The 121,896-nt window shown below is 43.5% G+C and overlaps 1 long non-coding RNA gene across 1 annotated transcript; it reads left to right on the top strand.

Moving 5' to 3' along the window:
- Positions 1 to 3,256: 3,256 nt before the first annotated feature.
- Positions 3,257 to 98,949, top strand: LOC146870020 (uncharacterized). Its single transcript, XR_014968487.1, has 3 exons — positions 3,257 to 3,328; positions 94,478 to 94,544; positions 95,286 to 98,949. It is a non-coding gene; the product is annotated as an uncharacterized LOC146870020 (long non-coding RNA).
- Positions 98,950 to 121,896: the final 22,947 nt, after the last annotated feature.

Genomic DNA, 121,896 nt, shown 5'->3' with positions numbered 1-121,896 from the left:
CAGATGGCTGGTAATCGCCCTTCCGTCTCCTCTTTTCTTTGCCTATGCTCTGGCAGCAGTGGCGCTGTATACTTGCTTTTCTTGCTGTGGTGGTCACTTGCCACAAATAGTGTATATACTTGTCTATCTCTTTTCTGAGAAATATCAGCCAGGTTCTCTTTAATGCGACTGGACCATTCACCGCAAGTTGACGTGCAATGCTCGCTTTCCTCATCAGAGCTTGTCACTGTTGCGTGGCTTCTTCTCTCGGTCCACTACACTTTCAGCTTTCCAGGGTAGGTAATTCCCTGGCTGAAGGCATTGACAGTGGCATCAGGATGGCTCAGTGTATGGCAGCAGGGTGGCTCTCTGTGCTTGGCAGCAGGGTGTCTTTCTCTTCTGGTCGGGGGTCTCTCTCTCTCCACCGGCCTGGGGGGGGGTCTCTCTCTCTCTCTCTCTCTCTCCACCAGCCTGGGGGGGTCTCTCTCTATACCAGCCTGGGGGGGGTCTCTCCCTCTCTCCCGGCCTGGGGGGTGTGTTCTTCTCTCCACCGGCCTGGGGGTCTCTTCTTCTCTCCACTGGCCTGGGGGTCTCTCCTGTGCGCCATATCATCATGGGCTTCTCTCTCTCTCTGGTGCAGTCTTGCATACCTTCTGTGGCCCTTGATATCGAGCTGCTTGCTGGCTCCTGGCGTTCTTGCACCCTTTGCTTGCAGTGGGGTCAGAAAACCACTGTGGGGCATGTGCACCGAGTAAGTTCTCCTTTTCGAGGGTGTGCTGCCTTTGCACTTTGCTGCTTGGCTCTTGGGCGCTCTTAATCCTTGGTGCTTTGTTTCTCATCTGGTTCACCAGGCAGCGCTTTGTCAGGGGGATCAGCAGTCTCTTGCTACGGTGCCTCTCTAGAAATGTAGGAAGTCGGTGCTGCTGTCTGATTAGCAGGACCTTTGGGGAAGTGAGACAGTCTCCTCTGTCCGGGAGATCAACGGTTCTTGTTTCTCATTGTGATAGCAATGGGCAGCTATCAGAGACATGTGGTGTACTCAGCTGCCTCTCAGTTTTTCTTGTGTCCTGCTGCTGCTCCTGGCAGTGTTGCATTAATTGACACTTGAGGTCACTGCAGCCTACAAAGTGCTTGTTGCTGGCTGTTACTTTGCAGGATTGTTCAGTTTATTTTTTTCTGTTTAGCCGTGTGTGGTACCTCTCAACAGCCAGTAGGTGGCACTGTTTTCTTTGCAGGCTACAGGAGAGAGACCACGGCAGTTTCCCTCATTCCGCCGGTGGCTATGTGCTTCTGCTGCAGGAACAGCATACAAGGTGAGGTAAGGGTGCAGGAGCTGTACTAGTTGTTGCGCCCCTCGTGCTCATGATGAGCTCTATGGTGCAGCTGGCATCTTTCAAGAACGGGACGCAGCATGGTAATTTGTTATATGTTTTTTTCTTTCTCCCCCGGGCTGTATTTGGCGCTCACGAGTGCACAAACCTGTTTGGGGGCTAGATTGACTCGCTTGCATTAGCGCAGGAGTGTCCTCCGAGGCTGGATCTCGAGCCGTGTGTTTTCGCGGCCCACCTCCCTGGCCTCTGTATGGGCCGGCAGCTGTTAGCGCAGTGGTACTGTAACCACTCTTGATATGCCGTTGCGGGCAGTAAAGTAGTTCGTGGCTACACCCTCAGGGTCCTGGCAGTTTTCCTTACCAACGGGACACGCTGGGTCTTAAGATGCAGGCATGGGGCCTCTGTATGTACTTCGCAAAATCGGGGCAGCCTTTGTCTTCTCCCGTGTTCCTCCACGTTTCTACTGCACGTCGAAGAGCGCCGCAGCAGCTTCTCACTCAGCACTCTAGCTGCGCAGGGCTGGAGCTGCCGCTGGGGAATCTCCGGCGCCTGGCTCACTCACTGGGCAGGTCTCTCCCACTTCTTTACAGAGGGGGGGCACCACTTCGCTGTCTTCCCCGTAATCCGCGGGCTCACCTTACGCCCGCTGGGCTATGCAGGCAGCGTACATGCGGGGTGGGCTCCCGCTTCCGTGGGCTCTTCGGTTGGGGCCTCACTCAGTCTCACAGCAGTCAGCAGCAGCGGCGGCAGCTGGCGTCACAGCAGTTCGGCCCCGCGCTCATCCGCTCTTCGTCAGCAGGCGCTTCGAGGCGGGGTGGGCTTCCGCCGCCTCACCTTCACCCCGGGGCTCTTCACCCACCCCGCGAGCACTTCGGCGATTTCACCTGCTGCAGGGGGGTGCCCTGGACATGGGCAGCACACCTTCCCCCTTTTACCACCAGACAAAACGGCTGCACACGCAGGCAAGTCCCACTCGTCGCCAGTGTTATGTTCTGCTAGGCCCAAATGCTGAGTGAAGGATGACGCAGACACGTGAATGTGGTACTGATAACTAGCCACGAGCACGTGAACTCGGGCCCTTTTATTAACGGGGTCACCTGACTGGTGACATCTGTGTTGGATGGGTGAGGGTGTGTGTGTGTGTGTGTGTGGGCCAGCCCTCGGGGGAGTGGCTGGCAGAAACACTAGACTGTGTCCAGCAGGACACAACACAAACCACAGCCAAAAACACCACTTCTTCAAAAACACTGGCTAGGAAAGAAGACCAGCACTTCCCCGCCCCCCCAACCCGGTTTTCCCCCCCTGTTTGTTCTTCTCTTTGAATAGGTGTGGGATTACCTTTGACCACCCTCACCTTATAGTGTCTCCTCCCCTTGTCTCTTGCTTCTGAGGAACTTTGTACCTTCTTTGCATACATACAGAGTCCCCTCCCACCGAAGCTAGTTCTCCCTCCAGAAAGTTAGAATGGTTACGGGCTTCTCCAGAGCACTCTTCCTCATCCTGGACCTCTGCAGCTCTAGCCCAGGTAAGTATGCTATGGGCAGTTGCCTTAAAGTAACCACAACAATGCACTGCGAGAAAGGCACACAAAGCCAGAGACCACATTTACTCCAGCCTGGCCGGTGGAGCCATCTGCCGCATACAGACATGCTGTTAAGAGCGCTCGCCAGCCACTTACTAATCATTGAGAGCAGGAGTGCAGTGCATGATTTGGCGTTTATGGGTTGGCGTGTTCCCAAAATTCGATTATAGTTGAGTTTTATTATTATGCTAGAGCTGGAACGCCTTGTTCCACACACTTCCGAAGGCACCTTCTAAGTCACATATGGGTAGGTTCAATGAGTAACTGACTAGAGGGCCAGAGTTTCGAGGCAAGTGACATCTGTATGTTAAACTGTTCTGTGTTTTTAGTCTGTTTTCACATCATGTTTAAATGTTTTTTGCAGTTATCTATATAGCCTGGACTCGACCGGAAGGTACTGGAGCGCTTTACAAGATCAACACTTACATTATACAAGGTGACGTTCATTTTGCTTTAGGCACGGGGAGGTTAAGTGACTTGCCCAGAATCAGTGTGTTGAACCAACGCCGGGACTCCAACCCGGTTCACCGGTTCCAAAAGCAGCAGCTGTAGCCCTTAAGCCAAATCTCACCCCATCCCTTTTCCTGTGTTGAGCTCTCTATTTGCACACTACTCTCCCCCTGCTTTCAGCTGCACGATTCAGCCGTCCCAAGGCACTAAATCGCCACCCATCTCAACTGCACATATACGTCCAGTGCAGCCTTCTGTACACTGCATCCTCTCAGATGCCTCCCTCCAGTTCTAGGTCCTCATCGGAGTGCCGGGGGGTGCTAGGGGAGATAGCAACCTACCTCTAATTTGATCTCAGGTGAGTATTTAATTCTAAAGCCGCCAAAGGGAAGCCAAGTTCTTTCCTTCCCTAACACACTGCTTTTCAGCATTCCCTTGCCTCCTTAGTGTGAAAGAATGTAAATAGGGGGCTTGTTTCACTCCTAGTCTGAGAGGTGAATCCATTCATTCTTAACAAATGTGGGGGGGGGGGGGGGGGTTTAAATATTTGACCTCTACATTCCTCTAGTTAGACAAGGTAATTTTTTTTTCAGTTTAAAATAATAAAAATACATGTGAAATTCATACTTCCAAATGAGGTATGCAACAGACGGTCCCTAAATATTCACACAGCCTGTGGTTATAAAGGTTAACTGGTTATTATTTATCACCAATGAACAGCCATCCGACTTCTGGTGCCACTGTAGGCATTTAATTGCCTGGTTGTAATAGGGCCAGTATATGATAGATGGTTTACTACAAACTTTGACATCAGGAGAATGTGCTGCGTGGCTAAGCACTTATAAGGTCCTAAAGGCGAGACCTATTGGCTATGCCAATGTTTGTCTTAATTAAAAGGTTTGCAGCTAAGACCAGAGGTAAGTAACAACCCCAGGTAGGAAAAATAGTCCACCTTACTTAGGGACTGTGTCGGGCTAAAAAACTGCAAATGTTTTAACTCTTGGGACCTGCCAGCATAAACAGTGATTAAACATTTTTTTTGTTGATAAAGGCAGAATATCCATAAAAGCAATAAATACATCTAAAAGAGGTTTATGGCTCTTGGTTGTATGAGCAATTAAAGCCGCATCATCGGCGTATAAAAGCACTGGAATCGATCTCCCGCCAACTCTTGGAACTTCAAGGCCACTATTCGATAACACCCTCTCCAGCCGATTGATATACACAATAAATAGAAATGGCACGAGGATGCAGCCCTGGTGAAGACCTCCTTTTAAATTAAAGGGCTGAGTGCAATCACCCTCAGAGCCATATATCTAACCATCCCGTCAAACCATTGTGGAGGTTTCTCATAAAAATTACGAGTGCGTGATCAACCCCCATGGATCCTAGCTCATTCTAGAGTTTTTCTTCATTAACTTTGTCAAAGACAGCTGATAACCATGAAGGTCAGATGTACCGAACCCCTTTTGCCTGAGTGTATTTGGAGATTCAAAGATACAAATTAAAAAATTCTGCTCACCTGTGCCCCTTTCAGGCCTGAACCCATATTGAAGGTCAGACAGGATTAAATCAATCAATCAATCAGGGGTTTATAGAGCGCAGTACTTACCCATGAGGGTCTTAAGGCGTGGGAGGAGGGGGAGGGGCTGCTGATACGTTTGGGTGCTGGGGTTCAGTCGAGGAGCCAGGTCTTGAGATCCTTCCTGAATTGGGTAAGCGAAGGGGATTGCCTGAGTTTGAGAGGCAGGGTGTTCTAGGTCTTGGCAGCGAGATAGGAGAAGGATCTTCCTCCTGCTCTGGTCTTGTGGATCCGTGGTACGGTGACCCGGGCCCGTTGGGCAGAGCGAAGTTGACTGGCGGGCACGTGGAATGAGGCGGTGATTCAGATATGCTGGTTCTGCGTCGTGGAGGGCTTTGTAGGCATGAGTGAGGAGATTGAAGATGATTCTTTTGTTGATTGGGGCCAGTGGAGTTCTTGAAGGTGTTCGGTAATGTGGCTGCGGCTTGCGATATTAAGGATCAGTCTGGCTGCGGCGTTTTGAACGTTCTGTAGTTTCATGAGGAGTTTCTGGGTGACGCTGGCGTAGACTGCATTGCCGTTGCCAAGTCTGCTGGTGATTAGTGTATGGGTGACAGTCTTTCTGGATTCAGTGGGGATCCATCTGAATGTCTTACGAAGCAGGCGGAGCGTTTGGAAGCATGATGTTAAGACGTTGATCTGGCGGTTCATTGTGAGCGAGGAGTCCAGTATGATGCTGAGGTTACGTACCTGGTCCATGGGGTTGTGGGGTTCCCAACATGGTTGGCCACCAGGAGTCATCCCATGCTGAGGGGATGAGTCAAAAGAGGAGTACTTCGGTTTTGTCCGAGTTGAGTTTGAGGCAACTGTCTTTCATCCAATTGGCAACCGCTTTGATCTTGCTGTAGAAGTTGACTCTGGCACCAGTGGGTTCAGTGGTGAGGGAGAGGGTCAGCTGGGTGTCGTCGGCGTAGGAGACAATGTTGAGTCCGTGGTTCCTGATGATGGCAGCAAGGGGGTCCATGTAGATGTTAAAGAGGGTGGGGTTCAGGGAGGAGCCCTGGTGCACTCTGCAGCTGATCTCTGTGGGTTCTGAGAGGAAAGGAGGTAGTCGGACTCGCTCTGTTTGGCCGGTGAGAAAGCAGAGGATCCAGTCCAGGGCCTTGTCGCGGGTTCTGTGCTGGCATCTTGGAGTCTCGTGATTAAGATGTGGTGGGAGACGGTATCAAAGGCAGCTGTGAGTTCCTTCAGGATGAGGGCTGCAGTTTCTCCCTGGTCGAGGAGGGAGCGGATGTTGGCGTCGGCGAGGAGTGCAGTCTTGCTGCAGTGGTTGCTTCGGAAGCCAGATTAGGAGATGAACAGAACGTGGTTCACTTAGATGAACTTGGAGAGTTGGGCGTTGATGGCCTTCTCGATTACCTTGGCTGGGAAGTGGAGCAGGGAGATGGGTCTGAGGTTATTGAGGTCTGTCAGGTCGGCGGATGGCTTCTTCAGCGGGGGATTGATCTCAGCATGTTTCCAGTTGTCGGGGAAGGTGGCGGTCTCGATAGAGCACGTGATGGTGCGGCAAAGCTCTGGGCCATGGAGGTGGCCACTCTATGGAAGATGTGGTGCGAGCAAGGGTACGAGTGGGCTCCGGAGTGGATGCTCTTCATGGTCTTGAGTGTGTGGTCTATGGTGAGTGGGGTCCAGTTAAGCAGGATCTGTTGGGGTATAGCGTGGATGTATGCGGTGGTGTCGGGCATGGTGGGGGGGGGGCTTGGGTGTAGAAACTGTCATAGATCTGCTGGATCTTGAGGTGGAAGAAAGTGCCGAGCTTGTTGCAGAGGTATTGGGATGTTGGGACATCTTTGGTCTTACTGTTGGGCCTGGCAAACTCCTTGATGATGGCGAAGAGTTCTTTGCTGTTGTGTGCGTTGATTGTCATGGAGGGCCGTTTTATTTGTGGTTTTGAGGAGGAAGTGATGGGCGGTGACACCATTTTTGAAGGTTGCGTAGGTTTCCAGGGTTGTGTTGCTCCTCTATCTCTTCTTGAGTCGTCTACAGGTGCTTCTGGACTCGGAGGGCGGGAGTGAACCAGCTGGCTTTCTTGGAGGGTTTCTTGCCAGGTGCCTTCTTGAGGGGTGCCAGACTGTTGGCGCAGTTGGAGATCCATCGTTGGAGGTTACATGCTAAGGTGTTGGTGTCTGCTGATGTCAGCGGTGTGGTAGTGCTGAGGAAGGCAGAGAGATGTTCTTCGGTGACCTTGTTCCAACTATGATAGGGGGGCGGTGACGGCGGTGGTGTACGGTGGGTGTGGTGAAGGCAAAGTGCACACAGTGATGGTCGGTCCAGAGGAGTTCGTGATGTGGTTGTAGGTGATATTTCCGCTGACGGAGAAGTCAGGGTCAATTGTGTGTCCTTCTGCGTGGGTCGGAGAGGTGACTAGCTGCTTGAGCCCGATGTTGGCGATGTTCTCCAGAAGGGAGGCGGTGTTCTGGTCACTGGGATTGTCCAGGTGAAAGTTGAGCTCACAGAGAAGGATTTAATTAGTGGATGCGATAGCCTGGGGTACGATGAAGTCGACAGTGGCATCAGTGAAGGGGGGCGGGAGCCATGAGGCATGTAGTCGAGGGTGCCACGATGGGTGCCATGGTGTTGGAGTTGGTCTGGTGCTTCTGGGCTCGTGGAGGGAGGGAGTGAACCAGCTGGTTTTCTTGGAGGGTTTCTTGCCAGGTGCCTTCTTGAAGGGTGCCAGAATGTCGGCGCAATTCGAGATCCATCGTTGGAGGTTACATGCTAAGGTGTTAGTGTCCACTGATGTCAGCGGTGTGGTAGTGCTGAGGAAGGCAGAGAGATGTTCTTCGGTGACCTTGTTCCAACTATGACAGGGGGGCGGTGTTGTACGGTGGGTCTGGTGAAGGCAAAGTGCACGCAGTGATGGTCGGTCCAGAGGAGTTCGGTGGTGTATTTGTAGGTGATATTTCCGCTGACGGAGGAGACGGGGTCAATTGTGTGTCCTTCTGCGTGGGTCGGAGAGGTGACTAGCTGCTGGAGTCCGATGTTGGCAATGTTCTCCAGAAGGGAGGCGGTGTTCTGGTCACTGGGATTGTCCAGGTGATTGAGGTCACAGAAAAGGATTTAATTGGTGGATGCGATAGCCTGGGGTGCGATGAAGTCGACAGTGGCATCAGTGAAGGGCGGGCGGGAGCCAGGAGGCCTGTAGACGAGGGTTCCACGGACGGTGCCATGGTGTTGGAGTTGGTCTGGATCTGGAAGTGGAGGTGTTACATGTTTGTTACTGGGTCATCCGAGTGGTTGGTCAGGCAGAGGGTGTTCTTATGGGCAATGGCGATTCCTCCTCCTGGTCGGTGGGTGGTGTCCTTGCGGGTGAATTGTTTAGCCGCTCCTCCTGGTCGGTGGGTGCGGTCCTTGCGGGTGAATTGTTTAGCCATGGCGGTGGCGATGTCCTGGCCAGAGCTGGGGTTATTCCAGGTTTCAGTGAGGAAGGTGATGTCGGGAGAGACGCAGTCCAGGAGGACCCTGGTTTCTGTGCTTTGTTTGTGGATGGAACGCATGTTGAGGAAGATGCAGCTGAGCTGGTTCAGTGCACTGTTGGTCAGCAGGGAGCAAGAGGAGCTGGAGTGTGGAGGTGGGCAAGGGTGTAGCTGGAGTTTCGTCAGGAGAAGGGTCCTTGGGTGTCCTTCGTGACACGAGGTGACAGGCGGCGTGGCGTCCTGTGTTGAGGGAAAGAAGGGTGCTGGCTTCGTACCGGTGGAAGGTCCGAGAACCAGGGTCCATGGCGCTGGGTGCGGTCCAGGCACAGACGGGTGCTGATGGGCTTGCCTTTGGCGCGCCAGCGGCCAATATTAAGCAATGTGCGGGGGCTGGACAGCTGGGAGGTGGGAAATGCGGGGAGCGGGATGGTGTCAGTAGAGGGGGGCAGGGCCGCGGGGGTTCGTGGAGGCAGGGGCAAGAATGCCAAAAGGAGAAAAGAAAAGTGCAAAAGGAGAGAAGAAAAATGAAAAAGTGACAGAAAAAAAGAATCAGCAAAGTAAAAAGGCAGAATCAAAAAGGCAGAAGAAAGCAGACCAAGTGAGACAGATGGCAGCCTAGCAGCAGAGCAGTGACGCTCTACCACTAGACCACCAGGGATGAGGTGCAGGCGGGGTCCTGCAGGTGGAGGGACCAGAGGGTCAGCAGCAGCAATGGGGGCAGCAGCTAACAGGCGGAGCTGTGCAGGTAAGGGAGCATTCCAGTAATAAGGTCAGTGGACTGCACCTTCCACAGCGCAGCAGCCACCATTAAGTAGTGTGCGGGAAGCTGGACAACTGGGAGGCGCTAAATGTGGGGAGCGGGAATGTGTCAGTGGAGGGGGGCAGGCAGCGGGGGATTGCAGGGACAAGAGCGGCAAAAGGAGAAAAGAAAATGGCAAAAGGAGAGAAGAAAAGTGCAAAAGGGAAAGAAAAAGAATCCAATATGATTTGCATTGGCCCAGCTAGTCAGTTTCTCCAGGATGACTCTCCCTATGATCTTGACTTGTACATCTAATTCGAGAGATTGGCCCGTAACAGGTAGGATCAGCTCTGTCTTCTATTTGAAATTCAAAATACTTTCTTTCGGCAGTGCGCCATAACAGCATAAATACAAGCAGCACATTAAAACCTTATAAAGGTACAATAAATAGAATATAAAGCAAGTAAAAATTGTGAGAATGTCCGTTTTATAGTCACTGTTGTTAAGTCAGAGCGTAAATCCATCTTTCATCAAAATACTCATATACCATCATAATTTGCAGAGCCTACAGGATTAGACAGCTAAGAGTCTGAAACGATATGTCCTTTGGCACACCTTTTGCCTGATTCTCCACATATGTAATAAATAGCGGGACACTGCAAAAACAAGACTGTGGTTAAGATTTGATTTTAGGATGTGTAGTGCTAATGCAAATCCCCTCGCCCCAAGATTATGGCAAGCCGGAACTAACCATTTTTTTCTACCCATCTGGTAGGCGGGACAGAAGAATAAGGTGTGCCCTTTAGTTTCCTCTTTGGCCCTGCATGCAGGGTATGCACATCCGGCTTGCTCAAACATGCCACCCTACTTAGCTGTAAAAGATGTTAATGGTAGTGAACCATGCCTAAACTGTAAGTACAACATTCTAGCTTGGGGTGGCTCCATTTCATCAAGGAAATGCTCGAACATAAAGTCATCTTTGAAGGAAAGAAATCTATCTATAAGGGTGCGTTGAAGTGGATGCGCCTGTGATTGCTGCATGATATATTGCTAGTACTTGACTTTCAAAAGAGATTTATTAATGGTGGAGGCTCCCGAGGGGTTGTCCCAAATGACTATCGCACCCCAGCTTGGTCCAGGTGAGACTGCCAGAGCCCGGAATGCCCAAGATGTCCTTCAACACCTCACAATAAGACTTAAGTTCCAGTGTAGACCAGATGTTTTTCCAATAAAGAATAGGCCTGATTCACTGCCATAATTGGCTTAAGACCCATATCCAACCTAAGAGCATAGACGATCTGGTTGATAGTCCTGTCAGCTATCATAAAAAATGGTTCTGCAAAAGGAGCATTTTTCCCATGTCCTTATGTCCCCACAACTCTACTCCATGAAGTGCTGATCCTAATGCCTGCTGTTTAAAGAGTTGAATCGCTGGGGACTTTGGGCAAAAGTGGGAGCTTTTAAGCATTCTAATCCCTCACGTATTTTGCATTAGTTTGAGCCTGGACTTTTCTATGTGAGGCAGTCTAACTGCTCAGAGTGTTAGCCCAAGGAACTCCACTATCTGCACTTATTCCAGGGGGGATCTCGTGAAGGGGGATGGGTTCAAGACCATATACTTTGCTTTGGCCACATTTATTTTTAAGCCTCTCAAGCCACAGGAGTTCTCGAAACAATCCAGCATTTTCTGCAACCCCACTGGCGACTCTGATAGTAGCCAGGTGTCATCTGCGAACATCAATGCCTGAGCCTTAATGTTAGGAAGACAGGGGGAAACTTCATCACATTGGGTTAAGTATGATATTAGGTTGGTAACGTAGCATGTAAAGAGGGTCGGATCAAGGACACAACCCTGCCCTACTCCTCTACTAACAGGGAATGGTTCCCTCACTGCTCGCAGCCTGCCACATCGAACTTGGGAATAGTTGTGATTATGTAGATTTACAATGACAGCCAGAAGTTCTTTACGGGCACCCATATCTGCCATAACATGCCAGAGTGCTGACCTCGGGACTAAATGCCGAGCGCAAGTCGACAAATGCAACATAAAGTTAACCACCACCCAGAGTCACTATTTTGCAATTAATGAGCTGGAGTCTAAAGATTTGGTCCACTGTGCTAGTATGTTCCCTGAAACCCGCCTGCAAAGGGAATAACACATCTTGGTCACCAGTCCAAGCTAGGAACCGTTCGAGGAGGATTCTGCTGTAGAGCTTTTGTGAGCAATCAATCAGGCTTATTGGCCGGTAGTTACATGGGTCCGATAAAGAACCCTTCTTGTGAATTGGTATTATCTCGGCCCCTTCACATGTTGCTGGTATCAGTGCCCTTAGCAGGATGGAATTAAATAGTTTAAAAAAAAATAGTGACTCCAAACCTCAGCCTCTCCCCGAAACAAGTCCCCCGTAATTGTATCAGGACCAGGCACTTCGTTTATGACTATCTTGGAAATCGCCAATCGTATTTCAGCCAACAAAATCGGCACAATCTCCCTAGTGTCCTATTAGAATCCCCTCACAGCTTGGTCTCCGACCTCCCACGTTGATGGGGGAATGTTTTCAGCTCCATTCTTGGCATATAGGTTGGAGAAGTGGCCTACCCAGTCTGCAGTGGGAACATTAACCTCAACCTGGTGATGTCCTTCCTTACTTCCTGTGGAGAGCAGATTGCAGAAAGCACACTGATCACCCTTCCTTACTGTACCAAGCAGACCGTCCTGTTTCTTCATTGGCCATTATTTTATGGAGTTTTAATAGACCTTGTATTTATCACTCTTCTCTTTATTGTTACCATATCTTGACATTGTAAAGCGAGCATAAGGGCAGCTCTAGCAGTCTTTCAGGCCTTATTATACCAAGACTAAGGAGGCCTGCTCTTGAATGCCCTTTAATTGCCACATAAAATCGATCATTTAATCGTGCAAAAAGCTTTTTGTGAATAGTACACACTAGGTCCAGATGATACCCCTGCTCCCTATCCCAGTCCAGTCCGTGGAGCTCCTCTATACTGCACACAACAAGCTTGTATATTTCCCGGATCTGCTCCTCAGAGTTAACCATATTATGCCACTTAACAGTGTGCTTATTAATGGAAATGTGCAATCTGCGGTCAAAAGGCTCATCGGTGCTAGCTCTCTTGCACCCTAAAGAAAGGTCAACATCTAGGACGAGAGCCTTGTGATCACTTTCTCTCCTATCAAGTACAGCCATATTATCCTTTACAAGTGGCCAGGCCCTTACATCCACCAAAATGTAATTGAAAGGCTGCTGCCTGGAGAGCAGGTGAGTGTGTGCTTTTCCTCTCTATCGGACACAGCCCTACTGTTCCCAGCTCGCAATCCTTGGTTCATTTTTAAGGCATTGATCCTCAATGCCAGGGCAAACCTCTTCCTAATGGGCAGAATTCTCAAATAGGAAAGAGACCAAACGCGGTCCTCATCCTGTATGAATGCCATTGCACATGCGTCCAGGAGCTCAAACTGACAGTTAAAGTCCCCACCTATGAGCTTCAACACTCCCACCGTCGCATTAGCCATTTAGGAGTTCAATTGTTCAATGATTGGGGAGTCACTACTAGGCCCCCCTGGCCTTAGGTAAACATTGTAAATATATTTATTTATATTTATTAATTTATTTTGAGAGTTTTATATAGCGCGAACAAGAACCTTGCGGGTATCAGAGCGCTTTACAAGCAAGATGTCAGGAGCAGATACAAATATAGTAGATAATCTATGATTGAGTCTAATACATAGAAGTAGCTAGCACTAGGGGGAAAAAACATATACATTACAAGGTTATATACAAACTTTTTAGAAACATAATATCGCTTAGAATATAGTTCAAGTCTTGTTGCGATAGATCTAATACAAAGTAGTCACTAAAAATCCAGAAATAAAATATTTCACGTAAACTTAGCCATGAGAATCGATTTCACTTCTGTTTTTTTAAAGACGCAGCAGAGGGGTTCTGTCTCGTTTCTGGGGGTAGGGCATTCCAGATCCTAGAGGCCATTCCTGAGAAGGATCGGTTATATGTTTTTTTCTTGGCGAATCTTTGCGGTTTCAAAAGAAGATTCTTGGAGCTCCTGGTGGATCTGTTACCACATGAGAGTGACAGTTTTTGCAATAGATAACTTGGGGTATTGTGGTGTAGGGCCTTGTGCGTCATACAAGCGATTTTTAGATGAATTCCTCCTCAAATGGTAGCCAATTGAGAACTCTAAGGTCTGGGGAGATATGAGAGTTTCTTTTGGAGCCTGTGATTAGTCTAGCCGCTGTGTTGATTGTGGCTCTTAGCGGGGCTGTCGTTGATCTGGGAAGACTGCAAAGGGTGACACATCCATATTCTACTCTTGGGATTACTAAGGCTTGCACAGCCTGTTTGAAGTCATTTGCGGGTAAAAAGGGTTTCAGTTTTCTTAAGGTGTTTATTTGAAAATGTGCTCCTTTGGTAGAGACACTGATATGTTTCTGCATGTTTAGGTTTCCATCTAGCGTTATTCCCAGTGATTTTGCTGAATCGACAAGGAGTGGTTGACCTTTGAGTGCTGTTAGGTGATTCAGCCAGTCGTGAATGGTTGGGGGTGCGCGATTAGGAGGAATTCAGTTTTGAGGGTGTTTAGTTTCACATGGTTTTCGGCCAGCCAGGATTGAGTTTTTTCCAGCGTTGAATTGAGAGATTTGATGTCCTCAAGTGAATGGATCTTTATGTAGAGTTGCATATCATCTGCGTACATGTGATAGTGGACCTTAGATGCGCTGAGGGGTTCGGTGAGTGGTTCCATATAGAGGTTGAAAAGAGTGGGTGAGAGGCATGACCCTTGTGGTACTCCTTGAGTTACTGGCACAGGATTGGATAAGGAATTGTTGACCTTGAATCTTTGTGATCTGTTTTGGAGGAAGGAGGTGAACCAGGTAATTACAGAGCCGGATAAACCCATTCTGTGTTTCAGGAGGTCTAGCAAGTTGTCGTGTTTGACTGTGTCAAAGGCTGAAGATAGGTCAAGCAAGATTAGTAAACAAGTTTCGTTTTGGTCAAGGATTTAGTGCGTCGTCTATTATGAGTGTCATGGCTGATTCTGTACTGTGCCCTGCCCTGAAGCCAGATTGGTATTGGTTGAGCAGGTTGAAATGAACTATATGGTTGCCCAAATGTGTATGAACACATTTTTCTAGGAGTTTGGCTAGAGTGGGGATGTTCGATATTGGGCGATAGTTGTTTAAGTCCGATGGGTCGGCCGATGGCTTCTTTAAGATAGGGGATACCTGTCCTGCTTTAAGGATATCTGGGATGGTTCCTTGACTGAGGGATGTGTTTATGATCTTTGTCCACGGAGGTAGTACAAATGGCATTAAGTCTTTTAGGTAGTTTGCGGGGAGAGGGTCTGTGAAGTGGTTGGAGGGATTCAAGGCCATCAGACTTTTTTGTATGGATTCTTCACTGTAAAAGTTGAAGGAGGACCATGATGCGTTGTGTTTGAGGTCGAATTTTGAAGAACTGGAGGTTGGGGCTAGTGGTGTGGTAATTGGAGGGACTGTTTGAGTGTCCGTGAGGATTATTAAGTCGTTGAGCAGGTCCGTCTTTATGCTTTCCATCTTCCTAGTAAAGAATGCAGCAAAATCCTCGCAATTGGGTCTTATGTCTGGATTATCCTGGTGGAGGGGGGGGTGCATCTTAAGTTTGCGCTTTGATTAATTCGAATAGTTTTTTGGGTCGGTTCTTAGCTAGGTTTAATTGAGTGCTGAAGAAGTCAGCTTTAGATCGTCTGACCTTTCTAAAATAGGCGTTTCTCGTGGTTCATAGAGCCTTGAGGTGGTCAGCAGATGGGTTAGATCTCCACCGTCGTTCGATTAATCTGAGGGATCTTCTGTCTTCATTTAACCTGCCGTCATACCACTGTTTTGAGTCTTTTTTGGTGATTCTTTTCAGTTGAAGGGGAGCTACTTTGTCTAGAAACGTGTTCATGGAGTGGAAGTAGTGATTGCTCAGGCTATGAACATCGGATGATCCTTCAAGGGGGAGCAAGCTGTTAGGGATGGAGCTTGAGAGTATATTGGAACTGATATTTTTCATATCTCGCTTCCAAATTTTCGTTCTCATGGGTTGTGTAGCGGGTACTTTAATTGATTCATTGATGTTGAGTGTAATGATGTGGTGGTCAGACCAGTCGCACAGGAGGATCGATTCTAGCACAGTAGAGTCAGCTTTGGAGATAACCAGATCGAGGATTGCGCCTTTATCATGTGTGGGACTGGTGCAGATTTGGGTGAGGTTAAGGTCTGTGAGGACAGCTTTGAGGCTATTGACCCCTGGGTCATTCAGATCATCCCAATGGAGATTGAAGTCACCCAGGAATATTTGAGTTTTCTGGAGGTCAACATTTGTACCTAGAATATCCATTAGGTGTTCAATGAAGATGAGGTTATCTCCTGGAGGGTGGTAGAATGTATGTAGTGAGCATATGGGCTTGTTATTACTAGTGATACCTAGGTATAGGTATTCGCAGGAAGATAATGATGGGGAGTGGGATCGGTTCACCGTTAGATTGCTTCGATGTATGCAGGCGATACCACCACCTGGCCTATCCGTTCTGTCTAGTCTAGTGATGCCATAGTTTGGGGGTACCAGTATGTCTAGAATGGGCGTAGACGATTCATTTAGCCATGTTTCAGTCAAAATTAGTGTGTCTGGTTCATTGGTAAGGATGAGGTCAGCTATATCCCTTGCATGTCTCGATGCCGACCTGCAGTTTAGAAGTATGCATTTTAGTTGTGATTTGATGTGTGTAGTGTTGGATTCAGGTATGAGGGGGACTGTCATGAGGTTGTTTACAACTATACCTCTAGAGTTGTGTCTTGTGGCTCGATGGATATCAGGGGAGATGGAGTGGATTAGGGAATGTTTTTGTGAGTTAACAGTATGTTCACTATTAAGTAGGGGAAACGGTAGTTCGTATGAACGGAGCAGGGTGCTTAAGTCTTTGGCTGATAGAGGGTTTATCCTCCGGATCGGCCGGGATGAAACATCTGTGTGGGGCACTGTTCTCCATCTGGGTAGCTCATGTTTCAGTGAGCTTATGTGTGGTTGTTGGGTGATTTTCGGGTGTATGCTTTGGAGGAACGTTCTGGGTGCTAGTTCTGGGTGTGAGAACTTGGGTTGCTGAAGAATCAGGTTGTGAAGCATATGTATGTACTTTTTGATTTGTAGTAGCGATAAATGTATCTCACTAGTTTATGGTCAGGGGTAGGAGGTAGCCTATTTGATGTATGAATTATATGAGAGGGAAGTGCGGTTGAGCCATGAATGTCGTATGGGGAGGGTCCAAAGTCTTGGCCGTTGTGATGTAGTCTGTGTGTTTTTCGATAGAAGGGGAGGGTGTAAAAGCGGGTTATGAGGCGGTTTGGATGTGGTTAATGTGTGGGATGGTTGGAATATTGGTGCGGGGAGACGGGGCATGGGGAGATGTCGGATGTGAGGAGGTAAGGTTCTGAGGTGTAAGTCGGGAGGTGTCCGTGGTAGAGGTGATGGGGGCGTGAGTGGTGGTGGTGTTGGGGGAAGAGTATGTGTTGGAGTGAGTTGTGTCCTCTTGAGGCTGTGGGGGGGTGAGGGTGTGAGATGTGGGAGGGAGGATGAGGGAATTGGAGAATGGAGAGGGTAAGGCGGTCAGTATGTGGTTAATGGGTGGGACGGTTATAAAAGTGGTAGATGAGACGGGGTGTGAGGTAGTAAGGAGTGATATAGGTCAGTAAGGGTGTGGGGTGTGATTGGGACGGTGGGAGTGTTGGGAGTGGTGGGGGCCTCATAAGACATGGGGAGGTGTGTGTCCTCACTAGAGGTGACTGTTAGGTCTGGAGTGTGTGTATATGCAGGATAGGATGTCCGGGTGCTCAGACTTCCAGGAGACTGCTAGGGAGATGGAAAGTGGGGAGAGGTTGCTATCTGCTAGGGGGAGAGATGGGGTCTAGTAACGTTTTAAGATTTTATCTAGAAGGTTAAGATTGCGGTTCGAGGATTACATGAGGATGATTCCATTATGATAGATGATGATTGTCGCTGCTGCTTTGTAGAGTGGGGAGTGAATGACAGATAGCGGAAGGCCATGTGCTGTTTGCCTCATGGAGGTGATCGAGAGTATGGCTAGAAAGGCTTTCCTCCATTGGGCTCTTATTTTTGTATAAAAGATGATGTCATTCGTTATCTTTCCCGTGTTGGTTGAGAAGTAGGTGTCGGAGATGGGGGTTTCGGGGTGAGATTTTAAGAGATTATGTTTAAAGCTTTTTGCTGCTTTTTTTTTAAAGGTTTGGTGGGTAAATAATGGAAAAAGTGTGCTGACCCTTGCGCTCCATAGTGGAAATGTCAGTTGTGAACTTGGAGGGGTAGGAAGGGTGGGCACGTGGTGCAGAATGCACTATGACGTGTAGGTGGGGTTAGGTCTTAGATCGAAGTCTTACGAATTATGATAATGGATGGGGACTTGAGGATGTTGCAGAATATATCGTGGAACCATCCTGTACAGAATGAGTCAGTCTGAGATGGCCGCCGTGTTTACTATCTAGTTCTGATCCTGTGAGGAAGTCCTTTTTCACTTACCATTGTTTAATCCTCTTGGGGTGTGGTCCTCTTTTTGTTTTTACATTTGGTATTGGGTAAGTCTGCGGTACATTGGATCAATTGGGTAAGTGAGGCAGTGTGCGCTGTTATGTCGAAGTGGCGTTAGGTCCTGGAGAAAGTTGTTTGTATTGTCTGGGAGTCAAACCATTCTGAGTGAATCAGTCCAAGATGGCTGCCCCCTTTACTAAGAAGATCAGTTCCAGAGAGGAGAGGAAGTCCTCTTACACTTTCCATTAATTGGTTCTAGTAGGGGGTAGTCCTGTTTCCCTCGTTATGTGCACTGTGATGGGTAGTCCTTTCTTTGTTTACTAAGGGGTGGATATTATGTGGAAGTCCTCTGTCTCTTACTGATTATAATCATGTCAAAGTAAGTCCTTTCTCCCCGATTAGTTGTATTACTGCCATTTTGTAAGGTTTATGGAGGCAGCTACATGCCAGCGAATACAAAATGGGCTCCACCGTGTGTCCAAGCTGACCATTCCTAACTAGATCAAAGCAGATTTCTTTTTTTTATTTTTTATTATTGAAATCCATATAAAAACATTTTTTATCCATAAATACATCCATAGAATTCATCAAATATATCAACAAGGCAATATAGAATTTTTAACACCAAATAACCAGAAAATAGTAAATCCTAAAATTTGATAAGAAGACCCACATGTTATATCCTGGAACAAGATCCACTGCTAATAATTACTGCACACTAAACAATTGATTACATCTTAGACATATACATACAGATCCATAAATATGTTCAAAATACTAATTGATCCTGTACTCATTAAAACTGTAAAAATGTATGGAAAGCATCAAATGTCATCAAATGGATTAACATACAGGTATTATTATGCATCAAAGTCAGACATATTAAGAATCCCTCTGCTGAGATAAGCTAAACACTGAAATCTTAATCAAACCAGCCTGCCCAGACCCTCTCAAACCTCTTGAGTCCGCCTGTTCTTAATGCATAGGCTCGTTCGCTTTTTTCAACTTGCTTCATTTTACAAATCCATTCATATTTAGATGGTATGGCGTCTGATCGCCATCTCTGAAGTAAAAGGGATCTTGCGACAGCCATTGCAATATTTAATAGTTTAATCAGCCTATCTGAAAGGAGAAGGTCTGGGTCAAAGCAAAAGACTATTAACCGAGTATGTAAACCTGTAAAAATTACACATTCGTTCCAGATAGTAAAAAATGTCCTTCCAGAACCTCTGAATCAAGGGGCATTGTAACATAATATGTGTCCAATTGGCAGAAGGATGATTAAGTAAGCGAAAACACTGTGCAGATTGGTTGGAATACATTTTAGATAGAAAAAGTGGGGTTCCATAAAGTAGCCATTTAATAAAAAACAGCATCCTACACCAATTAGCTCCCCTTAATGTACAAAAATTCAGATTATTAACTGCTGACCACATACAAGTTGTAATTTCCATCTCCTTCTGTTTTGCCCATTTCGCTATGGCCTTCGTCTCTAAATCAATGCCTTTGATAGAGGCTAGACGCTTTTTCCATTCTCCAGGCTTCTTCAGTGTAATGTCTTCTAATAGATCATAAACTAGGGATTTCCGATCTATGATTTGAGCCAGATCTAGTTTACTTAAATACCTACTAAAGACATTATATGACCCAAGGAGAAGAAAATCATTTGGAATTAAATAAGACATTTCAGTTACATTCAACCATCTATCATTCCTTATAAAATCTGATATTTTTCCAAATCTAGCCTTTGCCCATTTTTGTGTGATTACCGAAGATTCTCATATCCCGGATTGTAAAATAGGGCCAGATAATAGAGTTGAAGAGTTAATTACAGGAACAGAGTATCTTCTATAAAAGGCCTGACGTCTATGGAAAAACCACTATATGCATTTATAACGTACTAATTTAGGGGATTTGACAATTGATAGTGGGCAGTGGATCTGATTTTCTTTACAAATTAAATTCATAAAATAATTAATAAAGAGACCTGATTGCAGTTCCGACTTAAATCTGGACATGTATTGTGCAAAATATGCAAAATAATAATCCCTCAAATTTGGGAGAGCTAATCCACAATTTTCCAGTTCCTCATATAAAGTGCTAAGTGCAATGCAGGGGACCTTCTTTCCCTATAAAAAAAGATGTAAATATAAACTCTATTTTATCAAAAAGGAACTCATTAAAACACAGGTAATCGCTAAGAAAAGGAAATTAAAAAGCGGGAGAACTGACATTTTAATCAATGCAGCCCTGCCCAGGATAGTTAAGGGAGTGAATTCCAGCGGAAGAATAGATCCTTGATCTATCGTAAAAGTGGGGCAAAATTCAAGTCATATAAATCAATAATTTGTGCCGAAAAATAAACCCCAAGATATCTTTTCGGTTTTGTATTTAAACAGAAAAGAACGTTGAGGTGCATATCCAACAGTGCTCCACCACACTGTATAACTTCTGTCTTTTTTAAATTAATTTTATGTCCGCCAAGCAATTCGAATTGTTCAAAAATGTCAAATGTTCCTACCATACAGGAATGGAGGAACTGCTTAAATTTGTATATGGTGGCGGAAAAAACAACTTATACTGCGAGGGGCTGTCCTCGAAAATTCCGTAAAATATGGACTCCCTGGTTACGATATTATGGCTTGGAGATTGGATTGGGGGAGGAGGGATCGAGCCTGTCGGATGGGGAACCGGGACCTGCGCCTTGACTGTTCTAATGACTGCATTGTTGACGGATATGGGACCAGTATTGAGAGATCTTCCAGTGTATGTGCTTATGTAATAATACGTTGGGAAGCCCTGACCTTGCTTGGAGGGGGGGGTTACGACCTGTTCTATCTATCAGCGATTGTCAACGTATATTGCTGCCTGGTTACCTCACACTCACGAGTTATGTATTGTTTGTTTAAATGCAAATAAAAATATTTATTTAAAAAAAAAAAAAATGTATTTGATCTTCCTCCTCGGGCTTTATAATAAGCACAATATCATCGGCGTATAGTTTCAATTTTGCCATAGTTGGCAATGGAAAACAGATATCTGTACTATTCCAAAGGCTCAATAAAAGAGGTAAATAGCACCGGGGACAATTGACATCCTTGTCTAGTTCCCAGTTTAACCTCAACTTGGCCGACCACTGTGGTATTAATAATTATGTTGGCTTCTGCATTAACATATCATTTCTGGACCAGCCCTGTGATCTCAGGAGGTATGCCGAAGTTTACCAAAATAAAAAATAAGGGATCCCAAACAACTAGGTCAAATGCCTTTTCAGCATCTAAAAGGAGGATCAGAGCTGGAATCTTCTGAGTCTCAAAATAATCTAGTGGTTCCGCTAAATAATGCTTATTAGTACCGAGCTGCCTCCCAGCAATGAACCCATTTTGATCAGGGTGAATCAAATGCGAGGCAATTCGGTTAAAACGATTAGCTAAAATGTTAGTGATTATTTTATAGTCAGAGTTTAAAAGCGTGATGGGACGATAGGAATTGGGGTCTTCACTATTCTTACTTTTTTTTAAAAAACGGACTATATTCCCATTTCTAAATGACAATGGTATCACCCCACCCTCTAAGATGGAGTTGGCTAGCGATAAAAAAATCATCAGAAATGGTACTGGAAAAAGTTTTTACAAATTCCGCCGGTAGGCCATCCGGCACACAGGATTTACCATTTGGAAGATTTTTGATCACATCCTCCAGTTCATTTTTTGTGAAAGGACTCGCCATGTTTAATTTCTCATCGTCTGAAAGTACAGGCAGATCATGCTTCTGAAGAAAGTTTCTCAGGGTTGTCATATAAATAGTCTGTTGTTGGCCATATATGCTCCTATAATGCTGCAACATTATATCTCCTATTGCTTCTGGGTCGTCAGTTCGAGAAGCAGTTATAGGACATTTCAATGCAGTTATTTGATTTGTTACAGCCTGCTCTCTTACCTGCCACGCAAGAAACCTCCCGGTGTAATTACTTTCTTCATAGATTTTTTGCCTGTGGTACTGATAAAAAGATTCACCTTTAAGATAATATTTTTCACTGAGCACCCGCTTAGCCCGATCCAGCTGCCGTTGGTTAAAAGCTGAAGGACTGCTGCTAAATGTATCAAAGGCCCTTTGCACTTTGTTCTAATGTTCGCTTTTCTTCCTTTGCCTTCCTCCAATTATCAGCATCCTTCCTGATGGCTAGTCCCCTTAGACAGGCCTTAAACGAGTCCCAGACCACATGCGGAGTTGATGTGTCATAATTTCGAAAAATTCTACAATTTCAGATTTAATAAAAAGTACCCAGTTCTCATCTAATAAATATTGCCTATTTAACATCCATCTTTTAGGGGTCATGGTGTATTTACCTAGCTCTAACTCAAGAATCACCACTGCATGATATGAAAACCCATTCTGTAGGACTCTGCTGGCTAAAAGTCAATCTCCTAGAAATGAGAAAAAAAATCAATGTGTGATGAGGTATGAAATCTACCTGAGGAGCAAGTATAGACAATCTTAGTTGGAAATGCAGCCCTCCAGGGATCCAAAATATCCATAGTCAAGCCATAAGTTTGCAGAGTTCTTGATGTTTTAGGTTTTAACTGTTTTTTGGACAGAGCTGAGGAGTCGATTTTAGGATCCATTAAGAAATTAAAATTACCCCCTAAGATCAAGTCGCCAGGTACTTATATTAATGATTGAAAACATTCCTCATATGGCATAGGGTTGTCTTCCACTGGGGCGTATATGCTGGCGAATGTTAAGAGTCTGCCTCCTAGGTTACAGGTGACCCAACAGCACCTATCATTCTGATCGTTTTGAGAATTGACAATATCAGCCGGAAATTCTTTACTAAGAAAAGTCGCTGTGCCCCTATGAGATGCAGAGGATGAAGAGAAACCCCTATAAGCTGCCCAGGACCTAAACCTCAAGAAATCTGTTAGTTTCCCAGCTGATATATGGGTCTCTTGTAATAAAAGGACCGCTGGATTTTCTGTCTTAATCCATGCCTCAATGGCCCTCATTTTCTTTGTTGTTGAGTCCATTAACATTGAAAGAAACTATTTTCACAATTCTCTTTTTATCCATTAACAATAGACTAAGTAGCCTAGTACCATGAAATCTGGAAAAATGTGAGTCTATAAATAAATGAAGAATATATATGGATTTAAAAATGGATTTAGTTTTTGCTCCCTTTTCCACCCCCGTGACCCCACCCAGCTCCCAACACCACCATCAAAGCAGATCAAAAAGCCCTAGGGCCACCAAAACCCCGAAGGGGTCTCCTAAATGTGCAAGATTACCGACAGTAACCAAATCAAAACTTATAAGAACGTATTGCGTTCAGTGCACTGTATGCAGACCGATCTGCAACCCTGTCAGGATCGACAAGCAATCTGGCCGTGCGCTCACCGGCCCGGCACTCGCTCACCAAGCAATGAGCTTGCTTCCGCCTCAGTCCGGGTGTAATTTAACTTAAGGCCGCCAACGGGAGGGACGGGGGAGGAAACATACCTAGGAAGTGCTGCCCGATTTCCCCGAGGACCAGTCAGTGTGCGCATCGAATGGATGTGCTCTCATCCATTCGATCCCAGATTCTCCAGCTTCTTCAGGGGACGTCGGGTGCATCTACAGCAGGCCGGAACCTTCTGCCTAGTGGGGGACCATCGCACAAGGAGACTGTCTCCCTGATTCACATCGTAGATCACTCCCCTGGTCGCAGTATCAAGGCAGTGGGCTCGACGCAAGACAAAAACAAGGGATACGATGCTTAGTAGGAATGGGGTTCACGATCTGGGATCCTTCACAAGAGCTCACGGCCCCCTGGGACTCTCAGTGGCCGGGGGTCGATACGGACAGCATGGCGGGCGTCTCCTCCTCTATCCCGGCCAGCCTTGCAGTTTCGATCGGTCCAGTGGAGGGAGGGAAGATCTCAGACGGAGACCGGCAATGGAGCCACCTCTCTGGGTGTCTCTATCTCGCTAGGTCGGAGTCTCCGGCTCCTTCGTATGTGCTCCCTGCCATCAGGGTCTCTTCAGCAGCCGGGGTTGATTCGGACTGCATGGCGGGTGTCCCCTCCTCTGTCTCGGTCAGACCTGCCGTCTTGTTCGGTCCAGTGGAGGGAAGGAAGATCGCAGATGGAGACCGGCAGCAGAGTCACCCCTGTTGATGCCGCTGGGTCTCTGGGTCGAAGTCTCTGGATATCCACGGAGATCTGCCGTGAAAACCCCACTATGGGTGTCTCTGGCTCTCTAGGTCGGAGTCTCCGGCACCTTCACAAGTGCTCCTCATCACCAGGGTCTCTCGGCAGCCGGGGTTTGGTTCAGACTGCATGGCGTGCATCCCCTCTTCTATCCCGGTCAGACCTGCCATTGCGTCCGGTCCAATGGAAGGAAGGAAGATCGCAGACGGAGACCGGCAATGGAACCACCATTGTGGGTGTTTTCGGGTCTCTAGGTCAGCGTCTCCGCCTATCTAGGTAGGTGTTGCCACAAAAAGCTTGCTGGTTCCTGTCTTCACCTACAGCCCTGCCGGAGCAGAGGTGAGAGATAAGTATTTAAGTTGATGAAAGTCAATGCAATTCGGTGGAGATGTTGTAGGCGATATCTCCTGTTTTCTTCTCGTTATCCGGTGCAATAGTTGCTGGGGCTAAACTGGGATATCCTGATATGCGATCCCAAGCCCGCGGAGCTCTCCTAGTGAGCTCCTCATCAGTAGGCCATTTTGCCAGTATCCTTCTACCATATACCACAGTGAAGGAAAAACTAGCGATACACACAGGATATCCGGCGAAAGCATTGCTATTTCTTGTGCCTCGCAATTTAATACAGTGCTCACCCAGGTTGCTTAGCCTACAGAGCTCACCCAGGTTGCTTAGCCCCCCTGAGGGTCTGCCCCTGCCTTTTTTAAGTGCTTCTTTGCTAAAATTAGCATAACCAGAAAATTGGAGTGGTTTTGTGGACCATGTTTATTGAAAAAGATAGAACGAGTGTGTATCAATAAACTCATCCCATTCCGGAGAGACAACTTTAGATGCTAGCCCTGCAAAGTTCCATGAAAACAATTTAACCTGAATGGCAGGGGGCTTCATTATAGGATCAGTACAACAGTCAGAGCAAGAAGTGGCAGGCCTGTCATTTTGGGCACATGGAAGTCTTGATGTAGTGACCTGGGAGTCTAACTCTAGAACTGTTCTGCACTGGGTCGCTTACAAAGTGTTGTTCCTCTAGTCCCAGTTCCACCCTGTACTCAAATCTTCCAGAGGGTCTGGGATGATCCAGTATTGTAGCCATTTTTGGATCCTCTACAACCAGTGTCCCAGGGAAATGGATGCCCTGAGTGAGGTGCCCCATCTTCTTTGAGCCAGCTCATGTATCCTACGATGCGGGCTCAAAACCTCTTCCACCCCTATGACCTTCCTCACATTCTGCAGCCCCCTTACCCCTAACCCTAGAGTTTCAGGCCTCTCTCATGAAGATGTTACCCTTGAGATAGTGAGTCAATCAACCCCCTCCAACACATCAAAGCGATTGTAAACCGGTATTCCAAATGTGCCTATCTGTCTGGTTAAAACATTACTACCATCTGAGTACACCCGGGCTATGTAGCCTATTGCTTGTACTCCGATTGTACCTCCAAACATGTTCTGGTTTGTAAAAATACCCCTGTAGCAAGAACCCTATGGAAGTTTCTACGTTTGAGCCCCTATTGGGACTGAATAGTAATCAATGTACTACCTGGGGTATGTAAAATTGACCACCACACAGCCTCCCTCCCGGTCCACCAGCCCTGATCCTAACCAGCCCATCCTACGAGCGGGTAGAATTTCTCTGAACATTGAGAGAGGAAAGTTACTATGCCGAACCAGCCAATTAAGGCACTGGTTAGTGAGCTTTTCCTGATCCTCTTTCTGATTTTCACGCAAGGGTGGAACACCTACTTGTATTATCACATAGGAGCAAGCTGCAGTAGAGAGATCGAAAACAGATTGTTTCTAGTAGGGGTCAGACACTTTTATTTTCCCGGTGGCTGGGACCTGCCCACCCCATCCTCCGTACAATTCGCTATGACCTACCAACCCAGCAATAGCAGGGGCAGTTCTTGGGGGGCCGGTATTTTCCGTTCTGCGACTTTGCAGCTGCAGCACACTGAGTGTCCTAGGGCCTACGCTGTGTGGGCAGTTGATCCTTCATGAGCTAATTTAGCCAGTAGGGTTTAAATACTATCATGGGAGCCTTCAAGAGCTGAGTTGGAGGGAGGGGGTGGGGGTTAGAAATTGTACTCAATCTCTGCCCAATATCTATCATCCCCCTTTCATTGACTGAAAGTTGGGCCAATATCAGGGAGAGTTCAGACAACACAATGTATTTGCCCTTCACTAAACAAACAAACATTCATTAGATCTTTTGCCCATGGCAAATTGGGCAGTGCCTCCTCCCGGCCTGAACAGATGGAAGTCTGAGAGACACAAACTGGCTGACTGTCCTCTTTGGAGATCACTTTTGTCCCCTAGTCTGTTTATCAGGTTTTGAAGATCTCGTACTGTCCTTCATGCGTGCCCCTAAATTAATAGGGTCAGAACTGGTGGTCAGAGTTGGTAATTAAATGTAATTGTCACCCTGATGATCAGCTGCTGTAATAGTATTAGTGGGGCATCAAGAAAGGGGGTCGTCAGGAAACTGGGTTACACCTATACCCAAGGACAGCCTCCTCTATGTTAAAGCAATTTAAGTTGAAATAATCCCCACTGTAAGCTGAAGCATCTTCTCAAATCCTCGTTGTAGGAGGAGGACTTGGCACAAGAGGACCACCAGGAGATTTCTTTTTGCCCATTTTGCTTTGTTTTGCAACCTAGTGCAACCTAATTTGAAGTCGAAGAAAGCATTGAATTTAACGTACTAGAGCATCACAATATAGCCAAACAGGGAGGACCAGCCAGTAAAAGAGGCACTACGAGGGAGAGTAAATTCTCCAAATAGCACTTACCCCCGAGGACGCTATGTCAGGAAGTGGGCTCAGCCAGCCTCGGCCGGCAGCGTACAGGTGTAGATGGGCATGCCCTTAGCCTCTGCCCAGGCACGGACTGCGCATTGGGTGAAGACAACACGCTAAATAGCGTTCCCAGGGCATAGCTGATGAAGATTGCAGGGGCTCCTTGCCTGCCCCACAGAATTCTGGGACTATGAGTCTCTCACTGGAACAGGTCCTGTTCTCCCCTTTTCTATATACAGGCACTATTACTGATCATTTCCATTCTTCTGGGAGAGGGCCTCTGATGGCTGCGTTAGCATCTAGAGTGCCCATAGGTCCACTAGAGACTTCAATAAGTCACCCGAAAGCCCATTTGCTCCGGGTTCATAGCCCACGGTTAGGGATAAACTTGATTTTTTCACTTCCTCCGAATGAATTTTGAGCCCTGGGGGTTGAATATGGCGAAAGCTCAGAACATTTGCTATCATAGAGGACTGAAAAAGGATTCACCCAAGCCTGAGCAGGCATGGTAGCGGCCTGATCAGAGAACTGATCTTTTTTTTTTTTTAAAAGGAGTTATTCAGAACCCTCCAGAACTTAGTAATAGCTATCATCAAGTCATTCCACAGTTTCTTTAGCTGATGCTTCCTGCTTGTAAGTGCAGCTCCATTGACTGTCCTACACCTTTCAACATCCACCCTATCTCGTGGAATACTTTTTAATCACATCAAGAGCTCCTTCCTAGCCCTAGTGCAGTTCTTGTGAAACCATCTCTAGGCCATGGGGGTACCTACGACCCCTGGCTCAGTAAGGGCTAGATTAATATATTCAAAAATAGACTCAAAAGCTTTTAGGATAAGGGCATTGTGGGCCTCATCATCTAAACCGGTCCTAAAGTCCTTCTTACATGCCTGTACAATTTCAGCATTGAATATCTCAGAGATAATATTATCCTATTTGAGCCTATCTTTGGTGGTAACCAAGGATTTGTAAAGGGCACTTATGCCAACTGCTTTTCTTCCCATAAAAAGGTAGCGGTCAGGGGGTTGTGATCACTATAGGTATTCCGTTCTGCTGAAAACATTAATAAGATGGAAAACAATCTCTTTGACACAAAAATATATCCAATAGTGAATCCCGCCCCTGAGCCCTTGAAAGTTGGTACACCCTCTGCCAGCTCAAGGAACTGTTAGAGCAAGTTGACCAGGTTAAATTCTGCAACCAAATCATTTCAAAACTCCCCTTGAGCAGTGTGCTTAATATGAACCTGATCTGAGCCCTTGGGATCACACAAATAACAATCCCTACATGGATGGATGTTGAAGTCTCGCATTAGCATAATATGTTGTAGGGGGAAAGAAAGAAAAAAAGCATTCAAAAACGTTCCCAGTTCAACAAGAACATCAACAATTTATTTCCTGTGAATCGCATTATAGATATTAACCAATAAAGAGAGAGACGCCCCACGTACCAAAGGGACAGGGCGTTACTTTTTCAAAGAAGAATATGAATTTCCTTTGGTAACCAAATAAAAAAATTGTTCAGTATTTCATAGACAGCATATCAAGGATTCCAGGTCAATCTGTTTACACTGTCCCTCCTTGTGAGGATCTCAAACCGTGGGACCAACAATCTCCCGAAAGCATTTAGATCCTATAGTCTTTTCCAGTCCTTCCGCGACAGTGACAGTGTAAACAGATTGACCTGGAATCCTTGGGCACAAATAGAACTTTCACGACTGGATTTCTCAATTGGAATGATGGTATCCTAACGGTGGACCCATTTACCCACAAGCACTATTTACGCCTTTAAGATACTCACCACAGTTGCTTGGGTATTGATTTGAAGATTCTAAAAGGAGAGGCACATTATATTTGTCTTGATAAAGGAGACCATTACTCTGCGAACACCACCGAAACATGCCAACGCTTGGGATAAACTAAATCCCGTGTGCCGGATAGTCATTGTGATGAAAACATTTGGACTGCATACATGTCCGGCATTTGAGTTTTTTGACTTGGATTAGTCCACGAACCACTAATAAGTGTATTTGCGTGTGTGGCGACTTCATGCAAGGGCAAACTTTGGTTGGTTATGTGAGCGGCGAGTCCGGCCGCGAAGACGCCCCTCTGCTTATCAAGCAGATCTGCGGTGATTTGAGAGTCAAGACGCCGAGAGAATGGAGAGCGCACTATTGAGGGACATGATAATGGCAGTGCGCGCAGTTCTCCTGTTTTTAATCCACCCACTTGGGTAAGAGACTTTTAATTTGGCTAAATACAGCAGCACCCACTGGGGATGTATATTAGTGGAACCGCAAGTACCAAGATGCAAAGCGGCACACGCCCACTGGGGTGGGACTTGGCAAACTTTAAAACAGGTGCTCCACATTTGCTGCTGTTTCTTTGCCTGCAGCCAGTGAACAAGGACAGAGGATTGTCTGAAACGCGTATGGCTTTTGCAACATGATTGGGAATGGGATCTGTGATCACTGCAGCCTTCAATAAAAGAGGCGACCAACTCTCCTGTGTGTGGCGACTTCATGCAAGGGCAAACTTTGGTTGGTTATGTGAGCGGCGAGTCCGGCCGCGAAGACGCCCCTCTGCTTATCAAGCGGATCTGCGGTGACTTGAGAGTCAAGACGCCGAGAGAATGGAGAGCGCACTATTGAGGGACATGATAATGGCAGTGCGCGCAGTTCTCCTGTTTTTAATCCACCCACTTGGGTAAGAGACTTTTAATTTGGCTAAATACAGCAGCACCCACTGGGGATGTATATTAGTGGAACCGCAAGTACCAAGATGCAAAGCGGCACACGCCCACTGGGGCGGGACTTGGCAAACTTTAAAACAGGTGCTCCACATTTGCTGCTGTTTCTTTGCCTGCAGCCAGTGAACAAGGACAGAGGATTGTCTGAAACGCGTATGGCTTTTGCAACATGATTGGGAATGGGATCTGTGATCACTGCAGCCTTCAATAAAAGAGGCGACCAACTCTCCTGTGTGTGGCGACTTCATGCAAGGGCAAACTTTGGTTGGATATATATATATATATATATCATATATATATATATCATTACCTACTGGCGGTCGCCAGTAGGTAGTTATAGTTAGGACCGTGTTTCCATAGGAAATCCGCAACATTCTATTTTGAATAACTTTGGCGCAGATTGACGAATCCTGGCGAAATTTTCAAAATAGGTGGGGCGCTCCGCTCCTTCCCTGAAAGTCTCGGGGGGGTTCGTCAAGCGGGGGCTGAGAAAAAGGGGGGGTCCCAAAACGCGTTTTCCCCATGCATTTTTCCATAGGACCTTTAGTCCAAGCTGCAGCCCGAACGGCTGAACAGAATTACTTGAAATTTGGCAAAGAGGTAGTCCTCAGGTCAGGGATGTGCCTTTTGTAGGTCTGGTGTAAATGTGTTCAGTTTTTGCTGAGAAAATAGCATTTAAATCAATATATATATCTATAGGCGCGCTCCGAGCGCTTACGGTAAGCTTACCGTATGCGCACGCTGCCATGTGCGAGCTCAATTCTGATTGGTGGATACATGACTGTAAACATTCGAATCGGTCGAAATCAGGAAGTGTCGGCCTCCATTTTGTGTGTCTCACACTGATAAAAAAAAGGAGGAGAACGTGGAAAGGGGGAAACGAAGAGAGTTGCAGACCCCCTAGCGTTTGTCAGGGGGTCCAAGAAGGCCATAAAAGTATGAAAAATACATTTAAATGTTTTTAAAAAAAATCGCGGGTTGCGCGTACGGTAAGCTTACCGTACGCGTATGGTAGAAAAAAAAAAAGAAGAAAAAAACAAATTTAAGTGTTTAGATATTAGGGGGCTCTAAAAAGAGCCGTTGTGTTCATTGAGTGTTTTTTGGTACCTACAAGTAAGTACCGATGCAGAGTCTAAAGTTCAAGAGGAAGACTCTGTTCCCTTCATCATTGAAATGTACACCGTCTCCTCTATAAATGTCTTGCATGTTGTAACGCAAGTTGTTGTGGTATATAGAACCCATACCATAGTCTCTGAGGAAAGCAGAAACAGATTTGTTGACGTGCTTTCTTGCTTTGTCAATCTGCGGACAAAATTGGTTGGACCAGTTCCACTTTTGCCTTTGGCATATGTTAGAATATACAAAGGCAGAATGAGGAAAAAGCGACGTCAATTGCACAAAGGTGTCCTTAATAAGCATTTCCAGACCTACACCAGTTAAAGTGCCTAGGTCATTTCCACCACAGTGCACAATAATAAGGTTAGGCTGTGGGAGATGTAGAAAGGTTTTCACCAAAGGCATTAATTGGTGCCACTTTAACCCTCTCTGTCCAATCCATTTAATGTCTACATTTGGCAAAGCAAGGTCTCTCACCATACCTCTTTTTTCTGCAAATTTTTCACTCCAGAAGACATAGCTGTGACCTACAATCCACACTGTGAACATCTTTCAAGGAGATCTGGATGCACTCTGAAGGTGTCTTTCAGTAGAATGGCAATATGAAATGAAAGACAGTTTGAAAATGGAGGCATACATATTTTTTTAAAATAAAAAGAACTCATTGGCTGTTTCACACCATTCTACACTAAAAACTAGGCTGTATGTGTACATTTTTAGAAGCATGTTTTGTATTGGTTCAGAAAATTGTGTTCCCACAGAAGAATAGTTTGGATTTGCTGTTAGGTTGGACAGGTGAAGCACTCTTGGTCTTTCGATTTGAAACATTGTGTGGTGAACTTCTGACCTCTCTCCTCACAGCAGTGTTCCATGAGCTGTTGCTATGGTAGCAGGCAGAAGTCAAGTTGGGGGAAGGGTACATTTGGAAAAGTGTTGAAGTTTTCAACCAATAGAAATGTATGATTTCATTTGAAAAAAAGTTGGAAGCACAGAGATTTGTAATTAACATGTATATGTGTGAAAAAAGAGAGGGAAACATTGCCATTAATTGGTTCTGCTCAGAGGAGAGAGGTGTACAGCTCTGATATTCTGACTCTGATAGTCTGCTGTTTGAGTGCCACATTTCTTTCTCAACTAACTAATTTTAAAGGTGAGTTATGAGTTTGAGAGGGGATGTATGTGGTGATTTTTGCATGAGTCTGTGAGCACAGAGGAATTGCTGTCAGAGATGTATTTCGTGTCTCTCTGGTTCTTTTGAGAAGTAACCATGCATATGTCTCTTGCAACTGAAAATACACAGTCTGCATAAGCAGACTGTTAGCACACACCCAGCAGTTTATCCTGTAGAATCATGCTGAGTATTCACAAGTGACTGGTGTTTCATGGAAGCAGTGAGTAACGCTAATACATTCAACATCACTAAGGCTGATTTCTTTTGCTGGAGTGTAGTCAGTCACCAAGGTCACACATGTTCATGGTCTGAAAAAGCTGTTTGCACATGTGCTGTTTTCTGTGTCTGAAAACTGTAATGAAAATGTATGCGACTGTTAGAGTAATTAACGCTTGCAGGAAAAAACAGTACTAAGTGTGCTTAGAAATTGGCAAGCAAATTTCATTTTCTGCCTAAAAACACAGAAAACAGTAGTAAGTGTGCTTTGAAATTGGCAAGCAAATTTCATTTTCTGCGTTGCATTGTGGACTTCTTTGACACAAATTATTTTGGTTATTATGCTTATGCAACAGAATTTTCAGACGATATTTACTGAAATTAGTTATTGTTCTTACGTGAGATTTATATTGCAAATGTTTCATTTCTATTACGGTATGTTTTAGTGAGAAGAGATTCTGGGCTTTTTTTAAACAATCTTTCTGATTGTTTTTTTTTTTGCCCGCTGTTAAGTGATGAATGCAATTGCTTTTACGATTTACAGTAAAATGCAATATATTCTGAAAACAGCAAAAAAAGGGCAAAAATATGTTTGTTGAAATATGAAAATATGTGCACTGTATTCTAAAATGTATTGTTAAATATTAATACCTTTTTCTTTTTTTACAGATTGAGAAAGGAAAAATATAAAAATAAACTTCTTTATAGAAAGTTAAATAAATCACTTATTTTTCTTTAAGTTATTTTCATTGTCAGGTAAGTGTGAAATTTCTGGAATTATCACACATTTACTTTAATGCTCACTTTTTTTCACTACTCTTCTCTATGCTTTTCTCATTTCTGTAGTAGTCCCTCATAGACCTTGTAGGTTGATTACATTTTTTGGGGTTTTAAAAAAAAAAAAATGCGCGTACGGTAAAAAAAAAAAAAAAAAAAGAAGTCATTTAAATTTTTTTTAAAAAAGTTAAGAGGTAAGGTTGGCTCTTAAAAGAACCGTTGTGTTCATAAAGGGAAAGAGGAAAGAAAGAATGGGAATACTAACAAGGACCACAGATGTGCTGGTCTATCCTATTGTTTATGAGGGAAACACTGGTCTCCGCATGAACAATAAGGCCATGACATCTTGTGCACCTCATTGTAACCCTCCCAAAACGAGGGTTTATATCCAGAGGACCAGAAAAGGGTGATGCTCCCACCGCAAAGGAAGGGCTCAGCTGAGCTGCCGAAGATGTACTCGGCTGAGCTTCTGCAGGTGTGCTTGGGTGACTTACTGGAGATGTTTCTCCAGTATGTCTAGCATAAGTCCTGGGATGTTTATGCTTGATGTGTCTAACCATAGAGTGATCTCCAAAGGAATACTTCTTCCTTGGATTCCCTCTAGATAAGACACGCTCACAAAGTAAGCAGGTGACTAAAGGAGCATTTACCTTTTTCTGCCCCTCTGGATAGGTGAAATATTCCCATACAAAAGAAGTCTTTTGTTTCCTCCTTCTCTCTCTGATGATGCTGCTACCAGGCTCACTCTCAGAAGAGGACTACTGTTCTGCCATCGTATCACAAAGACAACCTAGCTCCTTCTCCTAAGGGATCACAAGCAGAAATGAGGGGAATGGGTGTGGTGTAGGAAGGTTCTAGAACTGAAAGTAGTTTAAACCAATCAAAAGTGTTGTTTCTTGATCACATGACCAACCGTGCGCGTACGTTACGCTTACGGAGCGCTTACGGTAAAAGTACGCATGCGCGTATAAAAGACACGCGCACGCGCGCATGCGCATAACAGGCACGCTCCAACACTTCCGCGTAACGTGCGCGCGCGCGTACGCGTGTAACGTATGCGCTTACGCGTCGCGTACGCAGTACGGACGTCTACGCAAATTGCGTAACCATACGCAAACAGAGTAGAAATATTACGTACATAAAGCAAAACGTGCGCTTACGGTAAGCTTACCGTACGCGCACGAAAAAAAAATAAAAAAAAAAAATTGTAAAAAAGATTCACTATGTTATACTACTATATCTTACCTGTTTGGTTAAAAAAAGGTGAAACATTATATATTGCAGAATTTATTAAATTTTACCATAGTGTTTAAAGGGAATATAAAGTAAAAAAAAAAGATGTAAAAAACCTTGCAAAGATAAAAAAATAAAAATGTTTCACACACGTTAAATATAAGAATTAGCATTTAAAAAACCATACAAATTCACTGAAAAAACCATGGGTTTCAGACACGTTATAGTTAGGAATTAGCATTTAAAAAACCTTGCAAATTCAGTGAAAAAACCATAGGTTTCACAGACGTTATAGTTAGCTGGACATTTCACTCGTAAAAAACCAATGAAATTCCCCCGTTATAGTTAGTTAAGCTGACTATAACTCACGCACCCGCAATCCACTGCTGATGACGTCACATATAACATCACTCATGACATGGTCACTGACATCACTCATGACATCACTGATGACATCTCAAATGACATCACTGATGACATCACTGATGACATCATCCTTGTGATAGAGTGCCAGACCACCTCTCACCCTAATATAACCTTTGATACACACATTCAAAAATAGAGACTAAAAAATAAAAAAATATTGGAAATTCCAATACCAGTTTCAACAATCTCTTCTGTAATTCTAAGATCCACATACACATCTACTCATTCACCAACAGTCCTATACAGTCACTCATACATGTACTCACTCATATGTACTCATACACCTGTACATCCTGTTACACAACGCCACTCATCCATAGAGTTACTCACACACATAGTCACTCATGCTAATAAAGAATCAAACATCCATTTACCTGCATATACAGGTATACACACACCACCACACTTACTTCTACGGAAACTTACACATACTTAGTCTTTTAAACAATCACTTATAGAAACACATACTTATTCATACAGGAACTCTTCCAATCTCTCACTCTCACATATACTCACTTATATACAACAATAGTCACATATACTAGTTTAAAACCTAAGTAGTTACTCATGGAGACACTATTGAGACAGTCATTCACTCACTAACACACCCATACACACACTCATCCACCCATACAGTCCTGCACACATGCTGTCTTCAACACATACAGTGAGTCAATCATTCATGCACCTATGCACTACGTAATACCCCCACCAAACCATGCAGACACTCAGACTGATACTCAAAAAACCAACTAATAACCTATATAGACACCCATGTAGCTACTCACCAACCCATGCAGCCACTTATACACAAAATGAGAGACTGATACAGATATTTACATATTAAAACATTACTCACTAAGCCATGTATTCACTTTGATACACTTTATCAGTCAGTTACAAAATAAATTTAAAAAAAAAAATCATCCATTTAGACACTTATATACCCATTTATTCTTCCATCGACCTTCAGATATACATATTTAAAACATATGTAATTTTCAGAAAAACACACATTCACTGGATGATGTCATCAGTGATGTCATTTGAGATGTCATAAGTGATGTCATGAGTGATGTCAGTGACCATGTCATGAGTGATGTTATATGTGACGTCATCAGCAGTGGATTGCGGGTGCGCGAGTTATAGTTAGCTTAACTAACTATAACGGGGGAATTTCATTGTTTTTTTACGAGTGAAATGTCCAGCTAACTATAACGTCTGTGAAACCTATGGTTTTTTCACTGAATATATATATATATATATATATATATATATATTACCTACTGGCGGTCGCCAGTAGGTAGTTATAGTTAGGACCACGTTTCCATAGGAAAACCTCAACATTCTATTTTGAATAACTTTGGCGCCGGTCGACGAATCCTCGCGAATTTCTCAAAATAGGTGGGGCGCTACGCTCCGCTCCTACCCTGAAAGTCTCGGGGGGATTCGTCAAGCGGGGGCTGAGATAAAAGGGGGGTCCCAAAACGCGTTTTTCCCATGCATTTTTCCATAGGACCTTTAGAACGAGCTACAGCCCGAACGGCTGAACAGAATTACTAGAAATTTGGCAGAGAGGTAGTCCCTAGGTCAAGGAAGTGCCTTTTGTAGGTTTGGTGTAAATCTGTTCAGTAGATTCTGAGAAAATAGCCTTTAAATCAATATATATATCTGAGCCCGCTTACGGTACGCTTACCGTACGCTTACGGTAAGCGTACGGTGGCGTGCGCGAGCGCGATTCTGATTGGCTCTTAGATCTTAGTAAACATTCGAATCGGCAGAAACCAGGAAGCGGCGTCCGCCATTTTGTCTACCGCACTGAGTGTTATGTATCAAACATGATGGCCAAAAACATGTTACGGGGATGTTTTGACAACTCCCTCTCACATAGTCATGTTGAGGGAGTCCACAAACATCCCCCAAGAGCAAAAACGGCATTATTTTTTTTTCGGCAATTTCGCGGGGTACGCTTACCGTACGCTTACCGTAAGCGTACGGTAAAAAAATAAAAATAAAAAAAACACTATCCACACTTTCTCCACCCCTTGTGCAAATGGTGGCCGAAGGCCACCATTTGTGCATGGCTTATCAGAGCACAGAAATTTCCCAAAAAATTTCAACAGATTACCTATCACAAGGAAGCGCATAATATGTCCTCCATGTGCGCACGGTGCGCGAAGCGCATCGTGCGTACATGGCCCATCTAGCATAACGTGGGCACGGCACTAACTGCGTAAAGTGGGTGCGCGGTGCGCGAAGCGCACCGCGTGCTCACTGTGCGCGCACGGTGCGCGAAGCGCACCGTGCGCGCACGGAACGAACTGCGTTAAGTGGGCGCGCACGCCACGAATGGCGTAAAGTCACTTAGCATTTAAAAAACCGTACAAATTCACTGAAAAAACCATAGGTTTCACACACGTTATAGTTAGGAATTAGCATTTAAAAAACCTTGCAAATTCACTGAAAAAACCATAGGTTTCACACATGTTATAGTTAGCGGAAATTTTACTGATAAAAAACCAATGAAATTGCCCCGTTATAGTTAGTGCTGGCAACTATAACTCACGCGACCGCAATCTTCTGCTGATGACATATGTGTCTTTATGAAAAAAAAATATTTGTAATATATGTATAGCTAAAAATGTATGGAAGAAGACATGGGCAAATAAGTGTCTAAATACAGTATTAGCATCAGCAGAGGATTGCGGTCGCGTGAGTTATAGTTGCCAGCACTAACTATAACGGGGCAATATATATATATATATTACCTACTGGTGGTCGCCAGTAGGTAGTTATAGTTAGGACCCTGTTTCCATAGGAAAACCGCAACATTCTATTTGGAATAACTTTGGCGCCGGTCGACGAATCCTCGCAAAATTTTCAAAATAGGTGGGGCGCTACGCTCCGCTCCTACCCTGAAAGTCTCGGGGGGATTCGTCAAGCGGGGGCTGAGATAAAAGGGGGGTCCCAAAACACGTTTTTCCCATGCATTTTTCCATAGGACCTTTAGACACAGCTACAGCCCGAACGGCTGAACAGAGTTACTTGAAATTTGGCAGAGAGGTAGTCCTCAGGTCAAGGAAGTGCCTTTTGTAGGTCTGGTGTAAATCTGTTCAGTAGTTCCTGAGAAAATAGCCTTTAAATCAATATATATATCTGAGCCAGCTTACGGTGCGCTTACCGTGCGCTTACGGTAAGCTTACCGTACGTGTACGGTGACGTGCGCGAGCGCGAATCTGATTGGCTGTTAGATCTTAGTAAACATTCGAATCGGTCGAAACCAGGAAGTGGCGGCCGCCATTTTCTCTCTCGCACTCTGAGAGCGGGTTAAAAAACAAAGGGCAAAAACATGTAAAGGGGCTGTTTAGACAGCTCCTAAGCACCTAGCCATGTTGAGGGAGTCCCCAAAGATCCCCTAAGGCCAAAAACGGAATTTTAATTTTTTCGATAATTTCGGCGATTATGTGCAAATGGTTCCCGAAGGGCACCATTTGTGCATGGCTTCTAACATTTGTGACAAATTAAAATATTACCTTTCACAACGAAGCGCATCATATGTCCTCCATGTGCGCACGGTGCGCGAAGCGCATCATGCGTACATGGCCCATCTAGCGTAACGTGGGCACGCGGTGCGCGTAGCGCACCGCGTGCCCACCGTGCGTGCACGGCACTAACTGCGAAAAGTGGGCGCGCGCACGCCACGAATGGCGTAAAGTAACTTAGCATTTAAAAAACCGTACAAATTCACTGAAAAAACCATAGGTTTCACACACGTTATAGTTAGGAATTAGCATTTAAAAAACCTTGCAAATTCAGTGAAAAAACCATAGGTTTCACACATGTTATAGTTAGCTGGACATTTTACTGATAAAAAACCAATGAAATTCCCCCGTTATAGTTAGTGCAGGCAACTATAACTCACGCGACCGCAATCCTCTGCTGATGCTAATACTGTATTTAGACACTTATTTGCCCATGTCTTCTTCCATTAAATTTTAGCTATACATATATTACAAATATTTTTTTTTCATAAAGACACATATGTCATCAGCAGAGGATTGCGGTCGCGTGAGTTATAGTTGCCTGCACTAACTATAACGGGGGAATTTCATTGGTTTTTTTATCAGTAAAATGTCCAGCTAACTATAACATGTGTGAAACCTATGGTTTTTTCACTGAATATATATATATATATATATATATATTACCTACTGGCGGTCGCCAGTAGGTAGTTATAGTTAGGACCACGTTTCCATAGGAAAACCTCAACATTCTATTTTGAATAACTTTGGCGCCGGTCGACGAATCCTCGCGAATTTCTCAAAATAGGTGGGGCGCTACGCTCCGCTCCTACCCTGAAAGTCTCGGGGGGATCCGTCAAGCCAGCTTACGGTGCGCTTACCGTGCGCTTACGGTAAGCTTACCGTACGTGTACGGTGACGTGCGCGAGCGCGAATCTGATTGGCTGTTAGATCTTAGTAAACATTCGAATCGGTCGAAACCAGGAAGGGGCTGAGATAAAAGGGGGGTCCCAAAACGCGTTTTTCCCATGCATTTTTCCATAGGACCTTTAGAACGAGCTACAGCCCGAACGGCTGAACAGAATTACTCAAAATTTGGCAGAGAGGTAGTCCCTAGGTCAAGGAAGTGCCTTTTGTAGGTTTGGTGTAAATCTGTTCAGTAGATTCTGAGAAAATAGCCTTTAAATCAATATATATATCTGAGCCCGCTTACGGTACGCTTACCATACGCTTACGGTAAGCGTACGGTGGCGTGCGCGAGCGCGATTCTGATTGGCTCTTAGATCTTAGTAAACATTCGAATCGGCCGAAACCAGGAAGCGGCGGCCGCCATTTTCTGTGTTTCACTCTGAAAAAAAAAGAGTGAAAACAAGAAAAGGGGGCAATGAGGAGAGTTACAGACCCCCTTACATTTGTGAGGGGGTCAAAGAAGGACTGTAAAGTACAAAACAAACATTTATTGATTTTTAAAAAAAATCACGGGGTACGCGTACGGTAAGCTTACGGTAAGCGTACGGAAGAAACATGGCGTGCGCGAAGGAGATTCTGATTGGCCCATAGATCTTAGTAAACATTCGAATCGGCCGAAACCAGGAAGCGGCGGCCGCCATTTTGTGTGTTTCACTCAGAAAAAAAACAGAGAAAACAAGGAAAGGGAGCAATGAGGAGAGTTACAGACCCCCTAACATTTGTAAGGGGGTCAAAGAAGGACAGAAAAGTACAAAAAAAACATTTATTGATTTTAAAAAAAATCACGGGGTACGCGTACGGTAAGCTTACGGTAAGCGTACGGTAAAAAAATAAAAATAAATAAATGAAAAGCAGATTTAAGAGTTTAGAAATTAGGGAGCTCTAAAAAGAGCTGTTGTGTTTATGAAACCGTACAAATTCACAGAAAAAACCATAGGTTTCACACACGTTATAGTTAGGAATTAGCATTTAAAAAACCTTGCAAATTCACTGAAAAAACCATAGGTTTCACACATGTTATAGTTAGCGGAAATTTTACTGATAAAAAACCAGTGAAATTCCCCCGTTATAGTTAGTGCAGGCAACTATAACTCACGCGACCGCAATCTTCTGCTGATGACATATGTGTCTTTATGAAAAAAAAATATTTGTAATATATGTATAGCTAAAAATGTATGGAAGAAGACATGGGCAAATAAGTGTCTAAATACAGTATTAGCATCAGCAGAGGATTGCGGTCGCGTGAGTTATAGTTGCCTGCACTAACTATAACGGGGGAATTTCACTGGTTTTTTATCAGTAAAATTTCCGCTAACTATAACATGTGTGAAACCTATGGTTTTTTCAGTGAATATATATATGTATATATATCTCCTTTTTTGTTTTATCTTTCTTTTAGACTATACATTTGTAATTGTTTTTAATACGTGGATATAGTGTATGTACTATGTATAGGATTTATATATGTGATATAATATTTGTTTTTTGATACTTGATGAATTTTTGCATCTCCCTCTTGATTAATTGATATGCTGCCTATGAAATACATGAAATTGTATAATGATATATGTTTTTTATAATATGAAGATTTATGAATTCTGTATATTGAACAATTTTTAATGGTTCTAACTTTTTAAAATAAAATATTGGTGGCATTCCATTATTAGTCAGTGGCTGTCTTGTGGCATTGCAAATATAGGCATATGGGTTTTCTGTATGAATGAAATGAATGGTTTGTGGTATATTTGAGATGATTGGTTGACCAGTTATTTTATTTGGTTACCAAAGGAAATTCATATTCTTCTTTGATTATAGATATTAATACAGAGAATACTAAAATGATGTTCAAAGGATAGTAGGATTCTGAGAAAAGGGAAATAAGACGGAACCACTTTGGGATTGTAATTGAAATCTAATTTAACAAGCGTAACAAGCCCTTATCGCGCTCGTCCACTTGCCGATGGAACACCCTTCACACTAAAGGATACATATCCATCTAAATGTGGTGCCCCTTTTGAATCTCAGGTTTCCTGTAAGTTGATAATGTCATAACCTTTGAGAAAACTGATCCACCCAGAGTTCTCAGATTTCCCCTGAACCCCCGCTATATTCCAACTCAAGACTTTTAACATCCTCATAGTAGTACTTGCACTAAGTGGAGCGATATTAACAGTGCCATTGCCCAGTCAATCTTGCTTGTTCAGCCAGCTCAAAGGCTCAAATCGATTCCTCAGAGAAATTGGCTGTCTCTGTGGCTGAGGAATGATGGAAGCAAACACCTGCCTTTGAACAAAATTGGTGTCTCTCTGACAAACCTCGCTCCTAATAGGTTTGTAGAAGAAACCTAGTGGTAGCACTGTAATTCTACGAAGGGAGGGTGAATTAAGCATAGACTCCCTCAAGATAGAGCCTACCCTATGAGGATTAGCAAAATGTACCGCAATACAATCCCCTTGGTAAGCCTTAGGAGTATTCCCAATCCAGTGTAGTCTTCTTATCTTGATTATCTCTTTAAACAATGCTTGCTGTTAAGATTAGGAAACCTCCCCACTAACCAGTGAATCACCTTATTTTAAATTTGCCTATAAGATTCAAATTCAGCATGTTGGTACATTGGCCAAAATGAATACACACAGTGTGCATGCTGGAGGGAGTTGAATGATAACATCGCTGACGGTAGGGGCCCCAGGGAAGTCTAATTGGGGTTTGTTAATCAATCCTCCGGCTACAGGCCTCCTGGAATCTTACGTGGCAGTTCAGGGAACAGTTGCTCACTTTCCTCTCACTGGCTACCCTGGTAGGTGGTACCTGGGGTGTGGGGGGCACGGAGGCTGTTTAGGGGTGACTAGGGTCATAAAAGCTACTATTCACCATCCTGAGTCCCTAAACCTGTGCTGGAATATGGGAATATGGTATTTGCCCTTCACTAAACAAACAAACATTCATTAGATCTTTTGCCCATGGCAAATTGGGCAGTGCCTCCTCCCGGCCTGAACAGATGAAAGTCTGAGAGACACAAACTGGCTGACTGTCCTCTTTGGAGATCACTTTTGTCCCCTAGTCTGTTTATCAGGTTTTGAAGATCTCGTACTGTCCTTCATGCGTGCCCCTAAATTAATAGGGTCAGAACTGGTGGTCAGAGTTGGTAATTAAATGTAATTGTCACCCTGATGATCAGCTGCTGTAATAGTATTAGTGGGGCATCAAGAAAGGGGGTCGTCAGGAAACTGGGTTACACCTATACCCAAGGACAGCCTCCTCTATGTTAAAGCAATTTAAGTTGAAATAATCCCCACTGTAAGCTGAAGCATCTTCTCAAATCCTCGTTGTAGGAGGAGGACTTGGCACAAGAGGACCACCAGGAGATTTCTTTTTGCCCATTTTGCTTTGTTTTGCAACCTAGTGCAACCTAATTTGAAGTCGAAGAAAGCATTGAATTTAACGTACTAGAGCATCACAATATAGCCAAACAGGGAGGACCAGCCAGTAAAAGAGGCACTACGAGGGAGAGTAAATTCTCCAAATAGCACTTACCCCCGAGGACGCTATGTCAGGAAGTGGGCTCAGCCAGCCTCAGCCGGCAGCGTACAGGTGTAGATGGGCATGCCCTTAGCCTCTGCCCAGGCACGGACTGCGCATTGGGTGAAGACAACACGCTAAATAGCGTTCCCAGGGCATAGCTGATGAAGATTGCAGGGGCTCCTTGCCTGCCCCACAGAATTCTGGGACTATGAGTCTCTCACTGGAACAGGTCCTGTTCTCCCCTTTTCTATATACAGGCACTATTACTGATCATTTCCATTCTTCTGGGAGAGGGCCTCTGATGGCTGCGTTAGCATCTAGAGTGCCCATAGGTCCACTAGAGACTTCAATAAGTCACCCGAAAGCCCATTTGCTCCGGGTTCATAGCCCACGGTTAGGGATAAACTTGATTTTTTCACTTCCTCCGAATGAATTTTGAGCCCTGGGGGTTGAATATGGCGAAAGCTCAGAACATTTGCTATCATAGAGGACTGAAAAAGGATTCACCCAAGCCTGAGCAGGCATGGTAGCGGCCTGATCAGAGAACTGATCTTTTTTTTTTTTTTAAAAGGAGTTATTCAGAACCCTCCAGAACTTAGTAATAGCTATCATCAAGTCATTCCACAGTTTCTTTAGCTGATGCTTCCTGCTTGTAAGTGCAGCTCCATTGACTGTCCTACACCTTTCAACATCCACCCTATCTCGTGGAATACTTTTTAATCACATCAAGAGCTCCTTCCTAGCCCTAGTGCAGTTCTTGTGAAACCATCTCTAGGCCATGGGGGTACCTACGACCCCTGGCTCAGTAAGGGCTAGATTAATATATTCAAAAATAGACTCAAAAGCTTTTAGGATAAGGGCATTGTGGGCCTCATCATCTAAACCGGTCCTAAAGTCCTTCTTACATGCCTGTACAATTTCAGCATTGAATATCTCAGAGATAATATTATCCTATTTGAGCCTATCTTTGGTGGTAACCAAGGATTTGTAAAGGGCACTTATGCCAACTGCTTTTCTTCCCATAAAAAGGTAGCGGTCAGGGGGTTGTGATCACTATAGGTATTCCGTTCTGCTGAAAACATTAATAAGATGGAAAACAATCTCTTTGACACAAAAATATATCCAATAGTGAATCCCGCCCCTGAGCCCTTGAAAGTTGGTACACCCTCTGCCAGCTCAAGGAACTGTTAGAGCAAGTTGACCAGGTTAAATTCTGCAACCAAATCATTTCAAAACTCCCCTTGAGCAGTGTGCTTAATATGAACCTGATCTGAGCCCTTGGGATCACACAAATAACAATCCCTACATGGATGGATGTTGAAGTCTCGCATTAGCATAATATGTTGTAGGGGGAAAGAAAGAAAAAAAGCATTCAAAAACGTTCCCAGTTCAACAAGAACATCAACAATTTATTTCCTGTGAATCGCATTATAGATATTAACCAATAAAGAGAGAGACGCCCCACGTACCAAAGGGACAGGGCGTTACTTTTTCAAAGAAGAATATGAATTTCCTTTGGTAACCAAATAAAAAAATTGTTCAGTATTTCATAGACAGCATATCAAGGATTCCAGGTCAATCTGTTTACACTGTCCCTCCTTGTGAGGATCTCAAACCGTGGGACCAACATTCTCCCGAAAGCATTTAGATCCTATAGTCTTTTCCAGTCCTTCCGCGACAGTGACAGTGTAAACAGATTGACCTGGAATCCTTGGGCACAAATAGAACTTTCACGACTGGATTTCTCAATTGGAATGATGGTATCCTAACGGTGGACCCATTTACCCACAAGCACTATTTACGCCTTTAAGATACTCACCACAGTTGCTTGGGTATTGATTTGAAGATTCTAAAAGGAGAGGCACATTATATTTGTCTTGATAAAGGAGACCATTACTCTGCGAACACCACCGAAACATGCCAACGCTTGGGATAAACTAAATCCCGTGTGCTGGATAGTCATTGTGATGAAAACATTTGGACTGCATACATGTCCGGCATTTGAGTTTTTTGACTTGGATTAGTCCACGAACCACTAATAAGTGTATTTGCGTGTGTGGCGACTTCATGCAAGGGCAAACTTTGGTTGGTTATGTGAGCGGCGAGTCCGGCCGCGAAGACGCCCCTCTGCTTATCAAGCAGATCTGCGGTGATTTGAGAGTCAAGACGCCGAGAGAATGGAGAGCGCACTATTGAGGGACATGATAATGGCAGTGCGCGCAGTTCTCCTGTTTTTAATCCACCCACTTGGGTAAGAGACTTTTAATTTGGCTAAATACAGCAGCACCCACTGGGGATGTATATTAGTGGAACCGCAAGTACCAAGATGCAAAGCGGCACACGCCCACTGGGGTGGGACTTGGCAAACTTTAAAACAGGTGCTCCACATTTGCTGCTGTTTCTTTGCCTGCAGCCAGTGAACAAGGACAGAGGATTGTCTGAAACGCGTATGGCTTTTGCAACATGATTGGGAATGGGATCTGTGATCACTGCAGCCTTCAATAAAAGAGGCGACCAACTCTCCTGTGTGTGGCGACTTCATGCAAGGGCAAACTTTGGTTGGTTATGTGAGCGGCAAGTCCGGCCGCGAAGACGCCCCTCTGCTTATCAAGCGGATCTGCGGTGACTTGAGAGTCAAGACGCCGAGAGAATGGAGAGCGCACTATTGAGGGACATGATAATGGCAGTGCGCGCAGTTCTCCTGTTTTTAATCCACCCACTTGGGTAAGAGACTTTTAATTTGGCTAAATACAGCAGCACCCACTGGGGATGTATATTAGTGGAACCGCAAGTACCAAGATGCAAAGCGGCACACGCCCACTGGGGCGGGACTTGGCAAACTTTAAAACAGGTGCTCCACATTTGCTGCTGTTTCTTTGCCTGCAGCCAGTGAACAAGGACAGAGGATTGTCTGAAACGCGTATGGCTTTTGCAACATGATTGGGAATGGGATCTGTGATCACTGCAGCCTTCAATAAAAGAGGCGACCAACTCTCCTGTGTGTGGCGACTTCATGCAAGGGCAAACTTTGGTTGGATATATATATATATATATATATCATATATATATATATCATTACCTACTGGCGGTCGCCAGTAGGTAGTTATAGTTAGGACCGTGTTTCCATAGGAAATCCGCAACATTCTATTTTGAATAACTTTGGCGCAGATTGACGAATCCTGGCGAAATTTTCAAAATAGGTGGGGCGCTCCGCTCCTTCCCTGAAAGTCTCGGGGGGGTTCGTCAAGCGGGGGCTGAGAAAAAGGGGGGGTCCCAAAACGCGTTTTCCCCATGCATTTTTCCATAGGACCTTTAGTCCAAGCTGCAGCCCGAACGGCTGAACAGAATTACTTGAAATTTGGCAAAGAGGTAGTCCTCAGGTCAGGGATGTGCCTTTTGTAGGTCTGGTGTAAATGTGTTCAGTTTTTGCTGAGAAAATAGCATTTAAATCAATATATATATCTATAGGCGCGCTCCGAGCGCTTACGGTAAGCTTACCGTATGCGCACGCTGCCATGTGCGAGCTCAATTCTGATTGGTGGATACATGACTGTAAACATTCGAATCGGTCGAAATCAGGAAGTGTCGGCCTCCATTTTGTGTGTCTCACACTGATAAAAAAAAGGAGGAGAACGTGGAAAGGGGGAAACGAAGAGAGTTGCAGACCCCCTAGCGTTTGTCAGGGGGTCCAAGAAGGCCATAAAAGTATGAAAAATACATTTAAATGTTTTTTAAAAAAATCGCGGGTTGCGCGTACGGTAAGCTTACCGTACGCGTATGGTAGAAAAAAAAAAAGAAGAAAAAAACAAATTTAAGTGTTTAGATATTAGGGGGCTCTAAAAAGAGCCGTTGTGTTCATTGAGTGTTTTTTGGTACCTACAAGTAAGTACCGATGCAGAGTCTAAAGTTCAAGAGGAAGACTCTGTTCCCTTCATCATTGAAATGTACACCGTCTCCTCTATAAATGTCTTGCATGTTGTAACGCAAGTTGTTGTGGTATATAGAACCCATACCATAGTCTCTGAGGAAAGCAGAAACAGATTTGTTGACGTGCTTTCTTGCTTTGTCAATCTGCGGACAAAATTGGTTGGACCAGTTCCACTTTTGCCTTTGGCATATGTTAGAATATACAAAGGCAGAATGAGGAAAAAGCGACGTCAATTGCACAAAGGTGTCCTTAATAAGCATTTCCAGACCTACACCAGTTAAAGTGCCTAGGTCATTTCCACCACAGTGCACAATAATAAGGTTAGGCTGTGGGAGATGTAGAAAGGTTTTCACCAAAGGCATTAATTGGTGCCACTTTAACCCTCTCTGTCCAATCCATTTAATGTCTACATTTGGCAAAGCAAGGTCTCTCACCATACCTCTTTTTTCTGCAAATTTTTCACTCCAGAAGACATAGCTGTGACCTACAATCCACACTGTGAACATCTTTCAAGGAGATCTGGATGCACTCTGAAGGTGTCTTTCAGTAGAATGGCAATATGAAATGAAAGACAGTTTGAAAATGGAGGCATACATATTTTTTTAAAATAAAAAGAACTCATTGGCTGTTTCACACCATTCTACACTAAAAACTAGGCTGTATGTGTACATTTTTAGAAGCATGTTTTGTATTGGTTCAGAAAATTGTGTTCCCACAGAAGAATAGTTTGGATTTGCTGTTAGGTTGGACAGGTGAAGCACTCTTGGTCTTTCGATTTGAAACATTGTGTGGTGAACTTCTGACCTCTCTCCTCACAGCAGTGTTCCATGAGCTGTTGCTATGGTAGCAGGCAGAAGTCAAGTTGGGGGAAGGGTACATTTGGAAAAGTGTTGAAGTTTTCAACCAATAGAAATGTATGATTTCATTTGAAAAAAAGTTGGAAGCACAGAGATTTGTAATTAACATGTATATGTGTGAAAAAAGAGAGGGAAACATTGCCATTAATTGGTTCTGCTCAGAGGAGAGAGGTGTACAGCTCTGATATTCTGACTCTGATAGTCTGCTGTTTGAGTGCCACATTTCTTTCTCAACTAACTAATTTTAAAGGTGAGTTATGAGTTTGAGAGGGGATGTATGTGGTGATTTTTGCATGAGTCTGTGAGCACAGAGGAATTGCTGTCAGAGATGTATTTCGTGTCTCTCTGGTTCTTTTGAGAAGTAACCATGCATATGTCTCTTGCAACTGAAAATACACAGTCTGCATAAGCAGACTGTTAGCACACACCCAGCAGTTTATCCTGTAGAATCATGCTGAGTATTCACAAGTGACTGGTGTTTCATGGAAGCAGTGAGTAACGCTAATACATTCAACATCACTAAGGCTGATTTCTTTTGCTGGAGTGTAGTCAGTCACCAAGGTCACACATGTACATGGTCTGAAAAAGCTGTTTGCACATGTGCTGTTTTCTGTGTCTGAAAACTGTAATGAAAATGTATGCGACTGTTAGAGTAATTAACGCTTGCAGGAAAAAACAGTACTAAGTGTGCTTAGAAATTGGCAAGCAAATTTCATTTTCTGCCTAAAAACACAGAAAACAGTAGTAAGTGTGCTTTGAAATTGGCAAGCAAATTTCATTTTCTGCGTTGCATTGTGGACTTCTTTGACACAAATTATTTTGGTTATTATGCTTATGCAACAGAATTTTCAGACGATATTTACTGAAATTAGTTATTGTTCTTACGTGAGATTTATATTGCAAATGTTTCATTTCTATTACGGTATGTTTTAGTGAGAAGAGATTCTGGGCTTTTTTTAAACAATCTTTCTGATTGTTTTTTTTTTTGCCCGCTGTTAAGTGATGAATGCAATTGCTTTTACGATTTACAGTAAAATGCAATATATTCTGAAAACAGCAAAAAAAGGGCAAAAATATGTTTGTTGAAATATGAAAATATGTGCACTGTATTCTAAAATGTATTGTTAAATATTAATACCTTTTTCTTTTTTTACAGATTGAGAAAGGAAAAATATAAAAATAAACTTCTTTATAGAAAGTTAAATAAATCACTTATTTTTCTTTAAGTTATTTTCATTGTCAGGTAAGTGTGAAATTTCTGGAATTATCACACATTTACTTTAATGCTCACTTTTTTTCACTACTCTTCTCTATGCTTTTCTCATTTCTGTAGTAGTCCCTCATAGACCTTGTAGGTTGATTACATTTTTTGGGGTTTTAAAAAAAAAAAAATGCGCGTACGGTAAAAAAAAAAAAAAAAAAAGAAGTCATTTAAATTTTTTTAAAAAAAGTTAAGAGGTAAGGTTGGCTCTTAAAAGAACCGTTGTGTTCATAAAGGGAAAGAGGAAAGAAAGAATGGGAATACTAACAAGGACCACAGATGTGCTGGTCTATCCTATTGTTTATGAGGGAAACACTGGTCTCCGCATGAACAATAAGGCCATGACATCTTGTGCACCTCATTGTAACCCTCCCAAAACGAGGGTTTATATCCAGAGGACCAGAAAAGGGTGATGCTCCCACCGCAGAGGAAGGGCTCAGCTGAGCTGCCGAAGATGTACTCGGCTGAGCTTCTGCAGGTGTGCTTGGGTGACTTACTGGAGATGTTTCTCCAGTATGTCTAGCATAAGTCCTGGGATGTTTATGCTTGATGTGTCTAACCATAGAGTGATCTCCAAAGGAATACTTCTTCCTTGGATTCCCTCTAGATAAGACACGCTCACAAAGTAAGCAGGTGACTAAAGGAGCATTTACCTTTTTCTGCCCCTCTGGATAGGTGAAATATTCCCATACAAAAGAAGTCTTTTGTTTCCTCCTTCTCTCTCTGATGATGCTGCTACCAGGCTCACTCTCAGAAGAGGACTACTGTTCTGCCATCGTATCACAAAGACAACCTAGCTCCTTCTCCTAAGGGATCACAAGCAGAAATGAGGGGAATGGGTGTGGTGTAGGAAGGTTCTAGAACTGAAAGTAGTTTAAACCAATCAAAAGTGTTGTTTCTTGATCACATGACCAACCGTGCGCGTACGTTACGCTTACGGAGCGCTTACGGTAAAAGTACGCATGCGCGTATAAAAGACACGCGCACGCGCGCATGCGCATAACAGGCACGCTCCAACACTTCCGCGTAACGTGCGCGCGCGCGTACGCGTGTAACGTATGCGCTTACGCGTCGCGTACGCAGTACGGACGTCTACGCAAATTGCGTAACCATACGCAAACAGAGTAGAAATATTACGTACATAAAGCAAAACGTGCGCTTACGGTAAGCTTACCGTACGCGCACGAAAAAAAAATAAAAAAAAAAAATTGTAAAAAAGATTCACTATGTTATACTACTATATCTTACCTGTTTGGTTAAAAAAAGGTGAAACATTATATATTGCAGAATTTATTAAATTTTACCATAGTGTTTAAAGGGAATATAAAGTAAAAAAAAAAGATGTAAAAAACCTTGCAAAGATAAAAAAATAAAAATGTTTCACACACGTTAAATATAAGAATTAGCATTTAAAAAACCATACAAATTCACTGAAAAAACCATGGGTTTCAGACACGTTATAGTTAGGAATTAGCATTTAAAAAACCTTGCAAATTCAGTGAAAAAACCATAGGTTTCACAGACGTTATAGTTAGCTGGACATTTCACTCGTAAAAAACCAATGAAATTCCCCCGTTATAGTTAGTTAAGCTGACTATAACTCACGCACCCGCAATCCACTGCTGATGACGTCACATATAACATCACTCATGACATGGTCACTGACATCACTCATGACATCACTGATGACATCTCAAATGACATCACTGATGACATCACTGATGACATCATCCTTGTGATAGAGTGCCAGACCACCTCTCACCCTAATATAACCTTTGATACACACATTCAAAAATAGAGACTAAAAAATAAAAAAATATTGGAAATTCCAATACCAGTTTCAACAATCTCTTCTGTAATTCTAAGATCCACATACACATCTACTCATTCACCAACAGTCCTATACAGTCACTCATACATGTACTCACTCATATGTACTCATACACCTGTACATCCTGTTACACAACGCCACTCATCCATAGAGTTACTCACACACATAGTCACTCATGCTAATAAAGAATCAAACATCCATTTACCTGCATATACAGGTATACACACACCACCACACTTACTTCTACGGAAACTTACACATACTTAGTCTTTTAAACAATCACTTATAGAAACACATACTTATTCATACAGGAACTCTTCCAATCTCTCACTCTCACATATACTCACTTATATACAACAATAGTCACATATACTAGTTTAAAACCTAAGTAGTTACTCATGGAGACACTATTGAGACAGTCATTCACTCACTAACACACCCATACACACACTCATCCACCCATACAGTCCTGCACACATGCTGTCTTCAACACATACAGTGAGTCAATCATTCATGCACCTATGCACTACGTAATACCCCCACCAAACCATGCAGACACTCAGACTGATACTCAAAAAACCAACTAATAACCTATATAGACACCCATGTAGCTACTCACCAACCCATGCAGCCACTTATACACAAAATGAGAGACTGATACAGATATTTACATATTAAAACATTACTCACTAAGCCATGTATTCACTTTGATACACTTTATCAGTCAGTTACAAAATAAATTTTTAAAAAAAAATCATCCATTTAGACACTTATATACCCATTTATTCTTCCATCGACCTTCAGATATACATATTTAAAACATATGTAATTTTCAGAAAAACACACATTCACTGGATGATGTCATCAGTGATGTCATCAGTGATGTCATTTGAGATGTCATAAGTGATGTCATGAGTGATGTCAGTGACCATGTCATGAGTGATGTTATATGTGACGTCATCAGCAGTGGATTGCGGGTGCGCGAGTTATAGTTAGCTTAACTAACTATAACGGGGGAATTTCATTGTTTTTTTACGAGTGAAATGTCCAGCTAACTATAACGTCTGTGAAACCTATGGTTTTTTCACTGAATATATATATATATATATATATATATATATATATATATATATATATATTACCTACTGGCGGTCGCCAGTAGGTAGTTATAGTTAGGACCCTGTTTCCATAGGAAAACCGCAACATTCTATTTGGAATAACTTTGGCGCCGGTCGACGAATCCTCGCAAAATTTTCAAAATAGGTGGGGCGCTACGCTCCGCTCCTACCCTGAAAGTCTCGGGGGGATTCGTCAAGCGGGAGCTGAGATAAAAGGGGGGTCCCAAAACACGTTTTTCCCATGCATTTTTCCATAGGACCTTTAGACACAGCTACAGCCCGAACGGCTGAACAGAGTTACTTGAAATTTGGCAGAGAGGTAGTCCTCAGGTCAAGGAAGTGCCTTTTGTAGGTCTGGTGTAAATCTGTTCAGTAGTTCCTGAGAAAATAGCCTTTAAATCAATATATATATCTGAGCCAGCTTACGGTGCGCTTACCGTGCGCTTACGGTAAGCTTACCGTACGTGTACGGTGACGTGCGCGAGCGCGAATCTGATTGGCTGTTAGATCTTAGTAAACATTCGAATCGGTCGAAACCAGGAAGTGGCGGCCGCCATTTTCTCTCTCGCACTCTGAGAGCGGGTTAAAAAACAAAGGGCAAAAACATGTAAAGGGGCTGTTTAGACAGCTCCTAAGCACCTAGCCATGTTGAGGGAGTCCCCAAAGATCCCCTAAGGCCAAAAACGGAATTTTAATTTTTTCGATAATTTCGGCGATTATGTGCAAATGGTTCCCGAAGGGCACCATTTGTGCATGGCTTCTAACATTTGTGACAAATTAAAATATTACCTTTCACAACGAAGCGCATCATATGTCCTCCATGTGCGCACGGTGCGCGAAGCGCATCATGCGTACATGGCCCATCTAGCGTAACGTGGGCACGCGGTGCGCGTAGCGCACCGCGTGCCCACCGTGCGTGCACGGCACTAACTGCGAAAAGTGGGCGCGCGCACGCCACGAATGGCGTAAAGTAACTTAGCATTTAAAAAACCGTACAAATTCACTGAAAAAACCATAGGTTTCACACACGTTATAGTTAGGAATTAGCATTTAAAAAACCTTGCAAATTCAGTGAAAAAACCATAGGTTTCACACATGTTATAGTTAGCTGGACATTTTACTGATAAAAAACCAATGAAATTCCCCCGTTATAGTTAGTGCAGGCAACTATAACTCACGCGACCGCAATCCTCTGCTGATGCTAATACTGTATTTAGACACTTATTTGCCCATGTCTTCTTCCATTAAATTTTAGCTATACATATATTACAAATATTTTTTTTTCATAAAGACACATATGTCATCAGCAGAGGATTGCGGTCGCGTGAGTTATAGTTGCCTGCACTAACTATAACGGGGGAATTTCATTGGTTTTTTTATCAGTAAAATGTCCAGCTAACTATAACATGTGTGAAACCTATGGTTTTTTCACTGAATATATATATATATATATATATATATTACCTACTGGCGGTCGCCAGTAGGTAGTTATAGTTAGGACCACGTTTCCATAGGAAAACCTCAACATTCTATTTTGAATAACTTTGGCGCCGGTCGACGAATCCTCGCGAATTTCTCAAAATAGGTGGGGCGCTACGCTCCGCTCCTACCCTGAAAGTCTCGGGGGGATCCGTCAAGCCAGCTTACGGTGCGCTTACCGTGCGCTTACGGTAAGCTTACCGTACGTGTACGGTGACGTGCGCGAGCGCGAATCTGATTGGCTGTTAGATCTTAGTAAACATTCGAATCGGTCGAAACCAGGAAGGGGCTGAGATAAAAGGGGGGTCCCAAAACGCGTTTTTCCCATGCATTTTTCCATAGGACCTTTAGAACGAGCTACAGCCCGAACGGCTGAACAGAATTACTCAAAATTTGGCAGAGAGGTAGTCCCTAGGTCAAGGAAGTGCCTTTTGTAGGTTTGGTGTAAATCTGTTCAGTAGATTCTGAGAAAATAGCCTTTAAATCAATATATATATCTGAGCCCGCTTACGGTACGCTTACCGTACGCTTACGGTAAGCGTACGGTGGCGTGCGCGAGCGCGATTCTGATTGGCTCTTAGATCTTAGTAAACATTCGAATCGGCCGAAACCAGGAAGCGGCGGCCGCCATTTTCTGTGTTTCACTCTGAAAAAAAAAGAGTGAAAACAAGAAAAGGGGGCAATGAGGAGAGTTACAGACCCCCTTACATTTGTGAGGGGGTCAAAGAAGGACTGTAAAGTACAAAACAAACATTTATTGATTTTTAAAAAAAATCACGGGGTACGCGTACGGTAAGCTTACGGTAAGCGTACGGAAGAAACATGGCGTGCGCGAAGGAGATTCTGATTGGCCCATAGATCTTAGTAAACATTCGAATCGGCCGAAACCAGGAAGCGGCGGCCGCCATTTTGTGTGTTTCACTCAGAAAAAAAACAGAGAAAACAAGGAAAGGGAGCAATGAGGAGAGTTACAGACCCCCTAACATTTGTAAGGGGGTCAAAGAAGGACAGAAAAGTACAAAAAAAACATTTATTGATTTTAAAAAAAATCACGGGGTACGCGTACGGTAAGCTTACGGTAAGCGTACGGTAAAAAAATAAAAATAAATAAATGAAAAGCAGATTTAAGAGTTTAGAAATTAGGGAGCTCTAAAAAGAGCTGTTGTGTTTATGAAACCGTACAAATTCACAGAAAAAACCATAGGTTTCACACACGTTATAGTTAGGAATTAGCATTTAAAAAACCTTGCAAATTCACTGAAAAAACCATAGGTTTCACACATGTTATAGTTAGCGGAAATTTTACTGATAAAAAACCAGTGAAATTCCCCCGTTATAGTTAGTGCAGGCAACTATAACTCACGCGACCGCAATCTTCTGCTGATGACATATGTGTCTTTATGAAAAAAAAATATTTGTAATATATGTATAGCTAAAAATGTATGGAAGAAGACATGGGCAAATAAGTGTCTAAATACAGTATTAGCATCAGCAGAGGATTGCGGTCGCGTGAGTTATAGTTGCCTGCACTAACTATAACGGGGGAATTTCACTGGTTTTTTATCAGTAAAATTTCCGCTAACTATAACATGTGTGAAACCTATGGTTTTTTCAGTGAATATATATATGTATATATATCTCCTTTTTTGTTTTATCTTTCTTTTAGACTATACATTTGTAATTGTTTTTAATACGTGGATATAGTGTATGTACTATGTATAGGATTTATATATGTGATATAATATTTGTTTTTTGATACTTGATGAATTTTTGCATCTCCCTCTTGATTAATTGATATGCTGCCTATGAAATACATGAAATTGTATAATGATATATGTTTTTTATAATATGAAGATTTATGAATTCTGTATATTGAACAATTTTTAATGGTTCTAACTTTTTAAAATAAAATATTGGTGGCATTCCATTATTAGTCAGTGGCTGTCTTGTGGCATTGCAAATATAGGCATATGGGTTTTCTGTATGAATGAAATGAATGGTTTGTGGTATATTTGAGATGATTGGTTGACCAGTTATTTTATTTGGTTACCAAAGGAAATTCATATTCTTCTTTGATTATAGATATTAATACAGAGAATACTAAAATGATGTTCAAAGGATAGTAGGATTCTGAGAAAAGGGAAATAAGACGGAACCACTTTGAGATTGTAATTGAAATCTAATTTAACAAGCGTAACAAGCCCTTATCGCGCTCGTCCACTTGCCGATGGAACACCCTTCACACTAAAGGATACATATCCATCTAAATGTGGTGCCCCTTTTGAATCTCAGGTTTCCTGTAAGTTGATAATGTCATAACCTTTGAGAAAACTGATCCACCCAGAGTTCTCAGATTTCCCCTGAACCCCCGCTATATTCCAACTCAAGACTTTTAACATCCTCATAGTAGTACTTGCACTAAGTGGAGCGATATTAACAGTGCCATTGCCCAGTCAATCTTGCTTGTTCAGCCAGCTCAAAGGCTCAAATCGATTCCTCAGAGAAATTGGCTGTCTCTGTGGCTGAGGAATGATGGAAGCAAACACCTGCCTTTGAACAAAATTGGTGTCTCTCTGACAAACCTCGCTCCTAATAGGTTTGTAGAAGAAACCTAGTGGTAGCACTGTAATTCTACGAAGGGAGGGTGAATTAAGCATAGACTCCCTCAAGATAGAGCCTACCCTATGAGGATTAGCAAAATGTACCGCAATACAATCCCCTTGGTAAGCCTTAGGAGTATTCCCAATCCAGTGTAGTCTTCTTATCTTGATTATCTCTTTAAACAATGCTTGCTGTTAAGATTAGGAAACCTCCCCACTAACCAGTGAATCACCTTATTTTAAATTTGCCTATAAGATTCAAATTCAGCATGTTGGTACATTGGCCAAAATGAATACACACAGTGTGCATGCTGGAGGGAGTTGAATGATAACATCGCTGACGGTAGGGGCCCCAGGGAAGTCTAATTGGGGTTTGTTAATCAATCCTCCGGCTACAGGCCTCCTGGAATCTTACGTGGCAGTTCAGGGAACAGTTGCTCACTTTCCTCTCACTGGCTACCCTGGTAGGTGGTACCTGGGGTGTGGGGGGCACGGAGGCTGTTTAGGGGTGACTAGGGTCATAAAAGCTACTATTCACCATCCTGAGTCCCTAAACCTGTGCTGGAATATGGGAATATGGTATTTGCCCTTCACTAAACAAACAAACATTCATTAGATCTTTTGCCCATGGCAAATTGGGCAGTGCCTCCTCCCGGCCTGAACAGATGAAAGTCTGAGAGACACAAACTGGCTGACTGTCCTCTTTGGAGATCACTTTTGTCCCCTAGTCTGTTTATCAGGTTTTGAAGATCTCGTACTGTCCTTCATGCGTGCCCCTAAATTAATAGGGTCAGAACTGGTGGTCAGAGTTGGTAATTAAATGTAATTGTCACCCTGATGATCAGCTGCTGTAATAGTATTAGTGGGGCATCAAGAAAGGGGGTCGTCAGGAAACTGGGTTACACCTATACCCAAGGACAGCCTCCTCTATGTTAAAGCAATTTAAGTTGAAATAATCCCCACTGTAAGCTGAAGCATCTTCTCAAATCCTCGTTGTAGGAGGAGGACTTGGCACAAGAGGACCACCAGGAGATTTCTTTTTGCCCATTTTGCTTTGTTTTGCAACCTAGTGCAACCTAATTTGAAGTCGAAGAAAGCATTGAATTTAACGTACTAGAGCATCACAATATAGCCAAACAGGGAGGACCAGCCAGTAAAAGAGGCACTACGAGGGAGAGTAAATTCTCCAAATAGCACTTACCCCCGAGGACGCTATGTCAGGAAGTGGGCTCAGCCAGCCTCAGCCGGCAGCGTACAGGTGTAGATGGGCATGCCCTTAGCCTCTGCCCAGGCACGGACTGCGCATTGGGTGAAGACAACACGCTAAATAGCGTTCCCAGGGCATAGCTGATGAAGATTGCAGGGGCTCCTTGCCTGCCCCACAGAATTCTGGGACTATGAGTCTCTCACTGGAACAGGTCCTGTTCTCCCCTTTTCTATATACAGGCACTATTACTGATCATTTCCATTCTTCTGGGAGAGGGCCTCTGATGGCTGCGTTAGCATCTAGAGTGCCCATAGGTCCACTAGAGACTTCAATAAGTCACCCGAAAGCCCATTTGCTCCGGGTTCATAGCCCACGGTTAGGGATAAACTTGATTTTTTCACTTCCTCCGAATGAATTTTGAGCCCTGGGGGTTGAATATGGCGAAAGCTCAGAACATTTGCTATCATAGAGGACTGAAAAAGGATTCACCCAAGCCTGAGCAGGCATGGTAGCGGCCTGATCAGAGAACTGATCTTTTTTTTTTTTTTAAAAGGAGTTATTCAGAACCCTCCAGAACTTAGTAATAGCTATCATCAAGTCATTCCACAGTTTCTTTAGCTGATGCTTCCTGCTTGTAAGTGCAGCTCCATTGACTGTCCTACACCTTTCAACATCCACCCTATCTCGTGGAATACTTTTTAATCACATCAAGAGCTCCTTCCTAGCCCTAGTGCAGTTCTTGTGAAACCATCTCTAGGCCATGGGGGTACCTACGACCCCTGGCTCAGTAAGGGCTAGATTAATATATTCAAAAATAGACTCAAAAGCTTTTAGGATAAGGGCATTGTGGGCCTCATCATCTAAACCGGTCCTAAAGTCCTTCTTACATGCCTGTACAATTTCAGCATTGAATATCTCAGAGATAATATTATCCTATTTGAGCCTATCTTTGGTGGTAACCAAGGATTTGTAAAGGGCACTTATGCCAACTGCTTTTCTTCCCATAAAAAGGTAGCGGTCAGGGGGTTGTGATCACTATAGGTATTCCGTTCTGCTGAAAACATTAATAAGATGGAAAACAATCTCTTTGACACAAAAATATATCCAATAGTGAATCCCGCCCCTGAGCCCTTGAAAGTTGGTACACCCTCTGCCAGCTCAAGGAACTGTTAGAGCAAGTTGACCAGGTTAAATTCTGCAACCAAATCATTTCAAAACTCCCCTTGAGCAGTGTGCTTAATATGAACCTGATCTGAGCCCTTGGGATCACACAAATAACAATCCCTACATGGATGGATGTTGAAGTCTCGCATTAGCATAATATGTTGTAGGGGGAAAGAAAGAAAAAAAGCATTCAAAAACGTTCCCAGTTCAACAAGAACATCAACAATTTATTTCCTGTGAATCGCATTATAGATATTAACCAATAAAGAGAGAGACGCCCCACGTACCAAAGGGACAGGGCGTTACTTTTTCAAAGAAGAATATGAATTTCCTTTGGTAACCAAATAAAAAAATTGTTCAGTATTTCATAGACAGCATATCAAGGATTCCAGGTCAATCTGTTTACACTGTCCCTCCTTGTGAGGATCTCAAACCGTGGGACCAACAATCTCCCGAAAGCATTTAGATCCTATAGTCTTTTCCAGTCCTTCCGCGACAGTGACAGTGTAAACAGATTGACCTGGAATCCTTGGGCACAAATAGAACTTTCACGACTGGATTTCTCAATTGGAATGATGGTATCCTAACGGTGGACCCATTTACCCACAAGCACTATTTACGCCTTTAAGATACTCACCACAGTTGCTTGGGTATTGATTTGAAGATTCTAAAAGGAGAGGCACATTATATTTGTCTTGATAAAGGAGACCATTACTCTGCGAACACCACCGAAACATGCCAACGCTTGGGATAAACTAAATCCCGTGTGCCGGATAGTCATTGTGATGAAAACATTTGGACTGCATACATGTCCGGCATTTGAGTTTTTTGACTTGGATTAGTCCACGAACCACTAATAAGTGTATTTGCGTGTGTGGCGACTTCATGCAAGGGCAAACTTTGGTTGGTTATGTGAGCGGCGAGTCCGGCCGCGAAGACGCCCCTCTGCTTATCAAGCAGATCTGCGGTGATTTGAGAGTCAAGACGCCGAGAGAATGGAGAGCGCACTATTGAGGGACATGATAATGGCAGTGCGCGCAGTTCTCCTGTTTTTAATCCACCCACTTGGGTAAGAGACTTTTAATTTGGCTAAATACAGCAGCACCCACTGGGGATGTATATTAGTGGAACCGCAAGTACCAAGATGCAAAGCGGCACACGCCCACTGGGGTGGGACTTGGCAAACTTTAAAACAGGTGCTCCACATTTGCTGCTGTTTCTTTGCCTGCAGCCAGTGAACAAGGACAGAGGATTGTCTGAAACGCGTATGGCTTTTGCAACATGATTGGGAATGGGATCTGTGATCACTGCAGCCTTCAATAAAAGAGGCGACCAACTCTCCTGTGTGTGGCGACTTCATGCAAGGGCAAACTTTGGTTGGTTATGTGAGCGGCGAGTCCGGCCGCGAAGACGCCCCTCTGCTTATCAAGCGGATCTGCGGTGACTTGAGAGTCAAGACGCCGAGAGAATGGAGAGCGCACTATTGAGGGACATGATAATGGCAGTGCGCGCAGTTCTCCTGTTTTTAATCCACCCACTTGGGTAAGAGACTTTTAATTTGGCTAAATACAGCAGCACCCACTGGGGATGTATATTAGTGGAACCGCAAGTACCAAGATGCAAAGCGGCACACGCCCACTGGGGCGGGACTTGGCAAACTTTAAAACAGGTGCTCCACATTTGCTGCTGTTTCTTTGCCTGCAGCCAGTGAACAAGGACAGAGGATTGTCTGAAACGCGTATGGCTTTTGCAACATGATTGGGAATGGGATCTGTGATCACTGCAGCCTTCAATAAAAGAGGCGACCAACTCTCCTGTGTGTGGCGACTTCATGCAAGGGCAAACTTTGGTTGGATATATATATATATATATATATATCATATATATATATATCATTACCTACTGGCGGTCGCCAGTAGGTAGTTATAGTTAGGACCGTGTTTCCATAGGAAATCCGCAACATTCTATTTTGAATAACTTTGGCGCAGATTGACGAATCCTGGCGAAATTTTCAAAATAGGTGGGGCGCTCCGCTCCTTCCCTGAAAGTCTCGGGGGGGTTCGTCAAGCGGGGGCTGAGAAAAAGGGGGGGTCCCAAAACGCGTTTTCCCCATGCATTTTTCCATAGGACCTTTAGTCCAAGCTGCAGCCCGAACGGCTGAACAGAATTACTTGAAATTTGGCAAAGAGGTAGTCCTCAGGTCAGGGATGTGCCTTTTGTAGGTCTGGTGTAAATGTGTTCAGTTTTTGCTGAGAAAATAGCATTTAAATCAATATATATATCTATAGGCGCGCTCCGAGCGCTTACGGTAAGCTTACCGTATGCGCACGCTGCCATGTGCGAGCTCAATTCTGATTGGTGGATACATGACTGTAAACATTCGAATCGGTCGAAATCAGGAAGTGTCGGCCTCCATTTTGTGTGTCTCACACTGATAAAAAAAAGGAGGAGAACGTGGAAAGGGGGAAACGAAGAGAGTTGCAGACCCCCTAGCGTTTGTCAGGGGGTCCAAGAAGGCCATAAAAGTATGAAAAATACATTTAAATGTTTTTTAAAAAAATCGCGGGTTGCGCGTACGGTAAGCTTACCGTACGCGTATGGTAGAAAAAAAAAAAAGAAGAAAAAAACAAATTTAAGTGTTTAGATATTAGGGGGCTCTAAAAAGAGCCGTTGTGTTCATTGAGTGTTTTTTGGTACCTACAAGTAAGTACCGATGCAGAGTCTAAAGTTCAAGAGGAAGACTCTGTTCCCTTCATCATTGAAATGTACACCGTCTCCTCTATAAATGTCTTGCATGTTGTAACGCAAGTTGTTGTGGTATATAGAACCCATACCATAGTCTCTGAGGAAAGCAGAAACAGATTTGTTGACGTGCTTTCTTGCTTTGTCAATCTGCGGACAAAATTGGTTGGACCAGTTCCACTTTTGCCTTTGGCATATGTTAGAATATACAAAGGCAGAATGAGGAAAAAGCGACGTCAATTGCACAAAGGTGTCCTTAATAAGCATTTCCAGACCTACACCAGTTAAAGTGCCTAGGTCATTTCTACCACAGTGCACAATAATAAGGTTAGGCTGTGGGAGATGTAGAAAGGTTTTCACCAAAGGCATTAATTGGTGCCACTTTAACCCTCTCTGTCCAATCCATTTAATGTCTACATTTGGCAAAGCAAGGTCTCTCACCATACCTCTTTTTTCTGCAAATTTTTCACTCCAGAAGACATAGCTGTGACCTACAATCCACACTGTGAACATCTTTCAAGGAGATCTGGATGCACTCTGAAGGTGTCTTTCAGTAGAATGGCAATATGAAATGAAAGACAGTTTGAAAATGGAGGCATACATATTTTTTTAAAATAAAAAGAACTCATTGGCTGTTTCACACCATTCTACACTAAAAACTAGGCTGTATGTGTACATTTTTAGAAGCATGTTTTGTATTGGTTCAGAAAATTGTGTTCCCACAGAAGAATAGTTTGGATTTGCTGTTAGGTTGGACAGGTGAAGCACTCTTGGTCTTTCGATTTGAAACATTGTGTGGTGAACTTCTGACCTCTCTCCTCACAGCAGTGTTCCATGAGCTGTTGCTATGGTAGCAGGCAGAAGTCAAGTTGGGGGAAGGGTACATTTGGAAAAGTGTTGAAGTTTTCAACCAATAGAAATGTATGATTTCATTTGAAAAAAAGTTGGAAGCACAGAGATTTGTAATTAACATGTATATGTGTGAAAAAAGAGAGGGAAACATTGCCATTAATTGGTTCTGCTCAGAGGAGAGAGGTGTACAGCTCTGATATTCTGACTCTGATAGTCTGCTGTTTGAGTGCCACATTTCTTTCTCAACTAACTAATTTTAAAGGTGAGTTATGAGTTTGAGAGGGGATGTATGTGGTGATTTTTGCATGAGTCTGTGAGCACAGAGGAATTGCTGTCAGAGATGTATTTCGTGTCTCTCTGGTTCTTTTGAGAAGTAACCATGCATATGTCTCTTGCAACTGAAAATACACAGTCTGCATAAGCAGACTGTTAGCACACACCCAGCAGTTTATCCTGTAGAATCATGCTGAGTATTCACAAGTGACTGGTGTTTCATGGAAGCAGTGAGTAACGCTAATACATTCAACATCACTAAGGCTGATTTCTTTTGCTGGAGTGTAGTCAGTCACCAAGGTCACACATGTTCATGGTCTGAAAAAGCTGTTTGCACATGTGCTGTTTTCTGTGTCTGAAAACTGTAATGAAAATGTATGCGACTGTTAGAGTAATTAACGCTTGCAGGAAAAAACAGTACTAAGTGTGCTTAGAAATTGGCAAGCAAATTTCATTTTCTGCCTAAAAACACAGAAAACAGTAGTAAGTGTGCTTTGAAATTGGCAAGCAAATTTCATTTTCTGCGTTGCATTGTGGACTTCTTTGACACAAATTATTTTGGTTATTATGCTTATGCAACAGAATTTTCAGACGATATTTACTGAAATTAGTTATTGTTCTTACGTGAGATTTATATTGCAAATGTTTCATTTCTATTACGGTATGTTTTAGTGAGAAGAGATTCTGGGCTTTTTTTAAACAATCTTTCTGATTGTTTTTTTTTTTGCCCGCTGTTAAGTGATGAATGCAATTGCTTTTACGATTTACAGTAAAATGCAATATATTCTGAAAACAGCAAAAAAAGGGCAAAAATATGTTTGTTGAAATATGAAAATATGTGCACTGTATTCTAAAATGTATTGTTAAATATTAATACCTTTTTCTTTTTTTACAGATTGAGAAAGGAAAAATATAAAAATAAACTTCTTTATAGAAAGTTAAATAAATCACTTATTTTTCTTTAAGTTATTTTCATTGTCAGGTAAGTGTGAAATTTCTGGAATTATCACACATTTACTTTAATGCTCACTTTTTTTCACTACTCTTCTCTATGCTTTTCTCATTTCTGTAGTAGTCCCTCATGGACCTTGTAGGTTGATTACATTTTTTGGGGTTTTAAAAAAAAAAAAAAAAAAATGCGCGTACGGTAAAAAAAAAAAAAAAAAAAGAAGTCATTTAAATTTTTTTAAAAAAAGTTAAGAGGTAAGGTTGGCTCTTAAAAGAACCGTTGTGTTCATAAAGGGAAAGAGGAAAGAAAGAATGGGAATACTAACAAGGACCACAGATGTGCTGGTCTATCCTATTGTTTATGAGGGAAACACTGGTCTCCGCATGAACAATAAGGCCATGACATCTTGTGCACCTCATTGTAACCCTCCCAAAACGAGGGTTTATATCCAGAGGACCAGAAAAGGGTGATGCTCCCACCGCAGAGGAAGGGCTCAGCTGAGCTGCCGAAGATGTACTCGGCTGAGCTTCTGCAGGTGTGCTTGGGTGACTTACTGGAGATGTTTCTCCAGTATGTCTAGCATAAGTCCTGGGATGTTTATGCTTGATGTGTCTAACCATAGAGTGATCTCCAAAGGAATGCTTCTTCCTTGGATTCCCTCTAGATAAGACACGCTCACAAAGTAAGCAGGTGACTAAAGGAGCATTTACCTTTTTCTGCCCCTCTGGATAGGTGAAATATTCCCATACAAAAGAAGTCTTTTGTTTCCTCCTTCTCTCTCTGATGATGCTGCTACCAGGCTCACTCTCAGAAGAGGACTACTGTTCTGCCATCGTATCACAAAGACAACCTAGCTCCTTCTCCTAAGGGATCACAAGCAGAAATGAGGGGAATGGGTGTGGTGTAGGAAGGTTCTAGAACTGAAAGTAGTTTAAACCAATCAAAAGTGTTGTTTCTTGATCACATGACCAACCGTGCGCGTACGTTACGCTTACGGAGCGCTTACGGTAAAAGTACGCATGCGCGTATAAAAGACACGCGCACGCGCGCATGCGCATAACAGGCACGCTCCAACACTTCCGCGTAACGTGCGCGCGCGCGTACGCGTGTAACGTATGCGCTTACGCGTCGCGTACGCAGTACGGACGTCTACGCAAATTGCGTAACCATACGCAAACAGAGTAGAAATATTACGTACATAAAGCAAAACGTGCGCTTACGGTAAGCTTACCGTACGCGCACGAAAAAAAAATAAAAAAAAAAAATTGTAAAAAAGATTCACTATGTTATACTACTATATCTTACCTGTTTGGTTAAAAAAAGGTGAAACATTATATATTGCAGAATTTATTAAATTTTACCATAGTGTTTAAAGGGAATATAAAGTAAAAAAAAAAGATGTAAAAAACCTTGCAAAGATAAAAAAATAAAAATGTTTCACACACGTTAAATATAAGAATTAGCATTTAAAAAACCATACAAATTCACTGAAAAAACCATGGGTTTCACACACGTTATAGTTAGGAATTAGCATTTAAAAAAACCTTGCAAATTCAGTGAAAAAACCATAGGTTTCACAGACGTTATAGTTAGCTGGACATTTCACTCGTAAAAAACCAATGAAATTCCCCCGTTATAGTTAGTTAAGCTGACTATAACTCACGCACCCGCAATCCACTGCTGATGACGTCACATATAACATCACTCATGACATGGTCACTGACATCACTCATGACATCACTGATGACATCTCAAATGACATCACTGATGACATCACTGATGACATCATCCTTGTGATAGAGTGCCAGACCACCTCTCACCCTAATATAACCTTTGATACACACATTCAAAAATAGAGACTAAAAAATAAAAAAATATTGGAAATTCCAATACCAGTTTCAACAATCTCTTCTGTAATTCTAAGATCCACATACACATCTACTCATTCACCAACAGTCCTATACAGTCACTCATACATGTACTCACTCATATGTACTCATACACCTGTACATCCTGTTACACAACGCCACTCATCCATAGAGTTACTCACACACATAGTCACTCATGCTAATAAAGAATCAAACATCCATTTACCTGCATATACAGGTATACACACACCACCACACTTACTTCTACGGAAACTTACACATACTTAGTCTTTTAAACAATCACTTATAGAAACACATACTTATTCATACAGGAACTCTTCCAATCTCTCACTCTCACATATACTCACTTATATACAACAATAGTCACATATACTAGTTTAAAACCTAAGTAGTTACTCATGGAGACACTATTGAGACAGTCATTCACTCACTAACACACCCATACACACACTCATCCACCCATACAGTCCTGCACACATGCTGTCTTCAACACATACAGTGAGTCAATCATTCATGCACCTATGCACTACGTAATACCCCCACCAAACCATGCAGACACTCAGACTGATACTCAAAAAACCAACTAATAACCTATATAGACACCCATGTAGCTACTCACCAACCCATGCAGCCACTTATACACAAAATGAGAGACTGATACAGATATTTACATATTAAAACATTACTCACTAAGCCATGTATTCACTTTGATACACTTTATCAGTCAGTTACAAAATAAATTTTTAAAAAAAAATCATCCATTTAGACACTTATATACCCATTTATTCTTCCATCGACCTTCAGATATACATATTTAAAACATATGTAATTTTCAGAAAAACACACATTCACTGGATGATGTCATCAGTGATGTCATCAGTGATGTCATTTGAGATGTCATCAGTGATGTCATGAGTGATGTCAGTGACCATGTCATGAGTGATGTTATATGTGACGTCATCAGCAGTGGATTGCGGGTGCGCGAGTTATAGTTAGCTTAACTAACTATAACGGGGGAATTTCATTGTTTTTTTACGAGTGAAATGTCCAGCTAACTATAACGTCTGTGAAACCTATGGTTTTTTCACTGAATATATATATATATATATATATATATATATATATATATATATATATATTACCTACTGGCGGTCGCCAGTAGGTAGTTATAGTTAGGACCCTGTTTCCATAGGAAAACCGCAACATTCTATTTGGAATAACTTTGGCGCCGGTCGACTAATCCTCGCAAAATTTTCAAAATAGGTGGGGCGCTACGCTCCGCTCCTACCCTGAAAGTCTCGGGGGGATTCGTCAAGCGGGGGCTGAGATAAAAGGGGGGTCCCAAAACACGTTTTTCCCATGCATTTTTCCATAGGACCTTTAGACACAGCTACAGCCCGAACGGCTGAACAGAGTTACTTGAAATTTGGCAGAGAGGTAGTCCTCAGGTCAAGGAAGTGCCTTTTGTAGGTCTGGTGTAAATCTGTTCAGTAGTTCCTGAGAAAATAGCCTTTAAATCAATATATATATCTTAGCCAGCTTACGGTGCGCTTACCGTGCGCTTACGGTAAGCTTACCGTACGTGTACGGTGACGTGCGCGAGCGCGAATCTGATTGGCTGTTAGATCTTAGTAAACATTCGAATCGGTCGAAACCAGGAAGTGGCGGCCGCCATTTTCTCTCTCGCACTCTGAGAGCGGGTTAAAAAACAAAGGGCAAAAACATGTAAAGGGGCTGTTTAGACAGCTCCTAAGCACCTAGCCATGTTGAGGGAGTCCCCAAAGATCCCCTAAGGCCAAAAACGGAATTTTAATTTTTTCGATAATTTCGGCGATTATGTGCAAATGGTTCCCGAAGGGCACCATTTGTGCATGGCTTCTAACATTTGTGACAAATTAAAATATTACCTTTCACAACGAAGCGCATCATATGTCCTCCATGTGCGCACGGTGCGCGAAGCGCATCATGCGTACATGGCCCATCTAGCGTAACGTGGGCACGCGGTGCGCGTAGCGCACCGCGTGCCCACCGTGCGTGCACGGCACTAACTGCGAAAAGTGGGCGCGCACACGCCACGAATGGCGTAAAGTAACTTAGCATTTAAAAAACCGTACAAATTCACTGAAAAAACCATAGGTTTCACACACGTTATAGTTAGGAATTAGCATTTAAAAAACCTTGCAAATTCAGTGAAAAAACCATAGGTTTCACACATGTTATAGTTAGCTGGACATTTTACTGATAAAAAACCAATGAAATTCCCCCGTTATAGTTAGTGCAGGCAACTATAACTCACGCGACCGCAATCCTCTGCTGATGCTAATACTGTATTTAGACACTTATTTGCCCATGTCTTCTTCCATTAAATTTTAGCTATACATATATTACAAATATTTTTTTTTCATAAAGACACATATGTCATCAGCAGAGGATTGCGGTCGCGTGAGTTATAGTTGCCTGCACTAACTATAACGGGGGAATTTCATTGGTTTTTTTATCAGTAAAATGTCCAGCTAACTATAACATGTGTGAAACCTATGGTTTTTTCACTGAATATATATATATATATATATATATATATATATATTACCTACTGGCGGTCGCCAGTAGGTAGTTATAGTTAGGACCACGTTTCCATAGGAAAACCTCAACATTCTATTTTGAATAACTTTGGCGCCGGTCGACGAATCCTCGCGAATTTCTCAAAATAGGTGGGGCGCTACGCTCCGCTCCTACTCTGAAAGTCTCGGGGGGATCCGTCAAGCGGGGGCTGAGATAAAAGGGGGGTCCCAAAACGCGTTTTTCCCATGCATTTTTCCATAGGACCTTTAGAACGAGCTACAGCCCGAACGGCTGAACAGAATTACTCAAAATTGGGCAGAGAGGTAGTCCCTAGGTCAAGGAAGTGCCTTTTGTAGGTTTGGTGTAAATCTGTTCAGTAGATTCTGAGAAAATAGCCTTTAAATCAATATATATATCTGAGCCCGCTTACGGTACGCTTACCGTACGCTTACGGTAAGCGTACGGTGGCGTGCGCGAGCGCGATTCTGATTGGCTCTTAGATCTTAGTAAACATTAGAATCGGCCGAAACCAGGAAGCGGCGGCCGCCATTTTCTGTGTTTCACTCTGAAAAAAAAAGAGTGAAAACAAGAAAAGGGGGCAATGAGGAGAGTTACAGACCCCCTTACATTTGTGAGGGGGTCAAAGAAGGACTGTAAAGTACAAAACAAACATTTATTGATTTTTAAAAAAAATCACGGGGTACGCGTACGGTAAGCTTACGGTAAGCGTACGGAAGAAACATGGCGTGCGCGAAGGAGATTCTGATTGGCCCATAGATCTTAGTAAACATTCGAATCGGCCGAAACCAGGAAGCGGCGGCCGCCATTTTGTGTGTTTCACTCAGAAAAAAAACAGAAAACAAGGAAAGGGAGCAATGAGGAGAGTTACAGACCCCCTAACATTTGTAAGGGGGTCAAAGAAGGACAGAAAAGTACAAAAAAAACATTTATTGATTTTAAAAAAAATCACGGGGTACGCGTACGGTAAGCTTACGGTAAGCGTACGGTAAAAAAATAAAAATAAATAAATGAAAAGCAGATTTAAGAGTTTAGAAATTAGGGAGCTCTAAAAAGAGCTGTTGTGTTTATGAAACCGTACAAATTCACAGAAAAAACCATAGGTTTCACACACGTTATAGTTAGGAATTAGCATTTAAAAAACCTTGCAAATTCACTGAAAAAACCATAGGTTTCACACATGTTATAGTTAGCGGAAATTTTACTGATAAAAAACCAGTGAAATTCCCCCGTTATAGTTAGTGCAGGCAACTATAACTCACGCGACCGCAATCTTCTGCTGATGACATATGTGTCTTTATGAAAAAAAAATATTTGTAATATATGTATAGCTAAAAATGTATGGAAGAAGACATGGGCAAATAAGTGTCTAAATACAGTATTAGCATCAGCAGAGGATTGCGGTCGCGTGAGTTATAGTTGCCTGCACTAACTATAACGGGGGAATTTCACTGGTTTTTTATCAGTAAAATTTCCGCTAACTATAACATGTGTGAAACCTATGGTTTTTTCAGTGAATATATATATGTATATATATCTCCTTTTTTGTTTTATCTTTCTTTTAGACTATACATTTGTAATTGTTTTTAATACGTGGATATAGTGTATGTACTATGTATAGGATTTATATATGTGATATAATATTTGTTTTTTGATACTTGATGAATTTTTGCATCTCCCTCTTGATTAATTGATATGCTGCCTATGAAATACATGAAATTGTATAATGATATATGTTTTTTATAATATGAAGATTTATGAATTCTGTATATTGAACAATTTTGAATGGTTCTAACTTTTTAAAATAAAATATTGGTGGCATTCCATTATTAGTCAGTGGCTGTCTTGTGGCATTGCAAATATAGGCATATGGGTTTTCTGTATGATTGAAATGAATGGTTTGTGGTATATTTGAGATGATTGGTTGACCAGTTATTTTATTTGGTTACCAAAGGAAATTCATATTCTTCTTTGATTATAGATATTAATACAGAGAATACTAAAATGATGTTCAAAGGATAGTAGGATTCTGAGAAAAGGGAAATAAGACGGAACCACTTTGGGATTGTAATTGAAATCTAATTTAACAAGCGTAACAAGCCCTTATCGCGCTCGTCCACTTGCCGATGGAACACCCTTCACACTAAAGGATACATATCCATCTAAATGTGGTGCCCCTTTTGAATCTCAGGTTTCCTGTAAGTTGATAATGTCATAACCTTTGAGAAAACTGATCCACCCAGAGTTCTCAGATTTCCCCTGAACCCCCGCTATATTCCAACTCAAGACTTTTAACATCCTCATAGTAGTACTTGCACTAAGTGGAGCGATATTAACAGTGCCATTGCCCAGTCAATCTTGCTTGTTCAGCCAGCTCAAAGGCTCAAATCGATTCCTCAGAGAAATTGGCTGTCTCTGTGGCTGAGGAATGATGGAAGCAAACACCTGCCTTTGAACAAAATTGGTGTCTCTCTGACAAACCTCGCTCCTAATAGGTTTGTAGAAGAAACCTAGTGGTAGCACTGTAATTCTACGAAGGGAGGGTGAATTAAGCATAGACTCCCTCAAGATAGAGCCTACCCTATGAGGATTAGCAAAATTTACCGCAATACAATCTCCTTGGTAAGCCTTAGGAGTATTCCCAATCCAGTGTAGTCTTCTTATCTTGATTATCTCTTTAAACAATGCTTGCTGTTAAGATTAGGAAACCTCCCCACTAACCAGTGAATCACCTTATTTTAAATTTGCCTATAAGATTCAAATTCAGCATGTTGGTACATTGGCCAAAATGAATACACACAGTGTGCATGCTGGAGGGAGTTGAATGATAACATCGCTGACGGTAGGGGCCCCAGGGAAGTCTAATTGGGGTTTGTTAATCAATCCTCCGGCTACAGGCCTCCTGGAATCTTACGTGGCAGTTCAGGGAACAGTTGCTCACTTTCCTCTCACTGGCTACCCTGGTAGGTGGTACCTGGGGTGTGGGGGGCACGGAGGCTGTTTAGGGGTGACTAGGGTCATAAAAGCTACTATTCACCATCCTGAGTCCCTAAACCTGTGCTGGAATATGGGAATATGGTATTTGCCCTTCACTAAACAAACAAACATTCATTAGATCTTTTGCCCATGGCAAATTGGGCAGTGCCTCCTCCCGGCCTGAACAGATGAAAGTCTGAGAGACACAAACTGGCTGACTGTCCTCTTTGGAGATCACTTTTGTCCCCTAGTCTGTTTATCAGGTTTTGAAGATCTCGTACTGTCCTTCATGCGTGCCCCTAAATTAATAGGGTCAGAACTGGTGGTCAGAGTTGGTAATTAAATGTAATTGTCACCCTGATGATCAGCTGCTGTAATAGTATTAGTGGGGCATCAAGAAAGGGGGTCGTCAGGAAACTGGGTTACACCTATACCCAAGGACAGCCTCCTCTATGTTAAAGCAATTTAAGTTGAAATAATCCCCACTGTAAGCTGAAGCATCTTCTCAAATCCTCGTTGTAGGAGGAGGACTTGGCACAAGAGGACCACCAGGAGATTTCTTTTTGCCCATTTTGCTTTGTTTTGCAACCTAGTGCAACCTAATTTGAAGTCAAAGAAAGCATTGAATTTAACGTACTAGAGCATCACAATATAGCCAAACAGGGAGGACCAGCCAGTAAAAGAGGCACTACGAGGGAGAGTAAATTCTCCAAATAGCACTTACCCCCGAGGACGCTATGTCAGGAAGTGAGCTCAGCCAGCCTCGGCCGGCAGCGTACAGGTGTAGATGGGCATGCCCTTAGCCTCTGCCCAGGCACGGACTGCGCATTGGGTGAACACAACACGCTAAATAGCGTTCCCAGGGCACAGCTGATGAAGATTGCAGGGGCTCCTTGCCTGCCCCACAGAATTCTGGGACTATGAGTCTCTCACTGGAACAGGTCCTGTTCTCCCCTTTTCTATATACAGGCACTATTACTGATCATTTCCATTCTTCTGGGAGAGGGCCTCTGATGGCTGCGTTAGCATCTAGAGTGCCCATAGGTCCACTAGAGACTTCAATAAGTCACCCGAAAGCCCATTTGCTCCGGGTTCATAGCCCACGGTTAGGGATAAACTTGATTTTTTCACTTCCTCCGAATGAATTTTGAGCCCTGGGGGTTGAATATGGCGAAAGCTCAGAACATTTGCTATCATAGAGGACTGAAAAAGGATTCACCCAAGCCTGAGCAGGCATGGTAGCGGCCTGATCAGAGAACTGATCTTTTTTTTTTTTTTAAAAGGAGTTATTCAGAACCCTCCAGAACTTAGTAATAGCTATCATCAAGTCATTCCACAGTTTCTTTAGCTGATGCTTCCTGCTTGTAAGTGCAGCTCCATTGACTGTCCTACACCTTTCAACATCCACCCTATCTCGTGGAATACTTTTTAATCACATCAAGAGCTCCTTCCTAGCCCTAGTGCAGTTCTTGTGAAACCATCTCTAGGCCATGGGGGTACCTACGACCCCTGGCTCAGTAAGGGCTAGATTAATATATTCAAAAATAGACTCAAAAGCTTTTAGGATAAGGGCATTGTGGGCCTCATCATCTAAACCGGTCCTAAAGTCCTTCTTACATGCCTGTACAATTTCAGCATTGAATATCTCAGAGATAATATTATCCTATTTGAGCCTATCTTTGGTGGTAACCAAGGATTTGTAAAGGGCACTTATGCCAACTGCTTTTCTTCCCATAAAAAGGTAGCGGTCAGGGGGTTGTGATCACTATAGGTATTCCGTTCTGCTGAAAACATTAATAAGATGGAAAACAATCTCTTTGACACAAAAATATATCCAATAGTGAATCCCGCCCCTGAGCCCTTGAAAGTTGGTACACCCTCTGCCAGCTCAAGGAACTGTTAGAGCAAGTTGACCAGGTTAAATTCTGCAACCAAATCATTTCAAAACTCCCCTTGAGCAGTGTGCTTAATATGAACCTGATCTGAGCCCTTGGGATCACACAAATAACAATCCCTACATGGATGGATGTTGAAGTCTCGCATTAGCATAATATGTTGTAGGGGGAAAGAAAGAAAAAAAGCATTCAAAAACGTTCCCAGTTCAACAAGAACATCAACAATTTATTTCCCGTGAATCGCATTATAGATATTAACCAATAAAGAGAGAGACGCCCCACGTACCAAAGGGACAGGGCGTTACTTTTTCAAAGAAGAATATGAATTTCCTTTGGTAACCAAATAAAAAAATTGTTCAGTATTTCATAGACAGCATATCAAGGATTCCAGGTCAATCTGTTTACACTGTCCCTCCTTGTGAGGATCTCAAACCGTGGGACCAACAATCTCCCGAAAGCATTTAGATCCTATAGTCTTTTCCAGTCCTTCCGCGACAGTGACAGTGTAAACAGATTGACCTGGAATCCTTGGGCACAAATAGAACTTTCACGACTGGATTTCTCAATTGGAATGATGGTATCCTAACGGTGGACCCATTTACCCACAAGCACTATTTACGCCTTTAAGATACTCACCACAGTTGCTTGGGTATTGATTTGAAGATTCTAAAAGGAAAGGCACATTATATTTGTCTTGATAAAGGAGACCATTACTCTGCGAACACCACCGAAACATGCCAACGCTTGGGATAAACTAAATCCCGTGTGCCGGATAGTCATTGTGATGAAAACATTTGGACTGCATACATGTCCGGCATTTGAGTTTTTTGACTTGGATTAGTCCACGAACCACTAATAAGTGTATTTGCGTGTGTGGCGACTTCATGCAAGGGCAAACTTTGGTTGGTTATGTGAGCGGCGAGTCCGGCCGCGAAGACGCCTCTCTGCTTATCAAGCAGATCTGCGGTGATTTGAGAGTCAAGACGCCGAGAGAATGGAGAGCGCACTATTGAGGGACATGATAATGGCAGTGCGCGCAGTTCTCCTGTTTTTAATCCACCCACTTGGGTAAGAGACTTTGGCTAAATACAGCAGCACCCACAGGGGATGTATATTAGTGGAACCGCAAGTACCAAGATGCAAAGCGGCACACGCCCACTGGGGTGGGACTTGGCAAACTTTAAAACAGGTGCTCCACATTTGCTGCTGTTTCTTTGCCTGCAGCCAGTGAACAAGGACAGAGGATTGTCTGAAACGCGTATGGCTTTTGCAACATGATTGGGAATGGGATCTGTGATCACTGCAGCCTTCAATAAAAGAGGCGACCAACTCTCCTGTGTGTGGCGACTTCATGCAAGGGCAAACTTTGGTTGGTTATGTGAGCGGCGAGTCCGGCCGCGAAGACGCCCCTCTGCTTATCAAGCGGATCTGCGGTGACTTGAGAGTCAAGACGCCGAGAGAATGGAGAGCGCACTATTGAGGGACATGATAATGGCAGTGCGCGCAGTTCTCCTGTTTTTAATCCACCCACTTGGGTAAGAGACTTTTAATTTGGCTAAATACAGCAGCACCCACTGGGGATGTATATTAGTGGAACCGCAAGTACCAAGATGCAAAGCGGCACACGCCCACTGGGGCGGGACTTGGCAAACTTTAAAACAGGTGCTCCACATTTGCTGCTGTTTCTTTGCCTGCAGCCAGTGAACAAGGACAGAGGATTGTCTGAAACGCGTATGGCTTTTGCAACATGATTGGGAATGGGATCTGTGATCACTGCAGCCTTCAATAAAAGAGGCGACCAACTCTCCTGTGTGTGGCGACTTCATGCAAGGGCAAACTTTGGTTGGATATGTATATATATATATATATATATATATATATCATTACCTACTGGCGGTCGCCAGTAGGTAGTTATAGTTAGGACCGTGTTTCCATAGGAAATCCGCAACAATCTATTTTGAATAACTTTGGCGCAGATTGACAAATCCTGGCGAAATTTTCAAAATAGGTGGGGCGCTCCGCTCCTTCCCTGAAAGTCTCGGGGGGGTTCGTCAAGCGGGGGCTGAGAAAAAGGGGGGGTCCCAAAACGCGTTTTCCCCATGCATTTTTCCATAGGACCTTTAGTCCAAGCTGCAGCCCGAACGGCTGAACAGAATTACTTGAAATTTGGCAAAGAGGTAGTCCTTAGGTCAGGGATGTGCCTTTTGTAGGTCTGGTGTAAATGTGTTCAGTTTTTGCTGAGAAAATAGCATTTAAATCAATATATATATCTATAGGCGCGCTCCGAGCGCTTACGGTAAGCTTACCGTACGCGCACGCTGCCATGTGCGAGCTCAATTCTGATTGGTGGATACATGACTGTAAACATTCGAATCGGTCGAAATCAGGAAGTGTCGGCCTCCATTTTGTGTGTCTCACACTGATAAAAAAAAGGAGGAGAACGTGGAAAGGGGGAAACGAAGAGTGTTGCAGACCCCCTAGCGTTTGTCAGGGGGTCCAAGAAGGCCATAAAAGTATGAAAAATACATTTAAATGTTTTTTTAAAAAAATCGCGGGTTGCGCGTACGGTAAGCTTACCGTACGTGTATGGTAGAAAAAAAAAAAAGAAGAAAAAAACAAATTTAAGTGTTTAGATATTAGGGGGCTCTAAAAAGAGCCGTTGTGTTCATTGAGTGTTTTTTGGTACCTACAAGTAAGTACCGATGCAGAGTCTAAAGTTCAAGAGGAAGACTCTGTTCCCTTCATCATTGAAATGTACACCGTCTCCTCTATAAATGTCTTGCATGTTGTAACACAAGTTGTTGTGGTATATAGAACCCATACCATAGTCTCTGAGGAAAGCAGAAACAGATTTGTTGACGTGCTTTCTTGCTTTGTCAATCTGCGGACAAAATTGGTTGGACCAGTTCCACTTTTGCCTTTGGCATATGTTCGAATATACAAAGGCAGAATGAGGAAAAAGCGACATCAATTGCACAAAGGTGTCCTTAATAAGCATTTCCAGACCTACACGAGTTAAAGTGCCTAGGTCATTTCCACCACAGTGCACAATAATAAGGTTAGGCTGTGGGAGATGTAGAAAGGTTTTCACCAAAGGCATTAATTGGTGCCACTTTAACCCTCTCTGACCAATCCATTTAATGTCTACATTTGGCAAAGCAAGGTCTCTCACCATACCTCTTTTTTCTGCAAATTTTTCACTCCAGAAGACATAGCTGTGACCTACAATCCACACTGTGAACATCTTTCAAGGAGATCTGGATGCACTCTGAAGGTGTCTTTCAGTAGAATGGCAATATGAAATGAAAGACAGTTTGAAAATGGAGGCATACATATTTTTTTAAAATAAAAAGAACTCATTGGCTGTTTCACACCATTCTACACTAAAAACTAGGCTGTATGTGTACATTTTTAGAAGCATGTTTTGTATTGGTTCAGAAAATTGTGTTCCCACAGAAGAATAGTTTGGATTTGCTGTTAGGTTGGACAGGTGAAGCACTCTTGGTCTTTCGATTTGAAACATTGTGTGGTGAACTTCTGACCTCTCTCCTCACAGCAGTGTTCCATGAGCTGTTGCTATGGTAGCAGGCAGAAGTCAAGTTGGGGGAAGGGTACATTTGGAAAAGTGTTGAAGTTTTCAACCAATAGAAATGTATGATTTCATTTGAAAAAAAGTTGGAAGCACAGAGATTTGTAATTAACATGTATATGTGTGAAAAAAGAGAGGGAAACATTGCCATTTATTGGTTCTGCTCAGAGGAGAGAGGTGTACAGCTCTGATATTCTGACTCTGATAGTCTGCTGTTTGAGTGCCACATTTCTTTCTCAACTAACTAATTTTAAAGGTGAGTTATGAGTTTGAGAGGGGATGTATGTGGTGATTTTTGCATGAGTCTGTGAGCACAGAGGAATTGCTGTCAGAGATGTATTTCGTGTCTCTCTGGTTCTTTTGAGAAGTAACCATGCATATGTCTCTTGCAACTGAAAATACACAGTCTGCATAAGCAGACTGTTAGCACACACCCAGCAGTTTATCCTGTAGAATCATGCTGAGTATTCACAAGTGACTGGTGTTTCATGGAAGCAGTGAGTAACGCTAATACATTCAACATCACTAAGGCTGATTTCTTTTGCTGGAGTGTAGTCAGTCACCAAGGTCACACATGTTCATGGTCTGAAAAAGCTGTTTGCACATGTGCTGTTTTCTGTGTCTGAAAACTGTAATGAAAATGTATGCGACTGTTAGAGTAATTAACGCTTGCAGGAAAAAACAGTACTAAGTGTGCTTAGAAATTGGCAAGCAAATTTCATTTTCTGCCTAAAAACACAGAAAACAGTAGTAAGTGTGCTTTGAAATTGGCAAGCAAATTTCATTTTCTGCGTTGCATTGTGGACTTCTTTGACACAAATTATTTTGGTTATTATGCTTATGCAACAGAATTTTCAGACGATATTTACTGAAATTAGTTATTGTTCTTACGTGAGATTTATATTGCAAATGTTTCATTTCTATTACGGTATGTTTTAGTGAGAAGAGATTCTGGGCTTTTTTTAAACAATCTTTCTGATTGTTTTTTTTTTTGCCCGCTGTTAAGTGATGAATGCAATTGCTTTTACGATTTACAGTAAAATGCAATATATTCTGAAAACAGCAAAAAAAGGGCAAAAATATGTTTGTTGAAATATGAAAATATGTGCACTGTATTCTAAAATGTATTGTTAAATATTAATACCTTTTTCTTTTTTTACAGATTGAGAAAGGAAAAATATAAAAATAAACTTCTTTATAGAAAGTTAAATAAATCACTTATTTTTCTTTAAGTTATTTTCATTGTCAGGTAAGTGTGAAATTTCTGGAATTATCACACATTTACTTTAATGCTCACTTTTTTTCACTACTCTTCTCTATGCTTTTCTCATTTCTGTAGTAGTCCCTCATGGACCTTGTAGGTTGATTACATTTTTTGGGGTTTTTAAAAAAAAAAAAAAACAAATGCGCGTACGGTAAACAAAAAAAAAAAAAGAAGTCATTTACATTTTTTTTTAAAAAGTTAAGAGGTAAGGTTGGCTCTTAAAAGAACCGTTGTGTTCATAAAGGGAAAGAGGAAAGAAAGAATGGGAATACTAACAAGGACCACAGATGTGCTGGTCTATCCTATTGTTTATGAGGGAAACACTGGTCTCCGCATGAACAATAAGGCCATGACATCTTGTGCACCTCATTGTAACCCTCCCAAAACGAGGGTTTATATCCAGAGGACCAGAAAAGGGTGATGCTCCCACCGCAGAGGAAGGGCTCAGCTGAGCTGCCGAAGATGTACTCGGCTGAGCTTCTGCAGGTGTGCTTGGGTGACTTACTGGAGATGTTTCTCCAGTATGTCTAGCATAAGTCCTGGGATGTTTATCCTTGATGTGTCTAACCATAGAGTGATTTCCAAAGGAATACTTCTTCCTTGGATTCCCTCTAGATAAGACACGCTCACAAAGTAAGCAGGTGACTAAAGGAGCATTTACCTTTTTCTGCCCCTCTGGATAGGTGAAATATTCCCATACAAAAGAAGTCTTTTGTTTCCTCCTTCTCTCTCTGATGATGCTGCTACCAGGCTCACTCTCAGAAGAGGACTACTGTTCTGCCATCATATCACAAAGACAACTCAGCTCCTTCTCCTAAGGGATCACAAGCAGAAATGAGGGGAATGGGTGTGGTGTAGGAAGGTTCTAGAACTGAAAGTAGTTTAAACCAATCAAAAGTGTTGTTTCTTGATCACATGACCAACCGTGCGCGTACGTTACGCTTACGGTGCGCTTACGGAGCGCTTACGGTAAAAGTATGCATGCGCGTATAAAAGACACGCGCACGCGCGCATGCGCATAACAGGCACGCTCCAACACTTCCGCGTAACGCGCGCGCGCGCGTACGCGTGTACCGTATGCGCTTACGCGTCGCGTACGCAGTACGGACGTCTACGCAAATTGCGTAACCATACGCAAACAGAGTAGAAATATTACGTACATAAAGCAAAACGTGCGCTTACGGTAAGCTTACCGTACGCGCACGAAAAAAAAATAAAAAAAAAAAATTGTAAAAAAGATTCACTATGTTATACCACTATATCTTACCTGTTTGGTTAAAAAAAGGTGAAACATTATATATTGCAGAATTTATTAAATTTTACCATAGTGTTTCAAGGGAATATAAAGTAAAAAAAAAAGATGTAAAAAACCTTGCAAAGATAAAAAAATAAAAATGTTTCACACACGTTAAATATAAGAATTAGCATTTAAAAAACCATACAAATTCACTGAAAAAACCATGGGTTTCACACACGTTATAGTTAGGAATTAGCATTTAAAAAACCTTGCAAATTCAGTGAAAAAACCATAGGTTTCACAGACGTTATAGTTAGCTGGACATTTCACTCGTAAAAAAACAATGAAATTACCCCGTTATAGTTGGTTAAGCTGACTATAACTCGCGCACCCGCAATCCACTGCTGATGACGTCACATATAACATCACTCATGACATGGTCACTGACATCACTCATGACATCACTGATGACATCTCAAATGACATCACTGATGACATCATCCTTGTGATAGAGTGGCAGACCACCTCTCACCCTAATATAACCTTTGATACACACATTCAAAAATAGAGACTAAAAAATAAAAAAATATTGGAAATTCCAATACCAGTTTCAACAATCTCTTCTGTAATTCTAAGATCCACATACACATCTTCTTATTCACCAACAGTCCTATACAGTCACTCATACATGTACTCACTCATATGTACTCATACACCTGTACATCCTGTTACACAACGCCACTCATCCATAGAGTTACTCACACACATAGTCACTCATGCTAATAAAGAATCAAACATCCATTTACCTGCATATACAGGTATACACACACCACCACACTTACTTCTACGGAAACTTACACATACTTAGTCTTTTAAACAATCACTTATAGAAACACATACTTATTCATACAGGAACTCTTCCAATCTCTCACTCTCACATATACTCACTTATATACAACAATAGTCACATATACTAGTTTAAAACATAAGTAGTTACTCATGGAGACACTATTGAGACAGTCATTCACTCACTAACACACCCATACACACACTCATCCACCCATACAGTCCTGCACACATGCTGTCTTCAACACATACAGTGAGTCAATCATTCATGCACCTATGCACTACGTAATACCCCCACCAAACCATGCAGACACTCAGACTGATACTCAAAAAACCAACTAATAACCTATATAGACACCCATGTAGCTACTCACCAACCCATGCAGCCACTTATACACAAAGTGAGAGACTGATACAGATATTTACATATTAAAACATTACTCACTAAGCCATGTATTCACTTTGATACACTTTATCAGTCAGTTACAAAATAAATTTTTTAAAAAAAATCATCCATTTAGACACTTATATACCCATTTATTCTTCCATCGACCTTCAGATATACATATTTAAAACATATGTAATTTTCAGAAAAACACACATTCACTGGATGATGTCATCAGTGATGTCATCAGTGATGTCATTTGAGATGTCATCAGTGATGTCATGAGTGATGTCAGTGACCATGTCATGAGTGATGTTATATGTGACGTCATCAGCAGTGGATTGCGGGTTCGCGAGTTATAGTTAGCTTAACTAACTATAACGGGGGAATTTCATTGTTTTTTTACGAGTGAAATGTCCAGCTAACTATAACGTCTGTGAAACCTATGGTTTTTTCACTGAATATATATATATATATATATATATATATATATATATATATATATATATATATATATATATATATCTCCTTTTTTGTTTTATCTTTCTTTTAGACTATACATTTGTAATTGTTTTTAATACGTGGATATAGTGTATGTACTATGTATAGGATTTATATATGTAATATAATATTTGTTTTTTGATACTTGATGAATTTTTGCATCTCCCTCTTGATTAATTGATATGCTGCCTATGAAATACATGAAATTGTATAATGATATATGTTTTTTATAATATGAAGATTTATGAATTCTGTATATTGAACAATTTTTAATGGTTCTAACTTTTTAAAATAAAATATTGGTGGCATTCCATTATTAGTCAGTGGCTGTCTTGTGGCATTGCAAATATAGGCATATGGGTTTTCTGTATGATTGAAATGAATGGTTTGTGGTATATTTGAGATGATTGGTTGACCAGTTATTTTATTTGGTTACCAAAGGAAATTCATATTCTTCTTTGATTATAGATATTAATACAGAGAATACTAAAATGATGTTCAAAGGATAGTAGGATTCTGAGAAAAGGGAAATAAGACGGAACCACTTTGGGATTGTAATTGAAATCTAATTTAACAAGCTTAACAAGCCCTTATCGCGCTCGTCCACTTGCCGATGGAACACCCTTCACACTAAAGGATACATATCCATCTAAATGTGGTGCCCCTTTTGAATCTCAGGTTTCCTGTAAGTTGATAATGTCATAACCTTTGAGAAAACTGATCCACCCAGAGTTCTCAGATTTCCCCTGAACCCCCGCTATATTCCAACTCAAGACTTTTAACATCCTCATAGTAGTACTTGCACTAAGTGGAGCGATATTAACAGTGCCATTGCCCAGTCAATCTTGCTTGTTCAGCCTGCTCAAAGGCTCAAATCGATTCCTCAGAGAAATTGGCTGTCTCTGTGGCTGAGGAATGATGGAAGCAAACACCTGCCTTTGAACAAAATTGGTGTCTCTCTGACAAACCTCGCTCCTAATAGGTTTGTAGAAGAAACCTAGTGGTAGCACTGTAATTCTACGAAGGGAGGGTGAATTAAGCATAGACTCCCTCAAGATAGAGCCTACCCTATGAGGATTAGCAAAATTTACCGCAATACAATCCCCTTGGTAAGCCTTAGGAGTATTCCCAATCCAGTGTAGTCTTCTTATCTTGATTATCTCTTTAAACAATGCTTGCTGTTAAGATTAGGAAACCTCCCCACTAACCAGTGAATCACCTTATTTTAAATTTGCCTATAAGATTCAAATTCAGCATGTTGGTACATTGGCCAAAATGAATACACACAGTGTGCATGCTGGAGGGAGTTGAATGATAACATCGCTGACGGTAGGGGCCCCAGGGAAGTCTAATTGGGGTTTGTTAATCAATCCTCCGGCTACAGGCCTCCTGGAATCTTACGTGGCAGTTCAGGGAACAGTTGCTCACTTTCCTCTCACTGGCTACCCTGGTAGGTGGTACCTGGGGTGTGGGGGGCACGGAGGCTGTTTAGGGGTGACTAGGGTCATAAAAGCTACTATTCACCATCCTGAGTCCCTAAACCTGTGCTGGAATATGGGATGAATGTGTTACTTCCGTTCCAGTTGATATGGGGAGGTTGGTAGGGCGGGAATAACTGGGGGCAGTCACTTTAGAACAGATGCTTCTATCTGTTCACGTAGTGTCTCAATTGCCTTTCGTAAAGTACCTATCGTTTCTAACAATTTGGTGACTCTCATATTAAGGGTATTGAGGACACTTGAATATTACTTTCCACCTTTTGGAGAAGTTCCTGTGAGATACAGTTCTCTGATGCTGTTAACGGAGGTCCCCTTTTCCCACAGCTTGTTTTTGCTTCCCCTAGCTTTGATCTTGTAAGGATATTTCCCTTTTATTTTTGACCTCACTTCGTTCCCCACTAGCTTTGGTTATTCTCTGAGTAACACCTTGACCTTGCTGGCCAGTAGTGGTAAGTTTATCCTGAGTTTCAAAGAGGTTGGGGTGAGTATGGCAACGAGAAGGGGACTGTGTCTGGCCAGACAGAACAATAACATAGTAATTTGGGGTATGTTGCACCACTAATGTGGGAAAGCCTGAAACCTGTTGAGTTTGAATATGTTGCTCTTCCACACTAGAGATTCCCTCTGTAAGTACACCCACCGCATTATTTAAAAAATACAAAATGTTGTTGTTTTGGGCCATATGTCTGACATATTAATCGCCTCCACTTTCCTTTTCCCCATTACAGCTGTATAAAATACTTGTGAATTACAGACACTCTAGAGCACTAATACGAGTAAATACACACAGTACTGAGCCATAATGGAATGAAGAGTAGAAACAGTTCCTTCGTAGCTCCAACAATAACGAACAACCTTCCAATCCAATGCCTCACAACAAGAGTAGCTGGTTAAATAATAACATGAATTGCCTGGATAAAGGAAACTCGCTGGCAGTGCAAATCACCGCCAACAAGGAAGAGAAACATTCTAACTAATAAAACAGTCTGAAGAAGCGGTACTGCGCCTTCACCCTCTCATCAGCCAACAGTAGAAAGCACCCCCTTTTAATCCATCAACCACGCAAACCTGACTTGCAGAGTCTGACTAATCGATGCAAAGGACAAAGGGGGTTGGCCCGGCTTTGCCCGGGCGCATCTGTGCAGCGGAATTGCAGCGAGAGCTATGAGCACGTTGGAGGTAGCCATGCCCCCTTTCAAGAATTGACTGCAGGTGCGCCTCCTGGCATGAAGATCATTGGGGGATGGAGTCCCCTAGCGTCAAGAGGGTCAGTGGGGGCCAAAGAACCCCTCAATTGCCACCAAATTGTCCCTCAACGCAGGATTGCAGAGAGCCCTATGAGCAGTTTCCATGGGGGGCAAAGAACCCGTCAATTGGCACCAAAGTGCCACTGTGGGATTACAGAAACCGCTATTAGCGCGTTGGAAGCGGCCATGCCCCCTTCAAGAATTTACTGCAGGTGCGCCTCCTGGCGTGAAGAGCGGTGGGGGATGGAGTCCGCTGATGTCAAAAGTGTCTGTGGGGGCTTAAGAACCCCTCAATTGCGATCAAAGTGTACCGCACTGCGAGAATGCAGAGAGCGCTATGTGCGCGATGGAGGTGGCCAAGCCCCCTACAAGAATTGACTGCAGGTGTCCCTCCTGGTGTGAAGACCTTCAGGGTATGGAGTCTCCTAGCGTCAAGACAGTCCGTGGGGGCCAAAGAACCCCCCCAGTTGCCACCAAAGTGTCCCACACAACAGGACTGCAGAGACTGCTATGAGGGTGATGAAGGTGGCCATGCCCCTTTCAAGAATTGACTGCAGGTGCCCCTCCTCGTGCGAAGAGCTCTGGGGGATGGAGTCCCCTTGCGTCAAGAGGGTCCATCGTGGCCAAAGAATCCCTTAATGGCCACCAAAGTGTCCCACGTCACAGGACTGAAGAGACCGCTGTGAGGGTGATGAAGGTGGCCATGCCCCTTTCAAGAATTCCCTGCATGTGCACCTCCTGGCACGAAGAGCCTTGGGGGATAGAGTCACCCAGCGTCAAGAGGATCTGTGGGGTCCAAATAACCCCTCAATTGCCATCAAATGTGTCCAGCGCTGCGGGATTGCAGAGAGCACTGAGTGTGTTGGAGGTGGCCACGCCCCCTTCAAGAATTGACTTCAGGTACAACTCCTAGCATGAAGAGAGCTGTGAGATGGAGTCCCCTAGCATTAAGAGAGTTAGTGGGGGCCAAAGAACCCCTCAATTGCCCCCTAAAGTCTCCTGCACTGCGGGATTGCAGAGCTCTAGGAGCTCGCTGAAGGTGGCCACACCCCCTTCAAGAATTGACTGCAGCTGTGCCTCCTGGCGCGATGAGCGTTCATGGATGGAGTTTTCTAGCATCAAGAGGGTCCGCGGGGACCAAAGAACCCCTTAATTGCCACCAAAGTCTCCTGTGCCGCTGGATTGCAGAGAGCGCTATGAGCGGTTTGGAGGTGGCCACGTCCTCTTCAAGAATTGACTGCAGGTGAGCCTCCTGGCATGAAGAGCACTGGGGGATGGAGTCCCCTAGCGCCAAGAGGGTCAGTTTGGGCAAAAAAAAAAAACTCAATTGACACCAAAGTGTCTGCTAGGTCTTTATTTGGAACGAGAAGAACAACAACAGTTGACATGATGAGCGTTCCCCTAGCTTCAAGAGGGTCTCTGGGGGCCAAAGAACACTGCAATTGCCACCAAAGTGCCATGTGCCATGGGATTGTAGAGCTAACACAAGGCGATGATGGACGGAACGCTGAAACCTTTCAGACACTCACCCCCAGTCACAGATCTGGGTTTTATCCATCATCGTTCTTTAGCTCACTTCGCCACCCCAGTTCAGTCCCAGCTATATGCAAATCAGTCTTGACCCTGTGCTTCATGAGAACAGTCCAGGCCGAACTGCCAAGCCAGGTCTTCCCAGGACCTGAAACAAGCATACTGGGACCAATGAAGCCAGGCTAGCTTGACTCCAGTGGCATGGAGACCACAAGATTGAAGTCTGGGCATACCTGTCCCACTCAGGGTGACAAATGCAAAAACAATTGATGGACAGAATGCTGAACAAGGTCATACATTCACCCCAGTACAGAGGTCTGGGTCTAAATCAATAGTTTTTTGCTCCCCATGCCATTCCAGTTTAGACCCAGACATATGCAAATCATAATTGTTCAGCATTCTGTCCATCAATTGTTGTTTTTGTATGGTATTGTAGAGAGCACTATGAGCGTGTTGGATGTGGCCATGTTGTCTTCAAGAAATCACTGCAGGTGTGCCTCCTGACACGAAGAATGTTGGGAGATGGAGTCTGCTAGCATCAAGAGGGTCCGTAGGGGGTCAAAGAACCCCTCAATTGCTACCTTGTGTCCAGCGCTGCAGGGTTGCAGAGAGCGCTATAAGCACGTTGGAGGTGGCCACACACCCTTCAAGAATTTACTGCAGGTGTGACTCCTGGTGCAAAGAGTGTTGGGGGATGGAGTCCCCTAGTGTCAAGAGGGTTGGTAGGGGTCAAAGAACACCTCAATTACCACCAAAGTGTTCCCTGCCACGGGACTGCAGAGAGCGCTAGGAGCGTGATGGAGGTGGCCACGTCCTCTTCAAGAATTGACTGCAGATGCGCCTCCTGGCATGAAGAGCACTGGGGGATGGAGTCCCCTAGCGCCAAGAGGATCAGTTGGGGCCCAAAAAAAACTCAATTGCCACCAAAGTGCCTGCTAGTTCTTTATTTGGAACGAGAAGAACAGTTGACAAGTAATCTTGGTGACTTTAGCACAAAATGGAGAATATTGTAAACACAACCCAAGTTAGCCCCAATTTGTTATTCGTTTAATATGTAAGGAAATCGACTTCCACAACCCTCCCTCTGATGATTTCAAATCATCAATCTAATTCTTTATTACAGAACATCATTCATTAGTTTCAGGTTCTTCTTATTGGATTCGTCCAGAACCTTCAAGGTGTCATACAGGTTACTTTGTATTTCTTCAACCTTTACATCAAGTCTCTTCCTTTTTCTTCCTCTCATTGCTGACAGCTTCTTATACACACAGTCCATACCATTTTGTGATGAAATTCCGTTGCAAAATATCAAGGAAACAATCATACACGCAGTATAAGCAATAGAGGGGTTAGAAGCAGTTTCAGATTTCCTCCACTTACATTACCAAGCTATTCCACTATCTTAGCAAATCCCTTTCCAATGGATCCAAATAAAGTTCCTAATCCTCGTTTTTCCAGCTCACTTAGCTCATGCGTTATGTACGTGATGTTAGTAATGTAGCTGTGAAGTTGCTTACCAACACGTGGAATATACTCACAACAATCCTGAGCGTGAATGACTGCCTGCCTTTGCGAGGAGCAAGCCAGGGCAAGACGATTTTACATAGTCCTAGCTCTCATTGCAAGCATCTCCATATCTATTACTGCCAAAGCACCTCCTGTGTTAGTGGCAAGCCGGTCGACTAAAGTGGATCATTTTCTGATCATTACATCATTTAATGCCACTTCCATAGCTGGGATGAGCACTCCAAAGATGTCACTAAGGATCTGTTTAAAGCTACATTTACCTCTCCTCATATATTTTTCAATACGAAAGTTTAACTTAATATGATATATTCTGGGGAACAACTAAGGCTGCATAACAACTACCTGTCCAGTTATGTGGTAGCTGGAAATAATCTGATTTACCACATACATAATAGATTCTTTTTATGCTTGTATCTAAATTTGAGAAGGTCTTCTCTTTCACCAAATAATTATGTTTGCATTCGCTCCATCCTACTTTCTCTACAGTTTAATTTCCCTCTGGCTGCCATATGATGCATAAAGATCCCTTCTTGGTAACCTCAATATTTAATCTAGGAAGTGGTTCCTTTAGTGTTACTTTGCCTTTCCCAATAACATGTTCAGCACTGGTCATCCCTTCTCCTCTTTTTTCATCTATCTTTATCCTCTCATTCAATTCATCTATGAATACCCTCTCATCTTGATTAATCTTGTAGGTTACCTCATGCATGCTCTGGTGAGTAGTTCTCACGTTAGTTACGGGGTAAAGAATGTCATCATATGCTCACACTGATCACTTGACTTAAATCTTTGATAAGAGTGAGGGATATATTTAGTAGCCCATAAATACACATTTTCACCATTGATAAGTAGTACCCCCTCTAATGGATCATCAGAATTTAAATAAAACAGTTTGATAAAATCCTGATGATAGAAAATATTTAAAAAGACTGAGCGGGAAAAGGAAAAGGACAGGGATAAGTGGAAGTATGCTGCTCTATTTGCTGCAGAGGCCGGAAGATAAGAACAGACAAAACAGTCCTCCATCTCCATGACTTTCACATATTCTGTAACATTTGATAATATACATTATAACTGTACTCACTCTGATGCTGGGTAAGGCGAGATACTTTACTCAGTGGGAAAGGTCAAACTATAGGTTCAAAGGTAGAGTTTATTCACATGTGCGTAATATCTCCTCCCAACAAATAGACATCCAACAGCCATTTTAACATGGAAACAGAAGTGGCAACTGCTAAATTCAAAATCAAAGTTTTGCAGCATCACTGCGCCAAGTTAATCTAAATCAGATCAAGGAAGTGTTAAGTGGAGCTGTATGTTTTCTAGGTATTATCCTATCATCTCTACCCTATCTCAAAATCTACTGTGATTTTCATTCTGTGTCAGCCAGTGACCTAAAGGAGCTTTTGTCTTTTGACTGTTACCCTAACTCTACATCCGTCCTTTCAACTGTTGTCAATAGTTAACGTGAATAGGCTCCTGTCGTGGCGTCTTTCCATCTCAGTGAGACTCATCAGAGTCAAACTTGATTTTGAGAAGGTATGTCCAGTCTGGACCCGAACACCTCTGATTGATCTTTCTTTCTCATTTCAGTTGCTTTGTATAGTTAGAGTCCTGACTTTCGTTCACAATGCTAATCTGGTCAATCTATTGTTGCTCATCTACCTCACTGTTTTCCCTGCACGTCTCAGGTCTCTTCATGGCTGTCAACAGTCTCTTCTGGATGGCTATATCCCTTTGCCAGCCATCTTCAGTGGGGCCTCGACCCTTGGAGTTGCTTGAGATCTTTGGGTCTGATGAGGCAGACTCACTCTCCAAGGTGAAGTTTCTTTGTCCTGCCCCAGCTTCTTCACTTGTGAGATTTGCTAGAGCAGATTTTTTTCCATTAGCTTCCGTGGTCCTAGGGAATGCATATTCTCAATCCAGTAGTGGGCATTACAGTGGTTGCCGGGACAACAGCACTCTCATTGACCTCTGGTTCTGGATGATGTTCATCTGATGGGCACAGTGGACCCTCCATCTGCTCTTCTTCTTCAGAAGTCTCAGACACCTCAAATCTGGGGCGATCACAGAAATTAGTGGACGTTGGCTCAGCTTCTTCGTCTTTGTGCCTTACCCTCTTGGTATGGGAGGCGTGAATCCAGTTCAACAGCCCAGCACAATCGATGGCGCTGTCAGTAACCAGATTCACCTTGTATGTTTCCTCTCCTGCGCTTATCCAAACAGGGCTTCTTGACATGCTTCTTAACATGCATCCAATTGCCAGGGTTAAGGTCTTGCCCTGGGGACCCTCAAACAGCTGGAGTAGCAGCGTCAACCTGATGAACGCACCACATCAGACAATCCCTTGCAGTACTCGAGGACCAGGTCATCTGAGATATTCACAAGGGCAGCTGATGGGACGGAGAGTATTTGCATGATTCTACCTATTAACACCTCATGCGGTGACAATGCAGTTCTTTTACAGGATGCTCAGAGCACCAAAGGAAGAGCATCAGGACATTTCAGTGAAGTGGAGGCATTATCTTTAATCAGTTTAGCTTTGATGGTTCTGTTCAGTCTGTCGACAAGGCCTAATGCCATGTGTCTGGAACTGCAGTGGAATCTCTGGTGCATCCCTAAAGCTGTACACAATAACTGCACGATCCTGCTCTTGAAGTGTTTTCCTTGATCTGATTCAAGATGAACTGGCATCCCAAATCGCAGTACTAATTCCCGCAGCAATAGTTTGGCGACTGCTAGGCTGTTACATCTCCTTGTGGGATATGCATCAACAAATCGTGAGAACAGACATACGATGACAAGGATATACCTCAATTGGTTAAATCGGAGCATCTCCACTAAGTTGATTTGTAGACAGTTGAAGGGAATATCAGACTTTCCAGTGTGACTCATGGTCACAGCAACTCTCTGGCTCACATTCTGCTTCTTGCATATGACAACGCTGGCAAAAACTCTGTCATTGATCTGAAATAGTGATTGCACCAGAAGTATTGGAAGTTGGATACCATCCCATTTCTGCCCACATGAGGCGGACCATGCATGTGTCACACCATCGCGGGCAGGAGGGAATCACGGAGAACTGGTTTTCCATCTCTGTTTACCCAAATGTCATGGGCATCCCTCACACATCCCATCCTTTCCAATTTCACCTTTTCTAACTCTGGGGCAGTATATTGTAGTTCCCGCTGCTCATTAAAGGTATACACAGTGTTCAGCAACATATTAGATACAGTCTCTCCTTCCGCTTTACATGGTCCATCCAAATGGAAGGTGCTGGACTCAAAAGCGCAGTATTGGGCAATCTCATCTGCATAATGGTTGACTCTGGTGATAAAATTGTTACTACTGTTATGTGAAGCACATTTCCCCTCAGCAATCTCCCTGGGCATTTACAGAGTATCTAACAAATTTCAAACACATAGTCCATTTCTGATGAAGGCACCAGCTGATGTCAAAAAGCCTTGCTGTGGCCACAACTGACCAAAATCATGCACAACTCAGAACCAATACCGCCTGTCAGTGTAAATAGTGACTTGTGAGCCTTCTGAGGTACTGCAGACTTGGTTAAGGGCAATCAATTCAGCCACTTGTACAGACGTTACATGGCACAAGTAGAATGCTTTTACGACTCCGCTCACGGTACACACAGCATAAATGGCTCTTAGAATAATGCGTTGGTCCCTCAGACAAGACCCAGTAACAAAAAGGGTATGATCAGTCTCCGGAAGAGGAACATCCAGTATGTTAGGTCTTGGTTTTGCACACAACTCAGTGACACTGACAGTCAAGGTCGAAATCTCCCTCACCGTCTCCCTTTGGAACTGACAACAGAGAATAGGGCTTAGTATATTACATCACTGGATGGCGGGTTAGGTGGCTGTTTCTGGTACGGGTCATGAGGATGTTTATGGAATTACAATCAAGGGGTAACCCATCACTATCCCCTCAGTTTGCTGGATGCTAAGACTCATTGCTGCAATCACCTTGAGATAACCAGGCAGCACTGCGGCTACCGGATCAAGCGTAGCTGAGAAATAGCCAATGGGTGGTTAGTCTCACTATGGGCTTGTGTTAGTACAGATAATGCACACCTATCACCTTTGTGATAAAACAACATGAATTATTTCATATAGTCTGCCATTCCAAGAGCAGGTGAGTTACAAAGGACATTTTTGAGCTCCTGGAAGGCTTCCCTTGTTTCGCTATCCTTTGGTATGGGGTCATTGACATCAGTGTGCATCAGCCTAATCAAAGGCTTCACCATAAAGGAAAAGTTCAGAATCCATTGTTGGCAGCAGCCAACAGTGCCCAATTACCTCTCTGGGTGGTTGGGAACTTAATTTTAAGGACTGTGTCTATGCGCGATCATGGGGCATTCTCCTCACTCCCTTCTCTATCAGATGTACCAAGTACCTGACTTCTCTCTGACAGTATTGTAATTTCTTGGGTGAGACGGTTTTCAGCCAAATGATTGAGCAGAGCAATCGTGTCTTGTTTGCAAGCTTCCTTAGTCATCGAGGCGATCAGATCGTCGATGTATTGAATTAATGTTGAACTACATGGTAACTGCAGAGACTCTAAGTTCTGTTTAGGTATCTGGTTGAAATAGGATGGACTTTAAGTATACCCTTGTGGGACTTGACACCAAACAAGGGTTTTCTCTTGGAACCAGTACACAAAAAGAAACTGTCTCACTTCGTGTAGCAGAACAGAGAAGAAGACTTGACAAAGACCAATGACCATGGACCACTTGGCCTCTGGAGGAATTTGTAACAGGATTACAGCAGGATAACATGGAACAACAATTTGTTTAACATTTCAGAGGTCTTGATGATCCTTCACTTTTTGTTTGCTTTCTGTAACACCATGATTTGGGAGATGTATCAACTCCAGATAACTTCCTTCAAAATGCCTTGTTCTATCATACTCTTGATGATGGGGGTGATCCCTGCAAGGGCTTCTGGGGTCATTTTATAAGGGCGAGTCTGTGGGAAAACAGCATTAGGTTGGAGGGGGATCTAAAGGGGCTTGGCACCTTTAATCAACCCCATCTCTCTTCCTGTAAAGTCCCAGACTTTCTCTTTTACTGTCTCTCTCAGATCCACTGGCAATTCCTCTGATGTAATGACTGGATATAACCAGGACCACTGGAATTATGCGATTATGAGCTGCAGCGATTTTCACATAATTATAGATTTGCTGCATTTTCCACCTACTCCACCATCTACCGCATAATCTGCAGATTTTAACAAAATAAAACTTGCTTCTAGTTCAAAGGGTTCAAAAGTTACTAAAGATATCACAACACTTGTTGCTGCGCAGTGGAAGTCCCTTGGAAAATCTGGACTGGCTATCTTTCTGTTGTTGATTGCGGTCTTTGGGTGTTCAATGGGTACTGAAGAGGCCCAGACAGTGTATCCAAGTTTAAAATGCTGAAATAATGTAGTAATTCTTTTACAAAATGTGCCGCATTAAACGGCATCATTTTCATTTTCTTACTGCATAATTTATTACTTAACCCTACAGCATGATTTGGCCCTCTCCGGCTATAACCTGCCAACAGGTTCTAGGGACTACAACTTAAACTCCACATCAGCTGCCTATGTTTCAATGTTGACCCCATTCTGCGTGCAGTAGATGACACAGTTGATTTTACAGAGACATTCTCGTCGTAGCAAGTTTACGGGACTAGAGTCGCAAATCACAAACTGATGTTGTTCTCTGATGTTTCCTATTTTTACTGGCACTGGGGCAGTGATTTGATTGATGCACTATTGATATGTAATGCCTACAACTTGGACTTCTTTTCCTGAGAGGGGTAATTTAGGGACCTCAACTGTTCTAACCGTTGAATGAGGGGCTCCTGTGTATTAGGAAAGATACAGGATGTCTGTTAACCTCTCCATTCACATATTGTCCACTTCCAGGACTGCACCAAGTATGCACTCCCCTTTCCCTCTCAGGTACCATCACTGGCCCGACTGAGATCTAGGGAAGTCTCAAACATCATGGGAACAGAACTTTCTTGGGCCAAAATCAGATTCAAGGGTCCCCTGTGGTTTGGTTTAAAATGGTGAATACCTTCTTGCATGTGCATCTGGTTGAAGGAATTTGGAAGAACTCCAGATTTTGAAACTTTCTGGGCAGTCATAGGGGGTCTAAGTATTGGGTAAGCTCTCACTGTCCTGCTGAACCCAACCCCTGGGAATCCGTCACAATTCAGTCTGGATTTAACAGCACTCCCTCTTCCAATGCTTTACCCTGTTGCAAATGTGAAACAGCGTAAACTTCTTTAGGGCGCTTGTACTTGTTTATGTCGTATTCCCCGACCTCTCCCTATTCCTTGGACATTCCCACTGTAGTTCAAGGGAATTCCCTGCATTACTGCTCCAAACCTGGGGTATTGCTGAGGTCCTTGGAACAGAACCTTAAGTCTCTTAACCCCTCAATTCTGAGCCAACTATCTTTGGGCTATCATAAACTTCTCTTTAATGTGTCACTGCAATCCGGCTTGCTGTGCCAACAGAGGACACCCTGGGTGATTTGGTTGCCTATCTCAGGCCTTAGCCAATATACAAAGGATGCTAGAAACCCTGCCATGTTGTCTCCTAGTGGGCCATTCATACAGCTGTACTTCCTATACACCTGCATCAGTCTCTAGAAATAAGCAAACACTGATTCTTTCGGCTCTTGAGAGGTTCAGAAAATCTTAGGCCAATTCATCTCCTTTTGGTGAACCTTTGTCTTCAGGGGCTTTATAACCTCATTATACTTGATTTTAACAATGGGCGAAGGGGCATTTGTTCCTGACCCCAGAGGGGGGGGGCCTTTCTGTAGGCCAATCAACTTCCCTTTTACACCCTGCCCACAGTTCATTTGGGACTGCCACCTCCAATAACACATCCAAATCTTCCCACAGAAACTTGGAAAAAGTCATAATCTGTTCCATCTGAGTATACCATTTATCGAGATTCTCTATAAGCTTGAAAGAGTGTTTGTAGAATGGTAAAGGTCTGATTGTGACCATGGAACATGTAGATAGGCTCCTCCCTGCACTTTGCTCAAAGGAAACTCTTTGCTTGGTTCCCTGTAGTTCTAGATGTCTTGCAATCTCCCGGTCATGCTCCCTTATTGCCATGACATCTGGATCCAGCAAGACAGCTACACCCTTTGATCAAGGACAGTCTTCTGGTTAACATGGCATGGTACGTTTTAGACTGAGATTGTCTCTGCAGTTCATTTTGAAGAAGCTGTACTCTCAATACAACAATCTTGGGCACCAGGTACTCACAAATGTTATTAATCAGCCTGGTCAACTTGGTGCGGATGGTGTATGGAAAGTGATATTGAGCCCATGTGCTAAACTCCCTGTCTGTGCTAGTCATAGCAGCAGAGCATACTCCATGGTAAAGTCTTTCAGGATAACCCCCCTTTATTTGGCAAGCTCATGAGGGGCATCAGACTGACTAGATCGCCAACACCCAGATACACTAAAACTTGGGACTGTATCCCAAGTTTCTTTTGTAACTGGGCATACAGGAGTGACCTTTCTAGGAAGCAGATGTTTGCCAAGTTAACCATGTTGCCATGCCTCATTTCCTGCAAAAGGGTTGCTGATGCTCGAGCGTTGGGTTTATTGGGGCGATCTTTACTCATGGTGGGGTAATGTTTACCATCGCTAGACGCACCACACTCAACACCCAGACAGTTCTCTATGCAGCGATTTCAGACAATCCTAAATTGAGCGTAGAGTCTGCAAGAGCATGAGAGTGTTTCACGGGTCCTCAGACCCAGGTTAATCAACCAGTTACTGATTTCAATCAAGAAACTCCATACAGTGGTCTCATTCCACACCCTGGATAGATGGGTCAGATGGGTGATGCAGAAAGTAATGATAGGTGTTTCTTCGTTTGTTGCTCACTCCTACAGGACTTTCAGCAAGGGGCTAGGTTGGAAGATATGCTCAGGGCAAAGTTTTACTTCAAACCTTTCTCAGGGATTGCAATGTTGGTTGTATGTAAGCTTTGCCTCTGCGTCCTGCCATAGAGAAACATTTTTTAGCGAAAGTGTAGGAATATGTTAGCTCTATTAAGGACGCGAAGGCAAAGATGATCCCACCTAGAACTTTGATATTTCTAGGGTACTATTATGATATATGAAAATTTGTAGAAATTTATATTGTGAACTTATAATAATGTGTGATAGTTGATCGCTAGGATTACAATGAATTGAACATCCTTTATTTGCGAAGAATGACAGTTAATTATTTTCTTTAATTCTACAGCTGCAAAGGAGAAACTATAACCTGACTGCAGAAGAATGTTTTAGGAAGAACAGCTGGGTTTTCTCTGTACAATGAAAAAGGACTGGTGGATGATTGGAATGGCTTATATGCTGCATCGTAGATGCTTATTAGTTATTTTGTTTGCTGTAACTATCACACTGGCATGTTGGATATTATAGTTGATACTTCGAGATACATGAGATCGGGAAGAGATTGTTCATCCCCCTCGTCCGCGTGGAGTCCATCCCCGAGAACAGCCGCATATGTCCAGAGCAGACTCTGGACACCTTTCTCCAAAATAATTCCACAATAGACTCCATGCATACACCCTCCTTTCAGGGACAAGTGGCCATGACTCCAGACATTGATCTCAAGTTGTCCACCTTTTAGAGCAGGTTTTTCAAAGACCCTAAAAAGAGTACTGATAGATCTTGGAAAGCCTGGCTGTAGAAGATGGGGGAATAGGGCCACCACATTTAGAGTCTGACACAGGTCCTTTTCACAACAAACATTTTTTTAAAGGGCTAGTTAGTCATAAAGGTTTCAGGGCAGCTCTCAGTGTATAGGAGTTTACAGTTTGTCTGATTAAGGTTTCTTCTCCCTTATCTTCCTTTAGGTTTTCAGCTAGATGCCACCTCCCCGTCTGATGTCCACACCTCGGCAGGACCCTTATAGTAAACAAGGTGAATATTTGAATAAATTAATAAAATTAAAATAAAAAAAAACACACAAATGAATGATCTCGACTGTCCTCTTCTGAGTTTTTTGAGTTTGTTTCTTTTTTCCAGTCTTTTTCTAACTGAATGTGCACCTTAGAGGTTCTCCTCATGCTTTTCTAAGTCCTATTTCTCATAACTCTTACTCCTGCTTCTTCTTTCTTTTTTATTAGCTTTCCTCTTCTGCAGTTACCCCGGTCCCTTTCCCTGGGTTAAATTGATAGCTTTTAGTTTGCAGAAGCCCAAGGGATTTAGAAGAGCCCACAACAAAGTAGTAGAAAAGACAATAATGATATTGCCTCCCTTTCTACCCCCCCGCCACCTCTTAGTGCTTGGTTTGATTTCCCCTAGGCCAACCTGGTACACAGCTGGGTAGCCATCACCATCCAATGAGTTGTGTTTGTTTACGTGATGTGACTTCTCCTTTTGGTGGCAGCCATCTTTGCTTGGCTCCTCACTGGTTGCGCAGTTGAGTTGCCCTCAGTATGCTTCCGGGGGTATGACACTGGTTTCGAGAATTCATCTTCCGCCTCCTTGGCGTTTTGTCCTTCCCCTTCCTGTTCACGCAGTAACAATGCTACTGTCAATCTTTTGTAGTTCTTCTTCACTTTTACTTGTTTCCCTGTATGTCTCCTTCCACTTCCTTTAGTTTCTCCCTATTCTATTCTTTTTTCTTTTTCTAATATGTAGGTTTTCTTTTCTCTGTAGGTGGTGTAGCACCTCGCCAGTCGACTTACTGTAGGTTTACGCTACAGTGCCAAGACAAAATTCTAGACTTGTCAGACCCACTTTCCAAGATCCTAGATATTGGCCTTCATGGAACAAGGATCAGGGCACCCCAGTTGACCCAGGCATCATGGCAGGTTGGGCTCAGAGAGCCATTTGTTTTCTGGTCAATGCCAACTGCGCATTATCTTCAGAATGCTGCTGTTCCATCCTCATATGGATAGACTGCCAACTATGAAAACTCGCTGCAAATGAGGCAGATGCTTTGGCAGGAGGCCTATTGTTTGGGGACCCTTTGTAAAAAAAATTTTTTAAAAAAAAGAGATGGCAGAATTTTTACATTATTTTCACAATTGGGAACAGTTAACACATGATGTATGGATTCTTCAGACAATGCTGGGTTTACATCTCAAATTTTATTCAACCTCTTTCCAGATCAATTCCTCCATATATATACATTTTTCAATGCAGAAGCAACTCTTTATAGATCAAGAAATGTATTTTCTGAATAAGAAATAGGCCATCAGACCTTGTACCAATCGTCCCAACGGTTTCCTCAGGAATGTTTATCTTGTGGACAAAAAAGGAGGATGTTTCCACCTGGTACTCAATCTCAAGAAATTCAATGTTTGGAACCTCTACAGAAGGCATACATCTTTTGGGAGAGCATATAAGAGGAGGCAAATTCATGGTCTGGCTGGACCCCAAGGACGCCTACTTAGCAATTCCAGTTTTTCACCCGCATTGATGTTTCCTACAGTTTCAATGGAGACAGAAAACCTACAGGTTTATTGTTCAACCGTTTTCTCATTGGTGTTTCACCAAGTGTTGAAACCAGTCATAGAATATTTGAGAGCCTGGGGAAGTCATCTGATCATTTACTAGACAATGTTCTGCTTATGTCTCTTTAACCAATAGCTAGACTTGACAATCTCCCTTTTACAGAACTTGGATTTTGTGCTCAACCAAGACAAACCATGTGCACAACCGCCCAACCAGATGGCTTTTCTATGGTTTCCCATTGACTCCATTTCAACTTCCCTCTCCTTGCCAGTTCAAAAGATCTACACCATTGGACAGGTGTGAGAAAGTGCCCTCTTTCTGCATGGTTGCCCCCACTTTTTGCTGAATTACTGATGTACTTTGACTGAGTGTGCCCTTGGCTCCTGCTAATCGGGTACCCAGGGCCTATGCTCCTTCCCTAAAACTGCATTTAAGCCTAAACCCAATTGGCATCTCTGGCCACAGGTCAGCCCTTGGTAAATGGTACCACAGGCACCCAGGGCACTGTGACCAGAGAAGGCCTCTAAGTGCTGCAGCACTTATTGTGCCACCCTTATAGGTCCTGTACCACTACACTCACACACTGGCTTCGCAGGCTGCTTGTTGTGGTGCAGAACAAAGTGAAGAGTCGACATGGCACACATCCCTGTGTGCCATGCCTACAACCCACTGCCCTGGCATAGATCAGTCACCCCTCTAGTTTCACTATACCAGTGGTGAGGGTACAAGTGCATGAGCCCTGTACCCCTACAGTGTCTAAGTCCAGTCTCAGACATTGTAAGTGCATTGCTGCCATTTACAGTACATGGTGCTGGGAGTTTGTCATTACAAACTCCACAGCACCATAATGGCAACACTAAAAACTGAGACGTTTGGTATCAAACTTCTCGGCACATTAAACCCACACTGATGCCAGTGTGCGATTTAATGAAAAATGCACACAGAGGGTATCTCAGAGATGCTCCCTGAAAACTAACCCACCTCTAGTGTCCAGGCTGAGTGGCTGCTTTCAGCTGCCACTACCAGACATGTTTCTGGACCCCTAGGTCGAGAGCCTACTGCTCTCTAGGGCCTGAAACAATGCACATCCTGGGATGAGGTGCCAAGCCTCCTCCCCCAGGATGGGCAATGTTGACAAAGGGGAAGCTTCAAAGGCTTGCCGCCTTTGTGAGCTTCCCCAAGCCACTTGCTGCTTTCAGCAACTGGACCCCCACTGGACGGGAGAACCGGCGGGAAAAACAAGTGAGGAAGAGAGGTGTGCCCACCTCTGCCAACTCCACCCCTCAGGTGGGGGAGGCGAGGTGAAGCACAACTCTCAGTCCACGACCATCTTGAAGATGGGGGGGGACTCAGCCAACCAGGGACAGGCACATGCCCCCTCCCACTGGAGGGTGGCATAATAGGGGGTGTACCCACCCCAGGGAAGGGACCCATTGGTCCCTGCCTTTTACCTACCTGTAACACCCCTAAATCTAGTATTTAGGGGCACCCCTGAACTTTGCTTCCTCAGATCCAGGCAAGAAACAAGAAGGAGAAGGACTGAACAGCCGTGCAGCAGCTAACAAGAGGAAGACGCCCACTGACTTGTCCCCAGCCCTACCGGCCTGTCTCCCCCTCGCACCTACTCCTGCAAAATCCCAGTGTGTCCTGCAGCCAGCAACCTCAAAAACCCCGGAGGACCTGCCTGCTTTCCCTTCCAAAGACTAGTTCTCCTGTGAACACTGGATTTGTTCAACTGCAACCTCTGGCAGCAGCCGGAGACCGCGAATCCGCCCCACTCTGCACCCGCCGTCCACAGCCCGAGCTCGAGTGGGCAAACACCATGAGGAGGTCACCCCGGCGATCCTGAACCAAGATCCGGCAATCCCTGACCTGCCTCAAGCCTCCAGCCGACGCCTGCAGCCTAAATCCAGAAGGGCCCCCTAACAGCGACCCGGAGCTGGTAAGAAAATCCGACCCCAAAAGGCACCCCTGCACCCGACGCCCCACGTGCTTGTGTGCCTAAACAGACGGTGCCTAACCAACCCCTAACTTCCCACTTTACCTCTCGAAGTGGTGGTCGCACCCAGAAGTCCTTAGTCTCCCTGCCTGCAGTGCTTTTGCAAACCGGAGGTTCTCCATTGGAAATGACAGGGCATCCGACCTCGAAACAGCACCCTGCATCCGGCCGCCCTAGTGCCACTAAGGGTGCACCTTTAGTGCTAATTTGTTTCCCAATTTGCCCTGAGCTAAAGTCCAGGAGCTTTGCTCCCACAACCCAGTGGCCTGCTTGCCAGCAGCCACCAACTGGAGGCCCCCTATCCCCCAATGGATAAAATTGTGCCTCAACACTCTGCACCCGGCCGCTATAGTGCCGCTGAGGGTGTAACAAGAGTGCATCACAGACCCTGGGGGACCCATGAGTCTAACCCCAGAACCTCAACTCCAAAGACCGATTACTTACTTACAAACCGATAACCATATTTTCCTCCAGAGGATAACATTGACACTTTTTCCTGAAAAAGTTTCTAAGTGTGGAGTTTTGAAACCTAAAGAAATTCTTTAAAATTGTACGATATAACAAACACTTTTACTCACCTGTTTACAGGAAATGTCCCCGTGCTGCATACAGCACTGAGTAAGAAAAGTAATCCAAAAGTAACTTACCTGCTATTTTACTGAAAATCCCATTCAAGTCTATGTACTGTATTTACAAGTGATTGCATTTCTCTGAAACAGTACTGTAAGTCAAACCATGGTACATTTACAATTGCAATTGAACTGTTTCACAATCAGTATTTACTACTGTAAAGTATTTATTGCTTACCTGTGCCAGGCTTGCTTAATTCTAGCAATAAAATAACTAAAAGAATATTTTTTATACAAAGACAATTTGTCTGAATTTCAGTCTTTGAGTGTGTGAATTCATTTGCTGACTGAGTGTGTACAACAAATGCTTAATACTGTCCTCTGATACTGCCTTACTGTCGACCATACTACCACAAATAGAGAGTAAGGTTCTATCTCATTTTACCTCTGCCTACCTTTGGGGTTCCACTGGACTCTGTGCACACTATACCTCACTTTGGTATAGTGTATATATCAGGAGATTTGCAAACCCATGGCAAAGACAAAGTCAAGTCGCACTCTGTTGGACATCCAGACTCGTGGGTCTACTGTCCTCTTCCATTCAGGCAATATTTTAAAAAAACACACACTACTGCACCCTAAAAGGTTAAAAATACTCCACTTATGAAAGAGTCTCTCATATTCAGACCTGATGCAATCGTCAACAGAAGTACACCAGAAGCTTCAGTGGTGCCTCAATCGCATGAAAGCATGGAAAGGGAGGGCAATTTTCTGTCTCATTCCAGACATGGTGATCGACTTGGATGCCAGCCACTTCGGCTTGGCTGTGATTTGTAGAGAAGTAATGACGTGAGGCAGGTGGTTGAAAAAAACTGTTATTTCTCCATATCAACTGCCTCGAGCTTTTGGCGGGATTCTTTGTGATCCATTCTTTTTCCTCACAGAAACACTCTGGTATCCTTTTAAAAATTGACAATGATTGGACAGCTCAGTAATTCAACCAACTGAGATATGGGTCTCACCAAATAGCTGAAATTGCCAAGAACGTTTGGCACTACGTTGTTTTTTACAACATTTCAGTACTGGCAATGCATTTTACAGGCAAGGAGAATAGTGTGGCAGACTGGATATCTTGACACCAAAAGGATTCCAGCGAATAGAAACTGAATTTATAGTTGTTTTCCACAATAATGGAGAAATGGTGTTCAAACAGCTGGACCGTTTTGCATCCGACCGGACCTTCCAATTACCTTAGTTTTAAAGCTGGAGACTGGATCCATCCATAGTCGCAACAGATGCTTTATTACAGGATGGAAAAGGTTTGAATTATGCCTTCCTTCCATTCTCCATGCTTTTGAGAGTAGCTCTCTCACCAACAGATAGAGAACGGAAATAGTTTTAATTTCTCCCCTGTGTCTAGACTCCACTCACCTGGCTTCTGCAGGAGCGAAGAGATTCCCTCCAATCCCCACAAAATTAACACTCACTGTCAACACTAGTAAAGTCGGCAGCTAATTCCTGAGGGAATAGGGGTTGGAGATTAACAGATGGTGAAAGAAGGTGTCTTCAATCTCATCTCTGAGTTCAAGCACTGTATCCTCCATCTTCCTTTTGAGGGTTTCGAGGATTCTATTTGCACCTCCCGGGTTTCTCTTAATCTGCAGAATGGAGAATAAAAAAATAAATTGTACAACACATTCAATCATTCTGTATCATATTACCATTACCTGCATCTCCCAAATAACAGTTGTAGGAAGCTGGCACTTTGTGGGATATTTGAAGTACTAGCGAAACTCTGCTGTACTATCAGGGTGTTCCTATCCTTTTTCTTTAAAAGCACATCAGTCTGTATCTATCTATCCAGAACATATCCTGTGTGTATTTACTAGCCACAACTCCTGACAATCAAACACCCAAACAAGTGTGTGAAAAGTGAGGAGGCACCTCACGAAAACTACCGCCAGGGAACTACTGATAGGTACTCATCAGTGTGTTCCACTTATCATCGGTAGCCTCCCCACTGAAATCAAATGTGAAAGCAAGTGTGCCAACTAAATTAGTGAAAAAACCTGACACCAGAGTAAGACCTACCAAAATTAATTGTCTGGCTCTTACCCACTAAAAACGAGCTAAACAATCACTGGCACTGTTTCCACCTTTATTCACTGCTGTGCGTTTGCTCACATTAAAAACAAAAGACCTACTGTCGTACTTCGTCATTTTTATATGAAGCCAACATGTTTCATTGCCTATTAATACTTATCGGCAACTTCTGCAGGGCTAGGGGTCAGTCCTCACCACACTGAATTCACAGCTTGTTACCAGGTGGGTGCCCCCTTATGGCATACCTACAGCCACCTGTTGGGGATATCGTGCACGCGTCCACTTATCCCAATATCTTCGTGCCAGTCGCACAGCGTCAACCGGACCTCGACTGTAGCATTCGGTACATTCACTCCCCGCTTCTTTTACAGAAAAGGGATAGGAACACCCTGATAGTACAGCAGAGTTTCGCTAGTACTTCAAGTATTGTCACCACTAAGGGGTGCGGGGTATGTTCATAATGTTTTATCCTAAAACTGTAGAGCAGTTTTTTTGTGGACAAAAGTTGTGAGTGGAGGGCAACCTGCTTCTTTTCCCTCTAAGCTCCTGTTTGTGACGGACTTTGTGGGATATACCACTAAGTGGCTATATTGTGTAAAGAGTCTGGAGATTCCCCCAGAAATGTACAGGGCTCAGTGTAAATCCAAAGCGCTCTATTTGTGGTAGTGTGGTCGAGCAGCCTTAGGCCTAACACAGGAGTGTAGGACATTTGTTATGCACACAGTGATCAATAAATGACACATCAATTTTATAAAAATAAGCTTCTTTCGAGATTTATCTTAAGATGAAGAAATACGTAAAAAGGTAAGTACGTTTTGCATACGAAATACTTTTTACTTTAAATAGTGGACACAGTGCAATTTTCAGTTCAGCAATGATAACCTATGGGAGGTAAACAAGAACGGTTTTCAGGATGAAGATTCAGCACCAGGCAAGGCTCAGGTAAGTAGCAAAATCTGCAACTCCAGCAGCACCGGGGTGGCTGGTTGCTGGGTTCAAATTCGGAATCTGGCGTTAATGTTATTCAATGGAGAAAGGGGGTAATCGAAGAGATGCTGCTCACAAGTGAGTAACGCGGTTTGGTAACCCAGTCTCTGGGGGTTAAGGTTAGCACTAGGGGTGGGGGGAGGGCACAAGGCAGCACCAAACTTACACCCTCAATGGCACAGGGATGGCTGCGTGTAGAGTGCCAACACAAAGTCGGGCGCACAGTGCAAACCAATGGGGAAGATCGGTTTTGAAGAAAGGCTGCAGGCTCAGGCTTCTGATGAAGAAAACCCACAGCTGGCCAAGTAAGCAGAGATGCTAGGGGATGTAGGGACACCGTTGGTCACACTCCCCAAGGTCCAGGGGCTTCTGGTGCAGGGGTGTCCTTAGGTGCCGAAAGTCTTACCGGGCAGGTCGCAGTCGGGAGAGAGTCTTCGAGTTGAGGCTGCAGGCATCGAGGTGGAGTCCGGAAGGGGTCAACCCACAGTGGACTCTTACTCAGAAGCACTGGGAAACCTTCACAGGACCGGTGGGCCACGTGGACTCGGGCCATGGGCGTCAGGTGCAGAGGTGGATCTGGTGGTGGTTTTACTGTTTCTCAGGGCTGAGTTCTTTGTTCTTTAAAGTTGGCTTCTTCTGGACAGGTCCACTGTCCACAGGAGATCTTGATCTTTGTCGAAGGCAGGCAGTCCTCCCAATGCTTTGGAGGTCACTGCGCTGCTGGACAAGTTGTCTTTTGGCGCAGGATCGTCACGGGCTGCAGACAGACTGGTAGGGCTGGGGGCCAAGTCAGTTGGTGTCTTTAGTCTTCTCTGCTCGCGCACTGCTGTAGTGTCTGGCTCTTCTTAGGTCATCAGGAATCTGATTTCTGGGGGTGCCACCTAAATACTAGATTTAGGGGCATTACAGGGGAGTGACAGGTAGGGACCAATGGGTCTCTTACCTGGGGTGTCTACACCCACTATTATGCCACCTTCCTGTCGGAGGGGGGCAAAAGGCTAGCCTTGATTGGATAAGTTCCACCATTTTCAAGTAATATTCTCACATAGGCTTTCCCGCCGGTTCTCTTGCCAAAAGTGGGAGTTTGAACCGGGGGCTGACATCTGCTGCGAGCAGCAGAGGCAGAGGTATCATTACAATGGCGGCAAAGGCTTTGAAGCTTTCCTCTCGAGCACTGTGCTCATCCTGGTTTGAGACCACAGCAGGGTTGGTAGGTTTACAGGGGGCACCTCTTGGGTGCCCTCTGGGTACATGTTTCAATAAATCCCACACTAGCATCAGTGTGGGTTTATTGAGAGGCACTGGCATAACAATAGCCACTGCAGCCCCCACCGGCGGGGAGGGAGGCACCGAGCTCCAGTGTGCCCCATCCAGCACTATGCAGGGACTTGCCTGAGAGCTCCTGACTGGGTCTGGAACGTGTAGGGGGACCTCCATGCAGTTTGCAGGGGGGGCTCCAGAAATTTTCGTTATGCCACTTTTGAGAGGAGTTGTTTAGACCAAACACTCCTGGGTTCAGTAAAGCCATCATGGTGCTGGGGATCTCGAGTTGTCGAGCTTCACTGACACTTAAAATACTAAGCATAGACTTGAATATCTTCTCATGGAGATATTCCCACATGTGAGATATAGTGCACTCTGCCTTAGGGCTTATGAGGCCTTCTAGAGAAGTGACTTACCTATAAAAATGGGAAAGCTCCTGGGCTGGATAAAGTACCAGGTGATCTATTCAAGCATGAATTAGATGTCTGGGTACCATACCTTAATCATTTGTGCAACACTGTTGCTGCTGGGGAAGCAATTCCGGACACATGGAACGGAGCGGAAATTATTACTATTTTTAAAAAGGGCGATAGAAGCAATCCTGCTAACTATCGCCCTATAAGTCTTTTAGACATTACCCAAAAAATCTATGCTAGGCATATATTAAATCGTATTAATACCTGGTTGGAAGAAGAATCAATTTTAACGAAATATCAAGCAGGGTTCAGAGTAAAAACAGGAACTACTGATCAAGTCCTAAGGCTCTGTTGTTTGTATTGGAAATATGTCACCCTCCGCAAAGGCCACTTGTATGTGGCATTTGTAGATTTACGGGCCGCATTTGACCTTATACCGCGAGATCTTTTGTGGGAATCACTGAAATCCCAGGGACTCCCACTAGACCTATTAAAATTGGTTATTGGATTACATATGGAAAATTATGCCAAGGTTAGGTGGGGTCCTACTGGGGAACTTACAAAAGCAATTCCCATAAAAAGAGGAGTACGCCAGGGGTGTGTATTGGCACCGACCTTATTCTCCCTGTTTGTTAATGATATTCCATCTTACATGGAGTGTAGTGACAATGATTCACCAAGACTAGGGGGCGAACGGGTTTCTTCCCTTTTGTTCGCAGATGACACCATTCTTATTTCCCAAACACCACGGGGCCTTCAAAATTTATTAAATAGGTTTCAGTCGTACTGTTCCTCGAAGGGCTTAGAAATTAATACCAAAAAACGAAATATATGGCACTGAGCCCACATAGGAATTTTAAGAAAAATCTAATGTTAAATGGACAGAAGCTTGATTATGTGCAGAATTTTATTTATTTAGGTGTCTCTATAGACTCTTCTTTAGCATGGAGATCACAGCTAGAAAAGAATAAGATTGTCTTTAAACAAAGCTGTCTCCCAATTCTCAAGAGACATAAAGAATGCTTGAACAAGGCAGTGACCCCTGCCCTAGAGATCTTTAAGTATAAAGTTCAACTAGCGGTATTATATGGGGCAGAACTATGGGGACCCGCATGTAGAAATACATTTGAAAGCCTTGAGAACAAGTTTCTTAGGGGGTTGATAAAAATATCTACTAACACCCCATTGACACCCCTCCTTCTGGATCTAAACTTGAAGCGAACAGATCAACATGCAATATTAAGACCATTATTGCTGTGGGTTAGATTGTGGACGACTCCAGAATTACTTGATTACAAGAAAGGCCTGAAAGAAGTTATGGATCTCGATAGTTGTAATAAAGTTTATTGGTTCAAGCATGTTAGAAATTGGTTAGGCATGATCGGATTAGCCCATTTTTGGAACGATCCTGAGGCTATGAACTCGTGCTCTAGGAGAATTGTTAAACTATCTTTTTGGTCATATGTGAGCTACGAGTCAGTGTATATAAGAATCCATGGACCACTAACTGAAAACTTTTTATTGTTTAAGGATGTAGCATCCTTTGAACCCTTTTTAGACGAGATTCATCCCCCACTATCAAAAACTTTGTACCTAAAATTTAGATATGGTACACTTAGAACGAAGGCGCTTGAAAAAAGCTGGGCGAAATCAGGAAGTGACCTTTGTATTTCATGTACTCATGGTACTAAGGAAGATGATCTACACATACTTCTATTTTGCTCCAGCTATGCAATACCAAGGAAAAAGTGGATAGTACCGCTTTGTCTTAAAATTGGTTCAAGATCCTAAAAGGAGGCTGGCAGAATTTTAAAAACTGATACCAGCCAGGTAATAGTTTTTGGAGTTAGTAGATTTCTTCTCGCTGCTAATTTCATTAGAACAAAGTTGGGCCTACATTTTTAAAGAAAAGGAAAAAAAAGGGAAAATATATATAAAAATGCACAACTATTGTTCACTAGATATCTCCAAAAAGACCATGACAATCAAACATACAAATTGTATGTTTTATTACCCAACCAGGAGGAAGTTGTTGTTGTTTTTTTATGAACTTTTTACAAAAATGTCCTAGCGGCTAGTGATTTAATACTTTTTTAAATAGTTTTTAAACTATATTTATTATTAACTGTACTTCTAACTATTGTAAAATCTCCGCCCGGGCCAAATGTGTTTGATAAAGAATTATGTAATTAGATATTGTGTACCCGGACGCAACGGATATGTACGAAATGGTTAGTATAATTGACCCTCTTACTTTTTTCTTTTTGAGCTAGCAAATGTTAAATTGTTAGAATAACAAATGTTTTTTATTGTATCTTTTATGATGCTAATGTGTCGAAATAAAGATTTAAATGAATGACTTACCTATAACTTAGGCAGTGCTGCTTTGCATGTCACACAGGCAGTGTGCCATGTCGACTTTGTCGTTTTTCTCTGTACCAAGGAATGCAGGCTGCATTGTCAGTTTGCATGGTCTTGGTGAGTGGTACCTAGGGGACTTTCTTCAGTCCCAATGCCCTAGGTACCAGGGTACCATTTACTAGGGACTTACAGGGGGTCTGAAGTTGCCAATCGTGGATTCCTCACCAAAGAATCTTTTAGCAGAAATACGTGCTTTTTAAAATTGTCTGTGAATGGAAAGAGTTCTCTCCCCTTAGAAATACGCACTTTTTAGGTCGAGCCTAGTGCAGCGCGCATGTGTTGCTCTAGGAGATGACCTTTTGGAATCGGTCTGCACCTTCCTAACACTCGTGCGTGTGGCGGCATCCACCTTGCAGGAGCGAGCAGCGGCGCGCAGGGGCCATCTGTTTCTAATTAGCGTGGCCACGCGTGCTTGTTTACATTTCTCTACTCTCTCTCCTCTGCCTGTCTCACCCTCCCTTGTTTTGCAAGTGAGCGGGTCCCATCATCTCTATACGCTCCTTTTACCTGCAACCCATTTCGTTGCCCTGAATTTAAACAAAACACTTTCGGATTGTTTTCTCAGTTTGTTAGATTTAGCGCAACTGACGCCATAAACGGGTTTGGCCGCGCGCGCTAGTTATGATGGGCACCCCTTATTAAATCTCCTATAATCTCCTCCTTAAATACATCATTTCTTACTTCCCGTCCTTATAAAACTCATCTCAAATTAGTTCTGCTCCCAACTAAAAAAAAAAATCCAAAACAAATCAGCGTACTATTCATTCAAGCATCCATTCATTCAGCTAATTCAGACCGGAGGAGCACTGACGCAGCCACGTCGAAGGGCGTCTTTTTTTATTTCAGTTCAATCAACCATTACCAAAAGCTGAAAATAAACCCCAAACGCGTACTTGTGTAGTTTACAGCAAACTAGACGATCAGAGCCTTAGAAAAAAAAACTTGCATGTTTCAAAAGTATCTCCGAAATGTTTCCTGCCAGATGATGCGAGCTCTTTGCGCACAATGTTACAGGAGATCGGAGCCCGTTCCCAAATATTGTCTCCACAGATCTGTTGTTATGTTACGTGTAAATGGATAAGCACTGCCTGGCTTGATTGGGTGCACATATTCTATAAATTTATCCTTGTGACTCCTCTGCGTTTCCAAGGACAGAACCCAAAACGTACAGCCCGAGTCATTTCTGCGTCGCTTATAACCCACATCTACAAAAGTGTGTCTGTTGCAACTGGGGAATGTAACAACACGCGCAGCGAGCGCTCTGCGTCGGGTTTCCAGGGTGCGTGGCCCTGGCATTCACAGCAGGTTGCTAGGCGCCTGCAGACATCCTTGTTTGCTTGAGCAGTAACTTGCAGCCTACTTAAATACACATCATCATGTTTACCCCTCCAAGCCAGGCACTCAAACCCCCCCACACCCCCTACTGATGTCAGCCATATGCTGCCCTCTCCCTTCCCACTTGAGTTGGTAAAAGTCCCGGAGATGTCCCAAACCCTCTCTCAGCCATGCATCTTACCTCAGTAGAGTTCCCCACGACACCCCTCAGCCTGAGGCAACTAATTCCGCCATGTTATGCCTTCGCGAGCTGCCTCTCTGCCACTCCAGGCAGCTGTGCTCCCCGTCACCCCGCCACCAGTGTTTATAGACTCGGAGTTCATGCGGTCTCCGACGTCACGAGCCATGAGTCACCGCATCTCATTACTAAAAAAATAATGGTGGAAAATTACCGGCTGCGCTCGGGTTAACAGCTCGTGAGCTCTGTGCCACAGGTATTCTTCAGGAGCCTTTATGGAGCACAAAGGAGGTATTTATAGCCGAAGTAATCTCGGTCAGGTCGCATCAAGGCAAACGATGCTCGTTCACCCTCCCCCTCATCGTTCACCTTTCTCTTTTTCTAATTAGTTCTTTTGCTCCCTTATTTTTTTCTTTTTTATTCCTTTGCTTTAATTTTCTCCTTTCATTTAACCCTCTTTCCTCTGCTTACCATTAAACATTACAAATAGTTCCCATTTAAATATATATTTATCGCCGAAAAAGCACTTCAACAACTCATCAGGGGTAGCAAGTGCTAAATAAATGCAAAGCTTTTCCCTCTTCTGTCTCTCCACCATCCTTCTTAATCCAAAAGTCCAAACAACTGACTAGAATATCCACCACTCCAATTACCTTCATATTTCACTATACTAATTCATTACTAATCCGTTATGGGTTCCGGAGCAGCGTGCTAATGGACGAAAAAGTGCTTCGACGCCTCATCAGGGGTAGTACACGCTATATAAATGCAATTAAAATAAAATACAATCTTTTCGTAAAAAAAAAACAAAAAACACTTCAACATACCAGCCAGACTGCTATGTTTAAACAACAGTATAGTGAAAGACAAAACCTCTCATGGAATATATTTTTGTTTATTGCTGGTGCGCCAAACAGCTGGGGATTGGAAATTTGAAAGAGACTGAAGTAAGTTCTCAACTCGGGTAAGTGTAGAAATCTTTATTCAGTCACGAAGTTAACTGCACCCTCTGCTTGCTGGCAAACAGTACGCAAGGTGAAGGCAGCCTGTCAACATTCCAAGGCTGCCTTCCTGTCAACATTCTAAGCATTACTATTGTACCGGGCAGGTGAGGGGTGTTTGGAATGTACCACGTGACAAATTATAACACATCTTCCTCCTTAAAGAAGAACTACAGTAATATACAGAAAGTTAGAGGGTTTTACATTAGGCAGTAGTATAAGTTGCCCTGTGAGTGGAACCCTTTGGATGAATAACAAACATAAAAAGACTTTTACTTTAACACATGTTCAAGCCATTTTAAAATCTTTGTGCCAACTTGAGGGATTACGTTGTCTCAGTCCTCTTCCCTCCTGAGCCTCCCCTGCTCTGGAATTCTGGACCTGAGACCTGCTATCTCCCTCTTGGTCTGTCTCCCTCGGGCCTATGGCCACCCGATCCATGCTCCATTTTTTCCCCGTCTTCCAAGATGACAACATTTCTTTTGACCTCTCTTATTTTCTCCGGGGCATAGTACCTGTCATCTTTGCCACCTAAATTAATTGGTTTTCTGATATACACACTTTGCTCCTTGCTGAAAGGTCTTTCCTGTGCTCCCCATTTTCTGTCATACCACTCTTTATACCTCCTTTGTCTTGTGTCAATCTTCTTACTGATTTCTTCCGGATTTATCACCACAGGATCCTTGGGAATCATCCAATTTGGGGACAATTTTGAACCTGCCTTCCTCCCTCTCAACAGTTCAAATGGCGTATGCCCCTTGGAGAGACTAGGAGTAGTGTGGTAGGACCAAAGCATGTCTCTCAGCGCCCCTTCGATAGAAGCCCCTGCTTTGACCGCTAATTGGATGCACTCTTTCAACATTCGATTAGCCCTCTCAACTTTGCCATTGGCCTTGGGACAGTACAGTGGGGTGCGTATGTGCGTTATGGACATGTCCTTCAGAAATTCCCTCATCTCCTCAGACACCAATTGAACCCCATTGTCTGTGATCATGGTGGAGGGTATGCCCTCCTTCGAAAACACTTCGTTCAAAAATTCTATCAACGATTTGGTGTTGATGTTGTTCACAAATTTGTGGGTGATCCAATTTGAGTAATAGTCTATAAGCACCAAGATGTACCATTGCTGTGGTCCCTTAGCCCTTATGGGGCCAGTGTTGTCAAATCCTAATTTGTCCCATGGAGACCTTGGGACCTCAACAGGAATAAGTGGGGATCGCCTGATACATCTGGCTTTATCACTTACCCTGCACGCATAACAATCCTTCACCTTCTCTTCCATACATACATCCATACCTGGGAACCAATATTCCGATCTCAATCTTGCCTTGCATAGGCTCCTGCCCAGGTGCCCCTCATGGGTAAGGTCAATGATCTGTCTTCTTAACCCCTCTGGGGGAACTATTCTGCCCGACTTGAGGAGATACCCTCCTACTATGGACAGTTCATTCCGTACATTCCAAAAAGGTTGAACGTCCTCTGGTAGGACTTTGCATTTAATGGGCCACCCTTTAATAACCCATTTTTTCACCATGCTAAGGGTACTGTCCTGTTCCATGTGGTAGTCCCACTGCTCTTTTGTCATAGCTGGGAGTTTAACTTCCAGGACACCCTCCCTGCTCATGAGATCTTCCTCTTGTCTTTCCACTGGGGACCTTGATAAAAAATCAGCTACTTTGTTCTGTTGGCCCGAGACGTATACTGTCCTGAAATTGTAGCCTTGCAAACCTAGGACCCACTTTGCTATGCGGGGAGTCATGTTTTCTAATACCTTATTGCCAAACAAGTAGACTAGAGGTTTATGGTCAGTGCACACCTCGAATGGCAAACCCCACACGTAGAAACTGAAATGTTTAATTGCCCAGTACACCGCCAATGCCTTCTTCTCTATTGTAGAGTAATTAGACTCAGCCCCAGACAAGGACCTTGAAGCAAAAGCAACCACTTTCACCTCGCTACCAAATCTTTGTGAAAGCATGGCTCCTATTCCTTTGCCACTTGCATCCGTAGTAATAATAGTGTCCTTGTTTACATCAAAGTTGCCAATAAATGGTGCTGACACAATTGACTCCTTTATGTTTTCAAAAGCCTGTTCCTGATTTTTCTCCCAAACAAACGGCATGTCTTTTCTTAAGATTTCTCTGAGGGGATGTGCTAACATTGCAAAGTTCTTAATGAATCTAGCCATATATTCAGCTAAGCCCAAAAACGAGAGAACTTCCTCTTTGCATGATGGAGTAGGTGCTCTCCTTACTGCTTCAACCAGATCAATTTTAGGCTTTATCCCCTCCTCCGAAATGGTGTGCCCTAGATAGTCAACTGAGGTTACACCCACTTTACATTTGCTCTCTTTCGTGGTGAACCCTACATCTCTTAACCTTTTGAGTACTCTCTCCGCATTCAAATTGTGTTCACCATCGCTCGAACAATAAATCAAAATATCGTCCTGAAAACACATCGATTTAGGACAATCTCTTAACACATGCTGCATTGCTCTTTGAAACGCTGAAGCCGCTGACGCCAGACCAAACGGCATCCTTAAAAATTTATAGTTGCCAAATGGGGTGGTGAAAGCCGTCAATGGTTGGGAATCAGGATGGAGTTTGATTTGGTGGTAGGCCGATGAGAGGTCAAGTACGCTAAAAAACTTAGCACCTTGCATCGTGCTCAACATCTCATGTATCCTAGGTAAAGGATGCCTGTCCACCACAATGTTGGCGTTCAATGCTCTTAGGTCCACACATAGCTTAATGCTCTTCCCCCCATCCTTACTCGTTATGACAATGGGTGCCAACCATGCTGAACATTCAATCTCTTGTATGACCCCTTGTTCAACCAATTTTTCCAATTCCATTCTTAAAGCTTCTCTCATCAATAAGGGGATCGAACGTGTTTTGTGCACCACTGGTGTAGCTCCCTCCTTGAGCTCTATCTTGTGCATGTAGTTTTTAAGTACCCCCAACTTTTCATTGAACACTTCAGGAAATTCTTTTACCAAATTTGACCCCACCACGGGGGGATCAATAAGAAGAACCTGCTCCTGGTTATTGGGGTCAAGTTTAATTCCCAATTCCTTCTGGTGTTTCCACCCTAATAAACTTGAGCCCTCCCTGGTTACGTAAACTTTCCCTACTGTATGCCTGTCTTTGAAAGATATTCTCATTCTTACCATTCCTTCCAACGGGATGGGTACTCTATTGTAACCCGAGGGAGCGATATCAGCTGTCTCTAGTTTGAGGTTATGTTTAGAAAACTTCTCATAGAACATGTTCTTATCAACTAGGGTAAAAGGAGAGCACGAGTCTGCATACACCTTAAACTTTTCCCCGTCCAGACTTATCTCACATGTAGGATACTGTGTTTTTTCATCCATGCACTCATCCTCTATCTGAAAGATAAACATTTTCCTCCCCTTCATCAACCTCTTTATGTTCAACCACGTGTACCTTATTACTACTAACATTGCACACTTTGGAGAAATGTCCTTTTTTGTTGCATTTCCTACATATTACATTTCTGGCTGGGCAACGCCAATTGTTAGCTAAGTGATTGTGGTTTCCACACCTAAAACACTTCAGGCCTTACACTTTATTGCTAGAGAACTCTTTGTTCCTATTCTCAACTTTACAGACAGCCTCCGCACTCAAAGAATCTTTCGGTACCGACCTTTCCTTGACTCCCTCTGAAACCTTAATTTCTTTCATACATTGTGGTGTATGCTCCAGACCTTTTGCTATACTAATGGCTTCCTCCAAATCTGGATTTCTTGTAAGCAATTCTTCCTGAACCTTCTCCTCGTTTGTGCATCTTACCAATTGGTCTCTAATAAGAGAGTCCGTCAGCGCCCCAAACTCACAAGTGGCTGCCATACCCCTCAACACAGCAATGTACGAAGACACCTTCTCCTCTTTCTTTTGACTTCTCTTAAAGAATTTGTGCCTCTCAATAACTACATTAATTTTAACCTTGAAATGCGCCTCTAGTTTTCGTGAGGTATATTCATACACATCAACCCCTTCATCTTCGTCACGAACCTCATCATCCACAAGTCTTCCTGTTATGTCCTCAAAAACCTTCCTACCATGTATTCCCAAATTATGTAACAATATATGTTGCTTCCTTATGTTAGAAAAATTCCCGCCCCTATGGCTATCAGATAAGACTTGAAAATTCCTTCCCATCTTTTCCATGGAATTTCCGGTTCTCCTAACTCATTTAGAAATGGAGGCGTTTGACTCATTCCTGCCCCTGCCATGGTGGGGATAGTGAAAATTGCTGAACCACTTACAATTCCCTAGCTAGCCAGCTGCCTACCTACACAGAGACAGGGACAGTAGAACAAAATAGCATGTGATGAGCGAGAGTGAGGCTGCTTAAGATTGAGTATGCTAATTTCCATACACCCTCGCAATGCGTTTCTACCCAGGATTACATTCACCAAACATCAAACACCTTGTAAATCCTGTGGAACTTGTTATCTCTTTCACTCTATTTCTCCCACCAAAGTCCAGTCCTATTTCCTTGTTTGTTGTCAATCCCCCATAGTTCCACCGGGGAGGCTATGACAAACGCTTCCTGTGGCAGCTCAAACCGTGAATGAATAACGAGTCTCTGAGGAAACCTCCAGTATCCAGTTGTACAGGTGAATTCCTGGTGAAAAGTGTTTCCCACATCACCTTGTCCTCAGGAGATAGTACAGTGTCTTTCATCGTTGATACTCCGACGATAACAAGCTGTCTTTCAAACTCCGGGGCCCCCTCACGCAATGCGCTGCCACTGTGCGCCGCTTCAAAACCGCGAGCTCGCCTGGACCTGGGATCGGCTCTCCTTGCCTGTAAACAGCCCCACAACAGTAGCAGCGATGTGAAGCCGATAATACCCGGCAAAGCAGAGTCGCTGCAGATGCGCCTACTAAAAGAATCCCCTGAAGCAGGTGAAACTCAACCCTCTATGTCTTCCAGCCTCAAAGCACACTGCGAGCTTCCAATCCCTTACGTAGATTCAACCCTCCAGTATGACCTCTGGGGATCACAAAGCCACCACTCCAGCAGATTTCATTACGACACCACCAGAAACGTTCCTTTCACAAATCATTAATGGTCAGTTCCAGGATGGTCTACGCCCCACAGCCTCATTCCCCACTCTCCAGATGACAGAAGCTTTACCCTGGCAGAGACTCGGGGTACAAGGAATCGGCGTCTAGTGTAAGACCATTCACCCCCACGGTCCTCAATTCCTCACCATAAGAGATGACGCCTGCAAATCCACTTAAAGCAGGCTCCTGTCGTCGGAGAACATCCGAAATTCTTCGAATCGCCAGCAAGTCGAATTTTTCACAGGGGAGGATGCAGCGCCGTCCCTGTCACAGCCTCAGTTTCCCTCGTCGCCAAAATGAAGTAAGTTCTCAACTCGGGTAAGTGTAGAAATCTTTATTCAGTCACGAAGTTAACTGCACCCTCTGCTTGCTGGCAAACAGTACGCAAGGTGAAGGCAGCCCGTCAACATTCCAAGGCTGGCTTCCTGTCAACATTCTAAGCATTACCATTGTACCGGGCAGGTGAGGGGTGTTTGGAATGTACCACGTGACAAATTATAACACATCTTCCTCCTTAAAGAAGAACTACAGTAATATACAGAAAGTTAGAGGGTTTTACATTAGGCAGTGGTATAAGTTGCCCTGTGAGTGGAACCCTTTGGATGAATAACAAACATAAAAAGACTTTTACTTTAACACATGTTCAAGCCATTTTAAAATCTTTGTGCCAACTTGAGGGATTACGTTGCCTCAGTCCTCTTCCCTCCTGAGCCTCCCCTGCTCTGGAATTCTGGACCTGAGACCTGCTATCTCCCTCTTGGTCTGTCTCCCTCGGGCCTATGGCCACCCGATCCATGCTCCATTTTTTCCCCGTCTTCCAAGATGACAACATTTCTTTTGATCTCTCTTATTTTCTCCGGGGCATAGTACCTGTCATCTTTGCCACCTAAATTAATTGGTTTCCTGATATACACACTTTGCCCCTTGCTGAAAGGTCTTTCCTGTGCTCCCCATTTTCTGTCATACCACTCTTTATACCTCCTTTGTCTTGTGTCAATCTTCTTACTGATTTCTTCCGGATTTATCACCACAGGATCCTTGGGAGTCATCCAATTTGGGGACAATTTTGAACCTGCCTTCCTCCCTCTCAACAGTTCAAATGGCGTATGCCCCTTGGAGAGACTAGGAGTAGTGTGGTAGGACCAAAGCATGTCTCTCAGCGCCCCTTCGATAGAAGCCCCTGCTTTGACCGCTAATTGGATGCACTCTTTCAACATTCGATTAGCCCTCTCAACTTTGCCATTGGCCTTGGGACAGTACAGTGGGGTGCGTATGTGCGTTATGGACATGTCCTTCAGAAATTTCCTCATCTCCTCAGACACCAATTGAACCCTATTGTCTGTGATCATGGTGGAGGGTATGCCCTCCTTCGAAAACACTTCGTTCAAAAATTCTATCAACGATTTGGTGTTGATGTTGTTCACAAATTTGTGGGTGATCCAATTTGAGTAATAGTCTATAAGCACCAAGATGTACCATTGCTGTGGTCCCTTAGCCCTTATGGGGCCAGTGATGTCAAATCCTAATTTGTCCCATGGAGACCTTGGGACCTCAACAGGAATAAGTGGGGATCGCCTGATACATCTGGCTTTATCACTTACCCCGCACGCATAACAATCCTTCACCTTCTCTTCCATACATACATCCATACCTGGGAACCAATATTCAGATCTCAATCTTGCCTTGCATAGGCTCCTGCCCAGGTGCCCCTCATGGGTAAGGTCAATGATCTGTCTTCTTAACCCCTCTGGGGGAACTATTCTGCCCGACTTGAGGAGATACCCTCCTACTATGGACAGTTCATTCCGTACATTCCAAAAAGGTTGAACGTCCTCTGGTAGGACTTTGCATTTAATGGGCCACCCTTTAATAACCCATTTTTTCACCATGCTAAGGGTACTGTCCTGTTCCATGTGGTAGTCCCACTGCTCTTTTGTCATAGCTGGGAGTTTAACTTCCAGGACACCCTCCCTGCTCATGAGATCTTCCTCTTGTCTTTCCACTGGGGACCTTGATAAAAAATCAGCTACTTTGTTCTGTTGGCCCGGGACGTATACTGTCCTGAAATTGTAGCCTTGCAAACCTAGGACCCACTTTGCTATGCGGGGAGTCATGTTTTCTAATACCTTATTGCCAAACAAGTAGACTAGAGGTTTATGGTCAGTGCACACCTCGAATGGCAAACCCCACACGTAGAAACTGAAATGTTTAATTGCCCAGTACACCGCCAATGCCTTCTTCTCTATTGTAGAGTAATTAGACTCAGCCCCAGACAAGGACCTTGAAGCAAAAGCAACCACTTTCACCTCGCTACCAAATCTTTGTGAAAGCATGGCTCCTATTCCTTTGCCACTTGCATCCGTAGTAATAATAGTGTTCTTGTTTACATCAAAGTTGCCAATAAATGGTGCTGACACAATTGACTCCTTTATGTTTTCAAAAGCCTGTTCCTGATTTTTCTCCCAAACAAACGGCATGTCTTTTCTTAAGATTTCTCTGAGGGGATGTGCTAACATTGCAAAGTTCTTAATGAATCTAGCCATATATTCAGCTAAGCCCAAAAACGAGAGAACTTCCTCTTTGCATGATGGAGTAGGTGCTCTCCTTACTGCTTCAACCAGATCAATTTTAGGCTTTATCCCCTCCTCCGAAATGGTGTGCCCTAGATAGTCAACTGAGGTTACACCCACTTTACATTTGCTCTCTTTCGTGGTGAACCCTACATCTCTTAACCTTTTGAGTACTCTCTCCGCATTCAAATTGTGTTCACCATCGCTCGAACAATAAATCAAAATATCGTCCTGAAAACACATCGATTTAGGACAATCTCTTAACACATGCTGCATTGCTCTTTGAAACGCTGAAGCCGCAGACGCCAGACCAAACGGCATCCTTAAAAATTTATAGTTGCCAAATGGGGTGGTGAAAGCCGTCAATGGTTGGGAATCAGGATGGAGTTTGATTTGGTGGTAGGCCGATGAGAGGTCAAGTACGCTAAAAAACTTAGCACCTTGCATCGTGCTCAACATCTCATGTATCCTAGGTAAAGGATGCCTGTCCACCACAATGTTGGCGTTCAATGCTCTTAGGTCCACACATAGCCTAATGCTCTTCCCCCCATCCTTACTCGTTATGACAATGGGCGCCAACCATGCTGAACATTCAATCTCTTGTATGACCCCTTGTTCAACCAATTTTTCCAATTCCATTCTTAAAGGTTCTCTCATCAATAAGGGGATCGAACGTGTTTTGTGCACCACTGGTGTAGCTCCCTCCTTGAGCTCTATCTTGTGCATGTAGTTTTTAAGTACCCCCAACTTTTCATTGAACACTTCAGGAAATTCTTTTCCCAAATTGGACCCCACCACGGGGGGGATCAATAAGAAGATCCTGCTCCTGGTTATTGGGGTCAAGTTTAATTCCCAATTCCTTCTGGTGTTTCCACCCTAATAAACTTGAGCCCTCCCTGGTTACGTAAACTTTCCCTACTGTATGCCTGTCTTTGAAAGATATTCTCATTCTTACCATTCCTTCCAACGGGATGGGTACTCTATTGTAACCCGAGGGAACGATATCAGCTGTCTCTAGTTTGAGGTTTTGTTTAGAAAACTTCTCATAGAACATGTTCTTATCAACTAGGGTAAAAGGAGAGCACAAGTCTGCATACACCTTAAACTTTTCCCCGTCCAGACTTATCTCACATGTAGGATACTGTGTTTTTTCATCCATGCACTCATCCTCTATCTGAAAGATAAACATTTTCCTCCCCTTCATCAACCTCTTTATGTTCAACCACGTGTACCTTATTACTACTAACATTGCACACTTTGGAGAAATGTCCTTTTTTGTTTCACTTCCTACATATTACATTTCTGGCTGGGCAACGCCAATTGTTAGCTAAGTGATTGTGGTTTCCACACCTAAAACACTTCAGGCCTTACACTTTATTGCTAGAGAACTCTTTGTTCCTATTCTCAACTTTACAGACAGCCTCCGCACTCAAAGAATCTTTCGGTACCGACCTTTCCTTGACTCCCTCTGAAACCTTCATTTCTTTCATACATTGTGCTGTATGCTCCAGACCTTTTGCTATACTAATGGCTTCCTCCAAATCTGGATTTCTTGTAAGCAATTCTTCCTGAACCTTTTCCTCGTTTGTGCATCTTACCAATTGGTCTCTAATAAGAGAGTCCGTCAGCGCCCCAAACTCAAAAGTGGCTGCCATCCCCCCCAACACAGCAATGTACGAAGACACCTTCTCCTCTTTCTTTTGACTTCTCTTAAAGAATTTGTGCCTTTCAAGAACTACATTAATTTTAACCTTGAAATGCGCCTCTAGTTTTCGTAAGGTATATTCATACACATCAACCCCTTCATCTTCGTCACGAACCTCATCATCCACAAGTCTTCCTGTTATGTCCTCAAAAACCTTCCTACCATGTATTCCCAAATTATGTAACAATATATGTTGCTTCCTTATGTTAGAAAAATTCCCGCCCCCTATGGCTATCAGATAAGACTTGAAAATTCCTTCCCATCTTTTCCATGGAATTTCCGGTTCTCCTAACTCATTTAGAAATGGAGGCGGTTGACTCATTCCTGCCCCTGCCAAGGTGGGGATAGTGAAAATTGCTGAACCACTTACAATTCCCTAGCTAGCCAGCTGCCTACCTACACAGAGACAGGGACAGTAGAACAAAATAGCATGTGATGAGCGAGAGTGAGGCTGCTTAAGATTGAGTATGCTAATTTCCATACACCCTCGCAATGCGTTTCTACCCAGGATTACATTCACCAAACATCAAACACCTTGTAAATCCTGTGGAACTTGTTATCTCTTTCACTCTATTTCTCCCACCAAAGTCCAGTCCTATTTCCTTGTTTGTTGTCAATCCCCCATAGTTCCACCGGGGAGGCTATGACAAACGCTTCCTGTGGCAGCTCAAACCGTGAATGAATAACGAGTCTCTGAGGAAACCTCCAGTATCCAGTTGTACAGGTGAATTCCTGGTGAAAAGTGTTTCTCACATCACCTTGTCCTCAGGAGATAGTACAGTGTCTTTCATCGTTGATACTCCGACGATAACAAGCTGTCTTTCAAACTCCGGGGCCCCCTCACGCAATGCGCTGCCGCTGTGCGCCGCTTCAAAACCGCGAGCTCGCCTGGACCTGGGATCAGCTCTCCTTGCCTGTAAACAGCCCCACAACAGTAGCAGCGATGTGAAGCCGATAATACCCGGCAAAGCAGAGTCGCTGCAGATGCGCCTACTAAAAGAATCCCCTGAAGCAGGTGAAACTCAACCCTCTATGTCTTCCAGCCTCAAAGCACACTGCGAGCTTCCAATCCCTTACGTAGATTCAACCCTCCAGTATGACCTCTGGGGATCACAAAGCCACCACTCCAGCAGATTTCATTACGACACCACCAGAAACGTTTTTCACAAATCATTAATGGTCAGTTCCAGGATGGTCTACGCCCCACAGCCTCATTCCCCACTCTCCAGATGACAGAAGCTTTACCCTGGCAGAGACTCGGGGTACAAGGAATCGGCGTCTAGTGTAAGACCATTCACCCCCACGGTCCTCAATTCCTCACCATAAGAGATGACGCCTGCAAATCCACTTAAAGCAGGCTCCTGTCGTCGGAGAACATCTGAAATTCTTCGAATCGCCAGCAAGTCGAATTTTTCACAGGGGAGGATGCAGCGCCGTCCCTGTCACAGCCTCAGTTTCCCTCGTCGCCAAAATGAAGTAAGTTCTCAACTCGGGTAAGTGTAGAAATCTTTATTCAGTCACGAAGTTAACTGCACCCTCTGCTTGCTGGCAAACAGTACGCAAGGTGAAGGCAGCCCGTCAACATTCCAAGGCTGCCTTCCTGTCAACATTCTAAGCATTACCATTGTACCGGGCAGGTGAGGGGTGTTTGGAATGTACCACGTGACAAATTATAACACATCTTCCTCCTTAAAGAAGAACTACAGTAATATACAGAAAGTTAGAGGGTTTTACATTAGGCAGTGGTATAAGTTGCCCTGTGAGTGGAACCCTTTGGATGAATAACAAACATAAAAAGACTTTTACTTTAACACATGTTCAAGCCATTTTAAAATCTTTGTGCCAACTTGAGGGATTACGTTGCCTCAGTCCTCTTCCCTCCTGAGCCTCCCCTGCTCTTGAATTCTGGACCTGAGACCTGCTATCTCCCTCTTGGTCTGTCTCCCTCGGGCCTATGGCCACCCGATCCATGCTCCATTTTTTCCCCGTCTTCCAAGATGACAACATTTCTTTTGATCTCTCTTATTTTCTCCGGGGCATAGTACCTGTCATCTTTGCCACCTAAATTAATTGGTTTCCTGATATACACACTTTGCCCCTTGCTGAAAGGTCTTTCCTGTGCTCCCCATTTTCTGTCATACCACTCTTTATACCTCCTTTGTCTTGTGTCAATCTTCTTACTGATTTCTTCCGGATTTATCACCACAGGATCCTTGGGAGTCATCCAATTTGGGGACAATTTTGAACCTGCCTTCCTCCCTCTCAACAGTTCAAATGGCGTATGCCCCTTGGAGAGACTAGGAGTAGTGTGGTAGGACCAAAGCATGTCTCTCAGCGCCCCTTCGATAGAAGCCCCTGCTTTGACCGCTAATTGGATGCACTCTTTCAACATTCGATTAGCCCTCTCAACTTTGCCATTGGCCTTGGGACAGTACAGTGGGGTGCGTATGTGCGTTATGGACATGTCCTTCAGAAATTTCCTCATCTCCTCAGACACCAATTGAACCCCATTGTCTGTGATCATGGTGGAGGGTATGCCCTCCTTCGAAAACACTTCGTTCAAAAATTCTATCAACGATTTGGTGTTGATGTTGTTCACAAATTTGTGGGTGATCCAATTTGAGTAATAGTCTATAAGCACCAAGATGTACCATTGCTGTGGTCCCTTAGCCCTTATGGGGCCAGTGATGTCAAATCCTAATTTGTCCCATGGAGACCTTGGGACCTCAACAGGAATAAGTGGGGATCGCCTGATACATCTGGCTTTATCACTTACCCCGCACGCATAACAATCCTTCACCTTCTCTTCCATACATACATCCATACCTGGGAACCAATATTCAGATCTCAATCTTGCCTTGCATAGGCTCCTGCCCAGGTGCCCCTCATGGGTAAGGTCAATGATCTGTCTTCTTAACCCCTCTGGGGGAACTATTCTGCCCGACTTGAGGAGATACCCTCCTACTATGGACAGTTCATTCCGTACATTCCAAAAAGGTTGAACGTCCTCTGGTAGGACTTTGCATTTAATGGGCCACCCTTTAATAACCCATTTTTTCACCATGCTAAGGGTACTGTCCTGTTCCATGTGGTAGTCCCACTGCTCTTTTGTCATAGCTGGGAGTTTAACTTCCAGGACACCCTCCCTGCTCATGAGATCTTCCTCTTGTCTTTCCACTGGGGACCTTGATAAAAAATCAGCTACTTTGTTCTGTTGGCCCGGGACGTATACTGTCTTGAAATTGTAGCCTTGCAAACCTAGGACCCACTTTGCTATGCGGGGAGTCATGTTTTCTAATACCTTATTGCCAAACAAGTAGACTAGAGGTTTATGGTCAGTGCACACCTCGAATGGCAAACCCCACACGTAGAAACTGAAATGTTTAATTGCCCAGTACACCGCCAATGCCTTCTTCTCTATTGTAGAGTAATTAGACTCAGCCCCAGACAAGGACCTTGAAGCAAAAGCAACCACTTTCACCTCGCTACCAAATCTTTGTGAAAGCATGGCTCCTATTCCTTTGCCACTTGCATCCGTAGTAATAATAGTGTCCTTGTTTACATCAAAGTTGCCAATAAATGGTGCTGACACAATTGACTCCTTTATGTTTTCAAAAGCCTGTTCCTGATTTTTCTCCCAAACAAACGGCATGTCTTTTCTTAAGATTTCTCTGAGGGGATGTGCTAACATTGCAAAGTTCTTAATGAATCTAGCCATATATTCAGCTAAGCCCAAAAACGAGAGAACTTCCTCTTTGCATGATGGAGTAGGTGCTCTCCTTACTGCTTCAACCAGATCAATTTTAGGCTTTATCCCCTCCTCCGAAATGGTGTGTCCTAGATAGTCAACTGAGGTTACACCCACTTTACATTTGCTCTCTTTCGTGGTGAACCCTACATCTCTTAACCTTTTGAGTACTCTCTCCGCATTCAAATTGTGTTCACCATCGCTCGAACAATAAATCAAAATATCGTCCTGAAAACACATCGATTTAGGACAATCTCTTAACACATGCTGCATTGCTCTTTGAAACGCTGAAGCCGCTGACGCCAGACCAAACGGCATCCTTAAAAATTTATAGTTGCCAAATGGGGTGGTGAAAGCCGTCAATGGTTGGGAATCAGGATGGAGTTTGATTTGGTGGTAGGCCGATGAGAGGTCAAGTAC

This window comes from Triturus cristatus, chromosome 1_1 (genome assembly GCF_964204655.1).
Source record: "Triturus cristatus chromosome 1_1, aTriCri1.1, whole genome shotgun sequence".
NCBI classification, from domain to species: Eukaryota; Metazoa; Chordata; class Amphibia; order Caudata; family Salamandridae; genus Triturus; species Triturus cristatus.
Note: the sequence above shows the minus strand (reverse complement) of the source record. Positions and strands in the feature narration are given on the sequence as shown.